Genomic DNA, 144,179 nt, shown 5'->3' with positions numbered 1-144,179 from the left:
ACGCGCTTTATAAATCCTTAAAACTAAACTAAACTAAACTTATCTTGTCGCCAGTTGTAGTGTCCTCCCAAGCCTGGGTACCTGCCAATTAATACTCCAGACACAGAGCTATGTACTATATGTCTTTATTCAACTGATTGTAACTGTGTACTTAACATTCTAAACATGCATTCACGTCACTATGTTCTAACACTTACAGTGTCACCTTAAGGCATCTTTCAGAAGCCAAAAGGGGTCCATGATATACACTCACAAGACACTACACTACCTACTGTTACTGTAACATAAAATAAGGACCTAATTGTAATTGTAAATTATATTTACATAACGCTTACTACCCCTGATGGGGTGCTGAAGTGATTTGCAGAGAGTAGCACACTGCTCCAGGGCCCAAGGTTAGAGGTTAATAGTTGATGAGTTATAATTGTTTTCATTCCTTTGAGCATTGGTTGAATTCGGTTTCTGCTCTTGATTTTTTTGCATGTTTAGTAGAGTTTAGAGTAGGGATAGAATAATGGGAATAGATTTTAAAGGGGGAGTAGTACGTTGTTTTTGTGAGTAGTGGTTGTCTGTTAATTGAGTGTCATGGGTAAAAAGGAGGGGAATCTTGAAAAAGAAGTGTGGGGTTGATAGAAATTAGAAAGGTTTGGGATGGGTCACATAGGAGGGATGGGAAAAGGTTTGAAAAGAGTCTTATACTTATACATACACATCTGCATATTACACTTGGGAAAGGTTATATTTGCGATTGAGATTCCCTCTAAATAAATACTCATATGTGCACAGAAGCAGTAACATTCAATATGGTCTGATGTGCACATTTATCTTGTGGTGAGGTCTACAGATTTTGCCATGAGATTTCTTAGAGTTATTTTAAACAGGCATAAACTCTTCTTTACATGCACAACTATGTAAATAGAAGCAGCAATTATGATGTTGTATGATGTCCACATGTCTCTTGTAGTGTAGTATACATTTTTCTTCATATAGGACTATCAATCGGCTTGCAACTGGAAGCATAGTTCAATGTACAATGAAGTATGTATACCAACAACTTCATGTCCATACAGTGAGAAGCATAGTTGTTTATGCCTGAGTAATCTGTAGTGGTAAGTTGTTGTGTTGTGGGTATAGTTCTTTTCTGGGGAACAGCCAGCTCTCGAGTAATCTTCTGATGCTGAGATGGTGGTCAGTGGATCTTATATATTTGGGTACTGAAATCCATAGTCAGTCAGTCAAAATATATATTTATTTAGACCATAGTCTTTAACCCTTTCGCTGCCAGGCCTTTTCCCCCTCCTGTGCCAGGCCTTTTTTTGCCTATTTGGAATAGTTCTCGCTTAGGCCCTCATAACTTTTTGTCCACATAAGCTATCCACGCCAAACTTGTGTCCCTTTTTTCCAACATCCTAGAGATTCTAGAGGTACCCAGACTTTGTGGGTTCCCCTGAAGGAGACCAAGAGATTAGCCAAAATACAGTGAAAATTCCATTTTTTAACATCATTTTGGAAAAAAGGGCTGCAGAAGAAGGCTTGTGGTTTTTCCCCTAAAATTGGCATCAACAAAAGGTTTGCAGTGCTAAAATCACCAGCTTTCCAGCTTTCTGGAACAGGCAGACTTGAATCGGAAAACCAAATTTTTCAACACAATTTTGGCATTTTACTGGGACATACCCCATTTTTACGATTTTGTATGCTTTCAGCCTCCTTCCAGTCAGTGACAGAAATAGGTGTGAAACCAATGCTGGATCCCAGAAACCTAAACATGTTTGAAAAGTAGACAAAATTCCGAATTCAGCAATGGGTAATTTGTGTAGATCATACAAGGGTTTCCTACAGAAAATAACAACTGAAATAAAAAGATATTGAAATTGAGGTGAAAAAAACCAGCCATTTTTCTCTACGTTTTACTCTGTATCTTTTTCCTGCGATGTCAGATGTTTGAAAGCAATATACCGTTACGTCTGCTGGACTCTTGTGGTTGCAGGGATATGTAGGGCTTGTAGGTTCATCAAGAATCCTAGGTACCCAGAGCCAATAAATGAGCTGCACCTCGCAGTGGGTTTTCATTCTATACCGGGTATACAGCAATTCATTTGCTGAAATATAAAGAGTCAAAACTAGGTATCAAGAAAACCTTTGTATTTCCAAAATGGGTACAAGATAAGGTGTTGAGGAGCAGTGCTTATTTGCAAATCTTTGAATTCTGGGGTGCCCATACTAACATGTGAATTACAGGGCATTTCTCAAATAGACGTCTTTTTTACACACTGTCTTATATTTGGAAGGTAAAAATGTAGAGAAAGACGAGGGGCAATAACACTTGTTTTGCTATTCTATGTTCCCCCAAGTCTCACGATAAAAATGGTACCTCACTTGTGTGGGTAGGCCTAGTGCCCGCGACAGGAAATGCCCCAAAACACAAAGGCCCATATTTATACTTTTTTAGCGCCGCATTTGTGTCGTTTTTTTACGCAAATTCGGCGCAAACTTACAAAATGCAATTGTATTTTGTAAGTTTGCGCCGATTTTGCATCAAAAAACGACGCAAAGGCGGCGCTAAAAAAGTATAAATACGGGCCAAAGTGGGCACATCACATTTTCTCAAAAAAAACAAAGGGGTCTTTTGCAAAGTGCCTACCTGTGGATTTTGGCCTCTAGCTCAGCTGCCACCTAAGTAAACCTACCAAACCTGTGCATTTTTTAAAACTAGAGACCTAGGGGAATCCTGGACGGGGTGACTTGTCGGGCTCTCACCAGGTTCTGTTACCCAGAATCCTTTGCAAACCTCAAAATGTGGCTAAAAAAATACTTTTTCCTCACATTTCGGTGACAGAAAGTTCTGGAATCTGAGAGGAGCCACAAATTTCCTTCCACCCAGCGTTCCCCCAAGTCTCCCAATAAAAATGGTACCTCACTTGTGTGGGTAGGCCTAGTGCCCGCAACAGGAAATGCCCAAAAACACAAAGTGGACACATCACATTTTCTCAAAGAAAACAGAGGTGTTTTTTGCAAAGTGCCTACCTGTGGATTTTGGCCTGTAGCTCAGCCGCCACCTAGGGAACACTACCAAACCTGCGCATTTTTTTAAACTAGAGACCTAGGGGAATCCAAGAGGGGGTGACTTGTCGAGCTCTCACCAGGTTCTGTTACCCAGAGTCCTTTACAAACCTTAAAATGTGGCTAAAAAACACTTTTTCCTCACATTTCGGTGACAGAAAGTTCTGGAATCTGAGAGGAGCCACAAATTTCCTTCCACCCAGCGTCCCCCCAACTCTCCAGGTAAAAATGGTACCTCACATGTGTGGGTAGGCATTGTGCTAGCAATAGGAAGTGCCCCATAACACTATCTGGACACATCAAAATTATCAAATAGAAAACTCCCTGTTTTTGCGGGGGGTGCACCTGCGTTTTTGGTCCTGGGCTCAGCAGCCATCTAGGGAAACCTACCAAACCCAGACATTTCTGAAAACTAGACACCCGAGGGAGTCAAGGGAGGTGTGACTTGCATGGATCCTCCAATATTTTCTTACCCAGAATCCTCAGCAAACCGCAAATTTAGCTAAAAAATCTATTTTTTTCCCACATTTCTGTCTGGGATCACTGCACCGGGACAAATTTCCTACCACCTAACGTTCCCCTCAGTCTCCCGGTAAAAATGATACCTCACTTGTGTAAGTGGGCCAAGTGTTTGTGACAGGGAAGAGCCAAAAACACGTCGGAATTGAGGGGGAACCAAAGTGAGTCCAAAAGGGCAGTTTGAAAAAAAACATTTTTAGGCTGACAAGTGCAGCAGAAATTTTATTGGTATAGATGAGACAATGCTGGGTGGTAGGAATTTTGTGGATTACTGCAGATTCCGGAAGGTTCCATCACAAAAATGTGGGAAAAATGCATGCTTTCCAAGAAAGTTGCAAGTTTGCAGGGCATTGTTTTAAGGAAATGGTGCAAGGCGCATGTGAAGCACACCACCCTGGAATCAACTGGCTGTTTAGTTTTCAGATGTGTCTAGGTCTTGCGGATTTTTCTACATGGCAGCGTCCCAAAGTAAAAAAAAAATACAGCCCTCACCATTCCAAGTGGGACGATTTTGAGAGTTACCAAGTTCCAATGGCCGAAATGTAAAACAAAAAACAAAAATAATCAAATGTCCTCTTGCTTGCCATGGGATAAGATGTTTTAGTGTGCAGGGGAGAGCTGAAAGACTGTTAGCCCCTTCATGCCCATACTGGTTGGTAGCTACCACCCCACTATTTTCTTTTATTTTTTTTATTCCCTGGCATCTAGTAGACTTTCTGTCCCCCCGGGGTGTGGATTGGGGGTAATTGCCCAATCAGCCCACTGGCGGGCAGAACAACTTTGGCCCCATTTATTTGGCAACCTCTTATTTTGAAAATAAAATCTTCCCTGGTCTCTGGTGGGCTTTCTGTCCCCCTTGGGGGCAGACAGGCCTTCCAAAATAGGCCAGTCTGCCCCCAAGGGGGGCAGTTATGGCCAACAGTAATGTGCCCCCATGGGTAAAGACCCTTGCCCAAGGGTCTGCCCCTTCAAACAAAACACACACATACACAGACACCAATCCATGGTGTCTAGAGGTTTCTGCCCCCTTTGGGGGCAGATTGGCCTAACAAAAATAGTCTGATCTTCCCCCAAGGGGGGCAGAAATGGCCTAAATACAATTTGCCCCCCAGGGGAGCGACCCTTGTCTAAGGGGTCACTCCCCATTCATAAAAACATAAAATAAATAAATATATATATATATATCCTGTGTCTAGAAGGTTCCCTCCAGGGGGGGCAGAAAAGGCCTAAAAATATTTTGCCCCCCCCCCCAGGGAGTGACCCTTGCCAAAGGGGCCGCTCCCCTTATGCGTCAGTATAAAAAAATAAAAATTCCCTGGTGTCTTGTGGTTGGCCTAATAATAATTGCCCCCCCCCCCCCCGGGAGCGACCCTTGCCTAAGGGGTCACTCCCCAAACATAAAAAAAATAAAAGTAAACAAAAAAAAATTAGCCCTGGTGTCTAGTGGTTTTATTTGAACAATATTAGGCCAATCTGCCCCCGGGGGCAGAAATGGCCTAGAAATAAGTTGCCTCCTCGAGGAGCGGCCCTTGCCCAAGGGGCCACTCCCCTTACTTGAAATAGCCCACACTAAAAAATATTCCCTGGTGTCTAGTGGTTTCTGCCCCCCTGGGGGCAGATCGCAAGGCTGATCTGCCCCCAGGGGGTGCAGAAATGGCCTAATTATGATTTGCCTCCTCCTGGAGCAACCCTTTCCCAAGGGATCGCTCCCCAAACATAAAAAAGTAAAAAACAATAAAAAAAGTATCCCCGGTGTCTCGTGGATTTCTGCCCCTAGGGCGGGCAGAAATGGCCTACAAATTATTTGTCCCCCCGAGGAGCAGCCCTTGCCCAAGGGGCTGCTCCTCTTACTTCAAATAGCCCACAAAAATATAAATTCCCTGGTGTCTAGTGGTTTCAGCCCCCATGGGGGCAGAAATGGCCTAATAATAATTTGCCCCCCCCCCCCGGAGCGACCCTTGCCCAAGGGGCGCTCCCCAAACATTAAAAAAAAAAACAAAAAAAAAAACAATAAAGAACTTTTTCCCTGGTGTCTAGTGGATTTTAGGCCGGTCTGCCACCAGGGGGGGGTGGCAGAAATGCCAAGAAATAAATTGCCCGCCTCCCCCCGAGGAGCAGCCCTTGCCCAAGGGGCCATTCCCCTTATTTGAAATAAAAAAAAAAAAATCTCTGGTGTCTAGTGGCATTTCTGCTGCCCGATCGCATCGCGACCGGGCTGCAGAAATGCTCAGAGAAGCCTGAAAGGAGAGGAAAGTCCTTTCCTCTCCTTTTAGGCTTCTCTACCCCCTCCACGTGATCGGAGGAGAAATGCTTTGCATTTGCTTCCCGGAGGGAAGGCCTCTGAGGAGGTCAGCGCGCTGACATCATCAGACGCCACGGGGGTGGCGGGGGTGGAAGGGGAAGCGATTCCCCTTCCATCCCTGCCCAGGGGAGGGGTGTGCCTGGCCATCGGGGGAGCGCTGGCGCTCCCCCCGGGGGCCCATAGCAGGACGAGGTGATCTCGTCCAAGGCACCGGGGAACCAGCGCCTTGGACGAGATCACCTCGTCCTAGGCACAGTACGGGTTAAAACAATATCTAAATCCAAAATTACACATAAATCCATTATAAATAATTAAAAAGATCGTGAATTTGAAGCAATAAAATCTGGTACATTCAAATATAAAATCTATATATTTTAGAACCTCACTGTTCCTTAAAAGGAGGTCTCTGCTCTAATTGATTAGATTATCACCATTTGACTGTAGTAGATTAGCAACAGAAATTAAAAAGCGCTCCAAGGCCCACGTCACATCAAACTATATCATTTCAGCCAATAACTTAATAGCTTGTCCACTATCCCTGATAAGAAGATAGGCTTTAAAAACATCTTCCCTTGGGCTAAAAACCTCAGACTATCCACAAGCACATGCATTGACTTCCCTTTTACATTGAGGCCACATTGAAGGATTTTCCCTTCGCTCAATAGGATGCCGTGATTCCCTGACATTCAAACTTGATTTAATCCACATCTAAATCTAAAGAGGCTGTGGCTCATCTTACTATTCAGCAGTCTCTCTAAATAGGGAAAGGTCTCACAATTCGTCCACGAGCTCTATAAGTGAGAGACTGATTACTTTTTCCCCAAATAAGTGAGATCCATGACCCTTGAAACCTGCAGTATTATTTTTCTCCAGCTCTGTCCTACTCTCTCCTAACTGGGCAATACCCGCTTCAATATTTTTTTTAGTTCTGTAGCACGTTTTAATCCTTGCTATAACTCCACAGGCCCAATGCAGTTTGCTATGCAATATCTCTTTTTTACATAACAAGGAGATTATAGGGGATTTTGCACTAACAATTCTTGACCAAGGTTTTATTAGCTCTCCCTGTGCTAGAGACGTCCACCCTGGTATGCCTGTTTCCACTCTAACTGCCTGCAACATAGAGGAGGAGGGAGGGAGAGTAACCATTTTAGGCACCTTCCTTCTTCAAGGTCCCAGCTCTTTTTACCCACAATACTGACCACCTCAGCACCATGCTGAAACTGGGGTGTTATTATAGCTTGATAGGCCTTCAACACTGGACAGCACGATGGCCCCCCATAATGATTCTCAAATTTCTTTAATCCCCCTATCATCAAGAGTGCTTTGACTTGTGTTGCGCCAAATGATCCTTCCACCCTAAATTATGGAAGAACCATACCACCAGGGATTCATATTTATTGACTCTCTCTATCGTAACCTTGTTGATGACTCAACTCATGCTCTCCCTCTGCTTCTTTATCTAGAGCACTTTAGTTTTTTTATTTTTTCCTCTTGCAGTAATCATCTGATTTCCTTTGAAGCCTGATTCCTGTCAAATGAAAAATCATGAAGTCATCTGCGTACAAGAGACAACTAATGTGTTTACCGTTCCTGTTTTGGGCTAAACACATTTGGTTGGCTTAAAACCTTAGAGAGATCTCCAAGAAACAGGCAAAACAGTGTTGGTGCCAACATGCACCCTTGCCTCAGGCCATTTCTTATTTTTATTTACTTCTAAAGGGATACTACACTGTCCAATTCAATTGGGGTCCAATTATCCCTGTGGAGTTCCTGCAAAATTAAAAGCAAATCCTTAGGGATCACGTATTCCTTTAACACATCCCACAGCAATACTGGATTGACAGAGTCAAAGACGATGCTAAAATCAACAAAACAGCAATAAAACACTCTGCCCAGCTCTATACAGTAGATTTCTTTGCAATCTCCCACAAGCTGATGCAGTGGTCAATTGTCGAGTGGTTCTCCTTACAACCACCCTGTTCCTGATGTATAATAGCGTTTACTTCAGCCCACTCTTTTAACATCCCCAACAAGATTTTTGAGAAGACCTTACTACTTACATCCAGCAGATTGATTTGCCTGTAGTTCTCAGGAATGGCATACTTCCCCTTTTTGTAGATAGGTTTAATCACTGCTCCCTTCCAACTGTCCGTGAATCTTTCCGTCAAAAATATTCCTTGAACAAGGCTATAAAACATACTGGACCACCATGCAGTATTTGTTTTTATTATTACTGCCCGTACATTATCAGGGTCGGCTACCCTTGTGAGCTTTAACATCTCAATTGTTTTATTAATTGTTAACACAGAGAACTTCTTCTTTGTCTCCCTTTTAACAAGGAATCTAGTTGGACGTTGAGTGGCAGTGGCATAACTATTATAAATCTCTTCTAAAAATGTAAGCCACATATCCTCGCCCGCATGGCCTGATGACTGTCCCTGGAGATTTCCTGTCCCACTGTGCACCAACTTCCAAAACGTCTTCAAATTATTAGTCTCCATGGACTACTGAAATCCATAGGTTGGCTGCTTGAATGGAGAAAGATGTTCCGCACAGGTATTTTTTTCTCGTATGTAGGAACGTTGAGGCTCCTTTGTTGTACGTATTTGTTAATGGTGGTCCTGATGAAGAGTGGTTTGTGTTTGATACAAAACAGCTTGAATGTGCCTCATCTGGCAACAGGTAGACAGTGCAGGGCCCTCAAGGCAGGGGAGATGTGTGGTTGTGGCTTTACCTGTTCGAGGAGTCTAGAGGCAGTATTCTGAAATCTCAGTAAATTGGGAGAGGTGAGCCATGATACAGACCATTAACGTAATCCAATTTAGATAGGACAGGCAAGGTAGCTTGAACCTTGTGAGGGAATCTTAGGTGATGGAAATGTGTTGCAGTGTTTTGATTGTGAGAAAGCTTGATTAGGCTACCTTGTCCACTTGCACATTCATTGCCAGCTTGGCGTTCATGGTAATTCTGAGGTCTCTTACCTCTTTAGTTTTTTGTGGTGGAACTATATCATCAGGCCAGACGCAGAGTGGGTCATGGGTTTTCCAGTCACCACAGGTGAGTATTTCTGTTTTTGTGGAATTCAATTTGAGGTAAATTCCATTGAGCATATCTGGTAGTGATTTCATATAGATGTTGAAAAGCATGAGGAGATGAATGAGCCTTGATATACTCCTGCTTTAATGCTGTATGGTTTAAAAGATAGGGGAGGAGTGTGCATAATTTTTGTCCTATTGTGTAGGTTCAATGTGATCCAACCGAGAGTTGTGCCATCTAGTCTGACTTCCTCAGTCTTTGGATTAGTGTGTCAGGAAAGGACTAGAGAACAGCATTTCTCTCGCTTGTTACATTGAGGAACAATATCAAGTAAGTAATGTGAGGTTGACTTACCCCACCCATGCCAAAAGCCTCAAACACAAGTGCAGCAGGTTGGTTGGGTCATCATATTTAGGCTCTATGTTCTTAAGGGGAAGACATTACCTACCAGTGCCACCAGCTGTGCATGCAACAGATTCCACAGTGACAACCTTTCTTCAGAAATCTTTCACGTTTCTCAATTCGATGCGTAAAAATCTCACCAAGGTCAGGTTTTTGCTTTGTATTCTGGGATGTGTAATTGTGTTAATCACATTCCAAAAACAGAACTACAAGTCCCAGAATTAAATAATAAACATAGCATGGATGAGCTAATCATGCATGGTCATGGGAAACTTCAAAACTCTGCCCTGAACATGCATGAAGGCAAATAGCAGTTCCAAGTTACTGGCTCAAAAGGCCCTTTAATCACCCCTCCTCAAAGTAGATAACAATCCAACAGAACTGAAAATTCTCATGAGGGCCCTCAGATTTAGGGGGCAGCAGATAACAGTGTGGGCTGGCAGGCTCTGCTGGCCTGCCCACTGGCTACAGTCTTGGTCTTGCATGTTTTATTGCAATTTTGTTTTGTTTGTGGTGGTGATCAATCCATGTTTCATATAGCTTTAAACTGCAACTACTTTAGAGAAATCCTCCAGCTATAACATTCAAGGATCAGTGTTTAATGAATGATTTATTGCTTGCCACACTAAACCTTTTCTTATACTCCTTCAGGGCTGCTTTATGTTTTCAGCTGTAGGCCATACAAAATCTCTTCAGGACCAACAAGTGTTTCTATAGGTTAAATTCCAAATACATCTAGTCTTGTGCTTTGCTGTCTGGAAGTCTAAAAAGAAGTCACTAGGAACAATATTGCACTATGTCTAACCATTTAGAGAGATTTCTGTAAAAAGCTATCTGAGTATATGTTCACATGGGCGTTAGTTTACTCCTGCTCACCTGCAGGATCATGTTTGGAGACAAAGACGGGCTCTACTGATTGATTTTTTAAAAAACACAAAAAGTGTTAAGGGCTGAGGCTGTTGCGTTCATTGCCAACAGATGCAGCTTAGTACTGGCACGTTCCTCCAGACATAAACTTAGATATCTGTACCCAGTGGTTCAGTCAAGCTTACTTTTGGTATGAGGTTGAGGTTAGGGCTGTGGTTAGAATTATTCAGTTCTTCGTTTGTTTTGATCTTCTTAATGGTAATGATGTCTTTGACCAACCCGATTTTTATCCAAGTATTGCTAATTATTGTCTTCAGGAACCTTAAGGTAATGCACCAGCTCAACAGATTTGTTTGTGGCTTACCATTTTATATATAGTCAAAGACTATTATAAGAGCAATATGCCTTTCACCTTCCTTTGGCCCAGTTTTCTATCTAATTTATTCTTCCTGGTTTTGCATCAATTACCATAATATACGTTGCCAACATCTGTAAAAAGTCTACTTGGGCTTCTAATTTATCAGTGGGTGTGTGGTAACTGCATTAACCTACTTGACCCAAAACACTCCTGGGTTTGGAAGTGAGCTTGTGGCGTTGAGTCTGAGTTAGTACCAATGATAAACTAGATGTGTACATCAGGTTGCTTGGTGTCAGATAGGTTTAAAACACTATAGAGCTATTTTTCTACAATATTTAATTGGAATTGGTGTGTTAAAATTACAATAAAAAACAAAAACAAAAATTGTAGTAGTTAATGGGTACTGCCAGATGCAGCCTCCTATCCTGTTAATGTAAACAGCACCTTTCCTGAACCTACCAATGAGAGTAGAGTCACTATGAGGAGCTCTAATAATCATCTGTATATTGCTCAGATGGAAACTGAGTGCCATCACTTGAGTACTCACAGTTTTGTTTGCAGGGCCCTCTGTGCTTAGGCACCACACCTCAGTATTTTAGCTCTCTTCTCTGCTACCAGAAAAGCTGAGGCCCGGGCTCTCCAGGACACTTAGAATGCTGAGCCACTGCCAACTAAGCCAGGGGGTGGAAGGTAGGGTGAGGAGTAATGGTGCAGTACTCAACCAAAAAACTGAGTGGCTGTTGCTTCAACTTTAACACCAGTAGCAGTCCTTGAATGCCCTGGCTGCAGGCCCTGTCTATTGGCCACACAAACAGCTGATAAGTAGACACCCTGAAGAGAGAATCACATAGCAGAAGATCTAGATCAAATATCTAAATAATTCCAAAGTGTCCAAAACAATAGGACTCATACCCAGGCTCCAGAGCTCTGAAGCTTTATCTAGCATTCTCCTGCGTGGCTGTGGGTGTAGAGACAAGAGGTGGGTTCGTCAAATGTCTGATGACTGTCTAACTGTCTATGTTTGTACTAGTGGCATTGGAGGGGCAGAAGCATGCCAAGAGCACAACACAACTCTCAGGCAAAGTTTGCATATTTAGGAACACAGGCCAATTTAAACTTTGATGGATGGAGTAAAGGCAGTCAGGGTGGCTGAGGACTTCTTCTCTACAACCCTGCCTTTACCCCATCTTGTAAACTTAGAGTCCACTGCCAGCCCTAGCACTCTAAGTAAAACATTGAAGAAGCTAAAGGTGTAGGATCTGGACTGTGTGAGTATTCTAGACTATGTTCAATGCCAATAAATCAAACCCCCAGAAGACAAGAATTCAAGTCAAATCCTTAAGGTTTTTTTTAAAATGTATTTCATTACAGAAGGCAAAATGTTGTTAGTTAAATCAAGGGAATGAGCCATTAAAAGTCAACCAATATAAATCACAATCAAAATGTGCCAGAGTAATATAAGATAAACCACTAAAGCCAGTTATCAGCCACAACCAAAATCTAGTTAAAGAAGACGACTGACACAAGGTTTTCCACAAAAGCTCTGTACAATAAGGAAAGCAAGAAAAGTCTAAATATAATCAATAGGCAGACTAACATATATTCTACTCCCCAAGCAAGTGTAAAAAGCTCTTGCACACACCCTAAAAACATCATCATTTGTTTAACTACCAACAACATCCGGTGAGTAGTGTTTCACAAAATTCAGCGTGCTCAAGATATCACAACCCAACAATCTTACTGGACTTGTCTTATTAATGATGAACTCATGACTATTAACACTTGACCCAGTTTTAACTGGGACATTTGCTGACAACTCATAGGTCTCTTTTTTATTTGAAATGCCTACAACTTGGATTTCTTTTCTCACATGCAGTAGGTTGGGAATTTCCACTGGTCTAACTGTGGTTTGGGGAGCACCTCTCTTTATCAAAAAAGTTATTCCACAGAAGGACCATCCTGGTCTACCTCTAGGACTCTACTCAGCATGCATTCCTCCTCCTCTCTCAGGGACCATCATTGTGTTGAGCCAGGCACATAACTTGATCCTTTACAAACTGCGATTGTAGCTGCAAATTAAAGGTATCATTAATTACTGAACGTTTTTGCTGAAATTTAGCTGAAGTCCTGTGTATTATTTTGCATAGGTTGGTGTATGATTGGGCCTGAAGGCATGTTCCCATTTAACTGCCTTACATTGTGCATGCAGTCTATAAGGCTGGGACCATTGACTGAATCATCCCATTCTGTGCCATCTGATTCATAATCTGACACATTTGGGGAACCATTTGCAACTCATATTGAAGTCTATTTAGAATAAGTCTGGAAGTTTGTTTCCAGTGACCTTCCTTACCAAACATAAGGTATGCCTAATCTCCCACTTGTGCATCATTATTTCGATCACCTGTGTTAAAATTGTTAGTAAATCTTTTACCCCACAGACCACTGTTTCAACCTTGCACAAATTGCAAACCATTTGGTGACAGTGCTTAAAGAACTCCTAGATAACCTTTTTAAAAGAATCTCATCTGAGTCACCATCAACTCTCAACTTTTGTTTTGAAATTTTCTTCTTGCATTACAAAAATCACTTCAATACCTTTCACAGACAACTATTTTGTCTAATGATTTTGCTTGTCAACACATTACACTTTGTTGTACATGTGCTATGATCTCTGGAAGTAATTCAAACACAAAAGCCGAATAAAATCCTGACAGGCTTCTTTTGCTGGATCATCAACTCCACTGTTCTGCCTGTAACTTTGTATCAATCTCTCATAATATGCACGCACTGACTCATTTGAGTTCTGTGTGCCCTTGTGTTTTTTAACCAATTGACTTGTTACTCAGTAGCCTTTGTATTTAAATGATCCATAACCTGTGTATATTTCTCCATGTCAATTGGAGAAGGCTTATTACGTGGATCAACTCTCTTTGTTTCTCCCTCAGGCCACTAAACTATCACCTCGATCAGAAGAGAAACGAAAGCTTTTCTCTTTCAAATGGGGGAGGGGCAGGTCATAGAGGCATTGGAGGAATGGAAAGGCTTTTCCACAAAGATACAAGTAATACAATTGAAAACACATATCTTGATCCTCCAAATGGACCTTTGAAATAGTCACAATAACTTTCACTTCTGTATACCACTTTTCTAGCTCCTCTCTATGCTTCAGAAAAATATTTGTGTAAAACTCCTCGTGTTACTACTTGACCAAGGCATATGTACATATGCTTACACAGGCACTTCTCCCAATAGATTTTTTTTCAACATTCCCCTCACAGTCAGAATCTCCCACACACATCACTTGTTTAGATTTACTCTTTCTTGACCTTTCATACTTGTCACAATCTTCTCTCCATCCATCTCTATATCTCATCACATTTTACCACTCTCTGATTATATTGAGCAACACTTTAGATTCTTTCTTAAAAGCTCAATATTAGGTTTCTGCAATTCAGTTTTTATAGGTTTCATTCTAAAATTCTAAACAATTCTCTTTTTATTCAAATCCACTTTCAATTCTTCAGACAATTTTGCAAGAGTTTCAAAAGCACTCTGTTTTATAATTTGTTGCAATTTTATGCCATTCTTTAAGCCACAAACATGTATGCATGCCTTGGTGTACCAACAGAAGGATGTGCTTCTCCTCCGTTAGCAGGAATCTTTGACTTATCCAGGATCGCACCCATTTCAATTTCAACCAACCTCCACAATATGAGTAAAACTAATACAGCCAATCACAAAACTACTTCAAGACATAACACAATTCACAATATGCAATGCCAATAAATCAGTACTCATAAACCTTTGTCTGCCTGCCAGTACTCAGGAAAAATATCCAACTCACCACAAAAAGGAAAAGTGCCTTCCAGCACTATAAATCACACCAAGATAGGTTTTGGATCAGCTGTAACCTACCCTATTCTGTAACCTACCCTATTGACTCTACCCTTGTGCACAGAATAAACACCCCTACTCAGGATTAGTTTTCATTCATAGCAAGAGTATAACAATTTCATAAACTTCAACTTATGACCTGGATCACAATTATATTTAACTTGAATTATGTAAATATGCAACCTTTACACTTAAATCCATAAACGTAAATCTCTAGATAAAAATCACATACAATCACAATAACTCTTGATTATGATTTATAACCTTATTTAGCTTTGCAAGTTGTAGAATTCTGCAATTCACACAACATATTACAATGCAATACAGTACAACTTTACATTTTTGATGTATCGGCTTATAGCAATATCATTAACTTAATACAAAAACAAAAGCAAAATTATATCACACAATTGCAAGACAACACACACCTCATAAAGCTCTAGTAACCCTTTTGGTGCCGTGGACGAGCTTGTCTTGTCCTCAGCCGCCATGTGCAGAGGACGAGACAAGCTCATCCTGCTCCTGGCCCACGGGTGGAGTGCTAGCGCTCCCGCCGTGGGCCACCGAACCACACACCCCGGTGAGGTATGGCAGGGGATGCACTTGTGATGTCTGATGAAGTCGGCCCGTGATCACACTCTGACCTCGTCAGAGGTCACCCCCATCGCGTTGGAAGCTCAGCTTCCAGCTCGTTCGGAAGAGAAACAAAAGCATTTCTCTTCCAAATAGGGGAGGGGCGAGGCAGAGAGGCATTGAAGGAATGGAAAGGCTTTTCCTTTCCTCCGAAGTCTCTCTGAGCATTTCTTCAGCACGATCCCATAGCAATCTGCAGCAGAAATGTCCACTAGACACCAGGGTTATTTTGTTGTTGTTGAAAGTGACATGACGGGAACGGACTCTTGGGCAAGGGTCACTCCCCAAGGGGGCCTTCTTTTATAAGGCCATTTCTGCCCCCCCTTGGGGACAGATCAGCCTATTTTAATAAGGCCAATCTGCTCCTAAGGGGGGCAGAAGCCACTAGGAACCCGGGTCATTTATTTTTTATTTTTTACAGGTGGGGAGGGACCCCTTAGGCAAGGGTCGATCCCCTGGGGCTCAAATGTAATTTAGTCAATTTCTGCCCCCTTTGGGGGTAGATCGGTCTGTTTTATTCGACCAATTTGCCCCCAACGGGGGCAGAAACCACTAGACACCAGGGATTTTTTTTAATCCAATTTTACGCAAGGGGAGCAACCCCTTAGGCAAGGGTCGCTCCCCTGGGGTGGCAGTATTTTAAGGCATTTTCTGCCCCCCTTGTGGGCAGATTGGCCTATTTTATTTAGGCCAATCTGCCTTCTAGGGGGGCAGAAACCACTAGGTACCAGGGATCTTTTTTATTTATTTTTTACAGATGAGGAGTGCCCCCTTAAGCAAAGGTCACTTCTTTGGGGGGCAATTTTACTTTGGCCCATTTCTGCCCACCTTGGTGCAGATCAGCCTATTTTTCTTAGGCCAATCTGCCCCCAAGGAGGGCAGAAACCACTAGACACCAGAGATTTTTTTTTGCGCTAATTTCACGCAAGGGGAGCAACCCCTTAGGCAAGGGTCACTCCCATGGGGGGAAATTTTATTTTGAGCCATTTCTGCCCCCTTCGGGGGCAGATCAGCCTAATTTTATTAGGCCAAGGGGGCAGAAACCACTAGACACCAGGGATTTGTTTTCATAACTACTTTACGTAAATCAAATCAAATCAAATCATTAACATTTATAAAGCGCGCTACTCACCCGTGCGGGTCTCAAGGCGCTAGGGGGGAAAGGGAGGGTTATCGCTGCTCGAACAGCCAAGTCTTTAGGAGTCTCCGGAAAGCGGAGTGGTCCTGGGTGGTCCTGAGGCTGGTGGGGAGGGAGTTCCAGGTCTTGGCCGCCAGGAAGGAGAAAGATCTCCCACCCGCCGTGGAGCGGCGGGTGCGAGGGACGGCAGCAAGTGCGAGGCCAGCGGAGCGGAGGGGGCGGGTGGGGACGTAGAAGCTGAGGCGTCTGTTGAGGTATTCCGGTCCCTTGTTGTGGAGGGCTTTGTGTGCGTGGGTGAGAAGACGGAAGGTGATCCTTTTGCTGACTGGGAGCCAATGCAGGTGTCTCAGGTGTGCGGAGATGTGGCTGTTGCGGGGTACGTCGAGGATGAGGCGGGCCGAGGCGTTTTGGATGCGTTGCAGGCGGTTTTGGAGTTTGGCGGTGGTCCCGGCGTAGAGGGTGTTGCCGTAGTCCAGGCGACTCGTGACAAGGGCGTGGGTCACGGTTTTTCTGGTGTCGGCGGGGATCCAGCGGAAGATCTTGCGGAGCATGCGGAGAGTGAGGAAGCAGGCGGAGGACACGGTGTTGACTTGCTTGGTCATGGTGAGAAGAGGGTCCAAGATGAAGCCGAGGTTGCGGGCGTGGTCTGCGGGGGTCGGTGCGGTGCCGAGGGCCGTGGGCCACCAGGAGTCGTCCCAGGCGGACGGGGTGTTGCCGAGGATGAGGACTTCCGTTTTTTCAGAATTCAGCTTTAGGCGGCTGAGCCTCATCCAATCTGCGACGTCCTTCATACCCTCTTGTAGGTTGGTCTTGGCGCTGGCGGGGTCCTTGGTGAGGGAGAGTACAAGTTGGGTGTCGTCGGCGTAGGAGGTGATGATGATGTCGTGCTTGCGTACGATGTCGGCGAGGGGGCTCATGTAGACATTGAAGAGTGTCGGGCTGAGCGATGAGCCTTGAGGTACGCCGCAGATGATCTTGGTGGGTTCTGAGCGAAACGGAGGGAGGTAAACTCTTTGGGAGCGGTTAGCGAGGAAGGAGGCGATCCAGTCTAGGGCCTGGCCTTGGATCCCGGTGGAGCGTAGGCGGGTGATTAGGGTGCGGTGACAGACGGTGTCAAAGGCAGCCGAGAGGTCGAGGAGAATGAGGGCGACTGTTTCACCGTTGTCCATCAGGGTTCTGATGTCGTCTGCGACTGAGATGAGGGCGGTTTCCGTGCTGTGGTTGGTTCGGAATCCGGTTTGTGAAGGGTCGAGCAGGTTGTTGTCTTCCAGGAAGGTGGTCAGCTGTTTGTTGACGGTCTTTTCTATTACCTTGGCTGGGAAAGGTAGAAGAGAGATGGGGCGGAAGTTTTTCAGGTCGCTTGGGTCAGCCGTAGGTTTCTTTAGTAGGGCGTTGACTTCAGCGTGCTTCCAGCATTCGGGGAAGGTAGCAGAAGAAAAAGAAGAGTTGATGACGGTCTGGAGGTGCGGGGCGATGATGTAGTCGGCTTTGTTAAAGATGAAGTGCGGGCAGGGGTCTGAAGGGGCGCCGGAGTGGATAGAGTTCATGATGGATTTGGTTTCTTCCGTGTTGATGTGGGTCCAGTTGTTGAGGGTGATGTCCGGGGAAGCGGGTTCAGTGATGTATGGTTGGGTCTGGTGTCCGAAGCTGTCGTGGAGGTCGCTGATCTTGCGATGGAAGAAAGTGGCGAGGGATTCGCACAAATCCTGTGAGGGCGTGACGGCGTTGGCGCTGGGGTTGGAGAACTCTTTGACGATGCTGAAGAGTTCTCTGCTGTTGTGGCTGTTTTTGTCTAGTCTGTCGTGAAAAAGTTCCTTTTGGCAGTGAGAGTTGCGGCCCTTTGGGCAAGGGCCGTTGCCCATGGGGCAAATTATTTTAGGCCATTTCTGCCCCCCTTGGGGGCAGATTGGTCTATTTCTATTAGGCCCATCGGGCAGAAGCCACCTAGGCACCAGGGATTGGTGTGTGTTTTGGTTGGGGGGGGCATCCTTTGGGCAAGGATCGCTCCCCATGGGCACACACTACTGTTGGCCAATTCTGCCCCATCGGGGGCAGATTAGCCTCTTTTTGGAAAGCCCATCTGCTCTCAAGGGGGCAGAAAGCCCACTAGACACCAGGGTAGATTTTTTTTTTTTTTAAAAGAGGGTGGGGGTATGGCCATACCCCCACCCCAAAAAAATGGGACAAAGACGTTCTGCCCACCGGTGGGCAGATGGGGCAATTAACCCTCATCCATGCCTCAGGGGGGACAGAAAGCCTACTAGATGCCAAGGAATAAAAAAAAAAATAGAGGGGTGGTGGCTACCAACCAGTAGGGGCATGGTTATGCCCCCACCCCAACTGAAGTGGGTAACAATCTTTTAGCTCTCCCTCTGCACACTAAAATATCTTAGCCCAACGGCAAGCAAGAGGTCATTTGATTTTACATTTGGGCCATGAGAGCTTGGCTAACTCTCAAAATCGTCCCATTTGGAATGGTGAGGGCTGCAATTTTTGGACTTTGGGACGCTGCCATCTAGACCAATCTATGAGACCTAGACACATCTGAAAACTAAACATCTGGGTGAGTTGAGGGTGGTGTGCTTCACATGTACCCCGCACCAGTTTCTTACCCACAATGCCCTGCAAACCCCCAACTTTGCTTGAAATCACACATTTTCTCCACATTTTTGTGATGCAACATTCCGGAATCTGCAGGAATCCACAAAATTCCTCCTACCCAGCATTGTCGCATCTATACTGAAACAAATTCTGCCCCACTTGTTAGCCTAAAAACATTTTTTTTCAAACTGCCTTTTTGGACCCGCTTTGATTCCCCCCTCAATTGTGACATGTTTTTGGCTCTTCCCTGTCCCAGGCACTTGGCCCACCTACACAAGTGAGGTATCATTTTTATCGAGAGACTGAGGAGAATGTTGGGTGGTAGGAAATTTGTGCCGGTGCGGATATCACACACAGAAATGTGGGAAAATGTGATTTGTTTGCTAAATTTGAGGTTTGCTGAGGATTATAGGCAAGAAAAACACTGGGGGATCGACGCAAGTCACACCTCCATGACTCCCTGAAGTGTCTAGTTTTCAGAAATGTCTTGGTTTGGTAGATTTCCCTAGATAGCTGCTGAGCCCAGGACCAAAAACGCAGGTCCCCCCTGCAAAAAAAGATAGTTTTGTAATTGATAACTTTGATATGTCCACGTAGTATTTTGGGACATTACCTGTTCTGGGCACTAAACCTACCCACACAAGTGGGGCTACCATTTTTATTGGGAGATGTGGGGGACTGCTGGCCAGAAGGAAGTTTGTGGCTCCCTTCAGTTTCCAGAATTTTGCAGCACTGAAATATGAGGTTTGCAAAGGATTCTGGGTAACAGAAACTAGAGAGAGCACCACAAGTTATCCTATTCTGGATTCCCCCAGGTGTCTAGTTTTCAGAAATGCCCAGGTTTGCTAGGTTTCCCTAGGTGCCAGAGGAGCTAGAGGTCAAAATCAGCAGCTAGGCATTTTGCAAAAAACAGATCAGTTTTCCTAAGAAACATTTGATGTATCCATGTTGCGTTTTGGGGGTTTCCTGTAGTAGGAACTAGGCCTGCCAACACAAGTAAGGTACCATTTTTATCGGGAGACTTGCGGGAATGCTGGGTAGAAGGAAGTTTGTGGCTTCCCTCAGATTCCAGAACTTTGCAGCACCGAAATGTGAGGAAAAAGTGTTTTTTCTGCCAAATTCTGAGGTTTGCAAAGGATTCTGGGTAACAGAACCTGGTGAGAGTGCCACAAGTTACCCCGACCTGGGTTCCCCTAGGTGTCTAGTTTTCAGAAATGCCCAGGTTTGCTAGGTTTCCCTAGGTGCCGACTGAGCTAGAGGCCAAAATCCACGGCCAAAACACGTCAGATTTCAATGTAAAATGTGATGTATCCATGTTGTGTTTCCTGTAGTAGGCCTTAAGCCTACCCACATCAGTGAGGTACCATTTGTATCAGGAGACTTGGGGAAATATAGAATAGAAGAATAAGTGTTATTGCCCCTTGTCTTTCTCTACATTTTTTCCTTCCAAATGGAAGACAGTGTGTAAAAAAGAAGTCTATTTGAGAAATGCCCTGTAATTCACATGCTGGTATGGGGACCCCAAATTCAGAGATGTGCAAATAACCACTGCTTCTTAACACCTTATTGTGTGCCCATTTTGGAAATGCAAAGGTTTCCTTGTTACCTATTTTTCACTCTTTATATTTTACCACAACTCACCCCATTCTGAATTTCCCTACATGTCTAGTTTTAAAAAATGTATGGGTTTGCTAGGTTTCCCTAGGTGCGGACTGAGCTAGAGGCATAAATCCACAGCTAGGCACTTTGCAATAAACAGGTGAGTTTTCTGTGGGAAAATGTGATGTGCCAACATTTTGTTTTGGGGCGTTTCCTGCCGCGGGCACTAGGCCTACCCACACAAGTGAGGTACCATTTTTATCAAGAGACTCAGGGGAATGCTGGGTAGAAGGAAGTTTGTGGCTCCCCTCAGATTCCAGAACTTTGCAGCACCGAACTGTGAGGAAAAAGTGTTTTTTCTGCCAAATTCTGTGGTTTGCAAAGGATTCTGGGTAACAGTACCTGGTGAGAGTGCCACAAGTTACCCCAACCTGTGTTATCCTAGGTGTCTAGTTTTCAGAAATGTCCAGGTTTGCAAGGTTTGCCTCGGTGCCGGCTCAGCTAGAGGCCAAAATCCACAGCCAAAACACGTCAGATTTCAATGTAAAATGTGATGTATCCATGTTGTGTTTCCTGTAGTGGGCATTAAGCCTACCAAAATCAGTGAGGTACCATTTGTATCAGGAGACTTGGGGAAATATAGAACAGAAGAACAAGTGTTACTGCCCCTTGTCTTTCTCTACATTTTTTCCTTCCAAATGGAAGACAGTGTGTAAAAAAGAAGTCTATTTGAGAAATGCCCTGTATTTCACATGCTGGTATGGGGACCCCGAATTCAGAGATGTGCAAATAACCACTGCTTCTTAACACCTTAATGTGTGCCCATTTTGGAAATGCAAAGGTTTCCTTGCTACCTATTTTCCACTCTTTATATTTTACCAAGCGAATTGCTGTATACCCTGTATACAATGAAAGCCTATTGCAAGGTGCAGCTCATTTATTGGCTCTGGGTACCTAGGGTTCTTGATGAACCTACAAGCCCTATATATCCGTGTAACCAGAAAAGTCCAGCAGATGTAACGGGATATTGGTTTCAAAAGTCTGCTATAGCTGGAAAAAGTTATAGAAAACAATGTGGACAGAAATGGCTGTTTTTTCAGATCAATTCCAATATTGTTTAATTTCAGCTGTTATATCTGTAGGAAAACCTTGCAGGAACTACCTAAATGACCCCTTGCTGAATTCAGAAATTTGTCTACTTTTCATAACTCTTTAGCTGTATGGGATTCACGATTGGTTTCACACTCATTTCTGCCACTAACTGGAAGAAGGCTGAAAGCACAAAAATAGTAAAAATGGGGTAAGTCCCAGTAAAATACCAAAATTGTGTTGAAAAATGTAGTTTTCTGATTGAAGTCTGCCTGTTCCTGAAAGCTGGGAAGATGGTGATTTTAGCACTGCATATCCTTTGTTGATGCCATTTACAGGGAACAAACCACATGCTTTCTTCTGTGGTCCATTTTCCCATTTTTCTGAAAAAAACAAATTTTAGCTGTCTTTTGGCTAATTTCTTGGTCTCCTCCAGGGAAATCCACAAACTCTGGGTACCTTTAGAATCCCTAGGATGTAGGGAAAAAAGGAGGCAGATTTGGCATGAATAGCTTGTGTGAACAAAAAAGTACAAGGGCCTAAGCATGAACTACCCCAAATAGCCAAACAAGGCGCAGCACAGGAGTGGAAAAAGGCCTGGCAGCAAAGGGGTTAATACTCACCCCTTACAACATCTACGAGCACTCTGACAGTAATCCAGATGATTCCAGGATTCTGCTAGTTGCAACATCCATAATGTTTTAGAAATTAGGTGAAAAAATTATTGTTAATTCTGCTAATTAGATTAATTGGCATACGCATTCTCAACTAAACATCTGTTGCTGCTCTAATTAAAACTAAGAGGTTGATTTGTAGAATAGGGACTGTCTGATTCCTCATTAGATTAAGTCCAATGCCAATAAATGAAACCTTCATAAAAGAAGAATCCAAGTCAAATCCATAAAGGCTTTTTCAAACTCAAGTCCGTTACAGAAGGAAAAAAATAAATTAAAACATTGGCAATCAGCAACCATAGTAAGAGAAAATCAACTACTGAAAGAGAATTACCATAAGATCCAATTTAAAGTAAGTAGCCAGAACAAATGTATAGTTAAGCAAGAGGAGTGAAGTGAAAAAGTGGGTTATTAGTTGAGGTGGATGGTAGTTCACCACATGTCACTATTCTTGTTAGGTTCAGTAAAGGTTTCAACAATTTAAACCTGACCTCAACCCCTGTTGGCTATGACACAGAGCAGGCAGGCCTACTTTACAAAAATGTCTAAAGCATTTGGAAGTGCCAAAACAGTTAAAACATCAAAAACACAACACAATAAAAATCCTAGTCTAATGTATTAAAACAGAAATTATTTTAAAGGAGCAAAAGCGACTAAAACGAACAAAAATGCAATAAGGGGAACCGAAGATATGAATTATTAAAGTTTGGATTGAATTTTGGCACAAAAAAGCACAAAGTACATCTTTTTGCAATTGACTGGGACAAAATCAAAGTTAAGGCTGACCGCAATTGAGTGCTGGCCGGAATCAAGGACTAGGCCATCCCGATCAAGAGTTACCTTTTTAGAAACTGCTAGGTTTTCGTCAGTGTGTAGAGCAGCAGGCAGAGGTTGATGCAGGGCTCGATAGTGACGGTTTGCCAGAGGACGGGGTCAAGAAATAGTCATGAATGAAGGCGGGAAACGTTTATGTTTCTGTCCTCTGGGGACTTTGGAATCAATTGATTTCTCATTGACGGTAACGTCGAGGAAGCTGTAGGATGAAGTCAAAGTGACCTTGATGGTGATGGATTCCTATGTAAAGTGGAGGACATAGTGGGAGCTACGGCGCAGTCAGGCCCATCTGTGATGAACCCTTGGCTTGGTAGACTGGTCCCACTCTTCTGTCAGTTACCCAGGCACAAAATCTTGAATAAGTCTGTAAGTGTCAGAGTTAGACAGGAGGAATACAATCTGATACTTATCTTAAAGCTCTGGGACCTTAGGGACACCGCTTAGAGGTCAGGACTTACTCCAAAAATCCACCAGCAGGGTCCAGGGGAATGCCGCCTTGTACCTGGTCAACTTAGCTCTCTCAGAAATGTTGGCATCTTGTAGCTTTTGTGTCCCTGAAGCTTAATACAAAGCAGCCAAATGACCCTTGAAGTCCACTTCTACTTCCTGGGTTCAGGAAAGAGCAGGTCCAGCCCTTAGGGTTCACCTCACAGGCCACAAAAGCAGTTGCAGTCTTTCCTCTGACTTCACAGATCCAGAGGTGTTCTGAAGAGGGTGCTTGGGGTGCCACATTAATGCCCAGAGCCAGTCTGTGGGTAAGGGAAACTCTGGGCCACTCCCTAACCAATGGGGAAAAATTTAAAAACGTGATCCCACGCACTTTTGCAGCAATTCATGTGCACTTTGCTGTAAACTATCCAAAAGGGTCCATCTACACCGAAAACCAACATGGCAGAATCTATTTTTTCTCCTGTGCAGAACTTGCTCTTCTTACCCAGAGTTGCGGCTATGATGATGGGCAAACCCTCCCTCATGATCACTCCAAACCCGTTCAGGTGACAGTTCCTCTCCCACTGGGACTGGTGCCTGACTGGCTAGCAGGATGAGAGAGGGGGAGCCCCAGGTGTGAACTAAATCTGCCTGCGTTAGGCTAGGCATCATTTGAAGTTAATTATCTCCTGGGCACAGCCCAGATGGCCATCCTGTCACGGGAAAGCCAGCCCCTTTCTCCTTGTCTCTGCTTTAGGAGTCACTTCAGACCTTCTTAAAGAGACATTCTGCTCCTGGGTAACAGTGAGCACAGACAGAAAAGCACAGTTGGCTTAGGTGAAAAATCACAACTTTCTAAAAGTGTCATTTTGAAAATAGTAACATAAAAACACCTACTTAGCCATTGAGTTGGACTTTTATTTGAGTCCTTGAATCATTTTTCTATCCACTCCTAAACTGAAACTGATGGTAAGCATTATAATGCAATTTAGAATGTTTCACAGAGCCAGCCTTAACACTGTGAAAAACAACAACGTTGTTGTTTTCACTGCCAGGACATGTCAAACATAAGTAAACATCCCACTTTTTAAATACCCTGCCCTATAAGCACTTATGACCTGCCTTACGAGTGACTGAGAATCGCTAAAAAGGATGAGTTGGTCCTGGCAAGAGTTTTTTTGCCAGGTTGAATTGGCACTTTTAAATCTGCATACCCAGGCTGCAGGGCAGGCCTGGAGAAATGTTTTGCATTATCAGTTTATTGGTGGCACAATATGTGCTGCTGTCCAATAGTGACATTTAACTTATAGGTACTAGTTACACTTTTGTACCATAAACAAAGGACGTAAATATGTCAATCATGCATTTATCTAACCTGTTTTAGGCATCAGGGCACATGCACTGGAGCCTTGTTTGCATGGCCCAGTGAGCAGAGTAAAAAACATCAGTATCAGTCCACAAAACTAGGCTGACCACATAAAAAGATGCATTCTTTTACAAGTGACATAAGGTTTTCTTCAAAGTTTTAGGATAGGGCTAAGTCTTAATCAACTGACAGACTGACATAAGGTCTTCCCAGTTAGGAAAACAAGAAAAATATCAGACTAAAGTAAGCACACAGATAAACAGTAGTGCAGAATCTGCTCAATTTAAAAGGCAGAGAAAGTCTGACACACCTCCCAAAAACAGCACATTTTACAGAGTTTTAGGCCAAGGAGACACACAGTTGTTGTGGCAAGTTATGATATAAACATGCTTGATTGACAAAGATACATTCATGTAAGTTGATCACTCTTCAAATACACAAGATGAATCAAATAAGACACATCTAGGAAACACATACTTTGCTGCACATTAATAAAGAGGTGTACATAGAACATTAAGGAGATGATATGACATTTATATAACACAGAAATAGAATACACAGTTCAGTTAATGAATGGTCCCCAGAAAAGACATGAGCAAAGGATGTATGTATACATAGGGTATTCCTACAGCGCAAACCTAGCTTAAAGGAACCTCAGCACTGGACATGGTCAAAGGCAAGCTTAAAGTCAGCAAGTAATATTGGAGTTGTGCCACTTAATGCACTGTGATGAATATTCTTTAGAGAGGTGAGTCTTCAACTTTTTCTTAAATTGGAGCAACATTAAGGCAGTCCTGATGGATCTGGGATATTGTTCCAGATCCTGGGTGCATAGATGGGAAAGGCCTTTTGTCTTATTTTTTATGTTCTACACTTTAAAAAAATATATATTATTATTTCAAAAGTAAAGCAACACAAGAAAGTACAAGGATAGTACCAGGGCCCGGAGGGACCCCCTCCAAGGCTTAGTTTGTAATCCGAGCCTATGAACTCCTCCTCCAGCCCTCCACCCCCCACAACACCAAACAAGTATCACCACATGCCCAGCAATACTAAATGAGACAGTTCAGGTCTCCAAGGTACTTTCAGCAGCTGTTTCTATTCTCGTCTAGGAGTGTCCTGTGGCTCTGTACCACTGTTTCCCAATATCTCCAGTGAGTAGTATGATAGCCATCTACCCCATACCTTTTGAAACTTTTCTACGGTATCCCCTGCTGACATAAGTAGTTTTTTTGGCCATCACACATATGTCCATTCCCTGTTTCCATTCCTCCCCACTGGGGCAATTGCGGGACCCCTAGTATCGGGCAATGTCTCTATTGGCAACAATAAGGCTGAGGCTGCAGAGAAGTAGTTGGGCATGGGAGAGATTGATATCATTAGGTATTCCCAGGATAAGAAATTTAGGGGTATATTTACAAGGAAGTGGTGCCACTTTTCTTGCATCCCCTTGCTCCCCCTAACAAAACGCACCATGGAAGTGATTGCGACAACAGCATCCAAATTTTTGGATGCTGCTGTGGCACTTTGCTGCACTAGCAGCATGGCCCATAGGTTATTATGGGTGCGCCACTTTAAGGCCTGCCCTGAACAGGCATGAAAAATGAGGGAAAAAATGGTGCAGTAAAATCTCATAAATTTCAATGCACCATTTTTCGGGCCTCCCTGCATGGTGACGCCTCCCCTGCATACATTATGCCTGGCACAGGTGCACAGGTGCACAGGTGCAAGGTGTTGCAAAGTAGCGCAATGCATGCATTGCGCCACATTGTAAATATGGCACAGGGGGATGACCATCTTAACACTTCCTTAAAGTCATAAAAATTACGCTAAGGCGGCGTTAGGTGGCACAAGGGGCTTGTAAATCTGCCCCTTAGGGTCCAGTGGCAGCTGCGTAGAAAGCACCCCACCCAGCTCCCCCATGACGTATTCCTAATATTTCCAGATCAGAGGGCATTCCCAAATCGTGTGGAGGAAGGAAACCACCCCATGTCAACATCTTAAGCAGTGTGGGGTTTGCACCCTGCTCATAGCATGGAGATGGTGCCTATCATAGTATACTCTATGTAATATTTTGAGTTGGACTAAGCACAACCTGGCTTTAATTGCCACCTTCCTGGGGTGCATCAGGGCAGCTTCCCAGTCTATGTCATCCAATTCATCCACCTCCCTCTCCCACTTCTCTTGCAGCCTGCCTAATGTGTCTGGCATACCGTTGAATAGAGTTTTGTGGTCAGGGAGATCGAGCCCTTTCCGAGCCTCTTAGTCAGTAGCCAACCCATGAGCGGGGGATATTACAGGATACCTTTCCCAGGGAGTCCCTCTGTATGTCATGCATGTCACACCTGCACGTATTTTGAGAATTGGTTGGTGTATAACTCTTAGTTTTGCTGGAGCAAGTGAAATGACATAGGGGGTCATTCCGACCGCCAGAAGGCCGCACCGCAGTCAAATGACCGCAGCGGTCATTCTGACTTTCCCGCTGGGCAGGCGGGCGACCTCCAACAGGCCGCCCCCCTGCCCAGCGGGAAAGCCCCAGCAACGATGAAGCCGGCTCCGAATGGAGCCGGCGGAGTTGCTGGTGTGCGACGGGTGCAGTGGCACCCGTCGCGATTTTCAGTGTCTGCTAGGCAGACACTGAAAATCATTATGGGGCCCTGTTAAGGGGCCCCTGCACTGCCCATGCCAGTGGCCAGTGCAGGGCCCCCCGGGGGCCCCACGACACCCGTTCCCGCCATCCTGTTCCTGGCGGTTTTTACCGCCAGGACCAGGATGGCGGGAAGGGGGTCAGAATCCCCATGGCGGTGCTGCGAGCAGCGCCGCCATGGAGGATTCTTTGGGGCAGGGTTAAACTGGCGGGAAACCGCCGGTTGCCCTTTTCTGACCGCGGCGGTAAGAATTGCCCATGAAGCACCGCCAGCCTGTTGGCGGTGCTTCCGCGGCACTCTGCCCTGGCGGTTTTTAACCGCCAGGGTCAGAATGACCACCATAATGTCTCCCCATTCAAGAAAGTTGCCTACCTTGATATGCCCAGTAAATCCCCTGCTTTGAATCCCCGCAACTTGTGGATTTCGGGAAGCCATTTCCTTTCACACAGGGGAGTTTCCTAAGTCGACTTTCTATACAATCTTATAGCTTTCATTGCCTTTTCCCAGATAATCAGTGTGACATGTATTGCAGGGAGTAGATGCCCATGACCTCCACCCCATATAGGAAATGTAGACAGGACCGCTCCCCCCACGTAGCCCATTCCAGGCTGAAGGTCAAGTGGTCTAAGGGGGCAAATAATCAATCACTGATCGTGATGAGGTGCGCGGCCGAATACTAGGCCTGCACATCTGTTAGGGCCAGGCCATCATTATAGAGGTTACGTTGCAAGGTCTTTAAAGTGACTCTGGGATGCTCACCCTACCACAACAGTGATTCATTGTCACTATGGATCCTTGGGAAAGTTTCGGGGGGGGACCGCCTAGTGTGTTATATGATACACAAATAGAAATCCGCCACTATACAGACACACACACAAGTCTGCCACACCAAAGGTCAATGATAAAATGGCGGTACCAAAACCCACACCGTTGTGCCAACAGAACTACGTCCACAGCATTATGACCCATGAATCACCGCAGCGGACATTCAACTGCGGTAAACCATTGGCGGTACATACCGCCGCGCTCAAAATACACACACACACACATAAAAAACACCAGTACATTGGTCAATTTAAATAACACAAACCTCACACCCATAAACACAGCAACCCCATACACCCACACCACTATAAAACACACACCCACATTACCCACAACCCTTTACCAATACAAACAATTTACAACAGAGATAGACACGTCAGGAGCACCCACAGAACCAGAGTCACAGAACACCATCACCCATACACCATCCAAGCACCTCACAGCACACACCCCAACACATCATCCCACACACCTTCACATACACTACTCATACTACACCCATGGCACCACAAAGACACACCAGGTTCTCAGAGGAGAAGCTAAGGGTCATGGTGGAGGAAATCAGCCGGGTAGAGCCACAGCTATTCGGATCACAGGTGCAGCAGACATCCATTGCAAGCAAGATGGAGCTATGGCGGAGAGTTGTGGACAGGGTCAACACCGTGGGACAGCACCCCAGAACAAGGGATGACATCAGGAAGAGGTGGAACGACCAACGGCGGAAGGTGAGTTCCGTGGTTGCAAAACACCAGATAGCTGTACGCAGGACTGGCGGTGGACCCCCACCTTCTCCCCCACAACTAACAACATGGGAGGAGCAAGTCTTGCCGATCATGCATCCTGAGGGCTTGGCAGGAGTAGCAGGCGGACTGGACTCTGGCAAGTCAAATCTTAATTATTTTCACCCCCCTACCTGCATGCCATCACATACCCCCACCCCATCATCCCGCCATCTCACATACACCCCACCATCACAACCCACCCCTCCCAGTACCCAGAACTGCATGCAACACCAATGCATGGGCACCACTCACAGCCCTGCATGGACACCCATCACCACAGCATGCACAGCAGTGACAATCACTTAGCCAACCAAATTACAATTCACACAAGCAAAAGCTGTCTTGGTAATAACAACCACAGAGGGAAACATACCCATGCACAAGATGTCACACGCAGTAACAATAACACTGCATTTATATCCCCACAGAACCCTCAAACAATGTCACCGGAGGGGAGGTACCAGCAACATCCAGTACTCCCCCCAGAAGAATCCCACAGTGATGACCGCACCTCTGCACGCCTGGATCAGGATGACCAACCTGGCCCATCCGGGACATCTGGACAGTCAGTTACCCAGGCACAGTCCCATACCACCACAGAGCCTCCCCACTCAGGAAACACCAGCACATCACCCACCCAGCGGGCCCATACCACTGTCCCCAGGACACGTCAATCAGCAGTGTGTCCGCCACGACAGGGACCACAAGCAACCCCACAAACACAAGATGATCAGGAACCTGGGGACAGTGGCAGTGGACACACGGTTCAGGGGACAGAGGCACAGTACAACAGGTAAGCTGGAAGGACTGCTGTGTGACAGGGGGAGGACAGGCCCAGGGAACCGACTCTCCACAAGGCACTCACCAACATCCTGGGAGCATACCACCATTCCCAGGGGACGATGGGCCAGATACTGGCTAAGTTGTAGGAGACCCAGTGGCTGCAGGAGGGACAGTACCAGGGGATCAGGGAGGACCAGAAGGACATCCACACCACCGTGGTCACCATTGCAGGGGTGCTGGCAGACATGGCCAACACCATGAGGGAGGTAGTGGCACACCAACGGGCCCCTGACACTAGCCACACCGATTAACAGCCTTCCACCTCCGCTGACGTTAGTGGACAGGAGGATCCGCCACAGGAACAACAGGCCACCAGCACCCCACCCCTTGCAGAAGGAGAACGATCCCGCAAACAGGCCCTGCGATCCAGGCAGAAGCTAGAGATCATTGCCAAGACCCCCACCAGGAAATAACACTCTCCTCATTGTCACCCTTGTGTCCCACTCTGTCACCCTGTCCACCTTGAACTGCCATTGCTCCACTTCCTATGCCCCTTTGGACAATGCACCTGTGAAACAAATACACTGGACCCTACCCTGGACTTTCCTCCACCATCGCCCAAGCCCATTGCACATCCCCATTTACTTCTCAGCACTGAAATAAACACCCTTGGAAAAAACAAGTATGGAGTATGTCAAATGATTTAAGGATGTAGTTGTTCAACAATCAGTAGACATTGCAAATAGACTGTACAGTGATGTATACATAGTTATGACCCATAATGTGCTGCAGTCAAAACACCAGGAGCCACAGGAGGGAACAAATATCTGCAAATAGACATGTTAAAGGGTTCAAAAAGTGGCCTTTGTAGTGTGAACAGCAGCCAGTCAGAGAAAATTCAGTTCACAAAACAGCAATGGAAGGTGAGGAGGTTTACAGTGTCTTACCTGTGTGTCACTGGAAGTACTGTTGTATTATAGTTGTTCGCTTGCCCACATCCTCTTCCTCTGCCTCGTCTTCGTCACTGACCACAGGCTCCACCGCTGCCACACGACCATCTCCAGCCTCATCCTCCTGCAGAAAAGGCACCTGGCATCTCAAGGCTGGGTTGTGCAACATGCAACATGCAAAGATGATCTGGCACACCATCTTGGGTGAGTAGCACAGCGATCCACCTGTGAGATGGAGGCACCTGAACCTGGCCATCAGGAGGCCAAAGGTGTGCTCAATGATCGTCCTTGTTCGCCCATGTGCCTCACTGTAACATTCCTCTGCCCTTGTCCTGGGATACCTCGCTGGGGTCAGTAGCCATGAGAGGTTAACCAGAGTCACCAGTAAATATTGAGAGATATCCGTTAGCCAGACACTTACCCTTAGGGCCAATCCCACACCCATATACCAACATACACTGGGAGGGGACCATGGGCTCATCTATTAACCACACCCTGTGCCTCTGGAGTTGAGCCATTACATATGGGATGCTGCTATTCCTCAGGATAAATACATCATGCACAGACCCAGGATACTTTGCATTCACATGGGAGATGTACTGGTCCGCCAGGCACACTATCTGCACATTCATAGAGTGAAAGCTCTTTCGATTTCTGTACACCTGTTCATGTCCCCGGGGGGGGGGCAAAGGCAATATGTATACCATCAATAGCACCAATGATGTTGGGGATATCTCCCAGTGCATAGAAGTCAGCCTTCACTGTGGCCAAATCCTCCACCTGGGGGAAAACTATGTATCTGCGTATGTGGTTCATCAGGGCAGACAACACTCTGGTCAGCACGTTTGAGAACATAGGCTGTGATATCCCTGCTGCCATGGCCACTGTCGCTTGGAAGGAGCTACTTGCCAAAAAATGTAGCACTGATACGACTTGCACAAGAGGGGGGTCCAGTGGGGTGACAGTTAGCTAAGATCAGGTCTGGCTCCAATTTGGCGCGCAGCTCTTAGATTGTGGCCCTATCAAGCCTGTAGGTGAGGATAATGTGCCTGTCCTCAATTGTTGCCAGGTCCAACAGGAGTCTACACGGGGTTATGACTCCATCTCCTATTCATCCGCAGAGGTTGAACTCTATGGTGAAAAACAGTGAGCAGATGGTCATATTCAAATATCTCCTCAGAGTAAAATGCCTTGCATGTTGTGACAGAAACAGTATGTGAACGTGTAGTTCCGTAAATGTGCCTATGTCTGCTGTGACACAGTTAGGTACCATGGCCTGCCCCCCCCGAATTTGCGGCCACCTGACTTGGGTGGAGGGACAAGTGGAAATGAGGTAATTCCGCTGACGTTGTGCGCCATTGCAGGAGGCGGTCGATGACCGCCGTGCAACACCTCATTGGTTATCATTGGGCCCTATGGGTTCTAGTAGCCAATGGTGATGTACACCAGCGGTAACGGTATGCACCGCCGCGGACGTGACTGCCATTTTCTATATGTTCACTCACTTGTTACCTGACCTTCAAAAGGAGAGGACCTACACTGCAAGTGCTGCTGTGACCTGTGTCTGGAAGCAACCATGGCTCGAATGTCTGGGGAAAGGGCCTCTGCCTTCACTTTGGAGGAGTTGGAGAGACTGGTAGATGGGGTCCTACCCCAGTACTGTTTTTTTTATGGTCCTCCAGACCAACAGGTGAGTACACTGTGAGCATGAATGCATGGAGTGCTGTGTGTAAGCCTCGTGTAAGGGGGCGTGGCTGAGGGGTCCTGGGCAGAGTGCTGCATGTATGGTGGTCAATGTATGTGCGTAAGGGGATGGGAGGGATGTGGTGGGCCATGAGTGTAACAGTCCAGATGATATGACTAATACTTTTTATTATGTATCTTTTTCTGCAGGTCAGCACCCATCAGAAAAATGGTATTTGGCGTGCCATCGCCAAGGAGGTGCAGTACCTGGGGGTCTTTGACAGGCGGAACACCCACTGTCGCAAACGGTAGGAAGACCTACGGCGCTGGGCAAGGAAGACGGTGGAGGCCCAGCTGGGGATGGCCTCCCAACGAGGAAGGGGTGCCCGTCATACCCTGACCCCCCTGATGTTCCACATCCTGGCAGTGACCTATCCAGAGTTGCTAGCACCTCAGCCACCCAGTCCATGTCCACTGTCGTTTCTGCAGCCACTGCCATTGAGAGAGGCTCCGTGAAGACACCCGTCCACACAGCCAGTGTGCCTGCACCAGTTGCCAAGGGCAAAAAGGGAGTACCAGCTGGCAAATCCAAAAAGGGAGCACCAGCCGGCAGAAGCAAGAAGGCACCACGAGCTGGAAAACGCAAGGAGGCACCACCAATTGGCAGAAGCAAGGAGGCACAACCAGCTGCCAAGGGCAGGAATGGAATATCAGCTGCCAAGGGCATTGACAAAGGCACAGATGCCGCAGGCAGGATGGATATGGAGCCTGGTGCTGGAGCAGCATCTGAGCAAACAACACCAGCCATGGCACTTCAGCCGTCCGAGGCAGCGGTGTCGAAGTAAGCCTCAGCAAGGCCTAGTAGTTCCAGGGGTTTGTCCTTCTCTACACAAAGTCCTCAGACCATATAGGGAGAAGTTGGCACAGAAACTGTAATAAAAGACAAAGTTTATTAAACCTCATGAGATGGTACTACAGTTCAAACAGCACCCTTCGGTAATGTTTGAAGTAGCACTCTGAACTAAGAGAGCATGGTACTTTTATACCCACCCTGGGGCTAAAAGAAGGTGGTACAATTATAGAAGCAAAACTTATATACATATAAGGTCATATGGAAATGTACAATCGACAGGTAGGAGGGGCTAACAGTTTTCAAGGACTAGTAGACACATTACTGTTGGTTACTAATTACTAACAGCTGCAGACCTTACTGGGCATGTGCAAAGTGGGAGATGCTAAATATAACTTGTCACTAGACAGATTTTCAAGGGTAGTTAATAGGAAGGTAGGACAGAGCACATGGCAGCACGTGGCAGATATAATGGCTGCCATGAATACAAAATGGATTCCGTGAAATGTTCACAATAGTTGTTAAATACAAGATGTCTTCTGCTAATGCTTAATCTAATCGCTACTAAATTACAACAGACGACCCTTTCAGCATTAGCTGAAGACATTCGTCTTTCTGGGATAATCTATAAATTCATCTTGTATATTTATGCTCATCATTTCAGCTATTTCCTTATCTAACATGTGTTGTCCTTTCATTTTTGTAATATTTCTTTTGGTAGGCATACAAGCAGTAATGCACATGGAGCAGAACATTGGACCACACTGAAAACAGATACAGCATGTGAAAAATATTGCAATCATTACACACAGTGATAGTCAGTAGTTCCAGCCCCAAGCGGAAACAAGAGCCTAAAACCATCCAGAAAAAGTCCAAGTACCAGTCTCAGTGTGAATTTCTGCAGCAATTTTATGCAATTTAGATATTGCATCATATACTGAAGGTAAGTGATCTGGAATGAAAACGCAGCAACTACTACCGATGATGCAACATGCACCACCTCGATCAACTAATATCACATCTAGTACCATACGATTTTGGAGTGCTACAATCCTCGCAATTTGGAGCTAATCTGTAATATTCCCAAGTGCCAGAGCTGCCTGATTGGTAACAGCTTCCACAACCCTAGTCAATCGTCTCACTTCCTACTGTTTAACGCAGCACCCACAAAGGAGAACAACCCTAAATTAAAATCAACATATTGTTGCAGGCTAGTGTCCATTTGGTCTACCTCATTTGTACTTATTGTCCTTTTATATCTATTTTTAATGATGTCATTGAACAGTTTAAAATCTTGGTGATATGATGCAGGTGCCAAAAACACAGGGGGTAATAAAAAAAAAACATACATAACACACACCTGACCTCCCAACAGGTAGTTGGTAATATACATAGTTACCACAAACAAAATATGTATTATGTGAAGCTGTAAAACTACTATTATTTACCCCCTCAATAGTTAAAATCAAGGTACAATTGCTTATCCCCACTGGAATTCGCCCAATGCTACGTATACATAAATCTGCTTTAGTTTTTGTAACAGAAATCACAAATTGTTCTTTCTTGTCCAAGTCTCTTATATTTGTGAAGACATATGGTATTGAAACATTGTCCGGTTGATACTCTTCCCATTCCCATTTAGTTCCTTTGGCTTGGGGATACCCATCTTTGTCTTGGTAGCATACTTTATTAAGGCAAAAAAGAAGTCCGCCCTCTGTACGTTTTCCAGATGCAAACAAAAGCGTATACCAAGCTTGACAAGAACCATTGTGTGAAAAAGGAAGAGGAATGAAGGTGTTCCTCCTTTCTTTTGATGCGCAGGTATCATTCCACATACCCAACAGTTAGTAGTATTTGAAGCATTATGAGTATGATGCAACATCTGAATGAAAGTATTATTGAAGTACGATTGACGGTGCTTCTGCTCCTGATAGGGAAGCGTAAAGTAATAGTGATCCTGTGGTACTGGAGTAGTGGCAACAAAAAACTCACGAGCAGGAGCCATCTTTTCAACAAACCAGGTGATTATTGCTATAACCATTAAAATAACAACAAACCCCATAGTACTAATGATCACTTTGTTTATTCATTTTAGCAACAGTGATAATCAACCCTTCCAGAAATTAATTAAAAACAATTGTTGGAGCTCTTATCTCTGGGCAGCTGCTGATTTCTTCACCACAGGCCAAGATGGGTGTCACTACTCTAATGCATGGTTGATCCCCCCCTTGACACATTGGCTCTCTGTTTCACTAACCCAGGGCGGTAGCTCAACCAGTTTTTTTCAGCTACTACATATTCTTTCCTCGGTCTCAAATTATATTGCGATACTCCAGATATCGTATGGTCCGGGAAGAACTCCGCAGATTCGTCAGGTGATATAGCACGGCCTTTCTCGTAGTCAAGATCTCTCGATGATCGGTCAGCACAGCAGGTTCCTCCAAGGTAGGTAGCACTCTCTTGCAGTGAGTACTATGGACCCAATTCTTTCGGTTTGTCACTCGAACTGCTGTCCTTGTCGCAAGGAGCACCTGCTCTGGGCCTCACCACCTTGCTTCCAAGCTGCTTGATCTTTCAAAGGACTTAATCATCACCTGGTCACCAGGTCGGAGTTCATGGCCTTCACCTGTAGATCTGTCAGGAGGTGCTTCTCAATCCTGTTGATGAATAGAAACCAAATTGTCGGTTAACTGTGCCAAATAATCATCCATTAGGACACAAGGTACATAATATATAGAATTTGGCTTAGGAACTCCCCAAATGTTAATTGGCCTTCCAAATACTATTTCATAGGGGGTAAGGCCTGTTCGAGAGTGTGGCACTGACCTAATAGACAATAATGACAACGGTAATGCATCCGGCCAAGTTAAAGATGTGGAAGCCTGTATCTTCGCCAACTTCAGCTTCAAAGAAGCATTATACCTTTCCACCAACCCTGCTGATTGTGGGTGGAAAACCGCATGGAACTTCTGTTTGATCCCTAATCCTTTCAGGACATACTTAATAACTTCCCCAACAAAATGAGGTCCGTTATCATTCCATAAAAATCTGCAAACACCAAACCTAGGGAACAATTCTTTCAAAAGCACCTTTGCTGTGGTAATTATCCTTTGTGGGGTACGCCTCTATCCATTTACTGAAGACACATACCACAACCAAGACATACTTTAAATTGTTGCAGCATTCAAGCTGAATATAATCCATTTGTAGAACTTCGAAAGGTGCAGTTGGTGTAGCAAACCCTCCCGCAGGAGTTCGTGTCCCTTTTCCAGGATTGTATTGTAAACAGGTCAAACAAGACTGTACTACTCTCTTAGCTGTACTGGAAATTTCTGGATGCTCCCAAACTTGTGTAAGCAACTTCGTTATTGTTGAAGCTCCAACATGTGCCAGCCCATGTGCCATCTGAACCATAGGTTGTACAAAAGCTATAGGCAATTTCCATTTATCCATCTGCTTATTCCGCCAACAGCCCTCATCATCCAATTCGCCTTCTTCAGACCATTGCTCACGTTCTTTCACAGAAGCAGATTTCTCTATATGTAACACGTCTTGTCGAGTATTAAGCCAATGTTCAGCTTGTGACTTCACTACATACATAGAAGTAGTACTTCGCTGCATCGCATTCTCATGTGCTACGCGGTCCGCAAGGGCATTACCTTGCTCTATCTTATCGGTCACTCTCTTGTGTGCACTACATTTCACAATAGCTATTTTCTTTGGATATGTCAATGCAGTCAAGAGGTTATGCACTAATTCTCCGTGTATTATCTGCATCCTGTGGGATGTGAGAAAGCCTCTCTCTTTCCAAAGCAAACCAAAATCATGAGCCACTCCAAAAGCATAGCGTCTGTCTGTAAAAATGTTCACACATAAGTCAGTACTAAGTTCACATGCTCGTGTCAAAGCTATTAGTTCAGCTGCTTGAGCTGACTTCTGTGGTATACGAGCTGTCTCCACTACCGTGTGTATTGTGGTGATTGCATATGCAGCTGAGGTCGTACCGTCTGGCAACTTCAAACAAGACCCATCAACCCACAATTCCCGATCTACATCTGGAAGGGGTGTGTCTTGCAAATCAATACAACCCTTTGTCTGTTCTTCAGCAAGGAATATATAATCATGTGTTTCTTGTGACTGAGGCTGAGTCACCGGATATGGCAACAAAGTGGCTGGATTTAGTGTTGCACATCTCTTCAGTGTAATGTGAGGAGCCAGCAATGTCAATTCATATCCTGTCAGGCGAGCGCTAGTTAAATGTTGCATCTTTGTTTGATTTAAAAGAGCATCAACCGCATGGGGTACTAACACCAACAGCTTATGTGACAAAACTATCCCTTCACTCTGACGTATTGACACAGCTGTTGCCGCAACTGAACGAAAACACCCAGGCAACGCTCGAGAGACAGGATCAAGTACTGTTGACAAATATGCACAGGGACGCTGCTTATCGCCATGTGTCTGTACTAAAACTGACAATGCACAATCATCTTTCTCATGTACATAAAGTGCAAAAGGCTTTGTGTAATCTGGAGTACCTAACACTGGTGCTGAACAAAGGGCTTGTTGTAGCTGTCAGAAAGCAGCCTCACATTCATCTGTCCATGGGAGGAGCATTGGAGTATCTTTAGTCAAAAGTGCTAGCAAAGGTTTGACAATGTGTGAAAACCCTTATATCCATTGCCTACAAAAAGAAGTAAAACCAAGGAATGCACGAACATCTTTCTGAGTAGAGGGTACTGGTGTGTCTAAAATTGCTTGAATATGATCTGATGTAAGTGCACGACCCTCCTTAGACAAAAGGTGACCTAAATAGGTTACCTTTGGTCTACAATATTGCAATTTCTTTCGTGACACTTTATGATGGTGTGAAGCAAGAAAAGAAAGTAGGGACAAAGTGCACTTTTCACATTGCTCAGGGGTATCAGCTGCCAACAAAATATAATCGACATATTGTATGAGAGCCACACCTTCAGGCAAAACAAAAGAATCAAGTTGTCATTTTAACACTTGAGTATAAATACTAGGACTCTCAGTATAGCCTTGAGGAACTCTGCAAAATATATAAGATAGTTTATTCAAAGTAAAACCAAACAAATATCGGCTGACAGGATGAATAGGGATCGAAAAGAAAGCATTCTTCAAGTCTATCACAGACAACGTAGTTGCTGTCGGGGGAACAAAAGTAAGAAGTGACGTGATGTCAGATACCACAGGATATTGTGGTACCACAATCGTATTCACTTCTCGTAAATCAATAATGAATTGGTAAATCCTAGTAATAGTATCCTTTTTCAGAACAGGAAGAATTGGAATGTTACAAACATTATGCGGAACTTCCTCAACAACTCCAACTGAAATAAGATCATGCACAATTTGTGTGAGTGCTTCTTCGCCCTCCTGTGAAATTTTGTATTGAGGCAAACGTGGCAATACAGCTCCCTCCTTGACACTAATATGTACCGGTGGAATAATCATTTGTCCCACATCAGTATCTGAAGTAGCCCACACAGTACCCGGGAGTGAAGCTAATGCAATATCCTCTTTAACAAGACAAACTCCATCACAGGATGATTATCATTCAAAATAACATGCACCCCTTCAGGAGAGCATCGTATTGTAGCCCTGAAAAACTTGAGCATATCAAGACCCACAATATTGTCTGGTGTATTTGGAAAAAGCAAAAACGGACATGGAGCAGTAAATTTATCAACATGGAATGCAAGTGGTTGTGACAACGGGCCAGGGGAAGGTGTTCCATCGAAACCTATCGATGTAATGGTTAAGCCAGACAGGGGAGCCCTTGGAACCAATTGTTTAGACAAGGCGCTATGAGTAGCTCCTGTATCAACCAGAAACTGATCAGTAGAACCCAAAACATGTGCTTTAACATAGGGACCCCTCTGATCTACTGGAACTTCAACTGATTCCTTACCCCATCCTAGGCAATCCTATGCATAAGCAGAATCTTGGAAATCAGGCTGCACATAGTTAGACATCTGGTTTTGGTTCCGTCTATCAAAAGTGTTAAACCCATCCTGCCCCCGTACATTAGCATCAACCCTAGCATGATCATTCATGCTTCTTCTAGGCCCTGAATATCCTGAGCGATTTCTCATTTGTCCCCGACCACGTGAACACTGCTGAACACGTAGTGCTGGACAATCGGTAGCCCAATGCCCAAATTTCTTACAATACGCACACTGATCAACAGACGAATTCGAACAAGTGTAAGAAGAACCATAAGATCCACATCCACCTTTATCACTACCTCTAAAAGGCGGACCATAAGCTTGAGCAAACATAACCTTTGTCTTTAATTCTTTAATCTTTTTATCCTCTCTACCTTTTGCTTCTAATTCCTGACGGTCATAATACTGAGGCATAGTCAAAAGAGAAACCAGAGTAGAGGTAGTCCATGAACTTTCACTAGCTTTTAGATGACTAGCTATTCCTGGTAACAGATTTGCCACATATTTATCGATGAACAAATGTCTGCCTGTATCATCTGACAATAACTGGCCGCTAAAATCATGAAATGTTTCTTCAAAGCGTGTAAAGAAATCAGAGACAGATTAATCTGCCTTTTGCTTACAAGACGCTAAAACAGTCCAATCTATCTTTTTAGGGGGAATAATCGTTTTTAACTTAACTAATATGGCTGCGGAAAGATCTCGAATCAACTGATATGGCTTTTTCGCAGGTTCCCTATCCCCGTCCATCTGTTCTAATTCTTTCTATGACGCCCCAAAAACTACACAATCATCAACTTTATGAACAGTTCTCCACATATCAGGTGGTAATATCAATCCAAAAAATTAATCAATGTCAGCCAAAGTAAGAGTACAAGAACGAATTGCTCCCTTAACTTCCTCATAAAAAGCGGCTGGATTTTTCCGCGGGTCAGGTAATTCTGTTTTAAGTGCCATTACATCTGCCCTATTCCAAGGAGTATACACCCAATTATAAATAAAATAACCCTAGCATCAACAGAAGTTTTATCATCACTTGTACCCGATCCTTTAGGAGGAACATACAAAGGCGCGGCCTCCCGCATTGGTTTCGAGTGAACTATCGTAGTCTTATCTGTTCCGAAGATGGAAGCTTGCACTCCGCCAGTCTGAGATGTCCATGCAACTACGTCCACGGCCCTTTTCTCCTCTTGAAAACGGACTGCCGCAACACATAATTTCACCAAATGCCTGATTGCATCAGCCACCTGGGAGAAAACAAAAAGACCATCACGCATTTGCTTATGATCAGCTGCTATGTCATTGGGCTCTAACTCATCTGAATATTCCTGAAATAGTTCAATAACTTCTGTGCCAAATGCCTCAGTAAAATATAGCTGCTCCTTTTCTGTCCACCCTTTCTTGTTGTCTAAAAGTTCAGAAGCAGAGACAACGCTACGAATTGTTTTATGAGCAGTAGATCTAAGCTCAGACGCACGGTCAGCAGGCAACATAGAGCGACTGTCTCGTATCTTCTGTTGCTCCTTACCGGAGACCTCAGCTAACTCATGAGGGGCAGAAGGAACGACATACGGAGGTGGAGGGCTATCTAGTAACAAAAAATCATTGTGCGGTTTATTAGGGATAGGATAGAGAGGTTGCCGAACAGAGTATTGGCCAGTTACCTGTAATTTACATTCTTTCTCTTCTAACTCCTTTAAATCGTTTATTTCTTTCTTTCTAATTTTCAATGCTTTCACATATACATTCTTCCGCTGCTCTTTCTCAAGCAAGGCTTGCTCACGCTTTACTCATCCACGCACTTCTTTCTCCCACATTCGTACACAGTCAAACATATCTTGCCTAGACCTTCGCTTACACATACATTTTTCCACATACTCAATCTTTCGCAAATCAAATGACCCATGCATAGGCCAACGTAACTCAGGATCCGCACGAGTGTATTTATTCCATAATGTGCTGTACATTATAGAAGAAAGACCATGTTTAACATACATATCTCTATTGGGTGTCCCCTCTCAAATTGGTACCATTACAAAAGCAACACATCCTACGAAGTGCGCTAAAAACAGGCATGCCAAAAATAGTGCAGAACATGCAGTATTATAATCAAAGTAGCACTTAAGCTTCCGTTCAAATCAAAATTAAATTGGAGAAAATTCTCCTCATTACCTGCCTATATAAATTGCAATTTATATATCAATTCAAAGGACACAAATTGACTAGTCACCCAAAACACGGGAGCCACAGTAAGTGGTGAAACAGAGGCATCAAAACCCACAGAAAGTGCTGTAAAACGGCTCTTACCAATCACAGGGCGTCCAGGTTCCAACTGCCAAGTTCTAAAATCGACCAAATGGTCACTGCACGACGAATTAACAAAAGGATCTCAGTCGAGGACCGGCGCCACCTGGATGGTCAAATCAGAAAGAAGGGAAAAACGCAGTGGTTGCCAAGACTCGGGTCTCCTCAGGCATTGATCGTCCGCAGTGAGATCCCAATCCTTCGTCGTGACCAATCCGTCGGGCGTCCAAGTCGCCGATGAGTCCCCGTTCGGGTGCCAATTTGCCGAAGTAAGCCTCAGCAAGGCCTACTAGTGCAAGGGGTTCGCCCTTCTCTGCACAAAGTCCTCAGACCATATAGGAAGAAGTTGGCACAGAAACTAAAATAAAAGACAAAGTTTATTAAACCTCATGAGGTGGTACCACAGTTCAAACAGCACCCTTAGGTAATGTTTGAAGTAGCACACTGAACTAAGAGAGTATGGTCCTTTTATACCCATGCAGGGGCTAAAAGAAGGTGGTACAATTATAGAAGCAAGACTTATATACATATAACGTCATATGGAAATGCACAGTCGACAGGTAGGAGGGGCTAACAGTTTTCAAGGACTAGTAGACACATTACTGTTGGTTACTAATTACTAACAGCTGCAGACCTTACTGGGCATGTGCAAAGTGGGAGATGCTAAATATAACTTGTCACTAGACAGATTTTCAAGAGTAGTTAACAGGAAGGTAGGACAGAGCACATGGCGAGCACATGGCAGCATGTGGCAGAGATAATGGCTGCCATGAATACAAAATGGATTCCACGAAATGTTCACAATAGTTGCTAAATACAAGATGTCTTCTGCTAATGCTTAATCTAATCGCTATTAAATTACAACAGCGGGGGAAGGGCTGGAGCCTCCCCCCCCCCCCACAGGCAGCACCGCTGCCAGCACCGCTACCTGCACCACTGCCAGCGCCTCTGCCAGCAACAGCAGCCCCAGTGGGCAGCCTTTCAAGGCCACGGGGGAAGGGCTGGAGCCTCCCCACACCACAGGCAACACCGCCGCCAGCACCGCCGCCAGCACCGCCGCCAGCACCGCCACCTGCACCGCCACCAGCACCACTTCCAGCAGCCCCAGTGGGCAGCCATCGGTGACTGCGGGGGAAGGGCTGGAGCCTCCCCACACCAAAGGCAGCACCACTGTCAGCCCCGCCACTGCCACCACTGAGCAGCCATCACCGCCGGCAGGCAGTGTGTAGTTGTGCCTCAATGGGCTGTAGTGCATACTGGACCCTGAAAAAACTGTAGGTGTGGTACCCCTGTGAGAGACTGTGACCTTGCACCCTCCATGATCTGCATCACACGGCACAAGGCCCCTCCAGAACTAGAGGAAGAAGGCATCCACTCACCCCCTCCTTGCCAGGTTGAAGCACACTGGGTACAAGGCCCCCTCCAGAACCAGTGGAAGAAGGCATCCACTTGAGAGACTGTGGCCTTGCACTCCCCAGGTCCAAACAGTGGGCAAACCACCCACTTGAGAGACTGTGGCCTTGCACTCCCCAGGACTAAGCAGTGGGTAAACCACCCACTTGAGAGACTGTGGCCTTGCACTTCCCAGGACCAAGTAGTGGGCAAACCACCCACTTGAGAGACTGTAGCCTTGCACTCCCCAGGACCAAGCAGTGGGCATGTGGCCCCCTCCAGGAGCAGTGGTGTTGTACCATCTTCCAGCTGAGGTGCCCCCCTTTCCCTTCCCCCTGAGGTGCCTGTGTATTTTCGAACTGATGCCCCAGCAGTGTTCCCTCCGTATTGAGGCAGGAGTCAAGTGGGGTCTAGGCCTACGTGATATGACCCTGTGGCCCACGGACATTGTGGACTGGGCAGTGTCCCTCCATTTCTATATATTGTAGATACTGTTTTGTGCTTTGAGGACGTATTTATAGAAATTTATATTATTACACTGACTTTACTCACTTCCTTTTGTCCTTGCGTTATTCCTGAGGGGCACGGGGTGTATATGTAATGTTGTTGCATCTGTTTATGGTGTTCGGGTGGGGGTGTTGCATGTTGCGTGTTGCCTGTTGCGTGTGTGTGTCACTCTATTTTTGCTCCCCCCTCTCTTGTGTGCTAGGTGCTATACTCACTGTGGTCGTCTTCACCGTTGTTCGTGTTCCTGGTATAGGAGGAGCTAAACCAGCATGGGTAACACCTGTAGTTTGGGCTCCATGGCGTTGTGGTTCTTTCTTGAGTGTCCAGAGGTGAGTTGTTTCCCTTCTGTGTACTGTTTCCGCCGTGCTTTTGATGGCGTTGGTACCGCCCCGGAAAAAGGGGCGGATTGGCTTGTTGTAATAGGGTGGGTGGTACATTGTCTTCCGCCTGGCTGTTGGCGGGTACCGCTGCAGTGCTTGTTGCTACTGCCTGCTGTGGGTGGTATAACCGCCGCTTTATCACTGACCACCAGGGTTGTAATGAAGGCCAAAGTAATTTAGGTAGCGCTATCATTTTAAAAATGTATGACCTTCCCAAAGGAGTGAGAGGCAACGCCTTCCATCTCTCCATATCCTCCCAACAAGATCAGGGGCCAGATGTACCAAACGGTTTTGCCCATTCCGTGTCTATGGGAAAATGTGTTCGTACATATGGCCCTTAATCACCCTCCCCAGGTTACGTGCGTGGCAGGTTTCCCTCTCTGCTGTCATGAATATGCCCAAGTATCTGAATCCAAGGGTGATATGCTTCAACTGGTGAGGCAGTGAGGGCATCCCCATTTCCTCCCGTGGGAGGAATAAAACAGATGTGTACCAGTTTATACAGTAGTCGGAGTGGCTCCCATAGTCCTCAATTAATTGGAAGACTCCTGGGAGCGACGAGGAAGGATCGGTCAAATATAGGAGAATATCATCTGCATTCAGTAATATTTTCTCCTCCGTGGCATCATCTCCTGAGGTCCAGAAACCATTCATTCTGGGATGGTCTTGAACTGCACACGCTATGGTTAGGGTGAAGAAGAGAGGGGACAAAGGGCACCCCTGCCTTGTGCCTCTGCCAATGGGAAATTCAACAGACCTCACTCAATTCACCCGGACCGTTGCAATTAAAGCGTGGTACAATAGCTTGACCCACCTCCTGTAACGGGGGCCAAATCCAAATTTTACCAGGGTGCTCTCCAGAGGGGGCCAATGAACCATGTTAAACACATTCTCGAGTCAAGTGCCTGGAAGACAAGGGGAGCCCAGCGCTTTTTTACCTCGTTCAGCCAGTTGTGTGTCTTAGGGAGGCTGTAACAGGTGGATCAAATAGGCATAAATCTGGACTGATTCCTATGGATCAGGGGCATGATGACTTGCAACACCTGGGAGGCAATTATCGTACGCAGGATCTAGGCCTCTACATTGAGCAAGGAGATTGGGCGGTATGACCCGCAGCTCTCCCTAGGGCTGTCTTCCATGGGGAATGACCACTAGGGTTGCCCATCTCAGATCAGGGGGGAGGGTGCCCTGGCCCTCTGCTTCAAGGAACATATTCAGCAGCTGTGGTCCCAAGAGGTGAGAGAATCATTTGTATATTTTAGCGGGAGTACCATTGGGACCTGGCGTTTGGGGGATTTAAGCTTATAAAATGCGCTTGAACTTCGACCAGTGTTGGTATGTTTATGGACTGTGGGTATAGGTCAATGAGGGGCTGAGGCTGGAGCGGCCACGCCCTATACCGATCCTCATAGTAGCTTCTAAAAGCCTCCGCTATGGCTTTATCAGAAACTGCCTGCACGTTCCCTGGGCCCACTAATCAACACACCCATCTGGACTCCGCCTCCTTTCTCCTCAGTTAGGCAAGGAGTGTTCCTGCTTTGTCCCCAGCATCATATAAACGATGAAGAATTGCTAGCATTTGTGTCTTGACGTCCTCTTGTGTCATAAGTTTGTATTCCTCCCTTAAGAGGTGCAATTGTCATAAAGTAAGGGGGTCTGGGCCTAAGCTCCCTTCTACCTCCAACAGTCTGCCCTCTAGCTCTAACAAGGTGCCCTATGAGTTTCTCTTCTTTCGGGTGATAAGATTTTTGGCACTGCCCCTAGGGCTGTTTTGTAGGCCTCCCACAGTGTTATTTTAGAGGGGACGTAGTTTTCATTTTCTTGAAATTACAGTTTAGAGTTCACCCTCAGACTGGTGGCCACATCCCGGTCTCTCAGCTGCCAGTCACTGAATTTCCAGTCCATCCCTACATTTCTGCCTCAGCCACAATAGCAAAGGGGAATTGTCCCGACAGGCCGCTGTCCATATATTCTGCCTGGAGTATGGAGCAAATGTCTCTCGACAGGACGAAGATATAGTCCAGGTGAGAAAACACTTTGTGTGCCCCAGGAAAGTAGAAGTTCTTTCACTCCAAGGGGTGGGTGCACTGCCATAAGTCGGAGAGGTCCACGGATGCCACAAAGAGGGAGTGTAGAGTGGGGTGTGTAGGTATACCGTGGAAGCTTGATCTGTTCATCTCAGGAATCATTACATTTTTTATGTCTTCTCTGATAACATGCAGAGGTAAATCAGCTTTCAGCAGTATTTCTGTAAGCTTTGCTAGTGTGGGGGACTGTAAGTGGGAGGGTGCGTAGACACTAATTATTGTAATGTCAGCACCAGAGCCCTTGAACTCCCACATACCTCCCCCACGGATCTGTCCATTGTCTAGATATTCGAAAGATGTCTACACCCCTGGATCCTGAGGTGTACCCCTCATGGACCACAGTGATATACCGTCCCCTCCCTAGGAATTTACATTGCGTTCCCTTAAAGTGTGTCTGTTGTAGAAGGATCACATCTGGATGAAGGCCCATAATATTTAATAGTACTGAGCTACCAACCTTCTTTTTACCTTATCACCAAGGCTGTTCACATTCCAAGATAAGACCAAGAGGGGCTTGGAGTCTAAGAGTGCTGTGCCCATTGCAGCATGAACAATGCCTGGGAAGACACGCTCCTTACAGGGGTCGTCTGGTCTCGGGTTATGTACTCTTTGTGCAATAGCCACTTTGGAGCTGCTGTGTCTATGGTGTTGAGTCCCCAACGAAAACCAGCAACACTTTTTGAACCTGTACCCGCCCCTCCCCCCACTCCACCCCCCTAGATCCCTGTGAACAAATGACTTCGTGAACCAACAACGACAACTACTCAGCAGGGTTCTGTCCCTTAACAAGTCTGCATTCAATCAAGGCCAATCCCACTAAGAGAAGATGGTCTCGGGTTTACCATTAAATGATAAGTGTGTTTTGTAGGACATATAGGGGGTCATTCCAACCCTGGCGGTCCGTGTAAAAGCGGCGGCCAACCCGCAAATAGCAGGCGGCCAAAAAAATGGAATTCCGAACCTGGCGGGAACCGCCAACACAGCCCGCCACTTTAACACTCCGACCGCCATGGCGGGACAGACAAGCAGCGCGGCGGTCACAGCCAACAGACAGGCGGCAGACAATGTACCGCCCACCCTATCACAACTCACCAATCTGCCACCTTTTCCGGGGCGGGAGCCCCGCCGATAAAAACACGGCAGAAACAGACTTCGAACGGGAAAACGCTCACCTCTACACACTCCATGAGGAATCTGGACAGCATGGAACCCGAACTACACATCCTACCAGCTATTGTCTACCTGCTCCTCTACCAGGAACACGAACGCCGGCGCAGAAGACAACGGTGAGTACTGCACCTACGACACAGGGGAGGTGGGAGGCAAAAAATTACGGGGACACACATACGCCACACACCCACCCCCACCCTCACCCACTACAACACACACATCAATGCAGAGCAACAAGTCAGAGTGACACCCCCCAAACCCCCCCGGAAGAATGCAAAGACAAAATAAAATGATCATTAAAAATGAAGTATATTATAGCATAATTGAAGTTAAGTGAAATATGAAATATATAAATAAATTATATTACACCATGAACAATATATACATAGGTCAAAAGTCCGGGCCATATTGGCTATCATCCATTGTTCGTGGGCCAATGGGCCTAAACACATGGGCAAAGCCCACCCACGAGACCCGATTCCATTGGAGAGAACACTGCAGGGGCATCAGATAGTAAAACTACAGGCACCTCAGGGGGAAGGGAAGGGGGGCACCTCAGCCAGTTGAGTCCACGACGCCAGATCCACGAGAGGCCTCCATGGCCACTGTACCATCCTGGGGAGTGCAAAGCCACAGTCTCACAAGTCTCTACAGTGGGTGGGTTGCCCACTGTACCATCCTGGGGAGTGCAAAGCCACAGTCTCACAAGTCTCTACAGTGGGTGGATTGCCCACTGATCCATCCTGGGGAGTGCAAAGCCACAGTCCATCAAGTGGATTACAGACTCCACTGGTTCTGGAGGAGGCATGGTGCCCAGAGTGCTTCGTGAAGCCCTGGCCGACACAGATCCGGCCCTGCCAATGGGCCAGCGGTGCTTGAGAGGAAGGGCCCAGCGGAGCGGTGCTTGAGAGGAAGGGCCCAGCGGAGCGGTGCTTAACAGGAAGGGCCCAGCGGAGCGGTGCTTGAGAGGAAGGGTCCAGCGGAGCGGTGCTTGAGAGGAAGGGCCCAGCGGAGCGGTGCTTGACAGGAAGGGCCCAGCGGAGTGGTTCTTGAGATGAAGGGCCCAGCGGAGCGGTGCTTGAGATGAAGGGCCCAGCGGAGCGGTGCTTGAGAGGAAGGGCCCAGCGGAGCGGTACTTGAGAGGAAGGGCCCAGCGGAGCGGTGCTTGAGATGAAGGGCCCAGCGGAGCGGTGCTTGAGATGAAGGGCCCAGCGGAGCGGTGCTTGACAGGAAGGGCCCAGCGGAGCGGTGCTTGACAGGAAGGGCCCAGCGGAGCGGTGCTTGAGATGAAGGGCCCAGCGGAGCGGTGCTTGAGATGAAGGGCCCAGCGGAGCGGTGCTTGAGATGAAGGGCCCAGCGCAGCGGTGCTTGACAGGAAGGGCCCTGTTCAGCGGTGCTTGTCACGGCGGGGCCCTGTTCAGCGGTGCTTGTCACGGCGGGGCCCTGTTCGGCGGTGCTTGTCACGGCGGGGCCCAGTTCGGCGGTGCTTGTCACGGCGGGGCCCTGTTCAGCGGTGCTTGTCACAGCGGGGCCCTGTTCGGCGGTGCTTGTCACGGCGGGGCCCAGTTCGGCGGTGCTTGTCACAGGAAGGGCCCAGCGGAGCGGTTCTTGAGATGAAGGGCCCAGCGGAGCGGTGCTTGAGATGAAGGGCCCAGCGGAGCGGTGCTTGAGAGGAAGGGCCCAGTGGAGCGGTACTTGAGAGGAAGGGCCCAGCGGAGCGGTGCTTGAGAGGAAGGGCCCAGCGGAGCGGTGCTTAACAGGAAGGGCCCAGCGGAGCGGTGCTTGAGAGGAAGGGTCCAGCGGAGCGGTGCTTGAGAGGAAGGGCCCAGCGGAGCGGTGCTTGACAGGAAGGGCCCAGCGGAGCGGTTCTTGAGATGAAGGGCCCAGCGGAGCGGTGCTTGAGATGAAGGGCCCAGCGGAGCGGTGCTTGAGAGGAAGGGCCCAGCGGAGCGGTACTTGAGAGGAAGGGCCCAGCGGAGCGGTGCTTGACAGGAAGGGCCCAGCGGAGCGGTGCTTGAGATGAAGGGCCCAGCGGAGCGGTGCTTGAGAGGAAGGGCCCAGCGGAGCGGTGCTTGACAGGAAGGGCCCAGCGGAGCGGTGCTTGAGATGAAGGGCCCAGCGGAGCGGTGCTTGAGATGAAGGGCCCAGCGGAGCGGTGCTTGAGATGAAGGGCCCCGCGGAGCGGTGCTTGAGATGAAGGGCCCAGCGGAGCAGGGCTTGAGAGGAAGGGCCCAGCGGAGCGGTGCTTGAGAGGAAGGGCCCAGCGGAGCGGTGCTTGACAGGAAGGGCCCAGCGGAGCGGTGCTTAAGATGAAGGGCCCAGCGGAGTGGTGCTTGAGATGAAGGGCCCAGCGGAGCGGTGCTTGAGATGAAGGGCCCAGCGGAGCGGTGCTTGACAGGAAGGGCCCAGCGGAGCGGTGCTTGACAGGAAGGGCCCAGCGGAGCGGTGCTTGAGATGAAGGGCCCAGCGGAGCGGTGCTTGAGATGAAGGGCCCAGCGGAGCGGTGCTTGAGATGAAGGGCCCAGCGCAGCGGTGCTTGACAGGAAGGGCCCTGTTCAGCGGTGCTTGTCACGGCGGGGCCCTGTTCAGCGGTGCTTGTCACGGCGGGGCCCTGTTCGGCGGTGCTTGTCACGGCGGGGCCCAGTTCGGCGGTGCTTGTCACGGCGGGGCCCTGTTCAGCGGTGCTTGTCACAGCGGGGCCCTGTTCGGCGGTGCTTGTCACGGCGGGGCCCAGTTCGGCGGTGCTTGTCACGGCGGGGCCCTGTTCAGCGGTGCTTGTCACGGCGGGGCCCAGTTCAGCGGTGCTTGACAGGAAGGGCCCTGTTCAGCGGTGCTTGTCACGGCGGGGCCCTGTTCAGCGGTGCTTGTCACGGCGGGCCCAGTTCGGCGGTGCTTGTCACGGCGGGGCCCAGTTCGGCGGTGCTTGTCACGGCGGGCCCTGTTCAGCGGTGCTTGTCACGGCGGGGCCCAGTTCAGCGGTGCTTGACAGGAAGGGCCCTGTTCAGCAGTGCTTGTCACGGCGGGGCCCTGTTCAGCGGTGCTTGTCACGGCGGGGCCCTGTTCAGCGGTGCTTGTCACGGCGGGGCCCAGTTCGGCGGTGCCTGTCACGGCGGGGCCCTGTTCAGCGGTGCTTGACCTGTGTTCCCAGGAAACCAGATCGGGCCAATATTTTCCGCTCATTCGCCATCCGACCTTTCGCTTGCGGGGCCCTCCTTTGCTGGAGTCCTGGGCCCGTGGGTGTCCTCCTTCACACCCGAAATGGGGCTGGTGGGGCCATCCTGGGCAGCTCGCCTGCTGCCGGAAATGTCCGCCCTGCTGCCCTTGCCCTCCTTCGCCAATTCTCTGGGGCCCTTGCCTCCCTTTGTGGATGTGCCAGGTGACGGTGCCAGGGTAGTGCCTTTGGGGGCTGCAGTCTCTGGCCTCTCGCGCCGGCCCTTCCCTTTTTAAGTTTTTTTCCCAGGGGGTGGGCTGGCTGTCCCCTTGCTGCTGGCCGATGTTGCTGCCCTAGAAGCTGGTGGACTCCAATAGCCCTGGACTATGGTCCTTGTAGGTGCAGGGCTTGTGGTGGCTGAGGTGCTGTTTGGACTCTTACGAGATGGAGGGGGTGGGTCAGGTGATGCAAAGAGGTTAATTTTGGAGAGGAAAAACTTTTTAGGAGCAGTGGGAAGGGTAGGTGCAGTGGGTATGAGAGTGGAGGAAGAGGATGTGGTTGTAGGAGAGTCAAGTGTGCTGTCTTTGGGTGCAGGTGCTTGTGACGGAGGCTGTCGTGAGGTGGATGGCTGTTGGGTGGGTGGCTGCCTGCGTTTGTGTGGTTTGGAAGAGGGGGTGACAGACACACTGGGAGAGGACACAGGGGACGTGTAAATGGCAGTGGGGGTGGTGACTGCACGTGTGCGGAGTGTTCTGGTGGGTGTGCTGGTGATGGACGTACTGGCTGATGTTGGTGTGCATGCAGGTGTGAGTGGAGACGTCACAGGGAGGGAGGAGGGAGACGAGGAGGAGGGGGACACAGAGGAGGCAGTGGCTGTTGGCATGTCTGCATGTGGATGTTGCATGTGTGAATGCTTGTGTGATCTGTGGTGCTTATGTCTGGATGAGCTGCCCTTGGGTGTTGATGTGTGTGCAGGCTGGTCTGTAGGTGTGGCTGGGAGAGGCAGAGGAACAGGGGAGTGGGACTGGGATGAGGAAATTGGAGGGGGGAGGCAGGAGACAGGGACAATGGCTGCCGTCAGTGCTGAGGCCAGAGCGTTGAACGATCGCTGATGGGCAGCCTGACCCGAATGAATGCCCTCCAGGTATGCATTGCTCCGGTGCACCTCCCTTTCTACACCCTGGATGGCATTCAAAAGGGTAGACTGCCCAACAATGAGCGTCTGGAGGAGGTCAATGATCTCCTCACTGAGGGCAGCAGGGGCAACTGGGGCAGGGCCTGAGGTGCCTGGGGCGAAGGAGATGCCCGCCTTCCTGGCCGAGCGGGCACGGGGCGAACGCTGAGGGGCTGCTTGGAGGGCGGAGCTGGTGCGCGGGGTGGCGGCTGTACCTGTTGTATCGGTGGGCACGGATGTTGCCGCCACCACAAGGGAGCTCCCTTCCGAGGACGTGTCGGTGTCGCTGACGTCTCCACGGGTCCCCGTTGTGGAGCTCCCCTCGCCCTCCGTCTCACTGGTGAACTCGGAGTCGGTTGCATGGCCCTCCAGGGCCATGTGAGATGCAGCTCCCTCGTGCTCCGATGCCACTTCTCCTCCGCCTGATGATGCTAATGCACACATGAACAGGAAGACCACAAAAAAGGGGTGGGGGAGAAAAAATGACATGTTGAGTGCATGCATTGGCGACACCGTTGGCGGAGAGGACAGACACAGAAGCCCCCTGCACTACGCCGCGCACTCGGTGTACACTACTCAATTATTGTGACTTGGCCTACAAGCCTATGGACGACAACTGCACACATAGGTGACCCAGGGCCATGGATAGCTGTACTTAGCACCCTACAGAGGTGGGGGGCGGGGGCACAGGGCCATGCCTTACGGAGGGGACCAGCCTATAGAAGTCGCCCTGGCCTAGAGATACCCACAGCCCTCCTCCCCCACCCAGACACCTCCACTGTGCGCTAACATAGCAGAATGTGCTGGTACTCACCCCCTTGTGTCTGCTGTGATGTCCTCACGCGCCCATCCAAATCAGGGTAGGCCACCGCCAGGATCTGGGACATCAGGGGGGTCAATTGACGGGAGCCACCCCTCCTACGTTGGGAGGCCATCCCCAGCAGAGCCTCCGCGGTCTTCCTGCTCCCGCGGCGGATGTCCTCTCACCTCTTGCGGCAGTGGGTGCCCCGTCTGTTGTGGACCCCCAGTGTCCGGATGTCCTTGGCGATGGCACGCCAAATGTCGATCTTCTGATGGGCGCTGACCTATGTGACATGGACAGGGTGGGAAAATAAATATCATCATTTTCTGCATGGTCGATGTGAGTGGCCCCCCTTCCCCAACCTTGCCATATGGCACATGCTCTCATCTGTCATGCGATGCATGCCTCATTCGCTCCCCTCCCCACCATCTTTCATCCACCCCACTCAACACAGGCATTGCCCACAAAGCATGGTCCCAGTGTACTTACCTGTTGGTCTGGAGGACCATAGAGTAGCGCATACTGGGGGAGGACCCCATCAACAAGTTTCTCCAATTCCTCAGATGTGAAGGCAGGGGCCCTTTCCCCAGTCGCAGCAGCCATTGTATCTTCCAGACCGAGGTCACAGCAGCACTTGCAGTATAGGTCCTCTCCTGTGGATGATCAGGTCTCGAGTGATTAAGCAGATAGAAGATGGCGGTCACGCCCGCGGCGGTGCGTACCGCGGCGGTGCGTACCGCGGCGGTGCGTACCGCGACCGCCGGAGCACATCGTCATTGGCTCCTGAGACCTATAGGGTTCAATGTTAACCAATGCTGCTTTGTGCCTCGGTCTTCGACTGCCTACCGCCACGGTGTGCCACGCCAGCGCATTGACCTCACATCCCATTGTCACACTTCACAGGTCAGGCAGCCGCCATTTCAAGGGCCCACATGGCTTAATTTGTACTGCGTCACACAGGCCTAGGCCTTGCATTGCCACTCATACAAGCCATTCAATGCATAGCGAATCGTGTTCTGTGCAAGCTGTGGTTACGTACCTGTGGGTTGCTTGACTCTGTGCTCCATGTTGTCCTTCCTAGGCACCGTCCGCTGGGACTTGCGAGGAGATGGAGGAATGTTCTCGTGTACAGACCGCTGGTGGACCTGTCGACAATGGAAGAAAGACATGTCATACTGACATACAGACTTGACCGAGCCACCATACAGGAACTGTGTGCCCAGCTGGAGCCAGACCTGATGTCCCCCATTCGCCAACCCACAGGGATTCCCCCTCTGGTGCAGGTTCTGTCAGTACTCCATTTTTTGGCAAGTGGATCATTCCAAACAACAGTGGCCATATCATCAGGGATGTCTCAGCCTATGTTTTCTAAGGTTTTGTCCAGAGTGTTGTCTGCCCTGATGAAATACATGCGGAGCTACATTGTTTTCCCTGAGGTGGGCGATTTGGCTACAGTGAAGGGTGATTTCTATGCCCTTGGCCATATCCCCAACATCATTGGTGCCATTGATGGGACCCATGTGGCTTTGGTTCCCCCCAGTGAAAGTGAGCAGGTGTACAGGAACAGAAAAAGTTATCATTCGATGAATGTCCAGGTGGTCTGTTTGGCTGACCAGTACATCTCCCACGTAAATGCCAAGTTCCCTGGGTCAGTGCATGACACGTACATCATGCGAAATAGCAGCATCCCTTACGTGATGGAACAGCTACAGAGACACCGTGTGTGGCTAATTGGTGACTCTGGTTACCCCAACCTGTCGTGGCTACTGACCCCAGTGAGGAATCCCAGGACAAGGGCAGAGGAACGGTACAATGAGGCCCATGGGCATACTAGGAGGGTGATCGAGCAGACCTTCGGCCTCCTGAAGGCCAGGTTTAGGTGCCTGCATATGACAGGTGGATCCCTAATGTACTCACCAAAGAAGGTGTGCTATATCAACCTGGCTTTGCGACGCCAGGTGCCTTTCCTGCAGGAGGATGGTCCAGATGGTGGTGTTGTAGCAGCTGTGGAGCCTGTGGAGAGTGAAGAGGAGGAAGACGACGGGGACGACACAGACAACAGGGACACAGTGATACAACAGTATTTTCAGTAGCACACAGGTACGAATCAACCCTGCCATTTTACATTTACTTAAAGTCTCCTGCCTCTCTACTGTCTGTGTTTCCCCCCAGTTCCTGTTAACTGAGTTGTGACTTTCTCTTCCGTTTTCAGAGCTGTGGGCCCCACTGCGTGACCTCTGCTTTTTTTGCCCATGGACTACAGCTGTGTGACAGTGGTATGTTGTCATCACAATGTAACTGAACATTTTGGCAACATTATGTCTAATACATTTGTTCAAAATACAAGCAGACTCCAGATTTTTTAAGTGCAATAAGTGATTTTATTAAAGTGCTAAATTTAGGGACATGATTGTAAAACGGTGATGGGTGATGGTGGAGTAATGTCCATGGCAGAGTCCAGTTTTCAGTCTCACAGGTGCATTGTCCCCAGGTCCCTGTTGTCGTTGGGGTGGTGGGTCAACCTGGTTGCCCTGTAGTGGTGGACACACCGCTGATTGACGTGTCCTGGAGACAGAGGCATGGGCCCGCTGGGTGGGAGCTGTGCTGGTGTTCCCAGAGGGGGTTAGGTCTGCTGTAGCCTGTGGCTGTCTGTGGGGAACCGACTGTCCCGAGGTCCCCGATGGGCCGGGCTGGTCATCTGGGTCCAGGGAGACAGAGCTGCTGTCATCACTGGGGGCCTCTTCTGGGGGGTGGGATGGACATCTCTGGACCCTCCTGGGCGGTGTGGTGGCGTTCGGGTCCTGCAGGGGTATAAGAATATGGTTATTGCTTCTGTGTGTGCCATTTCGTGTAATGGGTGGGTGGCCGTGTACCCCAGTGCTGGCATTCCCTTGTGGGGGCTTTTGTGACGGTGGCTTGTGGGGGAGATGGGTATGTGCAGTGGGATTGCTTTGGTGATGGGTGTTCATGCTTTGGGGAGGCATGCAGGGCTAGGTTTTGTGATGGGTGGGTTGTGATGGTGAGCCATTTGCAAGGAGTTGGTGTGATGGGGGTGGGGTTGAGGGTGGGGGTATGATTTGGCATGCAGGTGGGGTGGGGGGAATGAAGTAGTGAAGATTTGACTTACCAGAGTCCATTCCTCCGCCTACTCCTGCGAGGCCCTCAGGATGCAGGATGTGCAAGACTTCCTCCTCCCATGCTGTGAATTCTGGGGGAGCAGGTGGGGGTCCGCCGCCAGTCCACTGTACTGCGATGTTGAGCCTTGATACCATGGAACGCACCTTCCCCCGTAGGTCGTTCCACCGCTTCCTGATGTCGTCCCAATTTCGTGGATGCTGTCCCACAGCGTTGACCCTGTCCACTATTCTGCTCCATAGCTCCATCTTCCTGGCAATGGTGGTGTGCTGCACCTGTGCCCCGAAGAGCTGGGGCTCTACCCGAACTATTTCCTCCACCATGACCCTGAGTTCGGCATCAGAGAACCTGGGGTGTCTTTGGGGTGCCATGGGGTGGTGTGGATGAGGTGAGGGGTGGTGTATGTGTTGTAGAGTGTGGTGAGTGTGGTGGTGTATGGTGTTTTGTGCGTGGATATTGTGTGGGTGATGTTGTCATTTGCCTCTGTGTGATGGTCTACTCTATGCTGTGCTGTCTCTCTCTGTCCTTCAGTCGCAATTGTGGTCGTAAGGGTTTGTGGGTGATGTGGGTGTGTGTTTTATATTTAATTGGGTGTGTGGGAGTGGTGTGTGTATGTGTCTCAGGTGTGTGTATTTTGAATTGTCCAATGTGGTAGTGTTTTGTAAAAATGTGTGTGTATTTTGACCGCGGCGGTGTGTACCGCCAATGGAATACCACGGTTGAAAGACCGCTGCGGGGATTTGTGGGTAGGAATGGCATGGGCGTATTTCTGTTGGCGTGACGGGGGAGGTTTGGTCATCGCCAGTTTTTCGCAGGCCGTTGCTGTGGCGGACTTTTGTTGATGTCGGGTTTTTGGCGGTTTGCCAGTTGCGGGTCAGAATGACTGTGGCGGTTTACCGCGACCGCGGCGGTGTTATGGCGGTCTTCTGACCGGCGGTAAGCGCCTTTTACCGCCGAGGTCAGAATGACCACCATAGTAATTTAGGTAGCGCTATCATTTTAACCATTGATGCCCTTCCCATAGGTGTGAGAGGCAACGCCTTCCATCTCTTCATACCCTCCCAACAAGATTTAATCACCCTCCCCAGGTTACGTAACTAACAGTAATGTGGTCTCTGCCAGGGACCGGAGTCAAACACCATGCCATGACTAATGCACCCCTGTCAAGTCAGATACAGTCGTGCTCGAGGGAGGTGTTCCAGGCTCTTGTGCCAGTCATACCATGGACAACGCCAATATATGAGGGGCCTCGGAATCCGAGCCGGCTTCATCACCAGCAGAGCCACGAGTAGAGCCCTCCTCCAGATTTGCCATCTTGCTCTTTTTGAGGATACCCATGTCCCCACATTTGGAGTCTGAAGAGAGCATCATATTGCGTTCAGTTTCCCTTTGTCTCCAGGGTGTGGAGTCCATCTTTCTTTGCAAGGGGTGTGTCCTCTTCCTGGCCCAGGGCTTATCTCTCTGTTGAGCCTTGTTGTTTCTGATGGGAGTCTGGTTGGGGCTTCCGTCCCTAACCTTCTGCAGGCTGGGTCTTTCCTCCAGGCACTCCCATGCTTCCTCGTGGAGTTTGAAAGAATAACGATTTCTCCTGGTAGATGACCTTTAGTGTGGCAGGAAACAGCAGAATATATTGCAGCTGGAGGGTCCGCGAACTAACTTCACTGAGTCAAAGTGTGCTGTTGCCACTGGATTTCCCTCATATGGTCTGGGAAGATCATGATTTTTGAATTTTCGTGGTACACCTCCCTCTGTTTACGCACCTCGGTGAGGATCACGTCTCTGTCTTGGAAGTTCAAGAATTGGGCAATCACTGGTCTGGGCAGGGCTCTGGACGCCACTCTGCCCCCCAGGGTCTGTTGTGCCCTTTTAATGATGAAGCAGGGAGATAGCTTTTCCTTGAGGAGGAGGATGCACAACCATTGATCCAGAAATCGCTCTATATTGGTACCCTGGATTCCTTCCAAGATTATTTCTGTGGGCCCGAATTTCTGCATCCTCCAGCTGCCATACCACCTTTTTATTGGTGGTGGAAACTTCTGTCAGGTCTCACCAGAGAGTTATAACTGTATCTTCAAGCTCTGGAATTCTAGTCTCTGCTATGGAGACTCGCTCCGCCACATTACGGAGATCCTGCTGCATGAGAGAAACTTCAGAGCGTACCTCGCCCACTCACCCCTCCAAAGCCTCTCTGAACAATTGAATGGCCAGGAGGAGGGCCGCATTATCAGGCTCCGCAGGCGGGCCACCTCAGCCACTGAGGTAACCACCTTGGTGTATCGGTCCATCCCTGCCTGGGAAATTTGGGGTCCTTGCCATGGGCAATGATCTGGGCACTTACACAGCGAGTCTCAGTCTCTATCCCTGCAGAATCACACCAGGTTCTGGACGGGAACAAGTCTGAGCCAATCCAGACTTGGACTGTTTTGTATATGCATAATATTACACGCAATGGGGTAATATTATATGGGAATAAATTCTACACAAAGAGTGTGTGGGTTGGAGGGGATGGGTTTTTTTGAACATCCAGAAACACATTGATATGTGGATATACACAAACTCCTCTTTAACCCTTTCCCACCCCGGAAATGATTGGATATTGATTCCTTTGGTGGGAAAGAGATCCAATCAGCCGTGAGCTATGGGTTATAGGGGAAAAGTTTTCTCTGCAGGGAAAATATACTACCTAAAGACAAACAAACATTTTAAAAAATAGTGTTGTGGCACAAAGGTACCCACATTTCACAGTGTATTAATGTACACTGGGTACCACTATTAAGTACTACAGAATAACAGTTCTAAAGAGAAACAAGCATTGGCAAAACCGATACTTCTGGCAATGGTATGCTGATGCAATGGTTAATGTCTTATATTTTTATTGCAAGGATGTGACACAAAAAATAAAGGAAATAAAGAAAACATGTGGCTGCCCAGATGCTTGCATTAAAATTGTTTAAAAGTAGTGTTTTTTTTAATATGAACCCCTTTTAGTTGTGCCAAGCATTTCATTATTATTTCTGAAAAAGACATAATAAATCACCAGCTAACCGAACACCCAAATCGGAAACAGCTAAAATGTTACAATTTCACCAATAACCTTTACACCTTTAAAAAGTAAATAGAAAATAAACCACCAATCAAACTGGGCACCTGCTTTGTAGGTAAATAAATAAAGGGTAAAGTTAATATAAAAATAACTAAGATGAAAAGGCACTCATTTATCATTGAAGCGAAATTAACTAAGTGGATGCGACCAATTTGCACAGGCTTTGTACTGTCATGCTAAGTGAGGGGGACTAAAGTATGCTGTGGTGGATGGAAGCAAAATATGAATGACAATTTAACAAACCAATAGATGAAGCCTGCTGTCCAAAACCTCTCTATGTATGATATTATGTTTGATTTGTATTGGACAGCTGTGATTTTTTTTGCCCATTTTCAGATAATTTAAGCACTTGAGATGCCATTCCAATAGTGAATCACGCATCATACTTTTTAGAAACCGGGACATGTCAAAATAACTGAAAGCACAAAGCTGGCCAACATTCACCAGATATTTAACATAGTATTGTATATAATCTAGAGACTATATTGAGGTTTGGCTGCCCCGTTCAACGTTTTTAGGATCGAGGTTGTGTCACATGCGCTTGCGCATGCGTTTCGCTTCCGAGACGCTTTAGGAGTTTGAAAAGGGATCGGAGACCCGTCAACATCATGTCAGTGTCTTTCATTGGTTCGTGGGCTTGCCTGTTAAAATCGGCTTGTTTTCATTAGGGGAAGGCACGCACACGTCATGTCTTTTCCGGTGGTTAGCCCTCCTCGAGTGCAATGACCAAGTACTGAAAACATGCGAGGCTCGCTGTTTACTATCAGGTTTGTGGACTACTTTTTAGGGTTGAGCCTGCGTTGCATGCGCTCGCGCATGCGTATCGCAGAGAGACGCTTTAGTATGCAGAAAAGGGCACAGAGCCCTGTCAACTTCAAGTTAGTGTTTTTTATTGGTTCGTGGGCTTGCCTAATAAAATCTGCTTGCTTTCATTAGTCGAAGGCACGCATACGTCATGCCTTTTTCGGTGGCTAGCCCTCCTCGAGCGCAGCGACCAAGTACAGAAAACTTGCGAGGCTCGCTGTTTTCCATCGGGCTTGTGGACTTATTTTTCTCTAATTTACGAGCGCGATCTCGCTTGGCAGAAGTCGAGCGCTTTACATAGTTAATTTCACTTTTTCGGGTTATGCACATAAATGCACTTTTGCCCGATAGGTGAAAAGTCGGGTTAGGAGTTTACAACGCGATCAGCTCTAACATGAGCAAACGCGAGACCCGTTGCTTTGTAAATGCTTCTTATCTTTTGTTCGCAGTGTGATCTAGCTTGTTTATTTTAGCAGTTTGTGTTCTGGTTTTATGGCCAGGTTGGCCGGTTTTTACTGCTGAGTTCCCCTATAACACCACAAGCATTGCCTGCTGCAAGCAGAAACGCATGAGGTCTCTCATATTTTGCAAAATACCTGCACATGTGGGCCACATTTTTTAGCTGTCTCGTTTGCTGATCGTGCCCAGGCCTAGATTTTGTCACCATCCGACCCTGGTCCTGCAGGCTGGGGAGATGACGATCTTGTGCGGTGCAGCGTCAGGCGACCACTGCTGGCTGCTTCCTCTGCTGTCGTCAGCCTTGCTCGCCCTGTTTTTTTCATTCCTCGACGCCACTCTCCCCCTCCTCCCTACTTAAAGATCCCTTAGTCAGCAGATCTTTCACGATTGCATGCTGGCCTAAAACCAGATGTTCTAAAGATCACGCAGCAGAAGTCACCACTGATGCTTGTCTTGTTTCATATCTCTTTTGTGGTCTCCACGAGACATCCGTTTTTATTGCGCAGTTACATGCGATTATGCGTTGTTGAGCATGTTTGCAACGTTTCAAAACACAAGTTGAACATTAAATCACAGACACTTGAGGAAGCATCCTTTCCTAGGAGCGCTTTTAATTTTGTTTCGAGTTCATTCATGGAGGGTGATAGAGCGGACCGTAGTAACAATTTACCTGTGTTCGGACGCTCTTTAGGCCGATGAATCTTTTGACTAAGTGGGAACTCTCTGTACTCTTAATCGATCAATTTCCTGAAATCAATAATCAATAACGAACATAAGCAATACCTTGATCAACATAACACTTAACGATTAATCCAGAATACATTTCGGCGAACCCTGATCTTTCAGTCAGGAATAACCACACCAGTTTATTGCAAAGTTAGTGAATTTATTACCCTATATTAACAAAGCTAGCACGATATAGATGTGTCTCAACACCAAATGATAAACATAAATGAACATTAATAGCTGTCCATATCGTCGAAACAAGTGTAATCTATGTAGCATTTGAATCACAAGGCATTCGATAATGGCAATGCAAAACACTAATACGATAATCTGTAATGAGCTAATTGCGTACATTTAGTCAGCATAACAAGATCTCAAATTGCATCGTGCAACATGTGGAATCCTCATCTAACCTCAAATTAGCATCGGCATGTGGGACTTCATGCAAAAACAATTTAGCAACATTAATTTAGAAACCTCCTAGCTAGGGCCCTTATCAAAATCAGCAGTTGGTTACCTAAAAGAAACACAATGCAATTTTACAATTTCCTTTCATAATTACCAATTACGATCAGCATACAAGGAAGTCTTCGTCTCACGGGTACCGTTTCTTTGGTCATCATGGGACGGGACAAAGGGGCAGGGGTGAAAGGGGCAATCGCCTCACGGCGGCAAGTTAAGACTGCTACTTCATACAAAGGGACAATCAAAGTTAAAGTCTCTAGGGCAAAAAAAATCATTAAAGTCTCTTTCTCTCGATTAGAGAAAGCGTCAAAGTCTCTCAAAATGGCGTCGCAGCAAAGTGGGCCATAATAGCTACGAAGTCTGCAAAATGGCGGGTATCGAGCTAGTAATGGCTACTTTCTTCTTGTGCACCTGGGTTTTTATAGACAACAGTTCGAGTCCAGTAGGGTCTCCATTGGAGGGTTCATAGGTTAGCTTCAAATTGTCCAATCAAAAACGACAGTTCTCAAGCTTTTACTTAAGCATACATTATCCTTGGAGATGGGTACGCAAGTTGCAACATTGTCTCCCAATTAGCTCACTTTCAGAGCCTCCATTGTCCGCACCTGCAAGTCGACCTTGAATTAAAGAGAAAATATGCCAGGCTGGCACGAAACTTTAAGATAAGCATGTGAACAGTTTCTGTGGAAAAATACAGCTTCAAGCAGAAATACACGTTTAATAGCACATTGGAAAAATACGAACATCTAAACCGTGAGACCAGGCCACTAGGCCAAAGCCTCCTCTAAAGTAATGCTAAGCTAACGTAGTTCAAACAAGCAAATCGAAGCACACGTTTATGATTATGTCGGATTAGTGCAATTCTAATACACCACGTTATATAAAGCACGCGTATAAATGTTGGCAAACTACTCTGAGGGCACATTTTGTCCCCGTACAATCTTTATTAGTTCGGTTAATGTCACACATGATTATTTCACACTGCGTTTATGCGTTAATAAATGTAAAACCTTCATTTTCTGCTTCATCAATCCCTCCTCTGATGACTACTTGTCATCACACAAATTAAGCCCACAAATTTTATTTCATTAAAATTCTGTCAGTTCCCTTTTCCTTTTAGTTCCCCTAGTTTGTGCTTTGTATTCTTCTGCCATTCTTTTCATAATTTTCTCCTCCTTTCTTCTTTTAATTCTTTCCATAATCATTATTATTCCCCTTTTTATTCCCCAAATTCCAAATACACAAATTATTACTATTAAAATTCCCTCTATTATTTTTAGCAATATTCCATTCCAAATTCCCCCAATCCAATGTCCCACTGAAGCAAGTCCTTTTCCAACCTTCTCCCACACTCCTGGTTCTTTCAGTTCCTTCAGATCTGCACTTTCTTTTGTTAGATTAGCAAGCATAGTTTTAATTTTCACACTATTGTCAGGTATATAGGTACAACAGTGTCTTGCACCAAGCATTTTGCAAACACCTCCATCCTTTGCTAAAAGAATGTCTAAAGCAAGCCTATTTTGAAGAGTCATAGCTCTTTCCGCTGCAAGTTCAGCATCTATCAGGATTATAGCACCTGAAAACTTTGTCAACATGTTATCCACTATAGTAGACAACTTTCTTATTTTGATGGAATTCAGCACAACTCCCAATGAAGGAATCATGGCTCCAAATATATCACCTACCACAGCAGCTGCGGTCTCTCTTTTCTGGATAAGATGGGATCCAGATGTCTTTTGAATCATCGATAGGTCATCCAGTTGATAAACCTTTGGGAACACTATACCCAAATAACATCTTCCCCACCATCCCTTTGGAAGACGATAATAGGCATTATACCCACAAATGTAATATACACCTGGAATGACAGGGTCAAGTCCGTCCATCATGAATGTCCATTTGGCCTTAAAGATAAACGTATGTTTACACTCACTCGCTCCTACAAAAATGTTGTCATAATAAGATTCACCTCGATATATACAAAACTTCCCTACATGCCAAGCATCTAAAGCAATCTTCCCTTGTGTCTTTATTGCAGCAAAATCATAATTATCTACTGAAGTCCTCTTATGTAACTCCTTTTCTAATTTCGCCTTCATTTGAGCCCTTCTATCATCTGTGCGATCTAAAAAGCTTATTTCTACTGCAGAGAGCGAGCAGGTAAGATTTTCCCTATGAGCGTGAGCCGTTTCAAAAGGTAGCATTGGCTCGAAAAATTCCCTCATAATTTTTGCATCCCAATCCTTTGCAGTCTGGCTTAGCTGCGCTATTATAGGAACATAAGCAAAGGTAACATCGTAATTTGAGTAAAAATACTGTATGTTAGTTTGACCATAAAACCTAGACATTAATATACTACATGTAATCCCGTATGTAAGAGGCATGTGGTGATATGTCACCCCTTCCTTCACTGATGTCGGTATCTGGGTACACACATAACAATCTTTCGCATCCATTGTCTCAACATATTCTGTTAGTAAGCGATAGAAAACATTATACGAAAGCTCTTTCCTTTCATGCAAGAGTCTCTCATCCAGTGCTAGCCTTTTCAATGCGGTTAGTTCAGTGACAGTAACAGGAGCAATAGTAGAAGCCTCAATATTCTCATTCTCACCCTTTCCATGCATTCCAAGTACAATTGCCATTATTATTAGTACACATGTAACTACCAAGCCTATACACACATATTTACAATATTTCTTTCAATTGTTTTGCGTCATGATCTGTATAGAATCAGAGAGTTAGAAGCACTTATAATTGAAACTTATTTAGCAATTCAGTTACAAAGCTGAGCGAGCACAATGTTCACACCGTCTTCTTCAAGAGGCCAGTCACTTATCGGTTAGCAGCATTCGTCTCAATTCGGTTTAGCAATGTCTCAGCTGGTTGTTTATTTCACGTTAGATTGTAGCAAGCAATATCATTTATCACCCCTTCAATCAACACTGTCCATAAAACTTTTCTTTTCTATCGGTATCTCTTCCTCTTCTTCATTCTCGATGCTTAGAGATACAAACTCGTCAGTCCAATCGTCATTGACTGCATATGCCCATTCAGGACCAGAATATCTCCTGTTTGGTATCCTTTTCCTTTTCAGTTTTGCTTCTCTTTTCGATTCTGCCTCGCTGGTACTTTCCTCTTTTGTCAAGTCCTTTTCTTCACTTGATGTTGGTACCACGACAGACACTTCTTTTCTTTTCTCTTTTACTTTTGGCCTTTCTCCGTCGTTCAAACCTTCTCCAGACCTTTGTTTTACTGGTGATATACTTAGTCTCCTCTTTGCACCGTGTCCATTTGATGGACTTGCGACCTTTTCTGTAGAGGTTTGAACTTTTTCGTTCTGCTCTGCCTTGTCCCTTCCTTCAGGGGAATCGATCACGTTCTCCTTTTCTGTTTCTGTATCGTCTGTTTCTGGGAAAGCCCTCCTCTGATCAGGCTCTCCTGCTTTTTCACCTTTTTCGAGCCCTTCGTCACCGTTACTTTCGCCAGGCTCTGTATCACTTTCAGCTGCTTCAGGTTCTTTGTCACCTTCAGCTGCTTCAGGCTTTTTGCTACCCTCAGCTGCTTCAGGCTCTTTGTCACCTGTAGCTTCTTCGTCGCTGTCTGAACTTTCTCCTTGGTCTTCCCCAAGTGAGTCGGACTCTTCGTTCTCTAATAATATCTCTCTCTCTCCTGCTTCTGCCTGTCCGCTTTCAGTTCGGTTTTGTTCTGTCTCAGCACTCGGCACTGTTTTATCAGGCACTGGCAGTTTCAGCGCTTCAACTTCCTCATCTGTGGGACACAACACCTTCTTTGTGTGACTGGCGTGAATCCAATTGGGAACCCCCGCACACTTCACAGCGGTAGTTGTTGTCAGGATCACTTGGAAAGGGCCTTTCCAACGGGGTTCCAGGCACGACTTCCTCACGTGCTTCTTCACCACGACCCAGTCACCTGCTTTCAGTGCGTGTCCTGGACCTTGGATCGGTGGCAAGGTGGTTGCTTCCACCTGGTGAGAGAAAGAGCGAACCACGTCAGCCAGACCTTTGCAGTAGTCTAACACCATATCATCTGTAATATTCAAAAGCGCATTTGCGGGAACTGCAGGAAGTCTCATAGCCCTGCCCATGAGAATTTTGTGCGGAGACAATCCAGTCTTTCTATCAGGAGTGTTTCTCATTGACATTAGCACTAAGGGCAATGCGTCAGGCCATTTCAAATTTGTCGATGCACATATTTTTGCCATTCTTGATTTCAGTGTACCATTCATCTGCTCCACCAGTCCTGATGCTTCAGGGCGATAGCTACAATGCAGTTTCTGCTCAATGTTCAGCGCTTCGCAAAGTAACTTTATCACCTCGATGTTGAAGTCACTTCCCCTATCTGATTCTAAAGAGATCGGGAATCCAAAACGTGGTATCAACTCTCTCAATAATAGCTTTGCAACTGTAAGGCTGTCATTTCTATGTGTGGGGTATGCCTCAATCCAGTGACTAAAAATGCACACAATCACCAACACATATTTCAGACCTCCATGCACAGGCATCTCAATGAAGTCCATCTGCATGCGACTAAAAGGACCGCTTGCCCTACCAATGTGGCTCGCGTTCACAACTGTTCCCTTCCCTGGGTTCATCTGCTGGCAAGTGACACATCGATGGCAAACTGCTTCTGCAGCTTGACGAAATCTGGGGTTAAACCAATCAGTTTTGAACAATCTTATCATGGCATCTCTCCCTAGGGGAGCTTGCCCATGATAGAACCGCGCAAGCTGCGATAAGAGACTATTTGGCAAAACAAATTTTCCCTCATGTGAAACCCATAACTCGTCTTGTCTCTTTATACATTGTGATTTAATCCAGGAATCTCTTTCATCCTCCCTGACATTATTCTGTAGTGCTTTTAGTTCCTCTATTGTATCTACGACCTTCAAGGCAAATGCTTCAGCTGGTTCGAGTTCTGGCTCACTTATCGAATTCCATTCATCTCTGAGTAATATACAGTTCAAGGCACAAAATCTTGCGACTTGATCCGCATATGCATTTCCCAGAGAAACATAGTCCTGTCCTTTCGTGTGAGCACTGCACTTTACCACTGCAACTTCAGCTGGCACTTGAATGGCATGTAACAATTCCCTTATCCTCTCCCCGTTTTTCACTGGGGATCCTGAAGAAGTCAGGAAACCTCTCTGTGACCATAGTTGTCCAAAGTCATGCACAATCCCAAACCCGTATTGGCTATCAGTGTAAATGGTGACTTTCATCAATGCAGACAGTTGACATGCTCTGGTGAGGGCTACAAGTTCTGCTACTTGTGCAGAATAGACTCCTTGAAGCCATCCCGCTTCCAAGACACCTGTTACAGTACATACAGCATATCCTGCTTTCAAAATCCCCATCCCATCTCTTAGACATGAACCATCCACAAAAAGAATTTGGTCATTTTCATCAAGCTTAGTATCCCTAATGTCCGGTCGGGGTTTTGTGCAAAATTCAGTCACCTGAAGGCAGTCATGTTCGACGTCTTCAGCGTTCTCAATTTCAGCATTTTCTCCAGGAAGCAAGGTTGCTGGATTCAACGTAGTGCACCTTTTCAGCTGCACATTCGGTGAGCCCAGAATTATCGTTTCATATCTGGTGAGTCTAGCTCCAGTCATGTGTTGCGTTCGGGAGCGGGTCAAAAGTATCTCAACTGAGTGAGGGACCATGACTGTTACTGGGTGTCCCATCACTATTCCTTCACTCTGAGTGAGGCTGATACCAACTGCTGCTACGGCGCGCAAACACCCTGGGAGTGCTGCTGCGACCGGATCCAAAGTAGCTGAAAAATACGCTACTGGTCTGTTTACGCCACCATGGGCTTGAGTCAAGACAGACAAAGAACATGCATCACGTTCATGGCAAAACAGTGTGAAAGGCTTTGTGTAATCAGGCATACCTAAAGCTGGAGCCCTGCACATGCACTCTTTCAATTCGACAAAAGCATCCATCTCATCTCCTTTCAGCTCAATTTGATCCAAAGCATCCTTCTGGGTCAGTTTCAGTAAAGGCTTCGCTAGAGTCGAGAAGTTGGGAATCCACTGGCGACAGTAGCCCACCATTCCCAAAAACTTCCTCACCTCCTTTCTCGTCTTGGGCGGACTCATCTGAAGTACACTTGTAATCCTTTCCTTCATTATTCTCCGTGACCCTTTCTCTATCTGGTGACCCAAGTATTTCACTTTCTTCTGACAGAACTGCAATTTGGAAGGAGACACCTTGTGTCCGTTTCTTCCCAAATGGTTCAACAGGGCAATGGTATCGGCTGTGCAGCCACTTTCTGTCTTTGATGCAACCAGTAAGTCGTCAATGTACTGTACTAGGGTTGACTCGAATGGCAACTCTAACTCTTCCAAGTCTTTCTTTAGGATCTGATTGAATATTGACGGTGACTCAGAAAACCCTTGAGGAATTCGACACCAACTGTATACTCTGTCTAGGAATTTGAAACAAAAGAGAAATTGACTGTCCTCATGAAGAGGCACAGAAAAGAATGCTTGTGACAAATCAATGACTGAGAACCACTCGGCATCGCAAGGGATCTGAAACATTATCACAGCTGGATTCGGTACGACAGGGCAGCATTTGACTATGATGTCATTTATTTTCCTTAAGTCTTGCACAAGTCGGACCTTTCCACTTGGCTTTATTAGTCCCATTATTGGTGAATTACAGGGACTGCTTAACACTTCTTTCAGTACCCCCTGTTTTACAAATTCGTCAATGAGTTGGGCAACTTTCATGAGGGTATCTTGTGGCATGTGGTATTGTGGGGTCTGGGGAAAGATCGCATTGGGCTTTACAGTCACTTTCACTGGTTCCACTCCTTTCATCAATCCCACCTCTTTCCCTGTCATGTCCCACACTTCTTTTCCGACAGTTTCCCGTAATTCTACTGGAATATCTTCTTCAGTTATCATCGGGAAAAGGCAAATCAGAGGATACTCTTCATCGACCGTTTCCATTTCATCCCCCTCTACACTATCCTCTTCCTCCCCATCACTGCTCGTCTGTATCGTTATTCCTTCGTCGAACACATGATCGAACATCCCAATTTGCACAATAGGTCTCTCCCTAACAGTGCTATTGGGCTTGAGTCACATATCACAAACTGATGCACCCCTTGATAGTTACCGATGCTGACTGGTACCGGATCTGTTATTGGGTTTGTCAGGTGCCTGTTTGCTACTCCCACCACTTGAACTGTCCTCCCTGAGAGTGGCACATTTGGTACTTCACTACTCTTAACAGTTGAACGTGTGGCTCCTGTGTCCACCAAGAATGAAACACGATGACCCATTACTCTTCCCTCTACGTACGGACCCTTTTGATCAACTTCTAACGATGCTGCAAGCACACAATCTCCTTCCTCTTCTGAGCTTTCACTCTCCCATACATTGTTTATTCCACTCTCACTGTGTAATGGGAACTGTTGTACGGTGCCATTCGTACTCATTACCTGACCCGAGACCTGTGGAGGAACCATCACTTGCTGCTGACTCATTGGTGCCAAAGGTATTTGCATTTGCTGATTAGGTACCATGGGTAACTGCTGTTGCATCGGCTGCATTTGCGTCATCTGCATACGAGGCATCTGCATCTGCTGCGGCTGCATAGGTTGTAATCCCTGCAATTGATTTATGGTCTGAAAATTTGGGTTTGGACTTCTCATTTTCGGTCCTCTCATTGTCTGAAATGCATTGACATCATTGTTTTGCTGACCAACACCTGCACCTGCACCTGCACCTTCCTGCACCACCATCGGGCACTCGCGTTTCCAATGACCTACAATTCCGCACACGTGACACGGCATCACTTTCTTCATTGCCTGCACACCCGTCACAACAGTGTTGAAATCCGGACCATTATTCACAAAACCTCCTCTGCCTCTGCCTCTCGCCTGTGGCTGAAACGCCATGTTTCCCTGCAACTGCGGCTGCGGTTGCGGTACCTGCTGTTGGAACCCTTGCATCCCTTGCAAACCTTGCAGACCTGTCTGAGCTGCTTTAAGTTGCATCATCATCACCTTCTCTTTCAGCTTCTTCTGTTTCACCTCAATCTCGTCGCTACAATATTTCGCATAATTCAAGACCTCATCAATCGGTTTCGACTGCCAGCAAATCAAATGCGACTTTATCATCTGACTTATCTCTGGTCTCAACCCTTCCACAAATCTGAACACAAAATGAAGCATATCTTTCGCCTCGATTGTTTCCGTGCCACTGTAGTTCTTAAACGCCTTTAACAATCTCTCATAGTAACTATGAATCGATTCTTTAGCCTCTTGGGCAGTTCGATCAATCTTCTGCCAATCCACATTTTTCGCGGCAACCTTCGTCTTCAAATGCTCAATCACCTTATAGTACAAACTCATCACCATAGGTGATGGTGCACCCGTCTCCCTGTCTCTCTCTGGTTCACTTGTCGGCCAACCTACAGCTCTTTTACAATCCTCCCACAAATCTGCCGGAACCACGATCTCAAAGAGAGTGTTCAGGTCTTCCCAGAGACATTTTGCAAGCTTCACAAACCTATCAGTTTGTTGATACCATTCAATCGGCTTCTCTCTCAGTTTGGGAAAATCATCCGTAAATGACTGAATGTCGCTTCTGTGCCATGGCACATGTATTAATTTTCCACCTGCTGTCTCCCTCATTGGTAACATGGTTACTGTCTCGCTGCTTTGTGGTCTCTTCTCGTTGTGCTCTGTAGCACTGTCCCTCCTCTTATCCTTCCTCTTTACCCACCTGCTTTCCCACTTGTCTAAGCACCTCCACACTTGGGCACTCTGCAACAATTCTCTAAGGTGTGCCTTCATGCCTGCTGACCTCATGTGTTCAAATCTGTGGTCCCAAAATCTAACCTATAGCTCCTGCTCAAGTGTTTCGTCTTGCCTATGTCAATCCCGTTTCTGTCCGCTACTTCCTGCAAACTTTTATGTACCTTGTTCACTTCTTTCGTGATCTTTGGACATAGATACCTCAGCTCCTCTTCCGTGTAGGACTCCAACCTATTCACACCCATATTCCCCTCCACCAATTCTTGGGCTTCCATGTTCAGCCTCATCCTATTCAGGTACTCTTCTCCTTTCCCACTGTCTGAACTTTGTGTGGAATTCAAGCTGTTGAACCACTGTGTCAGCTGTTGCGCATTTACCCCCATCAGTGTAGCATTCACATCAACTGCCATTGATGGTTGCGGCAACTTTTCAGTATTCGATGTTAAAGGTATTATCAGTGGGGGGCTCGACCTCACCAGTGTAGACTGAGCACATATGGGACTAAACTCCATCAAGGGTCCAGATCCATTTGGCTGAGCCGCTATAGGAGTTATCCCTGGAGTGTTCTCTATGCACCTCCTCTCTGTCCCATTCTGCAGCATGGATCCCTGACTGCTCATACCTAAGTTAGGCTGACTATACAAAGGTACCGGTGGACCTACAGTAATGGGTAGTGATATCGCGTCTGGGTTCTGTCCATTTCCCATGTTCTGAGGCATGTTCATTCCCATACTATGGGTCATCATTGCCGGCATGCCCATCTGATTCCCCGTCATCTGAGCATGTGCGTTTCCTCCCCGCATCTGCTTTTGAGGCATCATAAACTGAGTTGATTCAGCCTGTGTCATTGTTGGATTGTGACCATTCTGTACTCCCCTTACTGTTTGTTCTAGAACCATTCCTCCACTATTGTCACTGCTGTAGTACCCTGGCATCTGCGGTTGGTAATTTTCTGCTGGTTTCATTATGGGCACATCTGGATATATTCTCCTAACCTGCGGTATCTGCGGGTGAGCAGTAAACTCGGGTCCTTAGATCCCGATGGCGCTCCTGAACTCTGGGTTTCACTGTTCTGTACCGATGCCGGAGGGGCAGAACTGGTACTTGGACCTTGTCCATTCTCCGCATAAGGTGGTGGACGGTCGTTCAGCAATTGCATTATTAACTCCTCATCCTCTAACTCCTCTTCTCTTCTCAATTTTTCCTCGTCCTCTCTATCCTTGGAACACTTCCTGTCTGTCTTACAGGTAGCTTTCTTACCTGTCTCCTCTTCTTCCTTAGTAATTGCGGGAAACAATTTTATCCCCTGCAATACATCTGACCTCCACACCTTCTGTGCATTATCCCACCTAGCATCCGCTAGTGTCTTTTCTACCTTCCTCATCCTTGTTTCGAACTTATTTTTCTGTTGCTGTCTAGCCATTAATTCCCAAATTGCTAGAGCCTCAAACTGTGCTGGCCTTGGAGGCACCTTCATGTCATACATCGTGAATCTCAAATTCTCTAGGATCCTTATATTGAATGTCCCATGTATCGGGAACGCTACGCTCCCATGTTTCTCTGTCAGTTTGTGCCATTGCTTTAGCCAAAGACACGGAGCTACCCCCTTTTCCTCCATTACAATGTAAGCTGGTGTGCCCTCGGGCGGCGTCTCCTCTCCTACGCTCGCTTTGATGTAAGACTCCCCCTTCATCGCGCTCCTAAATGCTTTAAGGAATTTCATTTTCTCGTCTTTTAATTCACAAAGTTTATAATCAATAGGTCACTTTTATTCCACAAAATTTGTAATCAATAGGTGACTTTAATCCCCGGAATACTCTTCGCTTGCCTTTCCCCTTCCAAACGAGCCCCACGGACTGCGTCCAATCCGTGCGCGACCCTTCTCCAATCAACCTATCCCAGCGCGGCTCCTAGTGACGTCACACTCACACCCACTGCGGCTGACAAAGCCTCGCGGCTAGTCTTCCTTCACTCAGCTCCTCCCGTAACAACTTCTTGCATGTATCGCGAGCTACCAAAAAACTAAAACAGATCTGTCGGTTTACTACAGGAAGGGTAACACAATCGCTTCAGGACCTTAGGGACCTTTCACTAGCCTCGGCCGCTATTCCGTCTTTCTCGGTCCCCACGTTCGCAAGCAAATCTGACCTGCAGACCTACTCTCAACTTGTCAATGATCTATTCTAGTGCACTTAGAATCTTGTCAAAGCCCGAAGTCGAAGTTTCTTTCACTCCCTAACACACGTACCGACTCGTTGACCACGCCCGATCAACCTACTATATCGCCCAGACCACAACATGGATCAACATACTCCGGAGTCTCTTGACCTCGCAGGGCCCGTCTCAACAACAACAACCACGTGGACCTTTTTATGCACAAAGCGCCACACGCACATGAAGTTCGACGACTTCCCTACTCTCACACTTGGAGCCGCACCTCCGCTATTTCTATGAAGTTCGACGACTTCTCTACTTCTACACTCGGAGTCGCACCTCCGCTATCCTTTAAAGAAAAAAAAATCCCTCGCACCCTTTTCACACACCCTGCGGCAATAAGCTGTGCAAGCGCAAAACCCTAACATCACTCATACCATCACTAGTACCGCCAACGCTGTTTCCACACCTCCGTTCTCTCCATTCGCAAGCTCCGAGATCCCGGGAAAGTCGCGGTGGACCTAGCCCATCATCATTCTGTCAATCAGTTTTATCCAAGAAAAATCTAATTCAACTTCTCGAATGAGGCCTCAAAATGCGTAACCGTTAATTCAACACCATGTATTTTAATAGTACCGGGTCCCAAAAGACGAAACCGTCCTCTGCTACCATCTACTGATAGAGCGAACCGTAGTAACAATTTACCTGTGTTCGGACGCTCTTTAGGCCGATGAATCTTTTGACTAAGTGGGAACTCTCTGTACTCTTAATCGATCAATTTCCTGAAATCAATAATCAATAACGAACATAAGCAATACCTTGATCAACATAACACTTAACGATTAATCCAGAATACATTTCGGCGAACCCTGATCTTTCAGTCAGGAATAACCACACCAGTTTATTGCAAAGTTAGTGAATTTATTACCCTATATTAACAAAGCTAGCACGATATAGATGTGTCTCAACACCAAATGATAAACATAAATGAACATTAATAGCTGTCCATATCGTCGAAACAAGTGTAATCTATGTAGCATTTGAATCACAAGGCATTCGATAATGGCAATGCAAAACACTAATACGATAATCTGTAATGAGCTAATTGCGTACATTTAGTCAGCATAACAAGATCTCAAATTGCATCGTGCAACATGTGGAATCCTCATCTAACCTCAAATTAGCATCGGCATGTGGGACTTCATGCAAAAACAATTTAGCAACATTAATTTAGAAACCTCCTAGCTAGGGCCCTTATCAAAATCAGCAGTTGGTTACCTAAAAGAAACACAATGCAATTTTACAATTTCCTTTCATAATTACCAATTACGATCAGCATACAAGGAAGTCTTCGTCTCACGGGTACCGTTTCTTTGGTCATCATGGGACGGGACAAAGGGGCAGGGGTGAAAGGGGCAATCGCCTCACGGCGGCAAGTTAAGACTGCTACTTCATACAAAGGGACAATCAAAGTTAAAGTCTCTAGGGCAAAAAAAATCATTAAAGTCTCTTTCTCTCGATTAGAGAAAGCGTCAAAGTCTCTCAAAATGGCGTCGCAGCAAAGTGGGCCATAATAGCTACGAAGTCTGCAAAATGGCGGGTATCGAGCTGGTAATGGCTACTTTCTTCTTGTGCACCTGGGTTTTTATAGACAACAGTTCGAGTCCAGTAGGGTCTCCATTGGAGGGTTCATAGGTTAGCTTCAAATTGTCCAATCAAAAACGACAGTTCTCAAGCTTTTACTTAAGCATACATTATCCTTGGAGATGGGTACGCAAGTTGCAACATTGTCTCCCAATTAGCTCACTTTAAGAGCCTCCATTGTCCGCACCTGCAAGTCGACCTTGAATTAAAGAGAAAATTTGCCAGGCTGGCACGAAACTTTAAGATAAGCATGTGAACAGTTTCTGTGGAAAAATACAGCTTCAAGCAGAAATACACGTTTAATAGCACATTGGAAAAATACGAACATCTAAACCGTGAGACCAGGCCACTAGGCCAAAGCCTCCTCTAAAGTAATGCTAAGCTAACGTAGTTCAAACAAGCAAATCGAAGCACACGTTTATGATTATGTCGGATTAGTGCAATTCTAATACACCACGTTATATAAAGCACGCGTATAAATGTTGGCAAACTACTCTGAGGGCACATTTTGTCCCCGTACAATCTTTATTAGTTCGGTTAATGTCACACATGATTATTTCACACTACGTTTATGCGTTAATAAATGTAAAACCTTCATTTTCTGCTTCATCAAGGGTCATGCTGGTGCCCGGGTCACTCTTAAAAATATAAAATGGTGTCACATGTGGAACTGCAAAGGAGAGCGCCGCTGTGCTCTTTGAGCTCTAGAACTGCACTTAGCTTCTAGTAAGACCACTGCTACTGCCAAGTGCCGTGAGAAGGTCAGCTCCCCCTTGCTGCCCTTTAATGTGTGATTCACAAGAATTCTCAATGTCAGTTAAAAGGTACTCTTCGGCAATTTGGTCAAAATCAACTATGTCTACCTGACTGAGTTAATGAAAGGGAAATGTTGCTGTGTGGCTGGCCCGATCTGGGGGTGCCTGAAGTTTATTCTAGCAAAAGCAAGCGGAAGGTGCTGCGAACAATGCTTTGAGCACGGCCTAGCTCCGCAAAATCACCGTCAGCTTTCATCTTTACAGACGCTTTACCATAAATCAGCTGCCGTGCAAACATCTTTCATCCTCGTGGCTCTGAAGTGTATGAATGTATCTGGCCAGCCTCATAAAGTGAAAAAATCCATAAGTTAAAAAATACACACATTTATCCTTCCATAACGGAACTTGGGTCAGCTAGTTCGACGATCAGTCCTGAACTGTCATTTCCAATTGGCTTCTGCCTACCACTACATACGGCAAGAGACAATGCCTTGGCCCACTTTACCCACTGGTTCTCTTGCACAGTACAAGAAACCTTTTTTTATGATCTTGTCACGTAAACGTCAGTGGAACTCGCAGAGTTTCACTCTGAGGAATTCCATGGAGTTCCATGAAAACTCCTTGGGATTCCGCGGAGTTCCGTGAACGGGTAGAATTAGGCATGTTGCCCTGTTTTTTTTTGCACCAGGAGATCATTCTGCGCTGAAAAATCTGTGCAAACATCTCCATGCAGCGCACAAGAGGGAGCTCCTTCTCAAGCTGTTTTTATGCCGCTTGTGCGTCAGCTTTCTGACCATGAATGGACACGACCTCCTCCAACATCTGTGTTGGGGAAATCTCATCGAATGCCCTCCTAGCGACCGGAAATCACGCTAGGATACAGCAAATCTCACTCACACTCGCCAATTTACTGTTGGCAAGCCCACTCTGAAAAAACTCAGCCAAGCGGCAGTTGGCCGAATTTGCCAAGACCTGCCAAAACTCCACCAACTCCGCCAGCGTAGCAGAGTGTATCGCCCACCCTTGATCTCATGTGCACATTCACCTATTAAAAAATGCACTTCAGTACCAGGGCTGGTAACTGAATATTTTTCCTTTGCTAATGCGTTGATCTTTTCATTCTTTCCCCTTTTTAGGTCGAGCATTTTCTGACTTGTTGGTATATATCCAGGCTTTGAACAACGCCCACCTCACGCCCATTGCTATCACTCGTTTGTGGGCTTGCCCTTCAAAAATCCTTTGATGGCACTGGTAAATAGTTTACATTTGTCCCTCCTTGGGGAGGTTTTGTTATCGCCTTGGCTATCGCCTCTGTTACATGGCTAATTGCACTTTTGCAGATAAGTTTGATTGAGAGTGAACTTCTTTTTCCTTTTGTGTCTCTCCTTATCACTGATGCTCATGACGGCCATGGCGCTGTGAATCGGCTCGCTTATGTGAAACTGTTTTACTTTTGATTTTCAAGTTATGTGGCAAGAAAAGTCCGGTTAGGAGTTTAGAACGCTAATAGCTCCAACTTGAGCAAATGCGAGACCCATTGCATTGCAAATGCTTGTTCTGGATGATCTGGTTGCATTTTTATTTAGAACTTCATAAAAACGGTGAGGTTATGTAGCGGTTCGATATACATCGGTTTCCTGGACACATTTTAGAGTGCAAGGTTGAAAGTATGTTGTTAGTTTATGAAAGAGACGAAGTAGAAGAAGGATGCTATTGATGAGGTGCAGAGAAGGTGAAGTTAGGAGAGATGTAAGGAAAAATGAGAAAGATCAGGCAGAAAGAAAGAAAGATACAGAGAAGAAGAAAGAGGAAGAGGTAGCAGGTGGATAGGTAACGTTATAAAGTGAGGTAGAGAAATTTAGAAGCAAAAAGGAAGTGTGTAGAGAGGGAGTGTGAGGTGTACCCCAAGGGATCAGGCAAAAAGACATGTAAAGTACAAAGAGAGGGTGATGGAGAGAGGTAGATGTACAAATCTGAGAGATGAGGGTGTAAAATGGATTTGAAGGAGGCAAGGTAAAGGGGGAATAAACGCCGGGGCGAAAGGGGTGGGGCAAAGGCGAGGGCAGCAAGGTCAAAACTGCCAGAACCAGGCTGGCGGGAAGGGGGTCAGAATCCCCATGGCGGCGCTGCCTGCAGCGCCGCCATGGAGGATTCTGCAGCCCAGGGGAAAACCGGTGGGAAACCGCCGGTTTCCCTTTTCTGACCGCGGCTTTACCGCCGCGGTCAGAATGGGCCTGGATGCACCGCCAGCCTGTTGGCGGTGCATCCGCGGTCCCCAACCCTGGCGGTCTCGGACCGCCAGGGTAGGAATGACCCCCTATGTGATGAATAAATAGAGGTAGAGGGTGCATTAGGGAGAATTGTGAAGTGGGCAGAGCGGTAGAAACAGTGGAGGTGCAGAGATGCATTAAAAGTGAAAGATGGAGGGTCAGTTGACAGAAAAGGAGGTGCAGAGAGATGTGTGTGTGTGTGAGAGAGAGAGAGAGAGATGGCAATGGCAGAAAAAAGAAGAGTAAAGGAAGTGAGGTAGCAAGAAATGAGTGTGAAAGGGAGGTGAACTAAAGGTACAAGAGGAAGAAAGAGAGAGAAAGAAGAGGTACAGTAGTAAACATACAAATTAAAAGATTAAGGCCCTCATTACAACTTCCGCGGTCTTTCACAAAGACCGCCAAAGCTGCAGGCGCCAGTATACCGCCAGTGCTGGCGGTATATCTGGCTCCCTATTGTGACTTTTCCACTGGGCCAGCGGACGGTAACAGTGTTTCTGTCCGCTGGCCCAGCAAAAAAGTCACATCAACATTGCAACCGGCTCGTAATAGAGCCGGGGGCAATGTTGATGGGCAGTGGGTGCAGTAGCACCCATCACGCATTTCACTACCCGAAATTCAGGCAGTGAAATGCACGATGGGGCAATGCCTGGGGGCCCCTGCACTGCCCATGCCAAGTGCATGGGCAGTGCAGGAGGCCCCAGGGGCACCCCGAGTCCCCCTTACCACCAGCCTTTCCAAGGTGGTGTTTACCGCCATGGACAGTCTGGCAGTTGGGGATTATGGTCTCCAGGTGGAAGCCTGACGGTATGTTGGAGGGGCCAGCGTTATGGCCTTGGCTATTGCGCCATGGCCATAATAGCTGGCGGAACACCGCCAGCCTGTTGGCGGTGTTACTGCCAGCTTACCGCCGGCCGCCAGAGTCGTAATGAGGCCCTAAGTAATAGTCAAAGACTGAGGTGGGCCATAGAGAGATGAAGAATTGAAAGAGATGTGAGGTAGAGAGAAAAATGAGGCAGACAGAAAGGTGAAGTAGAGAGGGATGAGGTAGGAAGACTACTGCGGTAATGGCAGTGAGAGGTGAGGTAAAAGAAATGAGAAAGACCGAGAAGATGACAAAAAGAGAAGTCAGGTGGAAATAGAGCATAAGGCACAGAGACAGGTGGGAGGTAGATAGTGAGGTTAGAGAGTTAGTTACTGTAGAAACCTGGTTATTGTTGAGGGGGTGAAACCCTACTCAAGCAGAAACCACAGTTCTCTGTCAGGGTGAAACACAGGCAAACCTCAAATTAACCTTTACTCAACCCTCTGTTACCTTGGCAAACAGCAGCCAGGCTTAACTTAGAGGCAATGTCTAAAGTATTTATCCAGAACTTCAAGCAGTAATCAAGTGAAAGCAGCACCAATTTAGGAAAAATAGAGAACAAAATAATAATTTGAGACCAAAATGACAAAACTCCAGTCAGTAGAACCAGAGATATGCAATGTTAAATATTTAGGTAAAAACAGTGCTTAAAAGCACAAAACCCCAACTATAGTTATCTGGTCATGCTGGACTGGGACAAAGGGCCAGATGCACAAAAAGAATTAGCAGTCACAAATGGTGAATTGGCTGTTTGTGAGCGCTAAATAGCCTTTTTATATGTACCAACCCCATTTTGGTATTCGGTAACCTATTACCGAATCGCAAAATAGGTTTGAGAAGCATGTTAAGGGTAGAAGAAGGAAGAAGCATGTTAAGGGTATCCTTTTGTAATGGCGAGTTGCAGGGCCAAGTAGGAATGTTTTGCGACTCAAATGCAGTTGCAAAACTTACATCTTCTACTAAATCCGCAATGAATGTGGTAACCCATTCTTAAAGTGGAATGAGCCCCCAAAGGACCCCTTCCCCTTTGTGAATTTGGGTGCAATTTTTTTTAAAGAGAAGGCAGGGGTCTCAAAGACCACAGCCTGCTCTTGAAAAATGAAAATAAACCTTTTTATTTTTGTTTTTGTAATGCATCTTCTTTTCATTTAAGGAAAACGGGCGGCATTACAAAAAAGAAAATGCTTTATTAAAAATGCAATCACAGACAGCATAGTCTGCTGACACCAGCAGGCCACCACCTATGTGAGGGCAGGCCATTTCCAATTAAGACCTGCCTCATGATTATTGATGAGGCATGTCCCTTGCGACCCATTTGGTAATCAAAAACAGTATTAAACACACTGAAGTACATTGCAGTTTGTGATTTCCTTATAGTGAATCACAAAAATTCACTATTAGGAACTCACAAACCGCTTTTTTTGTACATCTGGCTCAAAGTTCAGGCTGACAATGATAGAGCACAGGCCAGATACACTGACCAAATTAAGCCAGCTAAACAAAGTACATTATGTCCTTGGTGGTTGTTCTTAGCAAAGTTGCTTTGTGAGACTTCACGTAATTAAGCATCGCTTTTGATGAAGCTGTGTGGGGAGGATTTTGGTGTAAAGTCCCTAAGGCTCATGCTACTTTGTTTCAGGCAGGACCCTTTGCCTTTTTACATCATGGAGGTTGCTATCTTGGATCATTCTTCCTTTGTGCAGAATCATTGTCATGTCTGTCATTTGACACAGATGTTGTCTGACCTTGTCCTTCTAAGAACTGTGAAAGTGTCAGGTTATCGGACTGATTACACAGATATAAAACCTGATGCAACACAAGTCTGGATAAAGTGTATACTTATTACCATGTGTAGGTCAAGTAAGAATAAGTCCAGACATAAAGTCAAAATAATGTAGACTGCATTGACGTCCTCCTATGTCAGAAATTCCACTCTCTGATAAGATTTAGTATCAAAGAACTGCCACTTGACCAGTTAATTGAGAGGTCCTTCACCCTGATTGTCGCCCAAGATTTTGCCAGAAAACGTTTTCTCACACTGCCGCCACACTGTGAAGATGCAACATCTCACTCAGTGCTGATAATGCCAAGTCTCAGGGGAAGGCTGCTACAGCAGCACATGGGTGTCCTTCACAGGGAACACCGTCTTCACGTATCCGCTGATAGAGATAGCTTAGCTTTTGCCGTCAAGAAGGTATGTGGTGCTTTGCTTCTCCCTAACTCTAGCCTACAAGTCACTCTGCTTTCCGTACTCTCTCAGCCTAGTGCATAGAAGTAGGTTCTAGGATGTTAGATGACATTTTTAGAAATGTTCATTAGGTCGAGCCTAGACAGCGCTGTCTGGAAGACCTGTTGTTAGGGGTATAGGCATTTGGTCCCGCCTGCCGCTGCCTGCCACCTCCAATAGGTTGAAGGCAGTGTCGCTCTTGTAGTGCTGACTCCTAAGTGGTTTGGCAGCCGATATGTCACTTCCTATACTTGACCGAGGAGTACCGGCCACATACAGTTTACTTACGCTTCAAATGTTTTTCTTTTGTTTGGACAGACTATTTTTCTTTGTTTCCTGCCTCTCATGTTCGTCAGTGAGCACTTGTGTTCATGTGCACTGTTTGTTTTCCCGGTTTGCCTTTCACATGGTCCTTAGTTTACATAAGCAGATATTACAAATAGTTGTGTTGTAACTGTGTTTTGTACTTTTTTGTTGCTTTATATTGCATGAAATCAACCTAGGAATGAATCCTCAACAGCGACTCTCCAGGCATAGCGGGAGAGCCCGTACTACAATATTCACTGCACTCGGGGAAACTCAACCCATAATGCTTTGCCGGTATTCATTTTACAATACATTTGGCCCCATAATTCAGCCTGTGGTGGTCCTAGGGCACTGGGACCACCCCAAAAACATGTATAATGATGTGCTATTTCTGTTCAGGCAATCTGGTGGGTCACACTAGGTGAGAGGGGGCCCAAATATTATACCCTCTTCCACCATTCAGTGCACGTTTAAATTATCTCATAGCTAAAGCTTTTGTTTGTACAGTGGAGAGATGTTAGTGTTATAAGGGCCTTGTTTGTAGAAGTGTTCTGATAGTCCTATTTGGCCTGCAAATGTATAATGTGCTACACTACTCTTGATCTTGAAATAATAAGGTTATCACCAGTGGTACTGCACCTTCTGCTAATGAACAAACACACGTTACTTCTGATAAAGGTTTAATGTATTCACAGAAACTCAGCCATAATGATTTGCAGGCACTCATTTTGCAACACATTTGTGCCTATAATGCATGGAACCACCCCCAAAACATTCAGAACAATGTGCTCTTTCTGTTTAGGCCATCTTGTGGGTCACACTAGGTGAGGGAGGGCCAAAAAATCATAAATGCTTCCATCATTTGATGTGTATTTAAATTCTCTCTTAATTAAAACTTTTGTTTTTACAGCTGAGGGGAGTTTGCGCCTTGTTTATAAGAGTGTGCTGATAGCCCTGCTTGCTTTACAAATGTGCAATGTGCTACGTGATCTTGAAAGGATAATTGCTCGAAGAGAGTACTAATTTAGTTGGCTCCACAAGGGCATCTAGTCACCACCAGTGGTACTGCACCTTCTGCTAATGACTGTTCGCATTCTGATAAAGGTTTAATGTATTCACAGAAACGCAGCCCATAATGCTTTACAGGCATTTGTTTTACAACACATTTGTACCCATATCTCAGCCTGTGGTGGTCCTAGTGCAATGGGACACACCCAAAACATTCAGAAGGATGTGCTCTTTCTGTTTAGGCCATTTTGTGGGTAATTCTAGGTGAGAAGGGACTCTAATATCATAACCTCCTCCACCATTCAATGAACTCTAAGGCCCAGATTTATATATATATATTTATATATATGTATTTAAATAAATAAATAAATATATGTATATGTAAAATTGCACAAATGCATTAAAAGATTTAGTGCTGGTTTGATCTGAGTTTTTAGCACTATCCAGGTGTCTTATTTGTTCTATGATGTATGATGGTGCTAAAAAATGGTTACAGTCAAAGCATTTTACATAAACCTTTGAGCCCTGTCATAAGGCAGATTGACACTAATGCTGCAAAATTGATTCTAATCTCTTTTTGCAGCATGTAAGTATGTCACAAATGGGTGTGCAATGTTTTAACACTGCATTAGCATCAACTTTAGGTACTAAAGCAGGAAAGGTGGTAAAGCAGAGGGAAGATAGAAGCAGCAGACAAGGAGAGACCCCAGGGTCACCGCATATACCCAGGAACCAGCCTGGAGGACACACAGAAGAAGGAAAAGGCGCAAGTGTTGGTTTAGTGAGAAAGAGCATGAGATCCTTGTGAGAGAGGTGACAGAACACCAACTACTCGTCACCTCCAAATTGCCAATTGGTAAGAAAGTGGCGATATGGCAGCAAATAGTGGACAAAATATACAGTGTGGCCTGGATGAGATGGAGGAGATGGGTGCAGTGGTAATCTCGGAAGAGCTGGTCACCAAGAATACAAGGACAGGACAGCGCAGACTTCCCCAAATGCAGGGTAAGTTGCATGGGGTAAATAACTGCCAATTTTTAAAATGCTAAAGGGGGAGGCACAAAGGACACATTCAATGCATGTGAAAGGAGTGCAGCGGGACGCATTGCACATTAATCAAGTTGCACTATTCAAACACAAACAACACATACACACGCCTTGGCCATGCCATGCACCACAACACATAAACAACCTGGACATATACGTCAGTCACCGGGGCTAAATACCGACATGTACATATGCAGCACATAGGATGGAAGGCATGTCTAATTACTGTGCCTGTGGTTGTGTCATCACAACACCTCTTGCAGACAGTCAAACCTACCCTACCCACACAACTGAGACATCAGAGACTAGAAAGTCAGTCAGTATCATTTCTGGGGTAAGGTCATGTTGGTGTCTCTTGCAGAAACGCTTCTCAACTGCCATGTCCCATTGCCAAAATATGTGTGTTGCATCTTACAGCACATTTTAAAATGGCACCTTAGATAACATTACACAGACATGCGCCGGAACTAACACCACCCTGCACATAAACAACACATCCTCAAAAGGCAGCTACTTCTCCATCATGCTGCAACAATGCTTGTCTGGGTTCAGGTAAAACTAATCTGTGCCGCTGCTGGGGGAATTGTAGGGTGGTCCCATATCACAGGAAACATGGCACAACTCTGTGTAACTAACCTGGTGCGATGTGGAGCCACACATATTGGCGCTGATCAGAACTGTGCCACTAGAGAACATATGCACTACATATTGCAATCTGGTGAACACAACACATACAGGCTGAGCCCACAACAACTCTGACACAACCATGTGAGCCACATAGGAATGGGTAAACAATCACACATACACAACATATGGTACATGTCTTTGAACATCATGATGCACAATATCACATTGACAGCGGGGATGGCGCATGGGCAAGCCTGGGATTGGTAAGACTGCTAGTGCAGTTTACCCTCTGCGGTTGGCAGTATGAGTTACAGGCTGGGATGGCGGATGGAAATCTGTCTTCTCATGTCAGCTATGTGGGGCAGTTACCACAACATTGTTGCAGGATCAAATACTGCCAGCCCCAATCTTGGGGTGCATTGGGTGTGACAGCACATGTTGCACTTGTCACTGCAAATCAGGCAGTGGAAAGCGCAAAGGGTTTGGCCATGGGGCCCCCTGCACTGCCCATGCCAGGTACATGGGATGTGCAGGGGCACCCAAGGGCACACCACACCACATTACCACCAACCTTTACATGGGGATTGGACTGCCATGCAAAGGCTGGTGATAAAGTGGTAACATACCTGGAGGGTAGAGCTGATTGTAATGCTGGGCTGGTGTCACAAGACAGGTGCAAATGCCAGTCTGTAAGCTGCCAGCAACCGGCCAGTGCCAGGCCATTGGCCCATTGGGCATTCCCCATGGTCTACATGTGCCAGTTCCACCTGCGCGTTTGGCAATGGTCACATTGCCAATGGCAGTCTGGTGGTCATAGGACTGCGAGACTTGTAATGAGGGTTAATGTATGCACTAGTACAACTAGCTGCAAAATCTACATCAAACTAGCTTGAGGCCCTGATCAAAGTTGAAAATGAGTTAACTGGCTTTGTCCATAATTTGGTGGCATCAGGCACTGTCAGGTAGAAAAATATGTACATATCAACAAATGATACCCATGCTGCCATCCCTGGGTCCACCCCTATGCCTGTGTTAAATTAGCTGCATCCACAATGCTGCATCCCTTGAACCATAGTGCAAGTTTGGCTGCATTGAGGGGGAGACAGTAGTGATATAGGAGGAGCATCTTCCAGCACAACCAGAAACTGAAATGGCAATCAGCCAGGTCCATGTGTGTTGTGGAATGCAGCACACAAACATATACATCAACATGAGGAGCAATTAAAGTAAACTACAATATTGGGCCTTTGTAATGCCATCCCTGGGGTGGTGTAGGGTTTGGTACCATGCTGGTGTATGAAAAACACACAAAACTGGGACAGAGGCAAATTGCAATGTGTGTTAGTGTGGCTTGACCACAGCAACATCCATTGCAAGTCCCTACCATGCAAATTGATGCATAGGAAGGGGCCACAATAACAAGATGGTGTCAAACCACCAAAAGGAAATACATCACACCTTGTAAATATGACGCAGCCTAAAGCGACACCTGAGCTTCCCTTTACGTGACATTCAGGTGGGGCAAAGGGCTGATAAATTGCACCCATAATGTACAAGAACAATGTCTGGGGTTTAAGTTGTCAGTGAGCCTCTAATAGCAAATTAATGACATGACATGCCAACTGCCACAACATAGAAAGACTGGTCTTATATCATCTCATTGCAGAGGATGTTGGCTTTCCTGCTGATCTGCCTGTCCTGGAGTTCTCCGATGACCTGGATGACCAGATGACAACCATCAGCCAACAGACCCTCCAGGATGTCCTGGTATCCCTCCACACACCATCTCCATTTGCTAGGAGGACACCCAATGTAGCAGCCATCCCAGATGAACCACCCAACACCCAAAATTTACAATTTGCCAGCACAGATACAGCTCAGGACTCCGAGGACCCAGGGAGAAGCTTCAAGAGGACAGTGGTAGGAGTCCAGCGGGAGCTGGCCAAGCATGTGCAGGTGGGGATGGAGACTGTGGCAGCCAGCCTAGAGGGAATGTGCATGTGACTTGTGACAGCTAATGAACACACAGCTGCCAACCAAGGCACACACTCCCCACTGTGTGGAGTCCACCAGTGTCTGAAGGACATAGCTGCTGCCATGAGGGAGATGCTACAATAACTGCCTTCACAAACTGGCAGCAGAATGGCCTGGCCACTCATTCATGGAGTTAAGAAGTGGACCATATGATAGCAGGGCTGCCAACTAGGAAGCTGGTATCCAAAGGTCAATCACATCTACTTTCATGTGTCCAGGTGTAGACACCCATCAATATGTGATCTCCTATAACCATTCATTTCACACACAGTCCCATGCCAGCACACATTGGGCCTTGACCTGCATGCAAGCCAATTACATTCCACAAAAGTGGAACATACATGGAGTGCAAAAGATGGAGCACCATGCTGGGGAAAATTGGCATCCCAGTCCTCCACCTTCATAACAACACAGGGATGCACCAATTTAAATCCAATATGGTGCACCCCTGTGTTGTCACCTATGCCTGAGCACATATTGCTTACATACGTCAATCTAGGGAACCTTGCCCCATGGTGCATAGTTGGCTGCTTTGAGGGGGAGTTTGATTATTTGCCAGAAGGGACACCTTCCAACAGAATTAAGTAACCAACAAAGAAGGTATACAATTTAGATGTGTACTGCCTAATGCATCAGCCATTGGAAGATCCCAAACAGAGGATACATAAGAGTATTCATCCTAATTGCGCATTGCTAAGCCCCCAACCCCCCCACGGGATGTGTTCTGAATTTGGCACTGCCTCAGGTGCGAGCAAATCTGTATAACCCCATGCCAGGGGTGGTGTTACCAGGGTGCAATGAGGAGAAATGTTGGCACATCCCCTTGGTTGTTGCTCTTTCTATGCATGCTGCACTCTGCGACATGCAGAGTAAGAGCAAATTGCATATGGAGATAGTTCTTGTGCAGGAGGTTGTCTCTGCTGCACAACAACTATCCCCCCTCTCAACGCAGCCATCTGTGCACCATGGCACAAAGTTGGCTGCATTGGGGTTTGGCTGCAAATTTAGCAAAAACGCAGGTGACAACACAGGAGTGCACTGTATATGATTAAATATGGCACATCCCTGTGTTGTGAAAATGACAGAGTGCACCACTGCCAATTTTGCCACAGCATTGAACTCTGTCATTCTTAGATACATATGGCCCTAAATGTGGCTTGTCACCACCTTGTTTACATGTTGCTGGCTATTGCGCACCATAAGCCTCACAAGACGTGACTCTCTGGTGGTGCTTGGGGCTCTTAAAAATGTTCCATAATATCACCATCCAGCCTACTATGATATCTGATCATTGGACAGTTTAATACCTCTGGCATTGTATTCCAGACACGTGACTCACTCACACCAAACCCTGGATTACTTCACAGGACACACATTCTCACACTAACTGGAAGCATCAGGGTCTTCAAACCACGGCACTTCACCAATTGTGTTGGGGGCTGGTCCACCTGTAAGACATGAATGGTAAACCATGCTTAGTGTCAATTCAAAGTCACTGCAAGTGGACAACACATTTCAGTGTAAACTAGTGTAGAGGAGTGAGCTAGTCATCCTAGTGGAAGATCAGTGCAACAGACAAACCACTACGATCACTCAATGACACATACACTCAGATGAGGTAGAGTCACACATTTGAATGCATGCACTGGGCCAGAGACTCCTGTGGTGCTACACCCTGCAACCTTACATGTAGCATTGTCATGCAGCTGTCTGTGGGCACAACACCTCCATTACCAAATGAGACTGTTTGATCATTTATTTTCCATCTAAGGTCATGCTGTGGTTGTTGCAGTGGCAGGACCATTGTCACACCCATAGCATTGCTGCCTGCAACAGATGTATGAAACATCTACGTCATCATCATAGCTCACAGACACGCTACTACCTTGGCATTGTGTGGGTATTGCAAGGTTTTGGGGACTTTTACACCTTGCCATGCAATGAACTAAGTTAAATGTGTGTGCCATTACAAGGCAGGAAAACTTAAGGAACTGTTATGGCTGGGGACTGATGTGCAGTTGGTTTACCTACCTGCACATTTACTGAATTGTGACATGTAGGTATTGCAAATAGTGGGTGGCCTGCCACTGTTGTCAATGTACACTATTGTCAATCCAGTGAGGGAGAAGTACATGGGCATAGAAATAACGCTTAACCCAGACACACTTGCTCTGTGGTCAGAGGATGCATCTGGTTTTCAGGTTAGTGAGTAATGTGGCAGAGATGGAGCTGATGCAGTGCAACCTCATATGGTCAGTGAGGAGTTGTAGGCCAGTGGAAACGACTATGCACATGTGTGTGGCATGGTGGCAATAGAGGCTGTCTGTGATAAATCAAGAACTGTAACATAGAACTGCTAGTAGCCTCTTCACAGTTCATGTCCAATCTCCCTTACATGGCCTTGCCTAATGACACAAAGGAGCCAATTGGACAACAGTGGTGCAGCACCTGGGGCTTGATTAATGAAAAGTGAGCACCGCCTTTGCGTCATTTTCAGACGCAAAAGCAACGCAAAATTACAAATCCTAAGTTTTAAATTAGTTTTGTGATGCTTATGCATCACACAATGATGCAAGGGCGGCACTAACCTTTCATGAATCCGGCCCCTAGTGCTGCCCCACATGAAGTGTGCCCCTTAGCACACTCCTGACAACACAATGTGTGGGCTGTCTATACAAAATGGCACAACATGGCGTAAAGGGGAGTTGTGGTGAAAATACCTGACACTAACCTGGCGCTTTGCAAGACTTACATTTCAAGTACTTAAGCTAGTCCTGCATGGCACCCAGAGGCCCTTTGTAATTGAAGTGTGTCTCTTTTGAATGTCTTCAATGATCAGGCGTTGAATATTTCGTGACTAATGTGGCAAAGTTGTCTCATTGACTCAAATGCGCCATATATAATGCCTCCTTAGGGCGGGAAACCCCCCCCCTTGCAAACAGAATGGCTGGGGGAGGGCTCACGTGTGTGAAATGTTGACAAAGTTGTGCTACGCATGCTTTGTTGACACAATCCTGGGAAAAATGTTAGGGTGGCGGTACCTTAGCATTTCGTACATGACACAATGTCGGTGCACAGGTGGCGCTATGAGCTCTGAAAATTATGCCTTTGTGATGGTTGTGTGGGACTCATCAGACAGCTGACCTGGATTGGTTTCATTGTTGGACATGTGAACTCCAGGCCTGAACTGGTGCAGTGACTCTTCATACCGGTTGCATTCAACCTATCCACAAGCATTGCATGCAGCACTCCAACGTATATGCTACTGTCATTCAAAAGCAATTAACAGTCAATAGTATGCCAATGTGAGACTTACCATCAGTTCCACCGATCTAGATCCCTAGGTGATCCAGGAGATCCTGCTCCCTGGCCACCAGATCTGCCCAGCGATGCTTGAGCTGGTGGTCATTCCAGCCTGTATTGTAGATGCACCTCAGGTAGTGGAACACCTTGCCCCACCGCAGCTGCCTGGTCTCTGTCCGGGAACTGAGGATCACCCGGCCACCCATTTGCAGCATCATTGGCCAGTAGTGTGCGACAAGCCATATAAAACCTCCCAGCTCATCCACAGACATTCTGCTCATCCTCCCTTTGCTAGACATGTTGACAGGTGAATGGAATTCACCCAAAGTAATTATGATAAAAAATCAAAGGAGACTTAACCCCACTAACTTAACCCAACTATCCCAACTAATTAACTACCCCAGACAGACACCTCACAATACAATTACAAAACTGGACAATAACTACACAAAAATACAACTTCTATGATTAAATCCACAAAAATGCACAGGACACAGCACAAGGGATACCACAAACTTGCAAACACACTCAACAATCGACCACCAGCTCCAATACACAACCACACAAAGTTACAAAGTAATAGACTGTAAAGAGAAAGTGAAACTACAACCACTGTACCATGCTTGTAGACAGGATTTCCTGTTACATCACTTCCTGGGTGTGTGCGTCACATTTTTCAGTTATGCATGTTTTTATTTGACACATTAGGCTTATGCATTGTTTTATTAGACACATGATGCAAGTGTGTCATTTATATTGATGCATGATGGTAATGTGGCGATTCCATCTGGTCCAGGTGTCAAAAAGCCTGTGGATGGCCGATTGAGTTTCTGTGGCTAGGTGTCATTCTGGTGATAGGACTTGTATTGTACATGCGTATACGTGAAAAATAAATATGCATGACGGTTATGCGTCGATTTCACACAAGGCTGGATTAAGAGGAGTGTGAATGTTGAATTCCCGCTAAGTGCCCCTGTGTCATTTTATTCCCATTGGTGGATATTTTTGATGCATTTGAGTCATATTTGTTGCCTCATTTCTTGTTTGCATGTTTTTTTGCATTGTTCTTGTGTGCACCCTGAGTCACCAAAGATACGACATGGGCTGTGCTGCAGTGTGGCATATGGGGTATGGCTAAATGTGGAAGTCCATGCAGCAATGAGGTAAAGGTGAGGTTGGTCAGATCTACCAATAAGTGTGTTCCAGAGTTGACAGCATGCAATCACTCTCACGTTGTGCATATATATGCATGTGTACCTACAGTGTGTCCAGATATATTTGGCACATGTGCGCTCTATGTGTAGATATGTGTGGGTATCTGAATGTGTGGGTGTACCACAAAGTAAACTCTGTGACAATAGTGTTTAGACATACCCATAACTGATGATATGAGATGGCCTGACTCCATCACATGCTCAGGCATGTGTCACCCATTACAATTTGGACTCAGAGTATGCAGTGTACTTGAACTGCTTTAACATCACAATTTCACTGATGAGTTACAAGGCATTGCCTGTTGACTCTGTGGTTTGTAGTTGGATGTTCCATGCTCAGTTACACGTGTGCCATGTGGTTACCCATGCATCTCAGTTGCTGGTGATGTCATGTACACCTGTGTTAGTGAAATATGTTATATGCCATGTGTGTGTAGAAACAAGTGTAAGTGCATTTTGGTAAAACATTACGAGATTGGTGTCTGAAGGGAATGTTCAAGGTCACATTACAATCTTACAGCATGGGCAGAAATTGGAATTTGACTATTGCATGTGCAGTGACATCATTGGCACCTATACAATTTGTATGTGATAACACATGTGGAGATAATATATGAATGTCACAGGTGTTTTGCTACCTATACCATCATTGTATTGCTAGGTTGTTTTCTGTCTTGAATCCTGACACGTTACTATGCCAGGGCATTATTGTTGAAAGTGTGCTGAGATATGTTGTATGTGTGTGCCAGCCTCCAAATGGACTCTCAGATTTGTCTAGTTCATGTTTGTCATTACTGTGACATACTCTGCTGTACCACGGGGTACAAGTGTTGCAGTGTGGCATAGATTGTGGGTTCTCGCCATCATCACTGTGTGCGTATGAATGGCAACAGAAACACATGTTTGTTTGGGAAGCTCTAGGTTTCTGGTGTTCCACGTTGTTCTTGCTCCTATGTAGATACATCAGGCACCTGACTATGTCATATGTTTATGTAGACAGGACAGTGGTCTGTGGCTTAACAAAGCTGGGATCTCAGCCATTAATGATTGGAACTCAGCAGCCTTTGCTGACTCCCCAGTGGTTCTACACATGCACAAATGTGTTCATACAGACCAGGATGTGCTGTTTTGCTATGAGGCACATGATGTCAGGCCTTCCCCTCTCAGGTACAGTCATCGGATGCTTGCACATGTAGCACATGTCTCGTTCATAGGACTCATTATCTGTTTCCATGTGCAGCATGTGTAGGAGTTGTATGGGTGCAGTGATCTCAACGATCAGCTAATGGCACGGTGCAGATGGTGTTGTACGTAAGAGGTTCATGTCTGGGTGCCAGTTTAAGGCCAATGATCATGTTATGGTAGTACCAAAGATGTCTGGGTCGTGCACGTACCTGGCCAGCCTCAATATACATATGTGAAGGATAGACCTGCAATCATTGATGAGCACTGTCTGTTTTGGAGTATCTCTGTTCATTTCCCTATTTTTTTCTGGCATTGATGTTAACTTATGCATTATGTCCTCCATCAATCACAGATATTTGGCAGCTACTGCTTTGTAAGTATCTTCTACAACTAGATTGTGTGGTGATGTTGGGACGGAATCCAACGTGCAACTTGGGAAATGTTGGGATCTTGCCTCCTCCTACTACTGGCAGCTTGTTAGTTCCTGTACCATTAGTGGTATTTGTGAGATGTAATGAGTGCCATACACACATATAAATTATGGCACAGCACTTGTGTAGTCTCCAGGTGACATGGTTTGTACTATTTGGAACAATCAGTGGGTATCTCTGAGCTGTCCATTCACACCCTCCATGGAACATGGTCATTCAAGTCTTCCTGCAACCCCCAAGCAAGCTGACTCTAACCATGACTGAATGATGTAACAGTTAGAAATCATCTCAGGTCTGTATTCATCTCTTGGAACAACCTACCTACATGGCTAGGTGTACTCCGACTCTATATGATGTTGGGTATCTGATCGTATTGGACGTTGCAACACATAGTAGTGCACCACTCTAGATTGTGCTTTTGGAGTCCAAAACATGTATGGGACACATTTTAACAGTTAGTACCATTAAATTGTTCTGTATTGTGAGTGGGATTGTGTATTGTGTTTTGGTATGTGATGTGTGATTTTGTCATACCGAGCATACTATTTAAAGTTGCATACACAGGTCAGGTATTGTTGATGATGGGCTAACTGTCGCTACCTAGGAAATACAACCACACATCTGTCTCCTTATTTAGATATGTAGTTTCTGGAGACATGTGTGAAGACAGAATATCTGTCTGACAAGTGTACCTCTTTGGTACTAAGGGGCATATTTATACTCTGTTTGTGCTGAAATAGCGTCATATTTTTTACGCATTTTCTGTGCAAACTCAATGCCATATTTATATGTTGACGCTAGACACATCTAGGGGCATATTTATACTCCGTTTGCGCCGAATTAGCGTCGTTTTTTTCGACGCAAATTCGACGCAAAACTAACTCCATATTTATACTAGTTCATGGAGTTAGCGTCAACATGCGTGAACACCTTCCTTGCGTTAATGAGATGCAAGGTAGGCGTTCCCGTCTTAAAAAATGACTCCCAGGCATGTGCGTGGTATTTATACCCCGCATTTGCGCCTCTTTTTAACGCCTGGGTCAGGGCAGGCGTTAAGGGACCTGTGGGCTCAGAATGAGCCCAGAGGTGCCCTCCCCTGCCCCCAGGGACACCCCCTGCCACCCTTGCCCACCCCAGGAGGACACCCAAGGATGGAGGGACCCATCCCAGGGAAGAAAAGGTAAGTTGTGGTAAGTATTTTTTTTTTTTTTGTGGCATAGGGGGGCCTGATTTGTGCCCCCCTACATGCCACTTTGCCCAATGACCATGCCCAGGGGACAGAAGTCACCTGGGCATGGCCATTGGGCAAGGGGGCATGACTCCTGTCTTTGCTAAGACAGGAGTCATGTTAATGGCGTCTGGGTGCCCCAAAAAAATGGGGCAAATCGGGTTAAGACGATTTTTTTGCCTCAGCCTGACTTGCCCCATTTTGGGACGCCCAAACGCCATTTTTCCCTACGCCGGCGCTGCCTGGTGTACGTCGTTTTTTTTCACGCACACCTGGCAGCGCCGGTCGGCTAACGCTGGCTAACGCCATTCGGCGTTAGCCGGCGCTAATTTTTTGGGCGCAAAACTGCGTTAGCGCAGTTTTGCGTCAAAAAGTATAAATATGGGCCCTAGTGTCAAAATATTGGAGTTAACAACATTTTTAAGATGCGAGAAAACTCCTTGCATCAATGAGATGCAAGGTAGGCGTTCCCGTCCAAAAAATGACTCAAACACCCTAGCACGTATTTATCCATCCAGGCAAAAAAGATGCACAGGTGGGAGGTGGACCCAAAAAATTTAGTTAACACCGATTTGCGACAAAATTTTATGACTGGGTCAGGACCCGCATTAAAAGGAGGCAAACAAACCACTACTTAAGGAGAACACACAGAAGCAACATTACAACCCACATGGGGAAGATGAAGGTGATAATGATCAAGCTTGCTAGACGGTGCAGAGGACAGCAACAACTCCAGCAATCACCACCACAACAACGTGGCCCACAAAGGCAACACAGAAGTCAGGAGAGAGTCTTCAGAACTAGGACTACCCTCCTTGGACTCAGGCACCTGACATTATTAGGACCTACAGACTGAACCAGCAAGCCATACTACACCTGCTGCACATTTAGCCACAAATTACAGCCAACCTGCAGACCCCACACAACATGCCTGCTCGATATCCTGGACATGCTAGCAAGTGGTTCCTTCCATACAATGGGTGCACTGGTTGTTGGTGTCTCACAGCTGTCATTCTCTTCATTCCTGCCAAAGGTTTTAGACATAATCATCTCCCTGACATCCTGCCACATCAGCTTCCCAACACATAGCAAAAGCAGCAGGAGAACAAACAGAGGTTCTACTAAATCTATGGCTTCCCGCATGTGCTCGATGCAATTGATTGCACCCATGTCCAGCTCATACCGCCTGCAGCAACAGAGCATTGATACCGTAATCGCAAGCACACGCATTTCATTAATGTGCAGGGCATGGTGGACCACCGGGGACTATTCATAAACATTTTGGACAAGTATCCTGGGAGTTTCCATGACGCCTAAATATTCCGGCACAACAGGATCAATAAACAATTCCAGGATGGACAATTTGGAAATGGCCTACTTGTGGGCAAGTCAACAAATCTAGCAATATACACACAGCACACCAACCCTGTCAGATACACAAGACATACACCACTACAGTAACGCATGTCCAGGGTAGCACACATGTGCAGGTGATAACAAATATGCACTATCCTGCAGTGCAGCACAATCAGTGCACAACACATACTGTATACATACACCCACATGTACGTAACATACCCACAACTTGACAGGCACACCACGTGAAGTACAAATGCAGACATGTACCCTTTGCTAACAGCAGAACTACACAGACCACTACAAGTGCCCACAGGTTGCCTACTACATACACTTCACACAGAGTACACCAAACAAAGAATAGCACAGACATGTCAATGGCATGCACCATGCCCTTGTCATGTAAGTTCTATAGAGGCACAGATCCCTCAAGTCATGCCATGCAAATCACTGCCAGAACAAATATCAAACACCACACAACTTGTGCCTATATCAACTGCAACTGCATCTCATCAACGCATTCCTGACTTACCAGTAGTGTACAGAGACATATGCCTGACGCATTGGCTCACATACATAGGGATACAAGATCAATGCCCATCACATACCATGTGCCAGATGTGTGAGAAGTGGTACCACACCTACTGTTGTGCAACCTCACATGCAACACTCACTGACTCACAACACCATCATGTCTGTACCTGATACAGTAAATGGCCCAACGTGGGGCAGAGTCACTGTCAGACAGTGCAGATCATGGATGTCATAGTAGGACCCAGTAGGAGAAAACAGGACATCACTGACCTCACATGCAATGTGCCAAGGGACACATTTGATAAGCACTGCACCCATAGCCTGCACTTTGCATGTGTCGACAGTATAAATGAACATTAATGTTTTGGAAGATAAGAGAGGCACTGGTAGTTATGTTGACCATCCTGTGACAATGAGATACACACCCTTGGACACCTCATGGCTGCCACGAACCTTAGCTGCCACTCTGGAACACCAAGGGACCTATGTAATGGACCACAGTTCCGTTGCCATGGCCTGCACTGTATGTACAACTTGGCAGATGACCATTTCATAATGAATTGAATCCACATTGTAAATTGGCCACCCTCCCATGCTGTGTGTAGTGTGGAAGGGGTGTGCAATGTTTATCGCTACAGGTCTGTCACCAAAAGATATATAGCATGATGATGCTGACTCACATGTAGCTGTCACCTAAAACCTGAGGAAGACGTATTGGGCATTCTCACTTACCAATTTCAAAGGCCCTAAGTGTCACACATCATCTGCAATGACACATGTCAAAAGGGACGGGATGTCCAGGCTCTGTAGTGCTACCATGTTGCCACCACATCTGACCCCATTGTGTTGTAAGGATGTATCATGTCCCCTTTAGTGATAGCACATTGAGACACAGGTGCGCTACACAACACAGGGTACATACATAATGACCATCAGTGTGGAGTCCAAATCATATGTCACAGGTCCTTGTGATAAACACAAGATTGTCATGTCCAACAACCTATTGCTGAGGAGACATTACACAAGGATAGGAACTCACACAATACCACAAATGCATATGAGCCACAACCAGCTCTAAAAATCATCTGCCATGCTACATGACATACCTGTTGCAAGCCCTAACAACAACTTACTCCTTTAATCTTTTGCAGTGGATCAGGGTTATGGCACACAGCCATGGTTAAGGACCCCATTTCCCAACCCAAGCACAGCAGCAGAGCGTGCATATATTGAGGGACATCGGAGAACACAGACTATTGTGGAGAGGACATGTGGCACCCTGAAGTCCAGATTCAGGTATCTGGGCATCACAGGAGGCAGCCTCCTATATGCCCCACACATCGTCTGCAAGATAATCATGACATGTGCCATCCTGCACAACATATGTGTGCGGATGAACGTCCCTTTATATGAGCATGTTGATGACCTGCCTGAGGAGGAGGAGGAGGATGGTGGAGAAGAAAATGAGGGGGAACAGCACAACACAGCTGCTGGGATATGCCACAGACTGCACAGTGTTGAAAACGTCTTCACTTAATAATCACATAACTTACCTTGTACATTTTGTCAATAAACACCTAATTTATTCACAAAATCCGGCTTTGGTTTCTTCAATCTACACAACATATACCACATGTTAGACCTGACTGCCTCAGGGTGGTCACCCCTAACATTTTTCCTGCCTCCCTTCACTTTTTGGACACTCTTTTTGCTGGTTTTAGGACTCTGCACACTTTACCACTGCTAAACTGCATATGCTCTCTCCCTTTAAACATGATGACGTTGGATCACACCCAATTGGATTATTTATTTTACTTAGAAGTCCCTAGTAAAGTACACTATGGCCCTCATTACAACCCTGGTGGTTGGTGATAAAGCAGTGGTAATGCCGCTAACAGGCCGGCGGTCAAAAAATTGGAATTACGACTATGGCGGAACCACCAACACAGACAGCCAGTTTAACACTCCGACCGCCATGGAGGTAGCAACAAACACCGCGGCGGTCACCGCCAACAGACAGGTGGAAGGCAATATACCGCCCACACTATTACAAGCCACCAATCCACCAACTTCTCCAGGGCGGTACCAACACTTTCAAAAGCTCGGTGGAAACCACTCACCTCTCGACACTCAACGAAGAACAAGGACGCCATGGAGCCTGAACTACAGGTACTGCCAATGTTGCTGTTCATATTAATACACCACAAACTGGAAAGAAGGCGGCGGTGGCGACGACCACGGTGAGAACTGCACCTAGCACACACGGGAGTGGAGGAGGGAAAGAAAGTGAAACACACACACCAAACACAACCCCCCCACCCATAACAACACACACACACACATATCCAATAACATCACAGATACACCCGGTCACCCCCTGGAAGAACGCAAGGACCAAACGAAATGAGTTTAACTAGTGTAATATTCGAACAATCAGATAGCCCAAGAGAACAGCAAATAAGCAGTATACACAAATATTTAAAGCAAGTACACAAGTCCGTACGCTGTCCCATGAAATGTCCGTGGACCAGTGGTCCCAAAAAGCATGGGCGAAGCCAACACATGACACCTGCCTCAAAACGGAGAGAACACTGCAGGGGCATCAGGTCGAAAAAACACAGGCACCTCAGGGGGAAGGGGAGGGGGGCACCACAGTCGGATGATGGTACAACGCCACTGCTCCTCGAGGGGGTGGTTTGCCCACTGCTTGGTCCTGGGGAGTGCAAAGCCACAGTCTCTCAAGTCTCTCAAGTGGGTGGGTTGCCCACTGCTTGGTCCTGGGGAGTGTAAAGCCCAACTCTCAAGTCTCTCAAGTGGGTGGTTTGCCCACTGCTTGGTCCTGGGGAGTGCAAAGCCACAGTCTCTCAAGTTTCTCAAGTGGGGTGGGCTGTCCACTGCTTGGTCCTGGGGAGTGCAAAGCCACAGTCTCTCAAGTCGATGCTTTTCTCCACTGGTTCTGGAGGGGGCTTTGTGCCCAGAGTGCTTCATCCTGCCAAGGACTGGGTTTGTGGATGCTTTTCTCCACTGGATCTGGAGTGGGCTTTGTGCCCAGAGTGCTTCATCCTGCCAAGGAATGGGTTAGTGTATGCTTTTCTCCACTGGTTCTAGAGGGGGCTTTGTGCCCAGAGTGCTTCATCCTGCCAAGGACTGGGTTAGTGGATGCTTTTCTCCACTGGCTCTGGATGGGGCTTTGTGCCCAGAGTGCTTCATCCTGCCAGGGACTGGGTTAGTGGATGCTTTTCTCCACTGACTCTGAAGGGGGCTTTGTGCCCAGAGTGCTTCATCCTGCCAAGGACTGGGTTAGTGGATGCTTTTTTCCACTGGTTCTGGAGGAGACTTTGTGCCCAGTGATGCTGCACCTGGGGTGTGACATGTTGACTTCGTCTCACCTGTGTGTCACAGCCACGCGATGTACCCGGAACAGGTAGCATGATACTCCATGGTGACAGACCCACTCTCCATCCTGCGGCGACTTAGGATGCTAATTGCTGGTTCGTGTCAGTGCTGGAGGTGGTGTCTCAAGTGGCGTGTCCAGGACATCACCTGCAGACTCTGACGGCTGCACACTGGGGATGGGGCTGACGTCCGACAGAGTGGCTTTGGCTATGCACATGGCGTTGCTGATGGTGTTGCAGGTGGCGGTGGCTGTGGCAGAGATGCTGCCAGTGCTGGCCGTGGTGCAAGTGACTGTTGGGGTGGATGGAGACACCATACCGTCTCCGGCAGCCTTGGATGGCTGATCCTTGGGAGGATGCTGCAGACTGACGTTGTGGCAGCGGTGGTGCAGGTGGCGGTGCAGGTTGCGGTCGGAGCGGCAGTGGTGACTGCGGTGCATGTGGTTGCCATCCCTGATGATTTGGTGGTCACCAGCCCCTCCCCAGGAAACATCGTGACTAGAGGTGATGTGCCCTTTGGCTTGTGGCCCTTCCCCATCTTGACAGCCGCTGCAGGGACCTTGGCACTGTCCACTCTGTGTTTGTGCGAGGCCTTGCTGGGTGGGTGGTGTGACTGTCCCCTGCTGGAAGCCGGTCCCTTTTTGCGCTTTGCAGGTGGTGGAATAGGGTGGTCCTTCTTTACTGCCGGTGGCACACTGGCAGCTCTGATTTGTGCCCCTTTGGCCGTACTGGAGTGGCAGGGACCACAGCGGATGCAGATTTGGTGGCTGAGGTGCTGGGCTGGGATCTAGACATCCTGGCCCTAGGAGAAGGATGGGGGGAGGTGTAGGGAAGAGGTTCAGGTTAGCTAGGTAAACATTTTTTAACACACTGGGATGGGAAGATGGAGGGGGTTTGGGAGTGGAAGAAGAGGTAGTGGTTGTGGTTGTAGGAGGTGTACGTTTGATGACTTTGGGTGAAGGTGCATGGGTTGGAGGCCATTGTGAGGTCGATGGGTGTTGAGTGGGTGTGTGCCTGCATTTGTGTACTTTGGGAGGAGGGCTCACAGGCACACTGGGAGAGGACACAGGGGATGTGTGAATGGTAGTGGGGGTGGTGATTGCAGGTGAGTGCTGTTTAATGATGGGGGTGCTGGTGATGGAGGTAGTGGCTGAGATGTAGTGCATGCAGGTGCAGGTGTGAGTGGAGAAGGGACTGGGAGGGAGGTGGAGGACGTGGAGGAGGGGGACACAGTGGAGGCAGTGGATGTTGGTGTGTCTGCATGGGTATGGTGCTTGTGTGAGTGTCTGTGGGATGTGTGGTGCTTATGTTTTCCTGAGCCACTTTTGTGTGTTGATGTGTGTGCATGCTGGTCTGATGGTGTGCTTGGGATAGGCTGAGGTAGAAGGGATTGGGTCTGGGAAGTGGAAGTTGGAGGGGGGAGGCTAGACACAGGGACAATGGCTGCCATCAGTGCTGAGGCCAGAGCCTGAAATGCTCTCTGTTGGGCCACCACGCCAGAATGAATGCCCTCCAGGTATGCATTTGTTTGCTGCAAATGCCTCTCACCACCCTGGATGGCATTCAGAATGGTTGACTGCCCAACAGTGAGGGATCTGAGGAGGTCAATAGCCTCCTCACTGAGGGCATCAGTGCTGACTGGGGCAGGGCCAGAGGTGCCTGGGGTGAAGTAGATGGCCACCCTCCTGGGTGAGCAGGCACGGGAAACACGTTGAGGGGCTGCTGGGAGGGCGGTGCTGGTAGGGGGGTGGCAGCAGTACCTGTTGTTGCGGTGGGCCCAGAGGTGCTCGCCACCACAATTGAGATCCCATCAGAGGAGGAGTCACTGTCACTGGTGTCCCCTCCTGTCCCTGTCGTGGAGCTCCCCTTGCCCTCCGTCCCATTGTTGCCTTCACCCTCCGTGGAATCACCCTCCTGGGCCATGTGGGATGCAGCTCCCTCCGTCCCCGGTGCCGCTGCTCCTCCGCCAGATGATGCTAATGCACACAAGGCCAGGGTGACAAAACAAGATGGGGGGAAAGACAAAGGAGACACATGATCAATGCCAGCAACACCACTACCATTGGCAGACACAACACACAGGGAGCAGCCCTTTGCACTAGGCAATGCACTAGCAGTTAGTAGGAAAATCACCTGCCCATGGGGGAGTATGCCTAACACCATTTGCTGTACACCTGGAACCCACAAAAGCCTGACTAGTTGTAGATGGCCACTAACACTATTGGGGTTGGAGTGCCTCAGGGCCTGCCTAACAAGGGACCTACACTACCAAGTTCGCCCTGGCCTAGGGGAACCCACAGCCCACATCCCCCACCCAGACACCTCGTAAAAGTGCACAGAGTCAGCTGAATGAGACAGTACTCACCCCCTTGTGGCTGCTGTGATGCCCCCAAGCGCCCATCCAACTCTGGATATACCACAGCCAGGATCCGGAACATCAGGGGGGTCATGGTGCGATGGGCACCCATTCCACGTTGGGAGGCCATCCCCAGCTGGGCCTCTGCCATCTTCTTGCTCCAGCGGCACAGGTCCTCCCATCTCTTGTGGCAGTGGGTGCTCCGTCTATGATAGACCCCCAGGGTCCGCACTTCTTTGGCGATGGCATGCCAAATACCCTTTTTCTGGTGGGCTCTGACCTAGAGGAAAGGTACAGGATGAAAGGAAATTACTCTCCTGTCTGGACCGTCATACTCATTGCCCACCAGTTCCCACCCATGCCCTGACGCACATACACTCACCATCCTCACATGCAGGCCTCAGCCCCCCACATGTATCTTCTATCCACACCACTCCATACATTCATGGCCCAGGCATCATTCTCACAGTGTACTCACCTGTTTGTCTGGAGGACCATAGAGTAGCATGTACTGGGGGAGGACCCCATCCACCAGTTTGTCCAACTCATCCGCGGTGAAAGCAAGGGCCCTTTCCCCAGACACATGAGCCATTGTTGCTTCCAGACTGAGGTCACAGCAGCACTTGCAGTGTAGGTCCTCTCCTGTTGAAGGTCAGGTATCAAATGAGTGAACAGACTGAAAATGGCGGTCACGTCCGTGGCAGTGCGCTCCTGGAACCCATAGGGCTTGAAAATGGCGGTCACGTCCGTGGCAGTGCGCTACTGGAACCCATAGGGCCCCATGATAACCAATGCTAAATTGCACAGCGGTCTTTGACCGCCTACCGCAACACTGCACAACGCCAGTGCAGTTACCTAATTTCCCCTTGTCCCTCCTTAGAGGTCAGGCAGCCGCCATTTCAGGGGGACACATGGCATTTCACCTAACTGCGTCACAGTACATTTTGGCAGAAATACGGACAAAGTACACCACACACAAATTTAATCACATTACAGCAAGAACACTTGTGCAACCTATGTGGTAGATGACCATCTGCTCACCATTCTCCTCCATAGGGCACATCCACTGGGGCAGATGATGAGATGGCATCATCCTCCGGTGTACAGACCCCTGGTGGACCTGTCGACAATGGAAGACAGACACATCATTATCACCTACAGACTTGATCGTGCCACAATCCAAGAACTGTGCGCCCAATTGGAGGCAGACCAGATGTCAGCTATCCGGCATGCCACAGGAATCCCCCCGCTAGTGCAGGTCCTGTCAGTGCTCCATTTCCTGGCAAGTGGCTCCTTTCAAACTACATTGGCCATGGCATCAGGGATGTCTCAGCCAATGTTTTCTAACGTGTTGACTAGAGTGTTGTCAGCCCTGCTGAAACACATGCGCAGCTACATCGTTTTCCCCCAGGTGGAGGATTTGCCCACAGTGAAAGCTGACTTCTATGCCCTGGGACATATCCTCAACATCATTGCTGCCATTGATGGTACACATGTGGCCTTTGTCCCCCACCCGCAGAAATGATTAGGTGTACAGTAATCGAAAAAGCCACCATTCTATGAATGTGCAGATGGTGTGTTTGGCAGACAAGTACATCTCTCATGTGAATGCCAAGTATCCTGGCTCTGTGCATGACGCTTACATTTTGAGGAATAGTAGCATCCCGTATGTGATGGGCCAACTCCAGAGGCACCGGGTGTGGCTAATAGGTGAGCCAAAGGTCCCCACATAGTATGAATAGGTGTCTGGGTATGGGGTAGTCACTAAGGCTTAGTGTGTGTCTAACAGATTTCCCTCGACATTTGCAGGTGACTCTGGTTACCCCAGCCTCTCATGGCTACTGACCCCAGTGAGGAATGCCAGGACAAGGGCAGAGGAACGCTACAATGAGGCACATGGGCGAGCTAGGCGTATTACTGAGCGCATTTTCGGCCTCCAGAAGGCCAGATTCCGGTGCCTCCATCTCACAGGTGGCTCCCTATACTACTCACCAAAGAAGGTGTGCCAGACAATCATGGCATGCGGCATGTTGCACAACCTGGCTTTGTGACGCCAGGTGCCTTTTCTGCAGGAGGATGGGCCTGACGATGGTATTGTGGCAGCTGTGGAGCCTGTGGACAGTGAGGAAGAGGAGACAGAGGAAGAAGATATTGACAACAGAAACAACATCATTGTGCATTACTTCCAGTGACACACAGGTAAGAGACAGGCACTGCTCATCTCATATCTGACTACTGTAGGACATTGTATAAGTCAGCCCCTTAACCTCTGTGTATGGACACTGACAGTTCACTTTGGCTTTCCATTTCACAGATCTGGGTACCTCATTCTGAATTCTGCTGTATTTACTGCTGCCCAACAACTGTCATACATTGGTAGGTGCAAATGAACATTTACATTGATATTTGTGGTTGAAGTTGTAATTATACATTTGTGAAAGTACAGACTGACTCCAGATTGGTTTGTGATTCAACAGTGTTTACTTATGGGCTAATGTGTATAGGGGTATGTGGAAGGGGCTGGGGTGATGGTGGAGGAAGGTCCATAGTAGAGTCCAGTCTATTTGTATAACAAGTGCATTGTCCAGTGGGGCATAGGAAGAGGAGCAATGTCAGTTCAAGGTGGAAAGGGTGACAGAGTGGGACACAAGGGTGACAATCAGGAGAGTCTTATTTCCTGGCAGGGGTCTTGGCACTGTTCTCTGTCTTCTGCCTGGATCGCAGGGACCGTTTGCGGGGTGGTTCTCCTTCTGCAGGGAGTGGGGTGTTGGTGGCCTCTTGGTTCTGTGGCGGGCCCTCCTGTCCACTAGCACCGGCGGACCTGAAAGGCTGTTCATCGTTTAGGCTGGTGTCAGGGGTCCAGTGGTATGCCACTGTCTCCCTCATGGTGTTGGCCATGTCTGCCAGCACCCCTGCAATGGTGACCAGGGTGGTGTTAATGGACTTCAAGTCCTCCCCGATCCACAGGTACTGTCCCTCCTGCAGCCACTGGGTCTCCTGAAACCTGACCAGTACCGTGCCCATGGTCTCCTGGGAATGGTGGTATGCTCCCATGATGTTTGCAAGTGCCTCATGGAGGGTCGGTTCCCTGGGCCTGTCCTCCCCTGTCGCACAGCAGCCCTCCTAGCTTCCCTGTTATCCTGTGCCTCTGTCCCCTGAACCATGTGCCCACTGCCACTGACCCCAGGTCCCTGATTTGCTTGGGTTAGTGGGTTTGCCTGGGGTCCCTGTAGTGGTGGACACACTGTGGCATGGGCCCGCTGGGTGGGTGCTGTGGTCGTGTTTCCTGAGGGGGGAGGTTCTGTGGTGGGTTGGGACTGTGGCAGGGGAACCGACTGTCCAGCGGTCCCTGATGGGTCGGGCTGGTCATCTTGATCCAGGCGTGCAGAGCTGCTGTCATCACTGTGGTACTCTTCTGTGGGCGGACTGGATATGGCTGGCACCTCCTGTCCGGTGACGTTGTGTAGGGGTCCTGTTGGGGTGTAAATGCATTTTTATTGTATCTGTGTGTGTCGTCTTGTGCAATGGGTGTGTTATCCTCTATTACTGTGCTTGCAATATCACCTTGGCCATTGTGTGAGTGGTGATTGTGTGTCCTGGGTGAGTCTCTCCCTTGGACATGCTTAGGTGATGGGTGTCCATGCAGGTCTGTGATGGGTGTCCATGCATTGGTGTAACATGCAGGGCTTGGTATTGGGATGGGTGGGTTGTGATGGCGGGGTATATGTGAGGTTTGTGATGGCATGCAGGTAGGTTGGGGGATATAGTAGTAAAGATTTGCCATACCAGAGTCCAGTCCTCCTGCTACTCCTGTGAGGCCCTCAGGATGTATGATTGCAAGACTTGCTCCTCCCATGTTGTTAGTTGTGGGGGAGGAGGTGCGGGTCCACCGCCAGTCTTCTGTACAGCTACCTGGTGTACCTCGCCTAAAGTTTCTCAGACTCTTTCTACAACTACCCATAAAAGAGTCAAGCAGGACCCTCCTTCACCAGTAAAATCTCCCTCACCGATCTCTCTTGAGCTTGTGCTTGATGAAATACACGCATTGCTTCAATTCATCGAAGAAATTAATTATCGGATACAAATTGTTGATACTAAGTGGTCTCAAATGGAAGGGATAGTCTCTGCCTTGGAGCAAAGAGTCAGTGACGTGCAGGATGAAACACATAAAATTGCGAGTTTAGAGAAGGAAGTGGCAGTTTTTAAGACACTTGCGGAAGATTTGGGAAACAGAAGCAGACGTAATAATCTTCGCCTTTATAGATTACCAAAGCGTCTTGAAGGGAGTGACCCAATTTCATTTGTTGCTTCATTTTTTCCACAGTTGGTGGGCTTTCCATCTTCTATAGTATTGAACATCCAAAGGGCACATCGCATTGGTCATCGTCCTCCGCACTCCTCCACATCTAAATCAAGAGGCGTGATTATTTTCATTCTTGAATTTACTGATTTGTTGAAAATTCTTAATGCTGCAAAAGCCTAAAAACAAATTTCTTGGCACGGAAAGTAACATTTTCATCTCACAGGATGTGTCCAAAGCTACAGCAAACAGGAGGAAAGAATTTTGGGATCTTTGTCCACAACTTCGTGACTTGAGAGCTCATTTTGGATTATTCCATCCGTGTTTGTTCAAAGTGACATATAAAAAAAAGACTGCTTCATAAACCTCTCCTGCAGCTCTTCGTGATTTTCTAAGACTACACTCTACAAACCCTATGGAGAGAGCTGGTCCGTCTACACGTTGACTATAAACGTTTTTTAATCTATTATGCCCTTGTTCATTGTTCATTACCAATACAATATAGTTGATGGTTCTTCCTATGCAGTTTATACAGTATACTATATTGATGTGACTACAGGCCCTCTTTGTTAATGTATTGTTTTCTTTTCACAGGTTCCCGGTGTTCTATAGTCATGAGTTTTGCTAGTACCTTTTGTCCGTTGATGCGTACCGTTCCCTTGCTGTGCTGTCTTCAGTCTGTGCTGTCGTCACCCCTCCCCTATTGTTCATTCATCTCAGGTATGTTTTTTGCAGTCGTTTTTATTTGACATGTTCTGTCGCTTCTTTTTTTCTTGAATATTTTCCATCTTTTTTCTTGATGTTTTCTCTTTATTCTTCTCTCTTTTTGTTTTTCCTGTTTTCCTTCCCCTATATGTACTTTCAGTTATTTATGGTACAAGACCTTTCATGTATATATATATATATGGTTATGTGATGTAAAAATTCAGAGTTATTTCTTGGAATGTTAAAGGATTTATTAACCCAATTAAAAGGCAGAGAATTTTTATCTCATTTAGATAAATATAATCCAGACTTGGTTCTTATACAAGAGCACCATTTGACGGATTCTGAAGCTCTGAAACTTAAAAGAGGTTGGATGGGCAATGTTTTTACTTCTCTTTCATCTACAAAGAAAAATGGTGTAATTGTGCTCTACCATAAAAAATTATCAGTTAAGGTTATTTCATAAGACTCGGATTCCGATGGTAGATGGCTCTTTGTGAGGCTAAGTATTAATGGGATTATAATGACTGTTGGTAATATTTATGGTCCTAATAACTCAGATTATCTTTTTGGCCTAATATTACTAAACAATGTTTGCATTATAATGATGAATTGTTTCTTCTTGGAGGGGATTGCAATCAAATTATTGATCCTTTTATTGATAGGCAATCTGTGTTTAAGTTTTCTCCCCATAAAATGCATAAACAATTTAAAGCATTCTTGACACAATGTAATTTAATTGATTCATGGAGAACTTGTAATCCTGATAGTAGGGATTTTTTGTTTTATTCTCCACTACATGGTTCCTTATCTAGACTTGCCCATATTTTTGTTTCTAAATCACTATCCCAAAATCTCATTAACTCCTCTATTGAACCTATGGTAATATCTGATCATGCTCCAGCCATCACAGATTTTGATTTACTCCTGGTGCATCCCAAGTCCAATAGGTGGCGATTTAAAAATTCTTTGTTGCTTGATTCTAAATTTTCCAATTCCTTTGTTACCTTTGTGGAGGAATTTTTCCGATTTAATGAGGATTCTCACATTTCTCTGCAATCGTTATGGGATTCGTTTAAGGCTGCGGCTCGTGGTCACATAATACATTTTGTTTCTAATAAAAAGAAAACATTTAATGCCCAGCATCAATCTCTGCTTTTCAAAATTAAACGGTTAGAACATCAATATTATTCTTCCTCCTCTAATTTTAATCTACAAGAATTTATTCAAGCAAAAATTCAATTTAACAAAATCTCAACGGATAATGCCTCCTCTTTTCTTCTACATAGTAGTGCCCGTTATTATGGTGGTCAAATAGATCGGGGAAACTTTTGGCTAATTATTTAAAAGTACGAAAGCAATGCCATACTGTGAAGTCCATAGTTACAGATACTGATAAGTCCCTTTTTAAAGATGAAGATATCTTAGCTGAATTTGTTAATTATTACCAGACACTTTATACTCCTTAGTCAGTCCCGACCTCCTTGCAGATTGATGATTATTTAAAGAACATTCCAAACAATAATAAGACGCTTGTTGATGCTACTTCACTTCAAGTAGATATTTCTTCGTTAGAAACTTTTAAAGCCCTTAAATCTAAAAAAAAAGGTAAAACTCCTGGTCCGCATGGATTTACAGTGGAATGTTTTCTACATTTTTCTGATATTTTACTTCCCAAACTTTTTCAGCTTTTTCAATTCTTCATGGGTTCTGGTTATACCGAGGGAACATTTCAAGAAGCTTTGATTTGCTTAATTCCAAAGGAGGGAAAGGACCATACTTTCTGTAAAAATGATAGACCAATCTTTCTTCTCAATACAGATTATAAAATCTTTGCTAAATTATTAGCCCTAAGTCTTGATACCCTTTTACCTGCACTGATAAGTAAGGAACAAACGGGTTTTGTTAAAGGTAGACTTGCTATTGACAACTCTAGAACATTCTTTAAGGTACTAAGCAAAGCTTCCACTCTTTTGTACTTTTTAGCAGCAATTCCCATAGATGCTGAGAAAGCGTTTGATCGGTTAGACTGGTCTTTTTTATCAAAAGCTTTAGCCTGGCATGGTTTAGGGCCTCATTTCATTTCATTTGTCTCTTTGCTTTATCATTCCCCAGATTGTCCAGATACTTTGTATTACATCATGGTGTTCATCAAGGGTGTCCGCTCTCTCCACTCCTATTTATTCTAGCTCTAGAGCCCTTTCTATCCTGTATTAGAAATAACATTAAAATTGAGGGTTTCCATTACGAACAGAAACACTTAAAATTAACGGCTTATGCAGATGATATACTTTTATATATCTCAAATCCTGAACTCTCGATTCCGTTTCTACTTCGGGAGATTGAAGACTTTTCTTTGATTTCAGGTTATAAGATAAATTCAGATAAAACTGAAAATCTTCCTCTAAGAAAATGTTGTTTTAGAGCATCGTTTGATATTACTCTCTTTCACTGGAATTCTTCCAATAATAAGTATTTAGGTATTTGGTTCACCTCATCCATTAAAAAGTCAATTGAAGTATATATCTCAGATGCTTTAGAGAAGGTTGATAAATCGATTTTGTCATGGAATCCCTTATTTTTATCTTGGTGGGGTTGTGTTGACTCTATCAAAATGATGATTTCTCCTAACATTTTATATATACTATCCATGATTCTGCTTTCTTTACCTGCTACTTTTTTTAAACAATTGGACTCCAGATTGTCTGAATTCCTCAGGAACAGTAAGAAATCTAGCATTTCCCTTAGTCATCTTTGTCATTCTAAACAGGAGGGAGGAGCTAATTTTCCTGATTTCAGACTATATAACAAATCCTTTTGTCTGCGTCAAGTTTCATGATGGACCTCCCTGTCAGGTTCTATGTTTCCTCCCTTAAGGTTGGATATTGAATGTTCTTTTCTTCTGCCTTTTTCCCCTTGTGAGGTAGTATCCTTTTTTTATAATATTTTGCTTATTCTAGGTAGCCTCTCTGAGGATATTGTCTCAGATGATGATAATTTAAAGCTGTTGGATCTAATGTTAGCTTTGGCCTTTCAGCAAATTACTCTTAATTAGAAAAATTCATCCAACATTTCCTATAAGGGTTGGTGGTATAATGTTTGTCATTATCATAGACTAGATATTGCTTTTACCTCTTTATGCTGTCCCTCCATAAATAGAGATTTGTACTGGTTACATTTGACTGATTATCTTAATGCTGTTACTTGTAATTCTACTAATTGTACATTATCTGAGAATTTTAAGCCACCATGAATTCTTTATTTTCTCTGTTCTTAAGTGATTTTAAATTTAGCTTAACTTTATGCTTTATTGAATATCACTTTTTTGTTGTTGTTTTTTTTAGCTCTTTAAGATCCAATGTACCTTTCTTATTTTAACTGGTCTTGTTCCATTTTCATTGTTTTTCCCCCATTTTATACTTTAAAATGTTAAACAGCTTTTACAATTCCTTTCAAAATTATATTACTATTTTTGTGACAGATATCTAGTATTGTTATTATGTGACTCATATGTATTTTGTTTTTAATAAAGCTGATTCACCTTACAAATGCCACTTTTAGAAAGTGAGCATTTCTCTGCACTTAAATCATTCTGTGCCATGAAATCCATGGCGGTAAGCACTATCAGTGCCAGGGAATTCCTTCCCTGGCACTGATAGGGGTCTCCCCCACCCCTCACCCCCACCCCGACTCCCTCCCCTACCCCCCCACCACCCCTGCCACCCCCCAAAGGTGGCAGGACCCCCCTCCCCACCCCGACCCCCAACATCACTTTACCCATACCCACACGACATGCACGCAGGCACCACCTACATACTTACACGCACACACACCGACATACATGCCAACATCCACACACACAGTCAGACATGCACACCCACATTCAAACATACACGCACACATCCATACAGACATACCCACAGACATACACGCACTCATTCCCATACACACAACACCCCCGCAAGCATACACGCACTCACACACCCGCTCTATATACACAGACGCACACCCCCATGCACCCACACAACACCCCCCCACCTCCCTCCCCTCACGGACGATCAACTTACCTGGTCCGATGATCCTCTGGGAGGGGACGGGAGCCATGGGGGCACCTCCGCCGACCCCACACCGCCAACAGAACACCATCCCTGCGAATCACAGGACGTGATTCGCTGGGCGGTGTTCTGTTGGCGTGGTGGTGGAGGTGGAGCAACCTCCACTTCCCCGCCACCCGCCAGTATGGCTGTTGGCAGCTCTCCGTCCGTAAAGGGACGGAGAGCTGCCAATGGTCATAATAGGCAGAGCGGCAAACCGCCTGCACTGGCAGTCTTCCGCACGGCGGTCCCTCTGTGGTCTTTAAAAAAGACCGCCGAGGTCAAAATGACCCCCTATATATTTTTCTAAACACTGTGTTGTGTATTTTTGTGTTTGTACTGTGTTATTGCATGATTTATTGCACAAATACTTTACACATTGCCTTCCAAGTTAAGCCTGACTGCTCAGTGCCAAGCTACCCAAGGGTGGGCACAGGATAATTTGGACTGTGTGTGACTTACCCTGACTAGAGTGAGGGTCCTTGCATGGACAGGGGGTAACCTGACTGCCATCCAAATACCCCATTTCTAGCACCACAGGATTTTGAGTCGAACCTCAGGGAGCATGTCACAAACACTAATCTGATGAGTACAGTAGCAACATCACATGTGATCCACAAAAATGTAACTGCTACCATCACTCATTTCACAAATAGCCTCATCACTTGAATGTGACAACTGAAGGACACAATCTGTCGACCACAACATATTATTTACATCCATGTTGACAACTTGTACACCAATAACGCATCACACACAAGTACAACTTGTCCAAATAAGAGGTAAACAAGGGCCCCACACATGAGGCAGTGGATGTCAAATCATGGTAAGACTGTAATGTTTGAACAGACCACCGACACAACTCAGTGTGAGAGTTGCAATGGCTGCATGGAGCATGTACGACAAGGTGGGGACATCATTGGTGACAATAGTCATCATTATTAGCTCAGGAATGACAAGTTGTAGGTTAGTTTAGGTTAGTGGTTTAGTTAGAATAAGTAGGTTTGGGGGTGACTTTTCTACTTTTTACATTTTACTATGTGGGTGGGGTGATGTTGGGGCTTTTATGTGCTATAAAAAAAATGTTTTAAATATACCAAAAAACATATATATTTGTTTAGTAATAGGTAGTATACGTGTAGTTTATATGGTGTCCTGCATCTGTCTCGTGATATAAGTGGGGTGGGTGGGGCCAATGTTTAGAGTGTGTCATTAAATGTGTTAGGTACGTTTAGCATAGAGTAGTTAGGGTCTGTTGTTGGGTATGTATAGTTAGGTTAGGTTAGGATAGGTGTTCTTAATTCTTTTTAGTTTGTTAAAATCGAATTAAAATATTTTGGGTACTCCCTTACTTCATGTGTCTAATGCTTGGGTCTCAGGGTCTTTCCATGGGTGTACAGTGAAAATTGTGTGTTGTCCTAGGGATTCCGTCCTGCCTCTGGATCCCCCTCTTGACATGCTCATCACCTTCCTACACCTGAGCTGTCACATTGGCAGCTACAACACATCTACTTGTCTGTGCATATGCCATCCATTGTACCCACCAATCAAGGTGACTATGTTGACCATGTATAGGGCAGGTAGGTGTGGTAATTCAGCTGTCATTTTATGGGTCCTGTGTCATATTGTTGGGCACTGTGGGACATCTGACAACAGCCTACATCTCATTCCTATCCCCCTAAACCTGACCAGTGGCAATGACAGATGAGGTTGAGTCCCTCTGTTTCACACCATGGCGTTCTAGTGGTACACCCAGCTGATGTTATTGCCCGAGAACAATTTCACGGCCATTCCTGCCGTATGTAGTGAGTGTAGCATGCATGTGTTCAACATTTTTTACATACTCAGTGAATTGCTTGTAGGGGATGAGACCAGCATCAACGTTCATCATGTAGGTACCATGAGCATAGATATGTACCCGCATATTTATGAGCTCTTGTACTGACACTCTGTGACTTAAGACATGTTAAACACATCACAATTCCTAAGCGTAGTAGATGTGTCACAACATACAAAGACATGCTGGTTGTATAGCTGATGTTTAATAACAAGTGTTGAAGTGCAATATTTACAATGTCCAGGTCTGTGACCCCATTCGTGGAATCCATCCAATTGTGACACAAAACAAGTCCCGGGTTGAGTGACATGTCATGGGACATGCTTGGGTAAAGTGTCTTTCAGTGCATGGGAACATAAATTGCCATTTGAAAAGTTAAAGAGAGTTTGCAGTCCATAGCAGAAAAATCAACAGTGTATCGGTGAAGAGTGCATATCTGCAACAGTGCTAACACTGGCATTATGTCAAGCACAGGACAATGTAAAACACTGCCCATGTGGCATGGGCTGGTGCTACTGGGAACTCCTAAGAAGATGATCTGTTCCACATCTTCATCCGCCGATGTGTGTGGTGCCTCCTCCACCCTTGATGGTGGTAGTGGGGAGGTAGAGGGGGCCACACACACTTCAGTGATTAGAAATTTGGACTCCCAATTCCCAGCAGCTGTCATCTGTGGCACTACATATGGCATCAATGCAGCAAGGAGGAGCTGCTGATTTTTAAGTATAACAGCAACATCCCTGTGGTAGGCAGCCTTATCTGCTCTGAGGGAGACCATTTCCCGGTGCATTGGATCCATTTTGTCCTCAAGCACGCTGATGCCAGTTTGGGAGGGCAGTTGTTGTGGCCTCTCCCTCATGGCAACAGCTATGTCCCTCAGACACTCCTGGACTCCACACATTGGGGAGTATGTGCATCGGTTGACTGTTTAGTAGCCATAACCATGCATGTCCGCATCACCGTAAGGCTGGCTGCCATAGTTTGCATCCCCACCTGCACCACATTGGCCAGTTCCCGCTGGACTCCTACCACTGTACTCTCGAAGCTGGTCTCTGGGTCCTCGGAGTCCTCAGCTGTGTCGGTGCTGGTAGGTTGTACTATTGGGGTGCTAAGTGGGGCCTGTGGGATGTCTGCTACATCAATATGCCTCCTTGTGACTGGAGGTTTACAAGGACTTCTTGGAGGGTCTCTTGGCTGATAGTTGCCAGCTGGTCATCCAGGTCATCAGGGTTCCCCAGGACAGGCAGATCCACAGGAGAGACATCATCTTCTGCAATGAGATGGTGTAAAATCAGACTGTCTGTGTTGTGGCAGTTGACGGAGCCGTGAAAAAATTGGCAGCGCCGTGCTGCGTCACTTTGGTAACACAAGGATATGTCGTATGTAAGTAAATACGGCACACTCCTGTGTTGTTCCTCGCGCTGGTGCAAAATTCATCTGCCAGTGCCAACGCAGGCATCCTTGCAACATCGTATAAGGATGTATGCGTTGAGGGGTGTGATTATTTATATGTGTGAAGGTGTACCTTCCTGCACATTAACAATCAATAATGGCGCTTTGGCACTTCTGTGTGAGCTGTAGAATGCAGCACACACAGAAGAACCAAAGCATCAATTAGAAATGATTGTTTATGTGCAGGAAGGGACACCTTCACGCATATACACAATAATTTCTGGCAGTTTGCTCTTCCTATGCATGCTGCAGAATGCAGCACACATTGGAAAAGCAAATGTATTCTTCCTCATTGCACCCTGCTAACGCCACCCCTGGGGGGTAGAGTAAGATTTTGGCACTGCCTCAGCTTGACAAAATTCGATTTATTTGAGGCAGCATCAAAATGCAATGGGTGTTGCTGTGGCAAGCCCACAGCAACACCCATTACACGCACCTTCCACGCACAGTGATGGTTGGGAAGGGGCCGTGTTTACAATGTGATGTTAAGCCACAAAAAGTGGTTTAATGCCACCTTGTCAATACGGCACAGTGCTTAGTGCCACAGGAACATCACTGAAAATGATGCTCCTGTGGCGCTTGGGGCCTATAATGCGCTCCTTAGTTCCAAAAGATTGATCCTGTACATCATAACTACAGTCTACAGCCCTATGCCCCACCTACATGTCACATGAAGGGAAGCCCAGTTGGCACAATTGGCTGAGTCATATCTTCTAAGTGTGTTGTCTATCCCTTTTGTGGCTTGACACCATCTTTTTATGTTCTACCCTCCCTTTGCATCAATTTGCATAGTGAGGCCTTGTAATGGGTGTTGCTGTGCCCGTGCCACTGCACCACAGATGGCAATTTTCACCTGTCATAGTCTTACATGTTTCACATACACCCATGCTGGGTTGAGCCCTTGCACCACCCCAGGGATGGCATTGCCAGGACACCATGCTCTTGTTGCAATTGATGGCTTCTCATGTTGTTGTTTGTGTTTGTGTGCTACATTGCATGGCCTTCATGGACCTTGTAGAGTTCAATTTCATCTCCTGTCTGTGTAGGTGTGTTTGCCTTACTAAACACCTATGTCCTCCCCCACAATGCAGCCCTCCTTGCACTATGATACACGAGGGCAGCAGGGCGACAGTACAGCTCATTTGACACAAGCACAGGGTTGAACCCAGGGATGGGCAGTATGGGTATGTAATTTCTGCAGTGTACATCATTCTGTATATGACAGTGCCTGATGGTAAATGAGTCTATGAACATAGCCATTTAACCGGAGTAATACGTAGGTCAGGCCCTCAAGCAAGTTAGAGGTGATTCTGCAGACAGTCATACTGGTCCCTCATTTCAAGTGCATCAGTCCAATGGGCACCTGACTGCCATTGTGTATTTGACCGCCCCCAACAGCACCGTTGGTAGTGGCAACTGTTGCCAATGGCCTGAACATGGCAGGTTTCCAGCAGCTTACAGACTGCCTAAAGCATCTGTCCTGTGACACCAGACCAGTGTTACTTTCAACACTACCCTCCGGGCCTGTTTCCGCATTTCCACCAGCCTTTGTATGGTGGTGTAACCCCAGTGAAATGGTTGTTGGTGATGTGGTGTGGCCTTTCCACTGCCTGATTTGCAGGGCTGAGTGAAGAGTGTCCTGTTACACCTAATGCAGCCCAAAATTGGCACTGAGTCTATTTGATCTATCAAGAATGTTGTGCTAAATGCCCCACAGAGCTAGCATGAGCAGACAGATTTCCAGCCGTCATCCCAACGTGTGACTCATACTGCCAAGCGCAAAGGGATCACTGCACTGACAGTCTTACCAACATTGGACTTGCCCATGCACCATCCCCCGCCCGTCGATGTGGAATTATCCGCCATTATGTTCACAGTCATACCCCATGTGTTGTATGTGTGAGTTTAATTCCCCATTCCCATGTGTCTGACATGGTTGTATCAGAGTAGTTGTGGGCTCAGCCTGTGACTGTTGTGACCTACTGTTTGCTATCTGTGGTACATATTTTCTGTAGTAGCACATTTCAGTTCAGCATCAAGATGTGTGGTTCAACACTACTTCGGTGTTGTTGATCTGGGAAGTGGCATGTTACCAATGATACAGGTCCAGCCTGCTATTTCCCCTGCACCTGTTCAGTTCATTGTTCCATGCACCCAGGGGACACCCTGACTGCAGGATCTCGGGATGGCTGACTTATGTGGATGTGTTGTCTATGTGCGGTGTAGTGGTGCTACCGGCACATGCCTGGGTACTGTTGGGACAGTTGCAATGACTTGTGTGCTGTGAGATGCAGCACACATGCATTTGAGCAATGAGACAAGGCAGTTGCAAGGTGTTACTGCACCACTATGTCGTAACCCCAGGAATGATGTTGACTGACTACCTGGTCTCTGAAGTCTTGGTCATGTTGGTAGTGTTGATATGACTACATGCAAGGGATATTGTGATGTCACAACCAGTGGCACAGTGATTATATCCATCCATGCCATATGCTGCATATGTACATGTAGGTATTTAGGACTGGTGTTCAAAATATGTCCAGGTCGTTTATGTGTCATGGTGCATAGCACTATCAAGGCGTAGGTGTAGCTTACGTCAGCATGGTGCAACTTGCTAAATGTGTATTGTGTCCCTCTGCGCTCCTTTGACATGGATTGTGTGAGTCCTATGTGCCTTCCCGTTCTTGCACTTGACATTTTAGCATAAATTTCCCCTATGCAACTTAACCTGCATTTGTGGTGTTTCCTGATAGTCTGCGCTGTCCTGTCCAGTGATTCCTGTGACGATTTCCTCCGGGATGACCGCTGCAACCATCTCCTCCATCTCGTCCAAGTCCTCTTGTGGTGCTGGACTCCCACCTCCAGTTTGCAGTGCTGCTTTTCTGTTCTGTGCCATTTTTTCCTTTGTCCTTCACTTGCAGTCATGCCGGCGTTTCTTGTACTCAGTTACAGTTCTCCTGACCTCTGCCAAACTGTTGATCTTATCCACAATCTGCTGCCAGAGTTCCTCTCTCCTTCCAATTGGCAATTTAGAAGTGATGAAGAGTTGATGTTGATGCTCTGTCACCTCTCACCAGTATTTCATGCTCATCTATGCTGAAACGACACTTTCTCTTTTTCTTCTCCCTCCCCTGGGTCTTGTCTGTGTTCTTCTGGCTGGTTCCTGGTTGAAAGGGGTCTCCCTGGGGTCTCTCCTGGCTCCATTTTGCCTCTCCTTTGCACTGTTTTCTCCATTAGCGTCTGTTTTGACGCTATTGGGTGCAAAAATGGTGCATTTCCGTTTTGCGATGTATTTACATGTCATAAACCGGATTTCCCTCTATTAACGTCATTTTGCCTTACGACAAGGCACAATGGTTAACGTTGGAAAAAATTACTCTAACCAATTTTTAGCGCCACCCAGCATCATAGTATAGATATGACGCCAGGGTGGCGTTAAAAAATGGCACTAGTCAGCGCTAACCTTTTTGATGCAAAACTGCGTTAGCGCAGGTTTTCGTCAAAAGTATAAATCTGGCCCATAGTGTGTGTAAAACACACTCTGCCTACATTCCACCCAGAATATGCTTTGATCACACATTTTTTATTAACTCTCTGGTTTTGCCAATAGTTGTATTTGTATAGTGGAACTGCAGCCATAGCTGCACGAATTCTCATCCAACCTAAAGGGCATTCCACAGACTTGTGTGTGCAATAAGTGAGGCCCAGTTTACCCTGTGTCAAGGTTGTGCCCCATGGCAGAGGCAGGACAGTATCCCATGGTTAGATTGTGCAGGCTCGACTTCATACATTGGTTACTATCCCTGGGCAAATCATGATGACCATATTTACCGTATGTATAAAAGTTGTCAACAATATGTTGTCTCCGGCGTAACCAGGAGCAGCTGTATTGTGCTGTTCCCCCTCCAAATCGTCTTCCTCCTCCTCAGGCAGGTCTGCAACCTGGTCGTACAATGGCATTTTCATTCGCACAGATATGTTGTGCAGGATGGCACATGTGTGGATTATTTTACACACAGTGAGTGAGGCATAAAGAGGCTGCCTCCTGCCAGGTCTAGGCACCTGAATCTGCATTTGAGGATGCCAAATGTCCTTTCCACCACATTGCGTGTCTGACAATGTCCCTCATTGTAGGCATGCTCCGCTGCTGTTAGGATTTGCAAATAGGGTCATTACCCACAGCTGTATGCTGTAACCCTGATCTGCTGTAAAGGTAAGAGGTGAAAGTTGTTGTTAAAGCTTGCAACAGGTTTTGTATGTAGCATGGCAGTTGTTAGTTGGAGTTGGTTGTGACTCATACATGTTTGTGGTATGGTGAGAGTTCCTGGCCTTGTGCTAAGTTTTACTAGCACTGTGTTGTTGGACACGACAATCTTGGGAATTGGCTCAAGGACCTGGGTCACCTAATTAGGATTCCTAATTGATGCTCAGTATGTATGTATCATGTGTTGTGTAGTGCATCTTTGTAGCAGTGTGCTATTACTAGAGGGGACATGACACATCCTTGCACCACAATGGGGTCAGATGTAGAGACAACATGGTAGCCCTACAAAGCCTGGACATCCCAGCCATTTTGACTTGTGGCGGTATAGATGCAGTGTAACTCTTAGGCCCATTTTAAAGATTAAATGACAGAGTGCAATGAAGCTCCTAAATTGGCAGCGCTGCATAATTTTCAGTATGCACGAATGCACCATGTGTAATATGTTACAAGGCAACCCTTTGTTGTCCCCTGCGTAGGCAGCAAATATGCAGCCGTGCACCAACGCTGCCAACCTCTCACCAGGGTGCTTGGATGGCTGCCCTGTGGGGAGGATAAATCTGTGCAGGAAGGGACACCTTCCTATACATATACTATCTTCATAGACAATATGCTCTGTGCAGTAGTATGCAGCACACATAGGTGGCACGTTCATATGAGGTCAAATCACAGTATATTTCTTTATTGCAACCTGTAAATGCCACCCCTGGGTGGTTTTTGATGTTGGCACTGCCTCAGGTTTTAGGAAACACGTACATCTGGGGCAGCGTCATCATGCTATATGTCTTTCTGACCCACACCTACGGCAACACACATTGCACGCCCCTTCCACGCAAAGTCCTGAGTGGGAGGGGCCCTATTTACAAAGTGGTATCAAGTCACAAAAGAGTGGTCATCTGCCAACTTGTACATACAGTGCAGGGAATGACGATGACACTAGGGGCTCTTACATATGGCTCTTAGTGATCTTCAGTGGCAGCTGATGTTTATGCCAGCCATCAGGTGCACAAGGGTGTGTACCCTATTGTTTCAGGATGCTCAACATTCCTACCAGTGTTTCTCCTATCTTCCAATACATGAAGCAGCATTTATACTGTCAACAAATGCACAGTGCAGGCTATGGGATGGGGCACAGCTACTTTACAAATGTGGCCCTTAGCACATTGCATGGAAGGTCAGTGATGTCCTTTATACTCCTACAGGGTACCAACATGGCATTCATGATCTGCAGTGACTCTGCCCCATGGTCGGTCATTTATTGTCTACGGTACAGACATGATAGTGTTGGGGGTCAGTAAGTGGTGCATGTGAGGTGGTACTATAGTAGGTGTGGTGCCACTTCTCACAAGTCTGGCACATGGTATGTAATGGCTGTTAATTTGGTATTCCTATATGTGCAGCCCAATGCATCAAGCAGATGTATATGTACACTACAGGTAAGTTAGGTAGGTAAATGAGATGTAGTTGGTATTGGCACCAGTTGTCTGGCATTAGATGTATGTTCTGCCAGAGACTTGAACAGCATGATTTAAGTGGGGCTGTGCCTATGTGCAACTTTTTTTACATGACCATTGCATATGCCATTGACATTGCTGTGCTATTCTTTGTTTAGTGTAATGTGTCTGTGACGTGTATTTATTAGCCGACCTGTGGGCACTTGTAGTGGTTTGTGGACATCTTCTGTTGGCAAAGGGTACATAGCTCCACCTGTCCTTCACGTGGTGTGCCTGTCAAGTTGTGCGTGTGTTACGTCCATGTGGGTGTATGTGTTTGTGCTGAGCACGGATTGTGCTGTACCCTGGCCATGTGTTTTTGGAGTGGTGTACGTCTTGTGTGTCCTTCAGGGTTGGTGTGTTATGTGTATATTGCTGGGTTTGTTGACTTACCCGCAAGCAGGCCATTGCCATATTGGCCACCCTGGAGGTGTTTGTTGATCCTGCTGTGCCTGAATATGTAGGCGTTATGGACACTACCAGCATACTTGGCTAAAATGATAGTAAATAGCCCATGGTGGTCCACTATGGCCTTCACATTTATGGAATGCGTGTGTTTCCTGTTCCTGTATAAGTGTTCTGTTGCTGCAGGTGGGACAAGTCGGACATGGTGCAGTCCATTGCACCCAGCACATGCGGAAACCCAGCAATTTGGTAAAAGCCTTGTTTTATCTTCTGCTGCATTTGCTGGGTGTTGGGGAAGCAGATGTGCTTGGGTGTCAGGGATATGATTGCATCTAATACCTTCAGCAGGAAGACCGAGAAAGACGGCTGTGACACACCAGCAACCAGTGCACCCGTTGTCTGGAATGAGCCACTTAGAAGCATATGCATGATAGCTAGCAGCTTTGTGACAGGTGGTATGTTTTGTGGTGTCTGCAGCCTGGCTGTGATCTGTGACTCAATGTGGTGCATCAGGTGTAGCATGGCTTGCCAGTTGAGACGGTAAGTCTTGATGAGCGCCTTGTTCCCTGTGGCAAAGGAGAGTTGTCCTGTTCCGGAATATCCTCTCCTGCCTTCTGTGTCACCTTTGTGGGTGCCGTGGTGGTGGTTGTGGTTGCTGCAGTAGTGGTGGAGGGTACTGTTGTGGTTGCTGTCCTCTGCGTTGTGTCCCAAGCTGGAGCAATAACACTTCCATCTTGTCCTGTAGGTTGCCAATGTTGCTTCTGTGAGTTTGCCTTAAGTAGTGGTGTGTGGGCCTCATTTTAACGCCTGGTCTGACCCAGGCATTGACATTTGACTCTAATCCGGGTTAATGTCACTTTTTCGCTCCGCTTCCTATTTGTGCATCATTTTGGCGTCAGGGTTAAAAATGGCGCTAGGGGTTAGTGTCATTTTTTGGATGAGAACGGCTACCTTGCATATCATTGTTGCAATCAGACCAAGATGTTTTGTTGCATCCAAAAAGCGACGCTAACTCCTATATTTTGGCACTAAATGGGTCTAGTGCCAAAAATATAAATATGGAGTTAAGTTTGGGATGAATTTGCCTAAAGAAAAATTACGCCAATTCAGCGTAAACAGTATAAATATGCCTTTGCATTTTCTCATAGCAAAAGCGTTTGTATTTACAGCTGAGAGGAGTTTGTGTTATAAGAGGCTTGTTTGTTATAGTATATTGATAGTCCTGCTTGGCATGCACTTTGCTCTTTCTGGGCTGAAGAACGATTATTGTTCCAAGGCAATCCTAATTCAGTTGGCTTAACAGGGACATCTAGTCACTGCCAATAGTACAGCATCTTCTGCTGTTGACTCTACAGGGACATTTAGCCATAACCAGTGGCATTGCACCATCTGTTTTTAACGCTGCAGGGACATCTAGCCACGACCAGTTGTATTGTACCTTCAGCTATTGACCAGTGGTACTGCACATTCTGCTGTTGACTCTATGGGGACATCTAGTAATGACCTGCAGCACTGCAAACTTGTGCCACTGACTCCACAGTTAAATTATATTTAAAAGGCCTGCTAGGCCTGAAAATGCATTGAGTACACATTGTCAGGCCTAGCAGGTGCCTTGGAACAATAATCATGAATTCACTCTGGTGGTCTTGGATTCAAGATGCAGGCCCAGTCCATCTCACTCCGGCAGCAGGGCAGCAGAGTAACAAGGAAGCAGGGAATTCCTTCTTTCAGCAGAGCAGCACAACAATCCTTCTCCTGTTTTTTCCACAGCTCAAGAAGTGTAGTGAAAAGATGGTTCGTATGTAGGAGAAGTTTCTCAAGGGTACTTCCCCCACAGTATTGTTTGGAATTTTCTTCCTTCCTGCCGTGGCTCCAGCTTGTCTGGGGGACACAAAAAACAAGGGTGAAACCCTTTGTGAGTGAGCTGAGGCTTGGGTAGGTTTCAGCTCTTCTGCCTTCCATTAAGTCAGAGAAGACCCATCCTGCCTTTGTCACACTTGCTGGGAGTACTACACAAAGACTAACTATGAGCTACAGCTAGACATGTGACCCAGGATGCAGGCTCTGCAGGCACTTAGGGGCAGATTTATGGAAAGTGGTGCTGCACTGAGTGCAGTGCCACTTTCGCTGCGCCCCTTAGCACCCGCCTACTGCCACCAGGTGTGCACCTTATTTAACATACGGTGTACCATGGTGCAGGGTAAGGGGTAATAGCGTCATTTCTCATGACGCTATTGATGTACTCTGCAGGTGTAGCACCAAAATATTGGCGCTACTCCTGCAGAGTACATAGGGCCTCATTCTAAAGAATGGAAACCCCCTTTTAACGCCTGCTCTTGAGCAGGCTTTAAAAGTGCAGAGAAAAATGGAGCAAGGAAATCTCATAGATCTCCTTACTCCATTTTTCTGGCACCCGTAAAGGGGGGAACACTCCCTTTGCATACATTCTGCCTAGCGCAGGCATAATGTGGCACAAAGTGTTACAGAGTGGCACAATGCATGCATTGTGTCACTCTGTAAATACGGTGTGGGGATTTCCGCCTTGTTGGACCACGTTAACGTCCAAAATAATTATGTTTATGTGGAGCAAGGTGGCGCTAGGGCATTATGAATATGCCACTAAATTTGGGATAAGAAAAAGCCTACTGTCTGAAATTGACATTTTCAGAATTGTGACTTAAAATCTGACTTTACCACTAACCGGAACTTTAAATTATATTTTTTTAGACACCAAACTCAAGATTCATATATGCTCCCAATTGAAAGTTATCACTTGTTAAATGTATTAAAGTAACCTAATATTATCTGAGAGGTAGGGCTTGCAATAGTGACAAACAAATGTAAGAGTTTTTCATCACTAGGACATGTCAAAGTTAAAAGTACATGCCCAGCGTTTTAATCACACTGCACTCTGCCCTATAGGCTGTGTAGGGCCCAGGGGTGATTTATATATATTAAAAAGGAAGGTTCGGGCTTTGCAAAAGGTCAATCTTGTTGGGTCAAAATGGCAGTTTAAATTGCACACACAGGCCTGAGGTATGTTTAAAAAGACTACTTAAGTGGGTGGCACAGTAAGTGTTGTGGGCCCACGAATAGCATTTAATTTACAAGCCCTGGGTACATGCAGTAACACTTGACTAGGGCAAAATGTTTGGGGGAAGATCCACCTAAGACTGATAGGTCTAACAGATATGTATGACTGTGCACAGAGAGGCAGAGAAAGAAGATGTATTATGGGAAAATCTAGATAGAAATGTGTTAAAGGGATGCATTCAGATTGAGGCTAGGTAGAAACAGATAAAGTAGGGAGATGGACTATATACAGGGAGATATAGTGATATTGAAATGAGTGACATTATTCAGAGAACATGATCTATTGCCAAACCATTATCAATCATATCCAACATAATTTATTTGCTTTGTGCCCCTTCCCCATTAGCATTCCCCCTTCACACCTCTCTTCCTTGACACCTATTCCAAGCCTGTGCCTAAATTCTTGTAGTCCCTGTACAAAGATCGCCCAATCAAATGTAAGAGCTTCAGTGATATACCACCAGCCGTATTACGAGTCCATTATATCCCATGGAACTCGTAATACGGCTGGTGGTATATCCGTCACTTTACCGTCACTTTTGGGACGGATTAACACTCCTCCAAAGTTAGAATAACCCCCTATATGCCAGAGGCCGGATGGAAAGTGGGTTTCCAATTGTCAACATGTGGTGTCAATTCACAGAATGCAACTACTGTGAAAACATAAATCATTAGGTTTAGGGTTATCCAACAGCAGTGGGCTCTGCTCTAAATATGATTGCCCCCTCCATAACACTGTAAAAACGCAACAGTCTCTTGTTTTAACCATTCACAGTGGCCACCACTGCTTTAGTCTCCTTCAACAAAGCCACTCTTCTGTCAGTTAGTTATCTTTCTTCAGAAACACACCGCTTAGACTACTAGAAAAAAATAAGACCCCCTTATACGGTTACTTCTGTTTTCCCTGCACTTTGGACATACTTCTACAAACCATATACTAAGCCTGGGAAATATTTCCCAAACTGACTGGAATTCTATGCGTAGCTAGCAAGAGGAGGTTTTCTAGATAAATGTACATTTGTTGGTAAAATGCTTCTTCATGTCGACAGCCTATTCAAGGATTCGTGAGTGTAATATTGTGCCCCTCTATGTATGGTCACCTCCCATTTCTTGCCCCATTGTTGATGTGTTTGAGTCTGTTAGTGCACTGGAAGCCTACTAACCAAGCCCCATGGTCCATGCTCTCTACCTAAATTGATTTGTCGACTTGGTAATTCCCAGATTGACAAAGGCTTTACCACTTGTAAGCCCCTTGTAATAGTACCCAGGTTACCTAGGGCCTAAGTGGTAAAGGGGTCCCCAGGGCTTCAGCATAAATTTGTGCCAACCTAGATGACCCGTATAAAATACTGATGGCAGGCCTGATGTTGCAGACTGCCAGAGTGGTGCAAACTCCTTGAGTTCGACTGTGCCCTCACCATGAGTGGCACAGTCCCATGCCCTGCCTTACATATGTGTCAGACACCTCTAAGGAAGGCCTCTGAAGTCCAGGAGGCAGGGTGCATTATAGTTAAGGTGCAGACATGTAGACAAGAGGATATATCTCTATATAGTGTCCTTTCCATTAAAGTACACTATAATTGCAGGCTGGTCCATAGGATAACTCGGGACTTAAGCTTGGGCAGACCCGTACTGTTAGCTGCATTATGGTACCGCCCGGCAATGTCAAGTTTTATGTCAAACAACATGCTTTTGCTCCCCCAACACAAATCTGGTGTCAGGGGACAGCTGGCATGCACCCAGGTTACACACTGGAGGCTACCCACCTGTTTGCCACCCTTCTCTGTGCTCTGGCCATTCAGCCCATGTTTTTCCCCCGCACTTGTTGCCACCAAGGCAGGCTTCTGACCTCCTGCCAGGTAGTATGGAGACTCACAGGATTCAGGGACAAAGGCTGAGAAAGAGGGGAGGTCACTCCTCCTGCCTGCCCAGCCAGGCTAGTGAATAGAGCCATCTGGGCAGTGAGCTTCAAAGGCTTCACCATCCCTGATGGCCATCTGTGCTGCCCCCAGTGGAGGAAACAGCCCTCCCCCTGCATTAGGCACATTTGCCCGTGGTCATGTGGGAAATTAGGTATGCAGGGCAGTGCACACCCCCAGCAGGCTGACCACACCTTTAGTGTGAGCACCACAGTCTGTGCACTAAATTTTGATTTCTGCCATCTTAGGAGTGGCAGAGGAGAGGGTTCTGGATAGCTTAAAGGTGACCTACCCCACTGATGTGGACACCTAAGGGACGTATTAGCTGTAGGAGCTAGCTGACCATTGGCCACTAGTCTCCATACCCCTAACTCCCCTAAATCCAGGATTTAAGGGACACCCTTTACACTAGAACCTCAGATCTGACCAACGAACTTCAAAGAAGGACCGGGAGTAGCTCTGCATCACCGACAACCAGACTTTGCTCACTGCACCAAAGAAAAGGAGGGATACTCTGTCCCTGAGGCAACAGTCTGGGAACTGCAAGAACGACCCTCATCCTTGGCTGAAGCTCAACACTCTCGACCAGAGAGACCCTTGTTGGAAGCAAGAAGCATCTTAAGACTCCTTTGGACTAGAGGCACTACTCCCCTGCAAACTGCGTGCAAGAATGCTCACAGGATTCGAAGATTCACCGGCTATCAGGCCCTCTGCAGGATCATTGAAAGCCAGGTGGTCAAAGGTCTTTAGGAAGTTTTAGTCTTGCATTTCCCAAAGTTTCATGCTGCTATGTCACTCCCCCATACCCCATGAAGTTCTTAAAGGATTTCTGCTCCTTTACTGCTGCCAAGACTTGTTGGTTGCCAGTTTGGTAACTAGCCCCCACACTCAATGCTACAAATGTAGGGCACATTGTGCAAGATGCCTCCAACATCTGCAACCCTGTCCCAGCTGAGATTTTCCATCCCTTTGTCAGCACCATCGTATAGGCTGTAGAAACAACACAACCGCGAGTCCCTGTCAGCACGATGGACAGTCAGGCAAACTTTGTACCCAAACGACATGGGCTAGGTAAAACTGAACTGACTGTCATGATCTGGTCCTAAGGACTGCACAGCCTTAACCCTGCAAGGGTTCCACATAACTAGTTCTTTAAGTACTGTAGTGCAACAAGCGGTTTTTTCTCCATAGACTTCAATGCAACATTTAAGTGCCATTTTTGCTGTGATTTAATTTTGCTTCTAAAAGATTCATAACTCCAGTTACATTTGTGCAATCCTGTTCATTTACATGTCTAAATGAAGATACAAAAAGGCTCTATTTTTATAAGTTTGTGTAGGATTTCTTTCGAGTCATGTCAATTACTTGTCATCAATGTTTGTGTTCTGAAATGCTTAACACATGTTCCCCTAATTAAAGCCTGACTGCTCTTTACCACACTACCAGGACTGAGCTAAGGATTTACTAGCGTGACTCCAAGGACCATCTTTGGGGTACTGTGAGAGTATTGCATGGTGAGGACTAACCTCCACACCAAGTAATACTACACTTTCCTACATTGGTGGCAGCAGTGGGATCCTGAACTTTTTTTTGCTGTACAACTTGGTCATAAGTGTATTATTTTGCACTAGAAATCCACTAAGTTGACTAGCATAACAAAATATTTTTGCAATTTTTTCAGATGTTTAGACAGTGAAAAAAGCTTAGCGAGTTAGGAAAAGTTTTTACATTTTTTTTCAAACTTTTTATTAAGGTCCTAGCTCTGAGATTAAAAGACACAATGGATGCCGAAAATGAAGGGGAAGAAGGTGAAGATCACAGCTCTCAACCCTTCCCTATACCCCTTTCACCTGTGGGAAGTGATAGAAGTCACTTTTCCAGACCCCCCACTGGTAAGAGGGTAGGACTCCTATTGGATGAGTTGGATTTAATCTCCTTGGATGAGAGAAAACCTGAACTCGAGGAGTGGAGACTAACCCTTGAGGAAAGGAAGGCTAAGTTGGGCCTTAGGCCCAAAGATGGTGGCAGCAATAATAACAGCAGGAAAAGGAGAATCTTCAAAGGGATTATTCTTAGATAAAGTGATGGAGATGACATTGGTATGTGGTTTGCAGCCTTTTAGAGGGCCTGCAGAATGAGGAAGGTGCTATTTCATCTACAGGCCTCTCTACTTTGAATGTTAATCCCATTTAAGGGCAGAGATAGACTTCTGACTCTTCCTGAGGAGGTGGCTGAGTCCCACACACATAGGAAGGAAACACTCATAGAAAGGTTTGGATTCACCACAGAAGAGTATAGACTGAAGTTTAGGGCCACTCAGAAAGGTCTGAACCAGACCTGGGTGAAATTTGTGTGACTGTTTAGTCAAAGCCCTGGAGGGCTGGATTAAAGGCAAAAAGATGGACACTTATTATGGGCTGTATAATTTGATCATTGAAAGAGTAAATCCTAATTAACTGTACCACAGAGAAACTGTGTCATCACCTGGTGGATTCTGATGTGGCTTCTCCCAGACAGCTGGTGACAAATGGGTCCGATCTAGGGTGTCTAAAAAGACCTAGGGTGGAAGTGACCAGAAAAAAGGTTCACAGGCTTCCCAGCAGGAAAGAGGTGAGCAAGTATAAAGATTCAAAGATAGAGTTCTCAAAAGGCTCCCTAAAGACTTCTCAGGAGGGTGGGCACCAATACTTCTCCCAGTCCAAAGGTAAAGGGTACCAGGGTAAGTACTGGGATCCAACAAAGGCAGCTAGGTTATGTCATGACTGTCATCTATCAGGCCATAAGAAAGGTAATGCAGCATATTCCAAAAAGTCACCCAATGTTGGACAGTCCAAGGGATTGGCTAACATAGGAGTGGTAGTAGAGGTGTACTTTGGAGAGGCCAGATGACACACTGAGGCTACTTTAGTTTCCTTGGGTGGAGATGATATTGAAGCCATGGCTGTCTTACCTCCAATCTTGGAGAAGTATAGGCAATGGCTCCAAGGGAACAGGTGTCAGTGTCACTATGGCAAAGCCAGACTGATTTCTGTGGTGTTTACCACAATGAAATAAACATGCTGGCCTCAGATGTTCCATCCAATGGACAGATCCTCAACTGATGACCTAGCATCTTCACAGTGCTCTTAACTTATTGTAGAACACTCATGTTCCAAGGTTCCATGTCAGGACCTAACCATGACAGCCCACACATCTCCCCAAATTTATAAAAGAAACTTAAATTAAACCTAAGAACTAAGCCCTCCTATTACATTGCCTAAATGTAAACAAAAGCATATTTCTGATGATAAAATTAGCCTTCCTAAACTATAAATTATCTTAAGTTCTTTGCCAAATGGCAATGATATTCCAATATATAAATTGCATATAAAATTCTTCATGTACTTTGGCATTTTTGTTATCCTCATATTTTTTTCCCTCAAGAATCTTGGTTGTAGCTTTCCATGTTTCATTTTTGTTTATCAAAATTCTGTTCACTATACTTGTGATATCTTACTACTTTATTTCTCTATTTACCAACACTATTATTTTTCATACTTTTTCCCCATTTTATCCAACCTTGACACATCCTGTAGTTAGCAGAGCTGCCTTTGAAGAGTTTAAACAGTGGTTTTCTAGTTGTAGCATGAGGTGACATGCGATGAGTTGTTATTCTGTCTTGTAAAAACTATTTTCCAATTTAGGCTCATATTTATACTCAGCTTGCGCTGAATTAGCATCATTTTTTTACGCTAATTCATTGCAAACCTAACTCCATATTTATACTTTGGCGCTGAACACATCTAACACCAAAGTAATGGATTTTATATCATTTTCTGGAGGGGAATGAGATGCAAGGTAGGCATTCCCATCCAGAAAAGGACCATATGGTCTTTGCGCCATAATTATCCGCCTGTGCTAAAATCCAACACAGGGGGCCTTAAATAATGGTGCTAAGCTTGCTAAGCGGCATTATTTAACGCCTGGGTATGGGCAGGCGTAAGGAGACCTGAAGGCAGATTTCCATGGTCAGAGACCATGGAAATTGCATACAGGTGCCTTTCCCTGGCCCCAGGGACACCCCCACCCACACCAGTAGGACAACTAAGGATGGGGGACCCATCACAGGTAAGTATATATATTTTTTTTTCCCAACACCGCTCGGGGCCCTGACTTGGGCCCCCCTGCATGGCACTGGCCCCAGTTGCCATGCCCAGGGGACATTTGTCCCCTGGGCATGGCCATTGGGGTGGTGGGCATAGCTCTTGTCTTTACCAAGACAGGAGCCATGTCCATGGGAGTTGTGTGCAAGAAAATAGTGCTACACTGCTTAGAGGTAATTTTTTTGGCCTCTAAACAGTGTAGCGCCACATTTTGGCGCACACGCCCTGGTTCCCCCGACGGTTCCCTGGCCCTGTTAGCTTCTTTTCCAAGGACGCTAATAGGGCCTTAGCACCGGATAGCGCCATTCTAAAAATATGGCGCCCGGCCAGCGTCTAGGAATGGCGCTAGCCAGCGCTATACTTTGTGATGTAAACCTGTGTTACAGGAACTACAAGAATTTAGGCACAGGCTTGAAAAATGTGTCAAGGAAGAGAGGTGTGAAGGGGGAATGCTAATGGGGAAGGGGCACGAAGCAAATAAGTCCTGGTAGTGTGGCAATGTTAGAAATTTCCTGATCTTTGTCTATCTCACTCTTCAAGTCTTTTTCTTCTATAGCACCCATAGTCACATCACAAGCATGCATTTCCTCATTCAAAAATGTTTCTGTTTCTTCTTCAATTGCATGTACATTTACCAACAAAGATAAACAAGCTGTCGACCAATTAACAACTCCTGAAATATAATCTACAATAAAATCATATTCGTGCAATGAAATAATCCATCTTCTGATCCTTGATGATATTGCATCCAATATCTTTTTAGAGAAATCTTCTTTCAACAGTTTATGATCAGGAAGCACTCTAACTTTCATTCCCCAAATCAAATTCCTGTATTTTCCCAAAGCCCAATATATGGCCAGAGTTTCTTTCTCAATAAGTGAGTACTTTAACTCAGACCCTTTTAAGCATCTAGAGGCACAAGCAATTATATGTTCAGATCCATTTATTTTCTGTATTAATACTGCGCCAATGCTTTTTGTGCTAGCATCTGTTATAATGTACGTTTCTTCACCTGGCATTAAAAACTTGCTAAATGGGGACATTGTTTTAAATCCTCCTTCACAGAGTTGAACTCTTTAATGTAGTCAGACTCCCACTCAAAATTGACATTTGCTCCTAATAGATTCCTTAAATGAACTGTTTTAGTAGCATAATTTGGTATGAATTCACACTAGTATTCTAACATACCCAGAAAAGAAACAGTTCCTCTTTGTTACAAGTCTCCTGTAATTTTACATTTACATCAACCAACTCTGTTTTTTTAAATGCACCTTGCCCTGTAATACAATGTCATCCTAGATAGTTGACTTCTTGTACACAAAATTAACACTTATCTTTTTTCAGTGTCAAGTCTGCTTCACGTAACTTCTCTAGAACTGAATGACCCTTGAATGATGCTCCTCCTTTGTACTTCCAAAATCAATAATTCATCTTGGTAACATTTTACTCCCATGACTCCTTTAACCAAATTAGACGTTATTTGTTGAAGTACAAAGGCTGCAGAAACCAAACCAGACATTATCCTCTGAAACGTAAAGTTACCCATAGGTGTATCAAATGCAGGCAATTCTTGGGAAACTTTTCAAGCTCAATTTGTTAATATGCAGATGCTATATCTAGTGTTGTGAAAAATGTAACACCTGCTAGAGTTGAAATGATTTTATCAGTATCAGGAAGAAGAAATCTATCAACTGCACTCTCCATATTAGGTGCCTGTAGGACTATGCACAAACACATTTCTCAATTGCCTTTCTTAGCTACAACAATGGGGACCAACCATTCAGTTGCTTCTACTGGTTAAATGATCGTCAGTACAATCAAAAGATCAATCTCTCTTTCCGCCCCAACTTTTTCATTCCAAGGCCTTCTGGCGACTTTGGAAACCACAGGTTTCGCTCCACTCTTTAGTTTTATGTGATGTTTGTACCCTTTCAGGCAACCTAAATCATCCCAGAAAATATCTCTAAATTCCTCTTCAAACATAACCAAGGTTTCATTTAATTCTTGTGCTTGTACTTGTACTACAGCATTTGGATTTACCATTACCCCTAACAAATGTTGATGTGGCCACCCCAGTAAAGCATCTCCATTGTTTGCAATATATACCTTCTCAGCCGCTAATCATTCACAAGTTCAATGCAAGCTGTAAAATATCCATACATCTTTATAGGTACTTCACTATTACTCACGAGTGAAATGTCCATTTTAAACAATTTCACTTTATCCTTAAAGTACATGTGAAAGTTTTTCTTAAAAATCATAGTGAGATGCGAACACAAATCAAACTTCATGTTTATTTCTACTCCTTCAATTGTTACTGTATGTGATGGATGTTAAATTTGTACACCATTCACTTGAAACACAATCTCCTTCTTGACACACATCTTTCTTTGTTTTACTTCTGCAGCATGTTTAGAAATGGTCTTTCTTACCACACATACTACAGATTGCCTGTAAAACAGGGCAGCTACTTTAATTTGCTTTGTGACCCATTTTACCACACCTGAAACGTGCCTTTAAATTCTTTTATATATCTTGGTCTTGAAACCTATGTGGATGTATTTCTTACTGACACATTAGATATAATATATTTAACCTGACAGACTATCCCTTCTACCTTCGAGTTATTTTCTTTTGTCTGATTCTTAGCACTGCTTTATTGATCAATATACTTGACCAAGTGCTCCACACGTTTGGCAATTGCAATCATCACTTCTTCCGGAGATTCGTTCTTCAACCACAACTCTTATCTTATTTTGTCATTTGTTCACTCCAATGCAAACTGATCCCTTATTCTTTCTTCAGCTGCCCCTCCAAATGTTCAACTAGATGTGAGTTTTCTAAAGCTTGTCACAAAATCCTCCACAGACTCATCGTTTGCCTGCTTTGTTAATTCAAAATAATATTTCTCCATAATAGTGCTTACTCCTGAAAGATAATGTCTATCTAATTTCGAAATACAAATTTCATATTTGTTCAGTGAACTTTGATCAGCATTGCTTAACTCGGGCACATTTTCGAATACCACCTGTCCCTTTCTACCTTGACAGTGTAATAAAAATGAATATTTACATTTCACACTTAAGTTTGTGAAATTATTGACAAAAAGTTTCTTCCACTTCTGCCATTTTATGTTTGGTTCACCAGGGCTAGTTAAGAAAAAAGGAGGAGGAGTCACGTTCTGCATGTTAACCAACTATGAGAAGTGTCACACTCTAATGGAATTATAATTTCACCAATATACTTCAACTTTTTCTTTTTTTCTGCAAATACTTTTCCAACTTACATATATATGTTTTTTCTCCTGTAAGAGAGTAAATAGAATTAGCACATACACTTTCAACTTTGTCCCCTATTTCATGCTAATTCTAATGAGAGTGTACAGAGTGAGATGGAAAAAACTCCACCTTGAAGAACAAAATGTCCAACAAGGTCTAGGCACTTTATTAATGAGGTGTGCCAATCACAGAAGAAACAATATAAAGTGATTTCCTCATTTATAATTGTAGTCTAACTGAATAGATCAATGGCTGATGTGAGTACTTGAATAATGAGGTGTGACAATCACCAACAGGGACAGGCACTTCATTAATGTGGTGTGCCAAGCACCAAAGAAACAATATAAAGTGATTTCCTATTCATAATTGTAGTCTAAATCTGAAAATGGCCAGAAACATTCAAACAAGCATACTGTGTGCCAATCACCGAAGGTGAGAATAACCAGCACCTTTTTTTAAATATTAAATTTTGCTGCTCATGCCGATGTTTATTTGAAGTACTAAAGGTCGTATGGGAAAGTATCACAATAATCTAAGATGACCATTGTGCATCTTCACACATACAAATAGGTCATTTTGTATAGCAAGTACAGCTTTTATTCAAACATTTATCATAGTTTTAGTGGTCAATTGGGCATGAAAATAAATTGGGTGCAGTGTATTGTCATGCAAGCAGATGGACTTATTTTTATAAAAAATGGGACAGTCTCACCAGAATGACGGTTGCTCACCACAATTCCAAGTGGCACACCAATATTCCAGGATCAGCTCTCTCACTACTACCAAGGCATGTCCAATGCAGTAAGGCCCATATTTATACACTCTGATGCAAAACTTCAGAAACACAGTTTTGTGTCAAAAAGTATAGCTCCGGTTTGCATCACTCCAGAGCGCCAGACGGGTGGCAAATTTATGGAATCCCACAAGTCAGCTCTCAGGGTGGGCTAGCGTCAGAAACAACTGACTGATTAGCTGGGTGGGAGTGGCGGAACTGAGGAATGGGGTTTAGCCTCAAAAAATGATGCTAGGCTGGCTTGAGGCACAAAAATGCCTGTAACTAGCCTAGCGTCATTTCCTGATGCAAAACCAGTCATACCACATGACTTCTGTCTTATCAAAGACAGGAGTCAAGCCCACCACCCCAATGGCCAGCACAGGGGACCAAGGTCCCCTTGGCATGGCCATTGCACGAGTGCCATGCAGGGGAGCCCATGGCTGGGCCCCCAATGGCACTTAAAATGTTTTTTTTAAAACTTACCGATACTTTCCCTACTTACCTGGTATGGGGCCCCCATTCTCTGGTGTCCCTCTGGTGTGGGTGGGAGTATTCCTGGGGCTTGGGGTGGGCACCTCTGGGTCCATTCCATGGTGTTTCACCATGGAAATGGGTTCACAGGTCCCCTAAAGCCTGGTTTGACCCAGGCGTTAAATAATGGTGAAAAGCAAGCTCTGCACCAATATTGAGCCCCTCCTCCCACCCATGCGCCATTTTTAGCACGCGGGATGAATATGGGGCTATGGGGGTTAGCACCATTTATAAGATGGGAACACCTACCTTGCATCTCATTGACGCAAGGTAAGTGCAAGCATCCAAAAAATGGTGCTAACTCCAATATTTTGACGCTAGACGTGTATAAATATAAATATGAAGTTAAGTTTGCACCAAATTTGCGTTAAAAAAAATTACACAAATTCAGCGCAAAGAGAGTATAAATATGCTCCCAAGTACTTCTACTTCTCAGCACCTGTATGCATTAAACTATAGATGTTGAGGTGGATACCGGAGTCTTCATTCCGTACCTCGTCGCCAAATTATGTGTTACACACAGGCTACAGATGTTCAGATAAGTTACATTCTTTTAATCACCTCATCCATCCGACAGTCAGCACCTCAACTGATGACATAGAATCTTCACAGTGCTCTTAAGCTTGTTGTAGAACACTCATGTTCCAAGGTTTCATGTCAGAACCTAACCATGTCAACCCCCAGTTTCCCCAGACCAAATGTTGCCTGGTGCGAGTCATCAGGTTACCAACGCAGATAATGGAACTGATAGCACGTCCCTTTATGATAAATTATTTCACATTAGGACTCATTTTAAGCCAATGAATCTTTTGACCCAGTTGAGAGAAAATTTAGGACGAGATAGCTAATCAATATGTCAATCAATACGTCAATAATGTCACCAATATTTATTACAATAATGCATTTTACTTTAGTCAAAGACATTAATCAACTCAAGACACCACCATGACCTTTCAGTCATGAATAACCACACCAGTTTAGTAGAATTTTATGAGTTTTATTCCCTACTGATTACAATTCTAAAAGCAGGTGTATCAATCCCAAAAGCAAAGCACTCAATATCATTGTCATAATTTGGCAACTCGAATAAGACTTAACCAAAGCAAGGAATGCAATTAGTAGAGCATAACACAGCGCCAACATAGATCAACTTTGGCAGAGTGTCATTACCGCATCAGTTCAACAAAGCATAGATTCAGACATTTGTCTATTTGCGTCGGTATAGTGAACCCCTGTCCTAACCACTGATTAGCATTGGCATGTTGGGCTTCATGCAAAACAATTTAGAACACCAATTTGGAAAACATCTAGCTATGGTCTCTCTCAAAAGTAAGCAGTTGGTACCTAGAAAGGAAAAGCAAACAGGCAAATCACAATTTCATTGTCATAGTTACCCTCAAAGGTTTAGGTCAGCACCCAGGTTCAGTCTTCGTCTTCAGGACATCAGTTGATTTGTCATCAGTCAGAGACTCAGCTCACGGAGGTAAAGTGTAAAATGGGCAATCTAAGGACAAGGATGGTTTAAGTAAAACCATATAAGTCACCAAACAGAGTGACAAAGTTTCTGGATCAAATCGATAGCATTTCCCTAACCAATCTCTCCTGGTCTCCTGCTCCCTAATTCAAATTCACTTCCTGGTGACAGGGGGTTTTATCCCCTTTTCGTCGTACATTCCCCTAAAACTTGATTGGACAATTATTGCACCTCACTATCTTTAGCCAATTAAAAACGGATTATGTCATTAATCTTTCACCCCACATTAGTTTTCAGACAGTTTATTGGTCCATATGATTGACGTCTTCAGAGGTAGCACGTCCAGTATGATTCCATCGTTCTGTAATTTCTTTGTACATCTTCGGTCAGTAGCTCCATTGTCTGTACCGGTTTGAATGACCTTGAACATTATACTAATCTACACTGTTGCATTTAAACTATTACATTTCTACAAGCAATATGAATTTCATGAGAACGGATCTACTATAGTTACATTCAGCTTCTAGTTTGAAGGGAAAAAAACAAGAGTTCATGTCCTTTTGCGAGTCAGCACACTGCTTGTTTAGAAAACACATTTAATATGAGAGCCAGGCAGCTAGGCCTCGACTCATGCTAACTAAAGCCTACAAGATTTATTTAGCAAAACTCTAATAACATAGGGGGTCATTCTGACCCTGGCGGTCATGGACCGCCAGGGCCAACGACCGCGGGAGCACCGCCAACAGGCTGGCGGTGCTCCCATGGGCATTCTGACCGCGGCGGTACAGCCGCGGTCAGAAACGGGAAACCGGCGGTGCCCCGCCGGTTTCCCGCTGCCCTGAGGAATCCTCCATGGCGGCGCTGCAGGCAGCGCCGCCATGGGGATTCCGACCCCCTTCCCGCCAGCCTGGTTCTGGCGGTTTTGAACGCCAGAACCTGGCTGGCGGGAACGGGTGTCGTGGGGCCCCTGGGGGCCCCTGCAGTGCCCATGCCAATGGCATGGGCCCTGCAGGGGCCCCCTAACAGGGCCCCACAAAGATTTTCAGTGTCTGCATAGCAGACACTGAAAATCGCGACGGGTGCAACTGCACCCGTCGCACCCTTTCCACTCCGCCGGCTCCATTCGGAGCCGGCATCCTCGTGGAAGGGGGTTTCCCGCTGGGCTGGCGGGCAGCCTTCTGGCGGTCGCCCGCCAGCCTAGCGGGAAACTCAGAATGACCGCCGCGGTCTTTTGACCGCGGTACGGTCTTCTGGCGGTTCCCGCTTGGTGGGCGGCTCCCGCCACCCGGCAAGATTAGAATGACCCCCATAATCATTAATAATTAGTACAAAACCATTCTTTAACAGAACATTAGTCATTTTTATTAGTCTCCGTATACAATGGCAGCCACTCCCCGTGGTCATATTTCAAGTGCACGTTCAACAAAATATACTAATACAATTTCTATGCGGCATTATCACACATTAGTTCATAAATATTTCATGTTAATATAGATTATATAAGCTACGCTCTCTAAGTCCCTCCTCTGATGTCGCTCGTCATCACACCAACCTTTCCCTTTCAACTTTTTACTTTTAATTTTTCACTTTGCGCATAATGCGCATTTCAACATCTTGCCGTTTGTGTAAACTTTCCCAAATTTCATTAAACATCTTCTCCCTTTCATTTTCTTCATTTCTTTTACTTCGATTGGTCCAATTTCTTTTAATTCTCTCATTAATTTTGCATGCTCCCCATAAACCCAATAAACAGATCAAGACAATTAACAGACTCCCTAATATTTTTGCAAGCACCCCATTCCAAATATTACTAAACCAGCTCCCTACTCTGGCAATTCCTTTTCCAACTTTCTCCCAAACTCCAGGTTCCTTCAAATCTTTCAAGTCTGCACTATCTCTTGTTAGGTTAGTAAGCATACCTCTAATCTTTTTGCTATTATCTGGAATAAATGAGCAACAATGACGCTTGTTAAGCATCTTACAGACTCCGACGCTCTTCGCTAAAAGAATGTCTAAAGCAAGCCGATTTTGAAGAGTCACAGCTCTTTCAGCAGGAAGTTCAGTATCCATCAGGAGTATAGCCCCTGTAAAATTTGTCAGCATGTTATCCACAATAGTAGACAACTTTCGAATCTTCATGGAGTTTAAAATAACCCCTACTGAAGGAATTATGGCTCCAAATATGTCACCAACTACAGCAGCCGCTGTCTCTCGTTTTTGTCTAGCATGTTGTAATTCAGACATTTTAGGTATTTGCTTTAAGTCATCAATCTGGTAAATCTTTGGGAAAACTATCCCCAAATAACATGTCCCATACCATCCCTTAGGGAGATGGTAATAAGCATTAAGGGCCAGATGTAGCAAACTTTTGCGAGTCGCAAATGGCCCGAATCGCAATTTGCGACCGCGCAAAATCAGAAATGGGATGCAAAAATCCCATTTCCGAATCGCAAAATGCGACGCGAGCCATTACCGACTCGCAAAAATAGCGACCCCATTTTGCGACCCGCAAATAGGAAGTCGCTATTTGCGATTCGCAAACCATATGCAATAGCCACTCGCAAATTGCGACTAGCCGCAAAAAGCCCATTCTGCACTTCCAATTTACCACTAACTCAGAACAGGTGGTAACCATAACCAAAGTATAAAAGGGGACCCAGAAGGCACCTGGGTTACTCAAGATGGCGGAGATATATGTGATAGAAAGGAGGAGGAGAGCCCACCCCGCATAGCAGATGAGGAGGAGGAGCCAGAGACAGGAGAAGATATACAGAAACAGACAGACACTATTCCAACAAACTGAGGAGGAGATATATGATAAATACAGACTTAGCAGTGCAGCAATACTAGATTTAATAGATCTATTCAATCCGCAGCTTCAATCCCAGACTGTGCGCGGCAGCGCCATCCCCACACATGTGCAAGTGCTATGCTCACTGCACCTCTTGGCCTCGGGTAGCTATCAGGGGGTCGTTGCCGTGGCAGGTGGGGTATCCCAAAGTGCACTCTCACCGTTTTTCAGAGCATTCCTAGATGCCATACTCACACACATGTCCAGAGACATATACCTACCCAGGAAGGAGGCAGAAATCAACAGCACAAAGTTGGAATTCTACAGGATTGCCAACTTCCCCCATGTAATAGGGTGTGTCGACGGGACACATATACAAATATGCCCTCCTGCAAATCTGGAATATCTGTTCCGCAACCGGAAGTGTACCCACTCACTGAACATCCAGGTGGTATGTGATGCCCATTATGTTATCACTGACATGGTTGCCAAATTTCCAGGGAGTACACATGACTCCTACATTTTCAGGCACAGTGGGATACACCAACGCCTAGAACGTGGGGAGTTTGGAGACGGATACCTCCTCGGTATAGCTGAATACACCTTGCAGACATACACACAGGTCAATGTGGAACCCATCTATGCCCAGCTAACATTGTACATTTTGTGCCAAACAGGTGACAGTGCATATGCACTACGACCATGGATACGTACCCCGTATTTAACACCCAGCAATGAGACAGAGAGGCGATACAACAGTGCACATAGGAGGACCCGAAATATTATAGATAGGACCTTTGGACTGTTGAAGGCAAGATTCAGATGCCTCCACAGAAGTGGAGGTGCCCTCCACTATGCCCCAATAACAGCATTCAAGATCTTTGGCGCATGCACTATACTGCACAACATTGCCACCAGACGTGGGCTACCTCTCACCCCAGAAGACCCAGATTCGGAGGATGACGAGCAAGAGCTACCACATCGCCATCATGGGGATAGAAGCATTGCAAATCAAGGCAGACAGAGACTGGGGCTCATTGCAAACCAATACTTTGGAAGGTACGTGCTAACTGTCACCACACACACGAATGTCACACACAAAGAGTCCAGATGTGAAGTGGAACAAACAAGAACTTTAATGATGTGCACCAATAAACTATTTACACAAACTACAGATCAGGGGCTGTAAAAGTCCACCTGCTACGAGGACACATTAACCTCATGTGCCTACAGTCTATGACAGTGCGTAGCTCACACCCTACGCCGTGCTCGCCCAGGATGGCTGGTTCCTGGTGCGTCTGCAGTGCCCTGCCATGCGCTACCACTGCGCAACACCCTGGTGTCTGTGGCTGAGACACTGCTAATGGTAGAGCCCTCATCACTGTCCTTCGGCGTGTTTGCCGCGCCCCTAGCCACCTGTCGTGCCTCCATCAGATCGACTGCGTGGCTAATACAGTACGTCCCGGCCCACATGCCACATCGCTGGCAAAGTGGCCCATGTCCACATGGAGGCTGACTGTGCGCCGTGACAGCCTAGTGGTGTTAACAGCCAGCCGGACGATGGAGGCAGCCATGCGGTCCAGGCTGTGGATGAGCTGCCGGTCACGGCACCTTGCACCCTCTCTCTCGGTGACAAGTTCTGACACCAGTTGTCTTATTGAGAGCGCAAGGTCACCAACAGTGCTGTTGAGATGTTGCAGCTCAGTGTGGACCTGTTGCTGCCCTGTGGTCTGGTTGCGTTCCATGCGCCGCATGGCCCCTGAAATAATTCTTATCTCCCTTGTCTGCAGGCGCTGACCATGTAGGAGTGCAGCCTCGGCGGTGGACATGGAGGCGTCCCCTACTTCACCCTGTGGCACTGGAGGGACATTGAGACGTCGCCTGCGACGCAGTGGAGGTTCTGTGTCCTGTACACTGGCACTGTGGCTGGGACCGGGTGCTGGCTCACTCTCCAGTATGGCCACTGGTGCATCAGGAGGGGACTGTGGTTGGGTGGTGCAGGTCCCTGTGGTGGCTGGTCCTGGGTCCTGTGCTAGCTGGTGGCTGACCTGTGGCCCCTGGACGCTGTGGCTGGAGGTGGTGTCGTGTGGGAGACCTGTGGGACATAGGGAACACACTGTCAGTATCTACCATCTGTTATCTGCTTCCTAATAAACTGTTGCCTATCAACTGCCTACTTGACTACATTGCCCATAATGCACCATGCAGATGGTTGCTACTCTGAAATGGAGCTATTTTAGTTGTGCATGCTGCTGTGTACTAGGTGGGTGGGGGTATGGCAGATATGGGTGTACATGCATGTCTCATGGTACTCACTGGTTAATGGTCCTGACGCTGACGTGTCCAGCTCTCCTATCCCGGACACTGCCTCTGGCTCCAGGGTCTCCTCCACTCTTTCCTCCAAGGGTGTGGGTGGTGGTATGGTTGATGGTCCCCCTCCAGTGCCCCTCATCTCCCGGAGCCCCTCTGCCACCCTCTCCTTGGTCCGGGAGCGCAGGTCATACCACCTTTTCTTTAGTTCCTCAATACTTCTGTGGCTCACACCCATTGAGTTGACGTTGTCCTGGATTTCACTCCAAATCTGCCTTTTTTCCTGCTCTGGCACGCTGAGGGCTGCTCTCCCAAATAGTTGTTTGTGGTGCTGGCAGCATTCCTCCGTCAGCACCTCCAGTTCTTTCTCTGCAAATTTTAGCTTTCTCTTCCTGGGTGTTTCTGCCATTGTAGCTGCTGTTTTCCTGTTGGCTGCTCAGCAGTTTAAAATGGGTGTGGTCCTCCCTCGTCCCAGGTGTATTATTAAACTTCCTGGCTGTGATGTCATCATGAAGAGACAGGAAGTGTTTTCCAGAGTGTTCTGCTGCACCTGCATTCGATTTGCGGCACAGTCGAAATTTGCAACACCCACTCGCAATTTGCGTGTTCGTTTTTAGCGCGGTCACAAAAAGCGACCACGCTAACAGCGGACTCGCAATCTGCGGTGCAACTTCATTTGCGAGTCGCAAAATGAAGTTGCTTTTTCTTCTTGGTTAACATTTTGCGAGTCGGAAATTGCGAGTCGCAACGACTCGCAAATTTTTTGCTACCTACATCTGGCCCTAAGTCCACAGATATAATAGATCCCGGGGATCTCTGGATCCTGTCCATTTAACATGAATGTCCATTTACTGTGAAACAAAAATACATGCCTGCATTCACTCGTTCCCACAAATAAAGTGTCATGATCAGATTTTGGCCTATATATATAAAGCCTACCTACATGCAATGCATCTATGGCTAATTTGCCCTGCGTCTTTATTGCAGTGTAAGCATAATCATTTGTATATGTGCGTTTCTCTAGCCCCTTTTCTAATCTTTCTTTCAGTGCTTTGCGTCTATCAGCAGTGTGACCTAAAAAGCTTTTCTCTACAGATATTAATAAGCAGATCAGATCGCTGCGATGTGCATAAGCTGTGCAAAAGGTTAGTGTCGGCTCAGAGAAACCTCTAACAAATTTTATGCTAGGCTCTTTAGCTAACTTGTTCAGAAACTCAGTCACAGGCACAAAGGAAAACACTACGTCTAGATTTGAGTAAAAATATTGCACATGTTCCTGGTCATAGAATCGTGTAAGCAGCAAACTACAGCTTATCCCGTAAGTTAGTGGAAGACTATGGTAGGTGACCCCTTATTGTACTGATGAAGGAATCTTTGTGCACACATAACAGTTTCTCGCATCCATTGTATCAACATACTCATTCAACAGGCAATAGAAAATATTAGTAGAAAGTTCCCCCTTTGAATTAGTTCCCTCATGCAAATATTTTGTATCTTGCTCGAACTTCTCCCATGGTGTTAGGGTAGCAGTCTCAGGTTTTGAAGCATTGTTAATCACTTTCTTATCCAACCATGGCATTCCCACAATCACACCCACAATTATTATTGCACACACAATGCCTGATATAATACTTAACCAACCACACACTTTACCCTTATTGTTACTACCTCTAGTGTAAGCCATGATCTGTAAAGAATCAGATAGCAGAACAATCGACTTGAGGACAATTTAAAAGCTCTTCTCTCTTTTTTTTTTTTCTTAATGCAAAATCTCTCTTTTTCTCTTGCATGTATTTACAGCGTTTCACTCACCCCAGGACCCCTTTTGTCAGATCAGGTTAGCAGCTTGTCATAATCGGTTTTCAGAGTCAATTCAGGTTATCAATGTCACATACAGTAATTTTTCAGTCTCTTTTCTCAGGTTTAAGCTTTCAATTTCAATTTTAGCGCAGTCTCTGTCTCTATTTGAATGAAGGTACCGTAGTATTGGCCTGGTACTTCTCGATCAAAGTAAAATGCTAAGAATTCTTGTTGCCATTCAGATGTCATCGCATATGCCCATTCAGGATCTGCATACCTTCTGTTGTCAACTCTTTTTCTTTTCAGTCTGCGTTCACTCTGCAACTTTCCTTCACTAAGATCTTCCCTTCTGGTTGTATCAATTTCTTCCTCTATTGTTTCACCTGGGATGACCTTTTCCCTTGCCACTTGTTTCTTTGGCCAGTTATCACCTTTATGCGTTTTCTTCCTGCTTGGCCTTTCAGGATGCTGAACAGCACCCTCCTCTTGTGCTATGGTGTTTTCTCTTGACGGACCTGCAATTGGCTCAGGAGGTGTTTGTGTGTTCAGATCTCCTTCTGCTCTCTCCCCCTCGTCCTGTGGGTCTGTAAAAGGTTCAAGCTCTAACCTGTATCTGTCTACTTCTGGGAATACCTCTCCTTGTTGCGGTTCTCCTGCTGCCTCTACTGAGATAGGCTCACCGTCACCTCTCTTCAACTCGTTTACTGTTTGAGGGACTATGCCGTCCTCAGTGGGCTCTCCTTTTGTCTCAGTTCCCCTTTGAATACTCTCCGGCCCTGAGACTTCCTTTTCTGAGGTTGTTGTTTCGGGCACTTCAAGTTCCTCATCAGTTGGTCATGTCACTTTCTTTGTGTGACTGGCATGTATCCAGTTTGGTACGCCAGCACATTTCACAGCAGTTTCTGCTCAATGTCTAATGCAGCACACAAGAGCTTTATCACCTCATTGTCGAAGTGTCTGCCCCTATCTGATTCTAAAGAGACCAGGAATCCGAACTGTGGAATTAACTCTCTAAGCAACAGCTTTGCAACTGTGAGACTGTCATTTATACGTGTAGGGTAAGCTTCAATCCAGTGACTGAAAACACACACAATTACCAACACGTACCTCAAGCCCCCACACACAGGTATCTCAATGACCTCCAGCTCTCCCTATGTGGCTCAAAGTCACCACAGTCCCTTTTCCTGCATTCATCTGTTGACAGATGATGCACCTGTGACAGGTCACCTCTGCGGCTTGTCTGAATTTTGGATTAAAGCAATCAATTTTGAACAATCTGATCATTGCGTCTCTCCCAAGATGTGCCTGTCCATGATAAAGCCTTGCAAATTGTGACAAAAGACTGTTTGGCAAAACCAGTTTCCCCTCCTCTGACACCGACAAGTCGTCAGCTCTCTGTACACATTGCATTCTCTGCCAGGAGCGTTTTTCTTCTCGGCTAGCACAGCCCTGCAGTGATTTTAGCTCATCTAATATGTCAACAACTCTTAATGCAAAATTTAAGCATGTTTAATTTTCAGTTTGTGGGAACAATTCCCACAGTTTCTTGAACGATATACAGTTCAATGCGCAAAACCTTGCAACTTGATCTGCATAGCCGTTTCCCATTGACACAAAGGGGGTCATTCTAACCCTGGCGGTCGCGAAATGACGGAAGCACCGCCAACAGGCTGGCGGTGCTTCCCTGCCCATTCTGACCGCGGCGGTAAAGCCGCGGTCAGAAAAGGGGATCCGGTGGTTTCCCGCCGGATTTCCCCTGTCTGGGCTGAATCTCCATGGCGGCGCTGCAAGCAGCGCCGCCATGGAGATTCCGACCCCCTTCCCGCCACCCTGTTTCTGGCGGTTTTTACCGCCAGGAACAGGATGGCGGGAACAGGTGTCGTGGGGCCCACTAACAGGGCCCCAGCATGATTTTCACTGTCTGCTTAGCAGACAGTGAAAATCGCGACAGGTGCAACTGCACCCGTCGCACCCCTGCAACACCGCCGGCTCCATTCGGAGCTGGCTTCTGGGTTGCAGGGCCTTTCCCGCTGGGCCGGCGGGCGCTCCCTTGGCGGGCGCCCGCCGGCCCAGCGGGAAAGCCAGAATGGCCTCCGCGGTCTTTTGACCGCGGAGCGGCCAAGTGGCGGTTCCCGCTTGGCGGGCGGCAACCGCCGCCCGCCAATGTAGGAATGACCCCCAAAGTCTTGTGACTTCACATGAGCATTGCATTTCACCACAGCAATTTCAAGAGGTAACTGAATCGCATGCAACATATCCTTAATTTGTTCGCCATTTTTCACCGGTGAGCCAGAAGAGGTCATGAAACCCCTCTGTGACCATAATTGGCCAAAATCATGTACAATACCAAATCCGTATCTGCTGTCAGTATAGATAGTGACTTTTAGATTTGCACCTGCGTGGCATGCCTTAGTAAGGGCAATAAATTCAGCCACTTGTGCAGAGTACACTCTTTCGAGCCAGGAAGCTTCTAAAATGCCGATAATGGTACACACGGCATAGCCAACCCTCAATATTCCGACTGAATCTCTCAAACATGATCCATCAACAAACATAATGCAATCATTTTCTTCTAACTGTGTATCTTTAATGTCAGGTCTGGGTTTGGTACATAGTTCTGTTACCTCAAGACAGTCGTGCTCCACTTCCTCTGTATTGTTAATCTCAGTGTTTTCAACTGGAAGTAGAGTTGCCGCGTTCAACACAGTACATCGTTTCAAAGAAACATTGGGTGATCCCAGAATAATTATCTCATATCGAGTAAGTCGGGCATTTGTCATATGCTGAGTTTTAGTTCGGGTTAGCAAAATTTCAACTGAATGTGGAACCATTACTATTAAGGGATGTCCCATTACTATGCCTTCACACTGTGTGAGGCTCTGACCAACTGCACGCAAACAACCCGGTAAGTCTGCTGTGACTGGGTCCAAAGTAGCTGAAAAAAATGCTTCCGGGCGGTTTGCACCTCCACGGACCTGTGTTAAGACAGACAAAGAACAAGCATCACGTTCATGACAGAACAGTAGAAAAGGCTTCGTATAATCAGGCATACCTAAAGCTGGTGCTCTACACATGCACTCCCTTAATTCCATGAATGACTCAAGCTCTTCCTTGGACAGAATTATGGTATACAGGCCATCCTTAGTTTCCTTGCTTGTCAGTTAGATCAATGGTTTAGAGATAATTGAAAAATTGGGAATCCACTGACGACAGTAGCCCACCATTCCCAAGAACATTCTTACATCTCTCTTTGTTGTTGGGGGATTCATCTGTAGTATGGCCGTCACCCTCTCTTTCGATATTCTCCTAGACCCTTTCTCAATCAAGAGCCCTAAGTATTTCACCTCTTTCTGACAGTACTGCAGCTTCTTTGGGGACACTTTGGGCCTCATTCCGACCCTGGCGGTCTAAGACCGCCAGGGCCACGGGCAACGGAAGCACCGCCAACAGGCTGGCGGTGCTTCAGTGCCCATTCTGACCGCAGCGGTAAAGCCGCGGTCAGAAAAGGGGATCCGGCGGTTTCCCGACGGATTTCCCCTGGCTGGGCTGTACCTCCATGGCGGCGCTGCAAGCAGCGCCGCCATGGGGATTCCAACCCCCTTCCCGCCAGCCTGTTTCTGGCGGTTTTGACCGCCAGGAACAGGATGGCGGGAACGGGTGTCGTGGGGCCCCCTAACAGGCCCCAGCACCCCTGCAACACCGCCGGCTCCATTCGGAGCCGGCCTCTGTGTTGCAGGGCCTTTCCCGCTGGGCCGGCGGGTGCTCCCTTGGCCGGCGCCCGCCGGCCCAACGGGAAAGTCAGAATGGCCTCCGCGGTCTTCTGACAGC

The sequence above is a fragment of the Pleurodeles waltl genome, chromosome 9 (assembly GCF_031143425.1).
Source record: "Pleurodeles waltl isolate 20211129_DDA chromosome 9, aPleWal1.hap1.20221129, whole genome shotgun sequence".
In the NCBI taxonomy this organism is placed as follows: Eukaryota; Metazoa; Chordata; class Amphibia; order Caudata; family Salamandridae; genus Pleurodeles; species Pleurodeles waltl.
Note: the sequence above shows the minus strand (reverse complement) of the source record.